Source organism: Nyctibius grandis, chromosome 3, assembly GCF_013368605.1.
Source record: "Nyctibius grandis isolate bNycGra1 chromosome 3, bNycGra1.pri, whole genome shotgun sequence".
In the NCBI taxonomy this organism is placed as follows: Eukaryota; Metazoa; Chordata; class Aves; order Nyctibiiformes; family Nyctibiidae; genus Nyctibius; species Nyctibius grandis.
This window is the reverse complement of record NC_090660.1, coordinates 98,190,948-98,335,126: the sequence shown is the minus strand read 5'-3', so window position 1 is coordinate 98,335,126 and position 144,179 is coordinate 98,190,948. Positions and strand designations below refer to the sequence as shown.

Below are 144,179 nucleotides of genomic sequence, written 5' to 3'. Positions count from 1 at the left end.
TCTTCTCTTCTTATTTTACATGAGAAGTAAAGCATTTAAGTTAATCCTGATGATAAAACATTTTAAGAAAGGAACCAAACCTAGTGTTCCTGTAATGGTATTATTGATACAGATGGCTACTGTTACACACGTATATGTTGCATACAGATAGACTTCCACATTAAATATCTTTTGGATTTTTTCAGAACACTGTTATTTGGCTGTGCTTCATAATGCCTTTGGAAGTATTCCATTAGGCTTCAAATTCATATTTCCATGATGTGAATGAATAGAGTGAAATGTTATAATCACCTCTGAGCTAAAAGAAATTGCACACTGCCTTTGCTACTCTTTGGTGAGCAGTAGTACCCTACCTGATTTGGTTAATACATTAGTGTGTTGTAGTCAGACTGGCAGCGCTATTATGACAATTATCCACCACTTCCTAACCCATAGCCCTGTTATCAGCTGCATATAATTTTGCCACACATGAATTGCTCAGTCTGCAATTTTCCATGCTGGATGTTTGCCTCTGGACAATTTTCTAGAAAACTTCAGTCAAAAGCTTTCAGCTGTTTCTGAAAACACAACTAAGAAAAAGAAATACATTGTTTTGACCACTTTCAAAAATTCTGGCAGGCTTTTCTTTAAATAGCTTTAGTACATTCATCCTCTGGTACAGGGACTTCCTGTTTGCAAGCTGGGTGGCTGATTTATTGAAGATTAACTTCTTGCTGTCCTCCTGAAATTTTACCAAAGTTTGGCCACGTTATAGACCTTGGAGCCTGTGCATAACAGATGTTTTCAATAGAGACCCCAGTTTTGAATTAAACTCTTCCAGAGTCCATCCACCCGAGCAGGCTCCAGCCTCAGGCTGCACATGAGTTTCCTCACGTTTCTGGCTCCGAGCTGTTGTCGTTGCTGGATCAAGTCTGGGCATGTGATCTGAGAGCAAGTACGCACTTTCAACAGTCACAACTCTAGGTCTTGGTGGTATGGGAGAGAGAAAAGGGGAGCTGGCTAGGACAGGAATGCTGTGGTTAGTGTGGGTGGTGTGGTGTGGAAGCTGCAGCATGAGAGAGGAAAGCTAGAATGGGCTGCCAAGGTGCTGAGAGCAGTGGGATGGGAATAAATGAGAGGAGAGAAAAGGTTCAGGTGGGTAGCTTAGGATCTAGTTTGAGATGGGATTGAGATGAAGATCTAGAGGAGTCTGAAAGTGAACATATAGGTTGGTAGGAAGGAGATATGAAAGGAGATGCGTTTAATTAGTGATCAGATATGGTGGAAATGGTGCTAAAAGTCTAGGAAAAGACACTAGAACAAGAAGTGAGATCAGATGACAAATCTAAAGGAGGAGATTGGAAATCATTGTGAATGGGGAAGCTGAGGAAGAAAGACCAGATGAAGAGTTAGGAGAGAACAGTACGGGTATGGCAAGCATGGAAATGTGAGCTGAGGAATGAAAAGTGTCCCGTCAAGGAGATAGGGTGGGAGTAGAGCTGGTATTTAGTTGGATCAGAGATTAGTACTGGTTTGAGAAGTCTGTCAGACTGAGTATTCCCAGCCATCATTTATTTCAAGACTCCTTGAGCAATATGGGACGTATGTCTCAGTGGACTATGACCAAGGTATGGGCTGTAGGCTGGGCATCCCCAAATGATGTCATTACACACCATCTTTTCCTCCTGTTTCATTCACTGGTCTGCTCTGATGATGCATTTACTACTAGTGTAGTAAAGGAAACAGTGGTGTTTGCTGGCCAAAATGTGCTGTGAACAGGCGGTGGCTGAGTCTTCATTTCAGTAAAACATACCACTTATCAAAGACAGTATGTTTTTACTTGGTTTTATCACTTCGCCTCAGAAAGGTTATGCATGTGTGTGTATGCATGCATCTCTCTTTGGTTACCTTTTCTTCACAGTGGAAGGAAGGTATGAAGGAAGAGACACAGTGATCTATCACCTCAACCTATTGTAGAGGTGCCTCCCTCATTCTTTCAACGCTGCTTTAAAAAATGAACCTCAGTATTTTCATGCTGCTTCTGGTATGAAGAGAGCTGAAAAAAGCGTAGTTCATGTCAGCGCATCAAGAACCACAGGCTGGAGAGGCCAAGATGCGTGGGCAGAGAGCTGTGGCAGCTGACAGTGAGCACCAACAGCTGACTGGAAGCTGCTTGCATTTCTTGCACTGGGTGATGTGAAGATCCCACTGTGTCCCTGGCCATACACTACTTTGTTGAGAAACTTATCTCAGTAATTCCCCTCCAGTTTACCCACAATTTTTGAGACCACATTGGTCTCAAGGGCACTCTACTAATAGAGAGTAATCCATTATTTCTGGATTTTCATAATCATGGTTTAGAATAGAAGTTATTTTGTGACTTCAGCAATAAACAGGATGCCATCTTCTCATGCGACTGAGGAGCAGGGGGAGGAAGTAATGCAGAGACAAACAGAAGCTTTGCCCCTATCCACTGAAGACTGTAGTGAAAATGCACATTCCCGATGAAAGCAAGAGGAAATATAAATACATATGAGACTAGAGAAACTTAATCATATGTATAACATTATGAATGAGTGGATTTAGAATAGGTACTGACTCATCGCTCCCTGAAAAACTGCATATAAAATCTCTAATGTCCTGTAAAACTGTGTGTTTTGCTAACTAGCAAAAAAAAAAAAGAAAAAAAAGAAAAAGGATTAAAATATTTTAAATACTTCATGTGTATCTGGAGTATAAATTTAAGAGAGCCTTACATAAAGCTTCCACAACTGATTCTTTAGTCTCTTTAGACTGGACTTAGACAACAAATGTGAAAGAAAAAAACCCAAGTTATTCGGTGATAGACCAAGGAAGTCTTTTATACTAAGTGGGTAATGTGTGTACTTAAGGCTTCCATTGCTCTCTGGTGGCAAAAGGTTCCCAGGCACCAAACCTTTCCTGAGTGGTCAAAAATAGTTTTTTCAACCTCCTCTAAATTCTAAGTTATTTTCTTTCATCTTTCTCAGTCCACACTTGCATGTTTTCTGTCTTGAGTTCGATGTGAGTGGCAAAAGAGAGTCCTGTGGTATTGCTGCCTAGTGCCCGGAAAAAAGCCGTGCTGCGCAATAGCAGCTCTGTCTTATGTGCTGCAGCTAATTAGTGTCCAGGAGGAACAAAATCAAAAAAAAAATGACATCTTGAAAATATTCCTTTTTATTAGGATCAAAAAAATATTTCCTCTCCTGGGCTGGTGTCAGGAGACAGAATCCAAATCATGTAATACACTTCAGCTCTGGGGTGATGTATTTTTATTCCTATGCAGAAAATTTCTCCCTCTCCCTCTTAGCTGGCAACATTGAGGCAGAGCTAAAAAAAAATCTTTTGAGACTGACTTGGAACTTGCTACTTCCTCTCTGTACCCAGTTTCTGGATGCTTGAGCTTCAAATGCACGAGGCACATGCCAATACAAAAGCCCCATATTGAGCTCAGTGGGATAATTTGTGACACTTCTTGACATGATTTCACGGTTTGGCAAGTCCTTACGCCTCTTCATTAAGAGCCATTTCAATTCCTTGGTCTCTGAGGTAGTTCATCTTTGTTTTAAACTCCTACCACTTGTTATCATAAGACCAACTTTCCAAAGCTGCGAAGTGCTAAAGTTGGGAGAGAGGCACAAAGGGGCAAGAACACAGCAAACATTTTGGAATAGGGCATCAAGTACCTGTGTGGAGGACTGACTGATATGCACAGAATTCAAGCTTTCTGCATGCTGTGCCTGTGACCAGGACAACATGTCCAAGGACTATATGTTCCATAAACACTTTTGAACCAAGCAGATGGGATAGGGATACCTAGCAAAGATTCATCATAAAGAAAGTATGGTCTCAGGGACAGGAACTGCCTTTTAGTTCTGGTTTGTGCAGTACACATCTCAGGGGGTTCCTCAAGGGTGAGGGATACACATAATAAGCAGGTGAAAGAACTTGAACAATCCAAGGATCATTTAAGCAGTTTAAATCGTAGCCCACTTTTTGCTCCTTTTTCACTTCTGCACCTGCAAGGAGTGTTCAGCAAAGACCTGGTGTTCAAGATGTGAAAGTCTAACATGATTTTATCTAAAGACAGCTGAATGGAAAAGACTACATGTTTTCAACATTGGTCAGAATTGTTAATATTGAGTAAAAGCACAAGCGTGATTGGTATGCTCCTCAGAAAGCAGAAAGTAGTGTGAGTCCTGCTGTTCTTTTTGTGGCTTCTGGCCGAGAGGATTAATGCAAGGAAATGACTGGAGAACTACAACTTGTCCAACACTTTGGTCTTGGCATTTTTCTCCAATGCTGCTCACCTGGTTTTTCTACTTGACACCACAGTACAAAGCTTTCTAGGTGATCTCCATCATTTTTCAGTTGCTGGATAAACCTGTTGACAGTCTTACAGCAGACAAAATTCATGAAATTGTGCAAGTTTGGAAATCCTGTTCTCTAACACTTTACTGCAGCATCTTAACACCACATCCAGTGTTCCTAGTCAGTGACTTCTTGTTAAAATGTCACATAACTGATTAGGACTACTGATAATTACAAGAAAGGGAGCCATTTTAGTGTCATTATTATTGTTAATGCAGCTCTAACTTTTCCCTTGTACCCTAGTATATTGCAAGCAGTTGCTACCATTGCTGATGAAGGGAGCACAGGGGACCAGATGAAAGGTTTCTTTTAGTCATCCCAGACAATTTCCTGACATTTTAAGTCTCTGACTACCCTGCATTCTCCTGATCTGCCTTCTTCAGCACCATAGCATCTTATGCTCTTTCCTGAGATTTAAACTACTCTAGTTCTCCCCTTCTTCAGGAGAAGACAGTTCCAAAAACTGATTTGATTTCTGCTGTAATTTTTTGAGGCTTGGATAGTTATCAGCCTAGACATTTAACCAGAGGCTGGAAATAAGCCAGGCGCTCCCTAGCAGCCAAGACAGATACAAGATCTCTAAGGAAGAGCCAAAAAATATAGTACACTAAGTCAAATTATCTTTCTTTATTTCAGGATGTTGCTCTTTCTAACACATGTAGCAGATGGAGCCATACTTTCATACTTTTCCCAGCCAGACAGATCCATTCAAGTGTTTGGGTCCTTACAGCAGTGACTAAAAGCAATATTGCAAGAGGTGCCCCAAGGTACATCATGAAGGGGACACCAATGTACCTGACCCCGACAAACAAGAGATAATGATACATCAAAAAAGGTATTGTTTTGCCTGAACAGTTTGCACAGACAGGATAAAAGCAAGATGTAACATACACATGGAGTAACTCAAATAAAGGCTAAAAACATTTTAACTATATTACATTTTGGTTCTTGTTTCTTGTTTAGTTATGTTATATATTATAGCGGCATGTTGTTTAATAAAAAGAATTGGAGAATGAGTTACAGGGACTATGGAATTAGGAAAGGGCAAGAGCACAGACATAACTCTGCAATGAAAAAATGTGGCAGGATCCAGAGGGAACAGGAAGCGCTAGGAGGAAGGTAAGTCAGAGGGGCAGGTAGAGGAGGTTTGCAGAAAACCACAGTAAAAGAAACAGGCCAACAAGAACGGAAAAACACCTAACAACACTCTGGAGGTCACACAGTATGTCTCTGTTGCCCTGCTGAATAAATGAACCATCTATTGGCCTTTTTAAAAATCTCCTCTCTTCATTACTGTTTGAACGTTGCTGGCAAGAAATGCAGTATGTCAGTAGGATTTATCCCAGAGAACTTCGGAAAAATGGTCATCATAAATAGAAATACTTTAAAAAGATTATCCAAATATCAGCATTAGGGAATTGCATGTAACTGTTGGAGGCCACTTTGGCATCTGCATAATTGTATCACCTTGGATTTTAATAGGAGTTCCATTGTCTTGTAAAGATTTTAAGCATCTGTTATTTCTTCCCTAATGCACACAGACTGCTGACATCCTGAGAATATTTTCTTATTATTCTTCAGTATAATTCCCCAAAGAATATCCCACGCTTCCTGAGAGGATTTGATAGTGTGATTTTAATTCAGGAAAATAGAATGTCCTAGATTTAGACAGAGTAAAAATGAAGCAGCAATTGTTGAGTAGTCTTCATAACTGACATGTATAAACCTAGTATCATAAAAGTTAGTCTTTAGGTTAGAGGACTGCATTTTTTTACTTCAGGGGACTTTAAAAATAAAACGGAAAAAAGAGAACAAGAGGACCGTGCAGAATTTTCTTAAAGCCAAAGGCCATAGGCCAGTAAGATGTGTTGATACCACGGAGACAGCACAGCTTCGGTAGAATCCTGGGAGTGCATGCTCAGACATTCAGTGTGCAGTCCGCAGAGTTTGCATCACACTTGGTTCATGACCATGACATGCTTTGAAAAATACGTGGAATTAAACATCTGTGACTAGTTAGGTCTTCCTCTTTTTAATGAAACGGTTAGGCCTGTTCACCTTTTGGAAGCTATAAAATGCTTCTTAAAGTTCAAGATACAGAAGAATCAATTAATAGTGAGTATGGTAAAATGGAACTAAAGGGAAGTGTTCATGAGTTTGAGTCAAACTGCTGACTAGCAGTTTTAGCTAGAAGACAGCATGGAAAATCCATATAGGCTGAAACAGTTCAACTTCTTTGCAATAAAATATTTCTGCTCAGAAATGCCAAAAGTGTTAAAATACAACTTTTTCTTTCAAAAGAACATTTTCTTATTTTAAAAATAGCCTAAGTTAAAACAAGAAAAAGACTAAGCAAAAGACCTAACTCCAAATGAAACAGGAAAAAAGGCATGTTTCTCATTTTGATTGGCCAAAATAGTTTCTGCCTTTTCAGAAAAGAAATTTGCCATTGTCCTCATTGTTCTGGTTTAGCTTTCAGCCTAAAATATCTGTTTATTTCCCAGTTTTCTTTTTATTTACATACTTATTTTCAGGCTCTACAAGTGTGTTTTCTCAGTGTAAAATTCACTATTTTCTCAGTATTTTTTCAACACTTAGAAGGCTGGAGCATATGACATGGAAGGAGAGTTGCTTTTGGTTAGCCTGGAGAAGAGAAGGCTAAGAGGAAATTAATTGCTGTCTTCAGCTAACTAAAGAAGAGTTATAGAGAAAACAGGGCCAAGCTCTTCTCAGATGTGCTCAGCAAAATGGCTGCAAGTCGCTTCACAGGAAATTCCAGCTGGATATAAAGATAATATTTTTCATAAGAGTGTGGCCAAGCACTGAAACTTGAAACTAGAGAACCTGAAAAAAACTCCATTCTTGGAGACTTTCAACACCTGACTGGACAACGCTGAGCACCCTGATCAAACTTCACAGTTAGCCCTGCTTTGTGCAGGGGATGGGAATAAATGGGTCCCTCCAACCTAATTTACTCTGTAATTCTAAATGTGAATCTTTGCATAGTGGTGCTCTGGTTTAGGGTGAAAACCATACGTGGAATGATTAAGTAGTGTGATAGTACATGTTAACCGAAGATACGCGATTACTGAAAAGCATTGGTCTGGCAGTTAACCACAAAACTTCATAGAAATCTAGGTGGTCTTTCATGCTCTACTTTAGACTTTCAGGTCGAGCTTGGCTAAGGTCTAGAAGGAAATTTTCAAAAGCGAACCCTTCTTTTCAGTACCTATGTTACATATTTAGATAGGTTGACTCATATAAATAAAAGAGGCCAAAGAGTAAATTTGAATCATTTACTCTGAGCATTCACAGTTCTTAACCATTAGTTTGCATCCTCCTGAGTTGTTTTGGACCACTCCAACTAACTCTCTAATCAAAATTCAGGCAGCGTGCTCAGGATAGTTTACTGCAAGTGCTGTTGACAAGGTTTGGCTTTCTCTGTCCTACAGAGTCTTGCGTTGAAACATCTTCACAGATCCTTATGGCGCATAGCAAAGCATACATCCCTCAATTTCATTATATAAAACCTCACTCTAGCAAGTTGCAACACAGCCCTCACATTGTTTCAGAAAGTTTGACCTAAAAAAAAAACCTACAAGAAAATAGTAGTTATCTCTTAGGGTCATAGGAACATCACATGGTGCCCAAATGAAACCCAAAGGCACAAACTGTTCCATAAGGACACAGCCCGTCAGCTATAGGAGAGTCTTAAGCAGCATGGGTGTGAGTCAGCATGTGCCACCCCAGGGCCAGGAATTGAAACAATCCCTAGAATTATGTTATTGAGCACTATAGATATACATACTAGAGAGAGTGTGACCTTTCAGGGAGTCAGGTTTCAATGAGTTTTAAATGAGGCTGAGGTTTTTACTCTGTATACGAATAATTTCAATCTGAAGTAGATTTTGAAATCAGGAAAAACTCTTTTTCTTATTTGATTTTCTAAAAAGTCTAATTGGCATGTAAATTCTCACTTTAAGAATAACTGAGAATGCCAAATCAAGTACCCAAAAGTTCAGAAATGCCATCTCTAGCATTGATGGTGCAGACTGAATTCACATATGTTCTATGTATAATTCATAGTTTCATGACTGACTTATTTTTTTTTTCTCCTCCCACGGGACTATACACCTTTCCATCTACTAAAAAAAAGGGACTGAAAAAACGTGATATCCTAGCTCAGGCAAGGGCTTGGATTTTCTGGGTTTCCAAGAGTACAGCTGCCCAGAACAGGTCTTCTCTGTGGTAGATCTCACAGCCAAGGGTGCTCAGGCTTCACAGCACCCTGCTATATGAGCCGTCAGGAGAACAGGACCAGATTAGGCTTCCTGTGGAGGCCCCAGGTGTGCCGCATGGAAAGCTCAGTGAAAAGGAGATGTTTCCCTCTATGATTGTCATTTCCTGAAACTGGAGTTTTCTGATAACTTTTGGTATTTTGGAATATTCCCACCTACCTCTAGGTCAGAATACCAGAAAACAGCCAAGCCTATAACAAAATTATTTACAGTAGAACATAGAGGAACAACTAAAAGAGCTTAAACACATCTACACCGCTGTCCCTGCTGCTTCTGTCACTAGCTAGCTCAGGTACTGACAGCACAGGAGACTCAGCAATGTAGACTGCAGTGCAAAAAGCTAAATGCATAAATGAGCTTGCACATTTTGATTCTGTAATTGTATTGCTAATAAATGAACCACTTGGTTTCAAGCTAACTGGGTGCCATCCCTATGAACAGCAACCACCTCTTGATTAAAATGCTGTAATTAGGAAAAACTGTCTTGCCTATAAAATGAAGCTGTGAACAACTCTCCAAAGATAAATGTTAGAAGACCTATTACAGGGGATATTTAATGTACACTTGACAAAACATAGGAAACAATTTTGTATAACCAGTGATATGAGCTAATATGCTTATAATTTGGTGTTTGCTTTCTGTTAATTCAAAGGGGGTTTTTTCCCAGCTGGGTAGCAAGTCTTTGCATATTTATTTTTCTCAGTGCTTAAGGCTGATGATAGAAATTTGAACATGAGCAGTCTGCCAAAGTGTTCTTCACCTCCCAAGACACTCCTGAGCTCTATCAGTCATAACGACAATTTAGCTTTGATGACTAAACACTATTTATGTCAAAAGTTTAATGAGAACAGACTTATCCTTCGCACAAGGAATTAAGTTTATGATTTTTGTCAGAATGTTTCTATATTTGAATGATATGGTTATGCACAAGAATTGTGAACTATAATGAAAAATAATGTAAAATTAATAAAGACTTTGAAGACCACAGTACTCCTTCACAGCGAATCTCAACTTAGGATTCTGTGTCAGTTCAAAAACCTGATCATGTCAATAGGAAAATAAATAAGGTGAACTTCCAAGGTTCAAAGCAGGACATGGATTACTCATCTTCTAACTGAACTGTCCTCTTCCTTTCCCCTTAGGTGGGAAAGAGATCCTTCCTGAAGCACTGCATTAGAAAAACTGAAATTGTTCAGAGACTTGATGAAATCATTTGCTACTCTAAGAACAGGAGGTCACTGAGAGTTAGCCCAGGTCCCTCAGCCATAGCACAGATGAACAAGTTCTCAGGGGACAAAATTTTGCAAGTTACAACTTCCTTCAGCAGCCCCTTTCGAACCTCTGTCCACATGGAGCCCTGTGCTTTGTCTCTCTCCCAACCCTAAACCTATGTGTTGGTGGAGACTTAGCCCCAGGTACCCCAGACATTGTGTTGGATGAGACTTAAGACCAAAACACCTAGTCGTGACTCAGATAAATATGTCCTGTGTCAACTGAAGCTCAGCACAAGATCACAGACATAGACCAGGTGGAAAAGATTTCAGGAGAGAATCTTTTTGACAACCCACTCTTCCCTTCGGCAGCTCCTTTCCAGAATACTAAACCATGTTCCCGCTCTTTGTGTCTCTTCTAACCCTTACACCAAACCTAGGTGTTAGTTGAGCCCTAGCCCAACATCCTCAGCCATAGCTCAGGTGAACGTGTCCTCAGAGGACAATTCTTTTTGTCCTCTGCCCCTTCCTTTGGCAGTCCCCTTTCAATTCCAGTTCAAGTGGAGATCTAGACTTTCTCTCTTCTCCCAACCCTAAAACAAAACCAGGATCCCTGACCATAGGTGTGTGAGGAGAAGAAACACGCCTCCACACAATCCAATGTGAATCAAAGTGAAGACGCTTTATTAAGCATAAGCTGTCCCTTTTATACATTTTGTACTTTCCCTGGCTGTAAGCATGTGCATTGCTACCGGTTAATATTACTAAACATACTCTTCTTTGCTGTGTTGATTGGTCACTGCTCTGCCACTGGTCTTTTCTTAACTGGCTCCATCAGTTCTTGTTTCTTCTCCTCCGTGTTCGGCTCCCACCGGCTACTCCCTCAATTCTTGTTTGCTCAGCTACTGTTTTTCCTCATCTCTCCAAGATCGGCTTGTTGACACTAGCTACATGAATCTTCTCACGCAGCTCGGCCCTCACTCCATACTCTCATACTTCTGGCTCATTACATGACCATTCTCCTCCAAAAACCCCTCTACAATTCCCCCTTTCTTTTCTTGAGCCAGAAAGGCCATGTTTATCATCCGCTGCAGGGCCCTTTGCAAGCAGGAGAATAAACACGGTAATACAAGCATGATAATACAAATCACAAACAATCCCATCAATGGCATTTTAATCAATCCGACCAGCCATCCAGGAACCCATGCTGTTCCCATATTTTCTGTGTGGTATCCATGAGCTCTTTGATCTGCTTATGAATTGACTTGGAGTGATCATTCAGATCCATGCAACACATCCCATCAAAATCCTGGCATCCATGACCATGCACTAATAATAAAAAGTCTATAGCAGCTCTATTTTGTAAGGTAGCATGTCGGATACTATCTACATCATTGGCTAATGTTCCTAAAATTCTAGAAGTTTGATCAGCTCTTTTTGCAACCCAGCAAGCTAAATTTCGCAATTGCGTTAGTCCTTGTGCAGCATTGTTACATTCTATCCCTATGTTAGTGACACTTCTTTTTTACCTTGCCTTATGTAGGTTAGTATGGTTAGTATGACTTTTCGTGTAGGCATTAGTAGACTTAACTTACCTATGGTACACGGACCTCCCAGTTTCTTACTGGGCAACTTTGGCCAAGCCCTATCCCCACAAATTAGGAATAAACCCTTTGGTAATTTTTGCTTTCAGATCTGTTTAAGGGGACCCCCACTAGACATGTATGAAAGGGTTGTTCAGGCTGAGCTAAGGAGGCACAAAACTGCGTCTGGTTCAAGCTCCGCATCAGAGTCACCCAAACGTTGTGACTCCCCTTCCACAGTGTCGGTGGAAGGACTATCAGTTGATGACCTTTTGTCAGGTCCAGGATCCAAAGCAGGCTTAACACAGAAAAAACAACCCCTTGCTTCATCATGACTGCGCCTTTTGCTCCCTTTTCTATACCTCCCACACAAACCTTTTTTCACACTTCCCGCAGTCAGGGCACTAGATCTCTCGAGAGGTCAGTGTTCCGAGGCAGATCCTGAGTTAGCTCATGTAGTTCGGGTTGTTTTTGTAGCCACAGCTTCACCCACTTAGCTGGTACCCATTTGGCTCCTCTATCTGTAACGACACATGCATACCCTCCACCCAACATTATTAATTTCATTGGACCTTCCCACACACCAGTCACCCCATTTTTTACCATCACTTTGGCTTGTTCCTGTTCTTTCTGAAAATCCTCCATACCTCCCTTTAATCCTGCACCATGTTTTACCACTGGGGGTACAGAGTAGTCCTGTGGCAAGCGTAAAAAGTTTAGTACATAAAGCGCTTTACACAACTTGTCAGGAGGAGATAGCCCTGGCTCTCCCCCTTTTTGTTTTTGTAGAAGATGTTTCAGAGTTTGATTCATGCGCTCCACAATAGCTTGTCCCGTTGGTGAATGTGGGACGCCCGTTACATGTGTTATACCCCACAGTTGGAAAAAGTCCTGTGTGGCGCGTGCCACATAGCCTGGGCCATTGTGCGTTTTAATCATCTGTGGAATGCCCAGGGCCGCAATAGCAGAACGCCTGTGTCGTTGAACGTGTTTGCTGGATTCGCCTGTTTGCGCTGTAGCTATAATCAAAGAAGAAAAAGTGTCAATTTTTACATGAACATATTTTAACCTGTCAAATTCAGCCATGTGAGTTACATCTGTTTGCCAAATGTCCAAGGCCTGCAGTCCTTGAGGATTGGTTCCTTGTATCTGCGTAGGTTGCGGCAGTTGCTGACAATCAGGACACATAGCCACAATATTCCGAGCATCACTGTGTGACAAATGAAATCGTCGTCGCAGTGCCCGATGTCCTTGATGAAAAAACTCATGTGACACACATGCCTGCTGTTTAATGTCCAGTACCTGTACAGTCATTGTAGTAGAATTTGTGGGGTCAGAAACCAAAGAGTCCACTGGAGCATTGCCTTCTGCAATAAACCCAGGCAAATTAGTATGATTTCTTACATGTAGAACATAAAACAATGCAGTTCGGATTTGAATTTCTTGCCACAGAGCTCGCAGCAATTCTAAAACACACTGATTACATGTATGCTCTATAACAGATCTATCCAATTGCTTTATAATGCCAGTTACATATGCTGAATCAGTAACAAAATTAAAGGGAATGGGAAAATTCTGAAATACTTCTAATACAGCTCTTAATTCTACCACCTGAGGTGAACCCTTTTGTTGTACTACCATAGACTCCCACTTGCCATCAGAATACCAGACAAGGCCCGCCTTGCCTGTGTTCCCAGATCCATCCGTAAAAATGGTAATTCCATCCACAGGAGTGTCTGCGCACAACACTCCTGTGGCAATTGGAAGTTCCGCACTCAATTTTATAACAGGATGGGAGGGCAAGTGGTAAATCTCCTGTCCTGAGAAATTCTCCATGGCTGTTCACAAAGCAAAGCTATTAGCCATACACCACTCAAAGTATTGAGCTGCAATAGGAACGGTTAGTGATGCAGGATCTCTGGGCACAAGCTCCCGACATCGCATCCGTCCTTTGATGATAATCTGTGCCAACAGTTCTGCAATCATGGGGACAGTTTTCTTTGTTCTTGAAGGTAGAAACAACCAATTCCAATACATGTAACAAATCTGACCATTCTGAATTCCATTGACCAATTATTACATATGGAATTTGCCTATCAAACAAAGTGATAATTTGTATTTCCTGATTCAAATCAATACGATGTACAAATCTGGAATGTAGCCTGCTTTCTATTTCTGTAATCAGTTGCTGTACCTCTGCGCTTTAGTGTGTCCCTTCTTTCCACATCCAAAACATTGCATCTCCTGAGTCTTATGTTCCACAGTACCCACTTTTGCACGTGCCTTTATCATAGCATTCAAATCTGGTTTTCCAGGTAAAGCTTCAATGATCTTTTGACAATCAGCATTAGCATTATCCCTAGCTAATTGTGTAACTAGAGTATCTCGTAAACCAACATCAAAAACTTGCTTTTCAACTGTTTCTTGTAGCCTCTCAACAAAGGATAAAAATAGCTCCTTGGGTCCTTGTCTTACAGTAGTATATAATTGCATTCATACCCAGCGCGCTTTTTTTTTTTTTTTGTGATTGAACGGATAAAAACAGCCACTCCACAACGTGCAGCGGATCCTGCCAGCACTCCCTCCACTGGCCCAGCAATCCCATGGGACGACAGCCGGCAATGGCCACATACAAACTCACTGATGTCTCCAAATCCACACGATGCACCCCTTTCTGTCGCATACCATTGACACACCACGGGACTGCCCCTCATGCCCTGCGGCAATACCGTCCACCGACATCGCCGACAAGGCACCATGCTGTTCCCACCAGGTACCGAAAAAGCAAATCAGCACCTGTCAATTTCATGTAAAGGGATAGTGAAAAAACAATCCTTCAGATCAATAACCAAAACTTATAGTCTGCATCAATAGCTCCTGGTAAAACAAATAGACCTTGCAAGGTTACACTAGGATGTCCGAGTAATAGTACACTTAGCCCATTTCCAGTGGGTCCCATGGCATTCAGTGGAACCTTATGCACTCTGCTATTCTCTGTTGTGATTGCGGTTGCTGTGGTAACATCCCGTCCAGCGCTCCCTGCGGTTCAGGCTGCGAGTTGACTGCTTAGGCCTGGAACTGGTTGGGAAGATTCATTTGTGTCAGCACACGGTTCCTCCCCGCGTTCTTTCTCCAGTTTCCCTGCACTCTGCAGCTGGTTGTTATCAGCTGACCTTGAGCATTATACTTAGACCTGCACTGCTTCACAAAATGCCCCAGCTTCCCACAGCAATGACACATCAAAACAGAGTTCTCTCTCCCACTCAGCTTCGACTTCTTAAGGCAGTTTTTCTAAAAGTGACCTTCTTGCCCGCATGTATAACAACGATGAACTACCTTAACTGCTGCCGCAAATGTTTTTGTTAAATGCTCTATCTGAAATGTGGTGGTTCCTACTTTCTCGCAAGCATCCATTAGTTCGGTTAAGGTGGGGTTACGATTTGCCATCCCTGCAATAACTTTCCTGCAGTCCTCGTTTGCGTTGTCCTTCGCTAACTGTAACAACAATGCTTCTTTAGCAGCCCCGTTTTGTATTTGTTTGTCTAAGGCAAATCACTCCCCAATTGAATGGCTCCCATTCGGGTGGGCCGCTTCCGTCCCCTTGATATGCCGAGCAAGCCAATACCCCGCCACCCATAGCAGCCGCGGCCCCGAAATCACCGTTCGCAAGTGCGTGCTCTCTTAATTTTCTCCAGAACCTGGCCGGGGCCGGGCCAGACACAGTAACCTGGACTGGCTGCAGCGTGAATAACTCCTCCACGCTACTGCCTGACTTTCCTGACCCTCGGGCTCTGCAGCAATTATGTCCCACTTCCACCTCTTCAGAAAGGTCTGTTAAGGGTGGTTCAGTCTCAGATTCGGGTAACTGGACGGTAGAAGGATCAATGTTCCGCTGCTGTTCCCTGGGCGGTGGGGGGGGGCTCTGGCGGCGCAGAGGGTGAAGAGGGGGGGCTCTGGCGACGCGGAGTGCGAAGTCACTGTGAAAGGAGCTGTAGCCGCCTCAGCCGCCGCCTTTTGCCTCTCTGTCCACCTTCAATTGCTCCAGTGAGTCTATAACTAATCTCCACATCGTCAAACGACACAGTGGCGATCTTGTCCCTCCTTGAGGCAGCCTCAAACAGAGAAGTTCCAGCGCTTTGCCACGTACTAACTTCGAAAGCAGTCTGCGCCGTAGCTGGCAAATTATTCTTTTTACACCATAATTTACAATTATTTACACCAATTATTTACATCAATAGTCTCCGGAGCAAATGCTCATCGTATTTCACCCCTCTCTTAGAGAGGACATGTAGGAGAAGCCTTACTATCACACTTTCTTCTTTACCAATATTTTGGCCCATCTCCTTTTCCCCGGCTGCTCACCTCACTGGGTGTCCCGTTGCAACGAACTTTTCTTTTCTTGCGACTCATCCTCCGGCCCGCCCCGGTCTTCAGTCCCGCTGAGCCATACTCCAGCCGGTGTACCTCCTTCTGGGCTATTCCCCGAACTTGCCGTCGATCAGCGTCTCATCGGGGTCACCATCTGAGGAGAAGGAACACGCCTCCACACAATCCAATGTGAATCAAAGTGAAGACGCTTTATTAAGCATAAGCTGTCCCTTTTATACATTTTGTACTTTCCCTGGCTGTAAGCATGTGCATTGCTACCGGTTAATATTACTAAACATACTCTTCTTTGCTGTGTTGATTGGTCACTGCTCTGCCACTGGTCTTTTCTTAATTGGCTCCATCAGTTCTTGTTTCTTCTCCTCCGTGTTCGGCTCCCACCGGCTACTCCCTCAATTCTTGTTTGCTCAGCTACTGTTTTTCCTCATCTCTCCAAGATCGGCTTGTTGACACTAGCTACATGAATCTTCTCACGCAGCTCGGCCCTCACTCCATACTCTCATACTTCTGGCTCATTACAAAAACCCCTCTACAGGTGTGGACCCAGACTTAGCCCAAGACCCCTAACCATCAATCAGATGAGAAATTTCTCAGCCTAATTCTTTTTGCAGCCCCTTTCCTGCCCACTCCAAAGAGAGATCCAAACTGTCTGTTCCCTGTCTCTACGCTTAACTGTAGCCCCAAATCTAAGTTCTATTTAGAATCATAGAGTCATTTTGGTTAGAAAGGACCTTTAAGATCATCAAGTCCAACCGTTAACCTAGCACTGCCAAGTCCACCACAAAGACCCAACATTAACTGAGACTAGCCCAAATCCCCAAGCCATAGCCAAGACGATCAAGTTCTAGGAACTCCTTCAGCAACCCTTTCTCAGGTTGACTCCAAGTGGAGTCAGGGCTCTGCCCTGTTAAAACTCTAACTTAGGCTGAATGTGACGACTGGGTTAAGCCTTAGCTCCAGACCCTGAGCTAGCACCCAGATTAAAAAGATCTCAGGGAAGAATTATTTTTGCAGCCTACCCCCTACTCTGGCTGCTCCTTTGCTGCCGCACACCAGCTGGTGTTCTAGGCTTTGTCACTCTAACTAATCCTAACCTCAGCCTCCCCCAACATGCCCAGCCATGGCCTGGATGAAAACATCTCAGGGAAGAATTCTTTTCATGGCCTACTCCTCTTTGGCCGCCCTATGTATCTCCACTCCAAGTGCATCTCTAGGCATGATGACTCTCCTGCTCCTAATCCAACCCTTAACTCTAACCCCAGTCCTCAACCTGGGCTGAGCCTTAGCCCAAGGCACCCAGCCATAATACAGATGAGTAATTTCTCAAGGAAAACTCTTCAGACTATTCATCCCTTTCCTGGCTATTTGTATTTGTTAACATTGCCAAGGACAGTGATTGCTGGATCGGAGATTTTTTATTGTTGTTCCCTCCTTCAGGATAAATAATGAGTATCTGTCTTAGTATTTATGATGAATTATGTACTGAGTTCGCCTTAAAGCAATTTGGAGTCATGATCTATGCGAGGTAGTAAAATTGCCTGTTGTTCAAGATTTTTTCAACTTCCTGACACAAGAGAAAGCTTGAATGTGTTTTGTTGGGATTCTTTACTTTATTTAAATGCTGAGAGACTTAATTTGCTTCTGCTGACTTCTAGTCTAAAGAATATCTAGAGCTGCATGACACATGTATTCAATATTGTTTGAGATAATAATAAAAATCACATGGAACAGGTATTTCGAGATCTATGAAGTAATAGCTTCCTTTTCCTCATGCCATGCCAAGTGGCAGGTGCTGAGTTTTAAATATGGTTGTGGAAAGGTATCATGTAGACTATGTCTAATAGCAGTTGTGGTAAAACAAGAAATGTTTGCTGGGACAAGACAGATTACATTTAAAAAATAAAATAAAGCTTTGTATTCATTATTTTGGGGTTTGTCATTATTTTCTCTTTTGTAATACGTCGTTCAACTTCTGCTGTAATCCTTGGGAGAATGTCATGAGAAAGCTGTTTTATATTCAGTACTGCCAGAAAGAGTCCTTGGGGTAGCTTTGGTCAAATCTATTAAGACATTTGAAGATTAATATTAAACTAATATTAGTATCGAAATTAGTATGAAATAGAACGTTTGCTTTATTTGATGAGTACTGTCAGAGTGGCATGGATGTTCTCGCCATTTTTAATGTCACACAAATTTTCTTCAAAATATTTCAATTTGCTACAAATTGTATGCCCATTTATGGCTGTATCTCCTTAGTTCAGAATAAAAAGATATTTATTAGTTTCAGATTAATTTGCTTCACCTGCCGAATCAAACCGAAAGTGGCTATTTTCAAGTGAGGACCTTTTTTTTTTTCCACAGAAATCGGTTTCCTACGACTGCTCGGCTATTCAGGATGCTGCCACTCGGTGGTGCCACGGTGCTGCATTTAAACAGCTTCAGCGGGTCTGAAATTCAATCACTTGTATTGTGGAATTCAGCCCCACCAGGTTCTTGCAGTGTTTTCTTTAAAATGAACAGTATCTGCTAGCCTGTGGCCTCGATTTAGGAGAAAAAGAAATCCATTGTAGCCGAATGATGCTTTCAAATTTGTTAGGCATATTTTTTCAGATAATGTATTTTGAACAAAAACTATGTGATCACTGTTCTGTCACCTCTATCTATGCAGTGCAACATCTTAAACAAAGCAGCTAGTTATAGACTTATTTATTTGACATGCTAGGGTGGCTGAGCTGTGCGACAACCAGTACAATGATAGTGAATATTTTCCAATAAATGCACATGGTCTATGCTAAAGCATAAGAGGTTTATAAAACCCCAAAGTATTATGACTTTGAATAAAAAAAGTTCGTCTTCTAAAAGTATATAAATGCTACTCATAAAATGCTCTGCTGAGATTTTTGCTGCCATGACTTCCAGCAATATCCTTTGTTCCAACTGAAGTCAATTAGAAAAGAAGGAATTGACTGCCTGGTGGTATCATAAAAAAACTAGGACTTAGAAGCACTGTAGGAGTACTTTACTAAAAAACTTTGATAACAGTAAAACATATAAATACTTGTATATGAAAGATATATTGACTTTACAAAATAAAGCAAAGTTATGAGTAAGTGAAAACAGCGTAAACTATCACTGTGCTGTTTAAACAAACACATTTTATTTTACTACATTTTACATTTCAAGTATCCCATGCAGATTTCAATGCACTAAACCCAGATATTTTTCTAGCAGGCTGTGACAGAGGAACATTTTTTATAAGTAGAATCATAAATTGAAAGGATGGGACACAACGTTACTTTCCAGCAACATACCACTACAGAAGACTGTAGTCGCTGTAAAGCTGTTCAACAATACCAGCTCTGAGGTTCTGACAGCTCAAATTCTGCAGGAACTCTGGATGCTATGAGACCAGATTTCTGAAAAATCAAGACATGCATTTGGGGACAGATTTTTTAGAGCCCATTTTCGAAGTATGTGGAGAGATGCATTTTTTGAGTTCCCAATGACAAAACAACTCCCACTGTGATGCACACAGCTGTATTTTACATAAAGCTATTTAATTTACTGTATTAAGCCTGTTTGCGGGAGTTAACGATCGTAGAAAATACGGCTCTTAGAAAATATCTATGTGGTCATATTAGAAAATATCTATGTGGTCATATTACCCTGACTAGTATATTTAAAAATAACTAAAAGCACACCGATTTTTTGGCGACATTTTCAAATGCTTTCTCTGCAGGATGGCCTCTGAGGGTCCCTGATCCCGGCCCCTGAAGCCTGTCAGGAAGGAGCATCCACCTGCAAGTCCCACAGACCCCCGGCAAGGCCCCGGGGCTGCTCCTGGAGTTACACCGGTGGCAGCAGCACCCACAGACCGGCGGTAGACGTACCCGCCCTGGGGCTGCGCCGCCTCTCTGGGGCGACCGCAAACTACAATAGAGCCGATTAGTGACAGTTACCGTGGAAACGCACCCACATTACTGCGGGACTGGGAGGGCCCTGCTGGGGCAGCGACACACGAGTGCCGAGGCCGTTCCTCACCCGCTGCTTCAGCACCGCGCCGGGCGGCCCGGGGGCGGCCCGCTCCGCGCAGCACTGCACGTACCACAGCACGGGCACCTTTCGGGGGGGGGGGTGCCCGCGGGGGAAGGAGCACGGCCCGCCAAAACGGCGGGAGTAGGCGGACAAGCGGCCACCTCAGGCCGCCATCCCCGGGCGCAGCCGCCCGCCCTGGCCCCGTGGAAGCGCCGCGGGATCTCCCGCCCCGACCGCGGGGGCGACCCGGCCCCACCGCCTGGCGGCGCCAAGCGGCTCCTCGGCCGCCGCCGCCGCTCCAGCCGCTCCCGCCCCGCTCGCTTGCTCGCTGCCACGTCGAGGTTGCCCTCCGCACCGCTCCCCCGCCTTCTCCGCGACCGGCACCGCCCTGGGCAGGGCGGGGCGGGGGAGGAGGGCGGCAGGCGGCTGCTGAGGGGGCGGTAGGCGGGGAGCTCCGTGGCCGCCCTTGAGGCGTCACCTCCCGCCCCGCGCGCGGCGGTGATGGCGGCGGCGCGCTGCGGCAGTGGCGGGCGCTCGGCGGGGCGGTGACGTTGCGGGTGAGGCGGAGGGCGGGGAGGAGGAGGAGGAAGAGGAGGAGACCCGGGCGCCTCCGGGGCTGAGGTAGCCGCGTCCCGCCGAGGCTCTGCTCGTGTCCCGTTCTCCCCGGCTCCGGCTCGGGAAGGCGAGTGCGGCTCTCCCGAGGCCGCGATGCGCTCGGCCTGAGCGCTCCCTCGCCGCCCCGCCCGGTTTGGGCCTCTGCGGGGCAGAGGGGCCGCGATGGCTGCGGGGAGCTGGCAGGAGGCGGCGGCCCAGCAGGCCGAGGAGGCGGCGGCCCGGGTGCGGGACGTCCTGTCGGGAGGCCTGGGCCTGCTGCGTGCCGAGCTGGGCCTCGAGCTGGGCCTCGACCCGCAGGGCCTGCCCACCTGGCTCGCCCTGGTGGTCCCGGCCGCGCTGGGGCTGGGGCTGCTGGGGCTGCTCCTGGCAGTTGCCTGCGGAGGTGGTCTCCGTAAGAAGCCAGCGCGGAGCGCGGCGGAGAGGAAGGGCGACGAGGCGGCCGGCGCGGGCCTGACAGCAGGCGGGGGCCAGGGCAAGGCGGCGGGCGCGGGCCCCGGGCAGCTGCAGCTGAAAGGCGACGAGCAGAAGAAGCGAAACAAGAAGAAGCTGCCGGAGAAAACGGCGCGGGTGAGAGGGTGCTGTGAGGGCCGCGCTGCCTGGGAGGGAAGGGGTGAGGACACGGTGGGGTGGGGGAGGCGGCTGGGCCCGGGCGCCAGCGGGGGAGGCGGGGATGAAAGGCTCATTGACAGCGACGGGACGGGGGTGGGGATGGGGGGGACGACGGCGGCGGCGGCGGGGTTTGCCGCGGCACCCGGCCGGGCGCGGCGAGTCCTCTGCGGGAAGGGGCCGGGGTGAGGTCGCGTCTGGCGAGCGGCCCCGAGCGCGGCTGCCTCTCCTCGGCCCCTGTCCCCGGTGCCCCCTGCTCGGTGAAACGCTTGCAGGTTGGTTAGGCACCCGTGAGAAGGGGGCGGACCGCCCGCAGGGTCTGGGGGCCACAGAGCTCCCCCTGAGGCGCCGTGCGATTCACCTGGGTGATGTGTGCCTGTGGAAGGGATGGGGGGGCCCTGACTGTGGGCCCTGGACCTGACTCGTGTCGTCTGGGTTACTCGATTGCTTTGAAAACCTGGAGGAGCAGCGCGCACACACGGAAATGACACGTTAATAGTTCTGGGTGATGAGGAAAACACTCGTTTGTTTTTAGAAGCGTTTTAAATGGAAACAATTGCATTACTTTTTTATTATTATTAATCGAATGCTTGCAGGGTTAGGAGCCAGTAATGGAGACCTTAGCATGGCTTAGGTTTTAAAGCCAGGAATTTCAGTCCAGACAGGTAGACTGTTGGAAATAGCATTGTAAGCCCCATAAATGCTGTGATGATTCAAACTTGAGTAAGGCTTTTTGCTGTGTCTTTTCGACAGAACATGTTAACGTCAGTCTTGCAGTGAGCTTGCCTCAGTAGGAATACGTCTGATTTAGTTGTTACAGTAAGGATCATCTCCTTTAATAAGGAAATCTGTGTCTTAGCAGTCCCTTACAAACAGATCATTCCTGTCTTCTTTTTTTCTTTTTTTAAATCCTCAGGATGTGGTGTGGGAACCTTCTGTCTTTGACAGTCGGTGTGTGCTTCATGAGGAAATTAGTAGAATGCAGAAATTATCAACTGTCCTTTTAAAGCTTCCAGTTACCATAGTTTTGGGGCTTGAAGGGATTGCTTCTATAGCTTTTATATTGTTAGTATGTTTGTAATCCTATTTATGTCCAAATGGATTATAGGAATGAAAGTGCAGCAGATATCCCCTGCCTGTTACAACTGTGTCTTTTCATTGTATCTCGTTCTATAAAATCTGAATTGTTTACGGAAAGACCAGAAAAAGGAGAGAAGATGGGTTTGTACCTTCGTTTGAGTCTGTGGCAGTATTAAGTTTGTTTTTCTTTTTTAATGAGAAGTTAAGGCTAGAATATCTTAAACCAATAAAAGTCTGCATATGCCACCAACCTGTCTTTGAGCAGTGAACTACTGAAATTGATTCTGGAAGTTGCAAGAGACTGAACGCCGAGTACCAAGAGGAGGAAGCACTGTGACTCAGAATCTTTCCAGTGTAGCTAGGTCTCCATTTTGGAGAAGGCACGTTAAAGATGTGGTGGTTTTTGCCATCTTGAACAGTATATCCTTCAAGATTTAGTAGATCTGTTATGCCTTCTTAAAAACAAAGACTAATCCTAGAAATAATTTAATTTAGCTTGTTTTTTTTTTTTTCTTAAAACTCCAGTATAAAAACAAAGCATCAACTCTTGCAAGTCATCATTGGAGACATTAAAAAATGCTTCAACAGAAGATAGAGTGAAGAGGTAGATACACTGTTAACTTGACAGTGCTCTGTAGTGCAGGGCTTCATAAAAGCAAACTTTGTGTTAATTTTACATAAAACTTAACTGACATTTTTGGTGAATTTAAATACTTGTAGTGTTTCAAGCTTGGTTTACTCAAGCACAAAATAATATATACAGTTATTTTTATGGTACTTTGTATTCATTATTTCCATGCAGAGGTGAAAAAAAAAAACCACACCTTTTCCAAAAAGCAAATGCACAAACTGAATCATTAACTGTAGTGCAAATAAGTTTATACCAGTGGCAAAGTTTAATAGGCCTGCCTTATGCTCATTTCCCAAGATAAGTTCATAGAGACCATATAGCATGTCCCAATATTTTGTGACTTCCACGTGAAAAATTCTCAAAATAACATTGGAAACTTAAAGATGCAACAAAAATTCTTACTGATTGCTGCCTAGGCATTTTCGTCTAGTGTTTTTCTATGCTGAGATGCTAATACTGAGGTCTGTGAAGGGAAAAGAGTAAGCCTGTTATCAGTAGATTTACTCCAGGGTTTGCTATGCCAGGGTCTAGATTTCCATTGCGGGCATTTTAGAAAGCTTAGAGCAACTGGTCTGTAGCATTAAAGAGCACGCTACAGATGTCTAATTAAAAGCTGCAGGGTTACTTTCATATAGAATTACTGAGCTCATTGTATGGCAGGTGATGCGTAACTCTCATTAGTCAGGATCAGAAATGTTCTTCACTGTACCCTTTCTGAGGAAGAGTATTATTGCCTTGTTTCTTGCACGTGGCTTTATTCAGTTCCTGTGTAGGCAGGGTACAACTTAACTGATATTTTTAGTGAAATAAGTTTAGTTGAATAGCATTGCATTGACTGGATACAGTAGCAACTATAAGATTCTGTTTATTTACTTGGTACAGGCAGACGGAGAAAAAATGAAGCTGAAACAGTATAGTGTTCATTAACACTATAGTTTACAGAGCCAGTTCTGGCTTTTCTCCAGCTGCTTGTGGCAAGGTAGTGTCACGGTATCCTTACTTTAGATTCTGTGCAGTAAACCTGAAGCCCCTTTCTCTTTTTTTCTTTTTTTTAGCTCCTTACAGGGGCAGAGCTCTTAGTCGCCTGTCACAGAGTTCTTTGGCCTCTTAAGAATTATTTTCTTTCCAAAAATCTCTTGATCTTTAATTTTAATTCCTTTTCCTTCTGAATAGTTGCTGTGCCTCTCTTCCACTTTTTAAACCTTCAGCAGAAAAAGGTGAAACTGTTCTTACGTGGTTTCTGTACAATCTACAAAACATCATAGAAACTTGAGAGTAACCATTTTCTGTACTTTGCTACAGCTTTAGAAAGCAGTTCATACCATCTGTTTGTAGAAGCAGAAAACACCAAATTGACTATGTACTTCCTATTGTTTGAAGTACACCTGGACAGTAAGTGCTACACATTTTAGTAAAACATTTGCATTCATTTGAGAAGGTTTCCTGCTTGATCTGCTGTAAAGAACTTTTCAGGCTATGACTATATTATGCTTATTGCACTTAGACTGTATAAAGACTTTTTCATACATTCAACTGATACACTTTTTTTTCTGTGTGTTAGTTGCAAAATTGCAGGAGTAGTAGAGCTGTAGGATTATTCAGTGCTCAAAGAGAAAATTGCTGAGTTTCTTTCTTAGGAGAAGGATACAGAAAATAATATTGGTAAACAGATTCTTTCATTGGCCAAAGATATTCTCAATAGGCATATCTGTATAATGTGTAACTAAGGTCTTTGGCTAATATGGCCTTGTAAGACTCAAATGATAGCAATGTCATTACTGCCATTTGAAGCGTGAAACTGAGTTATCCATTGTGCTGTACCATATTTAAAGAACAATATTTTTCATTTTCACAGCCTCAGCAAAACCTTTATTGTACTGTTGGATTATCTTAAGACCCCCAAATGAATGTGTGAAAAAGGTTTATTTAAATATTGGGATTTTAAGGTCAGCAGACAAGAAATGCGTTCAGATATCAGTAGTGTTATTGACAGCACTATTTCTACCTTGTTGCGTATTCCCTGCAGCTTTTAGGATGAAAAAAGATAGCAAATAATAAAATACACAATTTGAATGAATTAATACTGTTAGTGGACGTTTAATATATATATTTATATATATTTCCATGAAGTTTTAAACTTAGTCTTTTTGGCTGTAGTCGTCTTTTAAAAGAAACGTTTCTGAATACTATAGAAAAGCTTTTTTTCTTTGCTGTTTCTGTTACCATCTTTGGTATATCCAAAAATGGTCACATGAATTTTGGTTAAAATTCTATGATTCATCTGTGGGCAGAAAATAAATGTGGAAAGCTTCCACTGAAAAGGAGACTGTTACAATTCAGGGATACATTTCTCCTTGAATGTATCAAAGTACAAGTTTTTAAACATTTCTTATGGTTGTTTTTTACTGGATCAGATGATCAGACAGCATTTTAAACAGTCATGTGGATGAATTTTTCCAGAGGGTTCTTAATGGATATGAATTAGTTTATTATTTCAGAGAAACAGCTGAATTTTTTTTTTTAATTAAAGATGAAAACTTTTACCTATTCAATTTTTGAGAGGAATTAAGAAAGTGGTTTTCAATTTAAGGTATATATGTAATAGCAAAGCAGCAAAGCAAGGTACAGAATTAAAAAACTTAGTTAAACATTTTTGACACAAGTCCAATACTAGATGCAGCAAATCTGTTATCTAACTCTACAGCTAAATAACTTAGAAATAGTGATTCTTTCTCCAGCTTAAGATCTTAAACGTCATGGATACTAACATGGATTGAAAGACATCACACCACTAATAACATGGCTGTGCGGAATCTGGAGAAAAGAGTGGGGTTCAAGAACTGATTTTTGGCAACGGGTTATTTTCAAGATTGATTGTCAGGTCTTTGGTATCGCTGTGGAATCAAGTACTGTGAGTTTTGTTGAGAGGAACTTTTAGAAGGAGTTTTGAGACACAGATCTGTAAAATATGCTTCATTTTCAGAATGCTGAGGGAAATGTACTGCATCTTAGATATGAAAAATCTAGTTTAAAGCTGGTTGTTGCAGGAGTAAGAGGGCTTAGGTGACCTGATCTTTCAATTTCTATTAATAGTTACAAAATAAGAAGTTGGCATGCTGGCTAACTACAGTAAGCAATGCACTGGTGAAACCACGCCAAGGGTGATTTGTAAGCATGATATAACATGGCAGGACTTAAATACCTATACCAGTTAAATTGAGGATCAGATCTGATATTTGAAGGAATAGGTCACACTAAGTTGTAGTATGGCCTTTGTTTTACTTGAAAGCAATAAGGTTTGTGTGATGCAGAGTTAAAATAGCTTTTGCTTTTTTAATAACAAAAACAACTAAAGATAATATAGTTTGAACTTTATTTAAAAAGTCATTGCAGAAATAAAAGCTACTGTGAAGTAGTTACTTATGCTTAATGTCTTATTTAATTTTCAGTCTTTCACATTCATAATGATTCATATAAATTAATCAATATGAAACTTGTGTGGACTCAGTATCAATCACTACTATTGACAATTGTTTTTCACTCAGTGAAATTAATGGCTAACAGTAGTATAATGCTTTGCTTATTTTCTTCTTTTCTGCAATTAAGCACAGTAACTTCAGTCATAGTTTTTTGTTAACAATAAACATGACTTAAAGAATTACTACATTTTTGCATAGGGAATATATAGGCTAAGGTGTATGCCTTTGCTGTCAAAGGTGGTGATAAAGACTGATTTAATGACTGTCCAGAGTTTTAACTTTGTATGTTAAATAATACATAGTAATTTTCTTTCCTTTATTATGTGAGGGGAAAACGGTAGACTATCCTAAGGACTATAATCAAGTCTGTCTGAAAAGAACAATGGGATGTCATGCTTAGTCATGCTTTGTGTTTGACTTGTAAATTCTGTTCTGCTATGAGGTTTAACTTGTGAAGGCAATGAGCTGTGAGGGGTATGCATAGGTAGAAATTGCAGAAATTTGGTCAAGGTAGAAATTATTTTAAAAATTCAGCCTGTTGCTGAACTGTTCCAAAATGGTAATTAATGGCACATAGAACTGTAGCTGTTCTGAAGCTGGTAACTTTCAGAAATTCACCTTTTGTTAAGCAATTCCTGTGTTGAGTAGGATTGAGAGGAAACGACGAGGCCTGTTTTCTTTCCTTTCTCATTTCTATGTTCGATAAATATAGAATTGCAGTAGGTATTTTAAGCACCAATCCACAATTCTGTCTGCTTTACTTAATAATCTTGTGAGCATTTTTCAGTCAACAAATAGTTGCATTTCAATAATAGTGTAATTTGGGCTTGCTTCATCTACTTTCTCCAAATTTTTTATTATTCCCACTTATTGTTTACACAGCCTAATGGACGGTCTTTCCTTGATATATCTGAGGATGAAGTAATACAAACTGTCCGTAAAGAAAATATAAAGCAGCCTGTGGACACAGAAAAGAAGAATGAAAAGGTCAGTTATGCATATGAAATGACAATATCAAAGTTTAGTGAACGTTATTTCAGTATCTAATAACTATATGTGATTTGAAATCCTGTTACTTAGAAGAGTACTAATCTAATTTCATGCTGGAAAGAGCTAAAGTAGTATTTTCTTAACTTCTGAGATCATGCTTTATCATGGAATGCTTGCATAAAGCAAACCCCCCCCTCTCTGCCCCCTGCTAAACACTGATATCTCTGTTCACCACGTGAAAATGTTAAGCCTACAGAAATTAAGTTTGTGTTTCATCTTTGCTGGCTTCTATGGAGATCCAACATAATGATAGTATTGTTAAGTGGCTTGTAAATAGTCTAACAATTGCGGGACTACTATTCAAAGGATTAAGACTTGTGTGCCTGCTTATTTCTGTTGTCAGATGTCTCCATTAGTGATTAGAGTTCTTAATTTCTGATGACAAATGTGGGCTTTGAAGTCTGGTGTGAGCTTTTTGTTATGCAAATTGAACAGCTACATTAAAAACATCTTTTTAAAGCTTGGTTTGTGTATCTAAAAGGTAACCATACTAATGGCAATGTTATTTTTTGCACTGTGAGGACTAATACCTTGTAGCCTTATCATAAATGCTATCATTTGTAGACAACATGGATATATTTATGATAGGCCTTTGATAATTTTTGGCTTTGTTCTTTTGTTAACGTTGTGCATGAATTTTTCCTACTGTTAGGGATTTCTGTTTCTAACTATACTGAGGAGTATTGGAAAAATAAATAGTTATGCATAAACAGTCAGGAACCAGTAGCTGATTATTGTAATTTGTTCAGCTCATTCAAACTTCAATTAACTTACTTGACTATCCTATAATAACTTCTTTTGCAGTTAGTATGTTGGCTAAGACCATATCCTGTTGTTGACTGTAGGGCTCTAAATGTTTTTAGCATTGGCAAATAGACAGACTTTTTTTGTGAAATGGGTTTGCCTTAAAATTTCCTGCTGTACACTACTTTCTTTTCTCCATGTGTCACATATCAGATTGACTTTGTGGGTTTTTTCAAGAACATAATAAAATCTAATCCTGAAGGAATAACTATATTTTTGTTCTCAACTTTCACATTATCTCAAGCAGGTTTCCAAGTAGGTAAGGTGTTTAAATGCTAAACTTGAGCTTTACCTTAAAATTGCACACATAGTAATCTCAATTTTAAAATGTTAAGTTGAAGCTGCAGCTCCAGGACATCAGTACCACTGTATGGATATGGATGTTTATTCAACTGATTATGTTTTCATATCACTTTGGGGAACCCTGGGCAAAGCATGATTGCCTCAGGAGTTGATTGTTACCCTTCAATTAAAAACATACCCAAGAACTTTCTTTAAACTATGGGTAACTTTACAGGCATCTGATTATGTGATTAAGCCTCTTAGGGCATCTGTTGCATTTGTAACATTATAAACCTGCTAAGAAGATTGTAAGAGGTCCTGTGTATATGTCTTTATATAGCTTGGGATGGGTGGTATAAATCAATGGGTGGGATTTAAGTGCTGTGTGCATGTATGTAGATATATGAATATATATAATCTATGACCTGAAGGGTATGATTTGGTTTTTTGGTGCTTGAATGTATGCTTTCAATGAAAATCATGTTCCCTTTGTATTTCTGTATTTCTTAGCTGCTTCGGGGTTGTGAATTTCGTGCATGTTTTTTTCAGAATAGTCATTTAAGTTGGATCTCCTGCTTTGGGGGAGGGGAAGCTTTGGGTAATGTCTGGGTTGTGGCTGTTCATAGGGTTTGTGATTCTCTTGACACTTTCAATAGCTTCTTCGCTTTTTTCCATTTTAGTGACTTGCACAGTACAGGGGGGTTTTGTTTGGTTTTTTTTTAGTTTTTAGTGTAAGGGACTGTATCTAAGAAGTGACTCTGTGTATGAGATTGCAGGATCTTAAAACTTCTTTGCCCATTCTGTTAGCAAACGCACAACTGCCTTGTCTTGAATACTAGAAATAAACAGACCATTAGGGACGAGGAAGAAAGGTTTATTTTTCTATTGTTCTTGCGTGGGGGACAGTGCATCTTAAAAAATGTTGGGAGGTCTGCTGAGTTCCTCATGTGCTCTTTGGCTGATGGCAGAGCGAACACCAGCAGCTTTCTGTGTTGCAGAAGGTGATGCTTTGAATTAATAAGCTTCTGCAAAATGATCTGCTAGCTTGCTCAGTAACCTCTAACATCTCTTGCTGTTTCAGTCAGTTTGTTACTGAGATAGTGACTGTTACAGCACTAAGTTTGGCAGCTGATGAGTAAATTGGATAACTAATTATAGTTCTGTTTTTTTGGGCTAGATTCTAGTAACTCAGATCAGGAAAGTAAGTATATTTTCAAGATTTGAATTCTTGATCTTTTTTAAATAGTGTTTGTTATTAATAAACTTATTTTTAAAACTGTTAAACTTTGATGTTTTCATGAGAAGTGTTAAGATTTTATGTTGATACTACTGTAGGAGCTAGTTATTTAAGAAACTGGAGTTATAACTTGGAGGAGCAGTTATCTTAAACTGCTGTCTGGGAGACTTCTGAAGTCATTTCAGGTGTTCTCTTAGTGCCAGAGGACAGTTGGGTAGTTACGGCTTTTTGAGTGGGAGGTGCTGAGACCTTAACTTCCATTCTCAGTGTAGCTGAAAACAGGAGACATAGGTACAAACATACTAATCTTCCCTCTGCTTGAGCTCCAAGAAGCAATTCATAACTGTTTTTCATGCTGTCCACTTTCCTTTTTAATTCTTTCCTTGGAACGTGCTCTGGCAAATAATTTGGCTTGTTCATATTCTTAGAACCTGTTCTTCTCGGGTTGCTTTTGAAACCAGCCCTTTTCTTTTGGAGACTTTTCAGAAGTTAGATTGCTGGTATGTGGGTAAAGGTAGTCTACTGAGCAAATATGTGAGATAATTCAGTTTGGGTGCATCCCTCTGTGGGTCACCTAGTGCAGTAAACCATGAGTTAACTGCTCAAGTCAGCTCCCTAAGTGTTATAGGTGTGTTGGCACAGCACTGCCTATAACCAGTGAAATTTTTATTGTCTCTAGTGCTGCACTAACCAGCTATACTGCTTTCAGTACCTATATTGAAGGAACATGATACTTTTTGGCCATGCTAACTCAAAGGCATGTGAACTGCATGCCATTGTGGGCCCATAGGGTATCTGCTGCAGCTGTGGTGATAATTTAGCTGTTATCAATTCTGAATTCTAGAGAGATTGTTATATTCTTCTTGGACATCTGAGACCAGAAAATCATGTAGTTTGAACTCAGGTATAAAGCTAGCAATTACTAGTCTTATTCTGGCAGAAGCATGCATTCCAGAAAGACATCCAGCATTCTGAGAATATCCTTATTCAAATATTCCAGAGACAGTGAATCAGTCAATAGTTCCCCTTATAACATTTGAGTGGATAACTGTCTTTCTTAAAGTCTGTTTTTTTCCATTCAGGGTTATCTGGTAGTTCTTACACCTTTCTCCCCTAGATTGAAAAGCTTTTTAGTACTGTATTTTCCTTCTAAGAAGGTAGTCAGGTCCATTTGCCATCACTTTAGCTCATCAAAAGATTAATCTCCGAGACTTTCTGCAATATACTCTCTCCCAATATCTTGGGTCATTTTTCATCTCTCTTTTTTTCTGAATATTATCTTTTTAACACTTCATATTTCTACCTGTTGCACCAAAAACTGCTTGCAGAAGTAGTCATCTCTGTTCCTCTTCATTTATCTCTGCTTGTATAGCCAAGAAGCCATAACTAATGAAACCTTGGAAAAAAAAAAAACAACACTACCTGTCTGTTGCAGGGACTGTAATCACAGTTCCTGTTTGAAGTAATTTTCCAAGCTGGAATTCTCTTATCCACTTTTTTAAAGGAGTTGCTGGCATTCTTTATTTCTCCATGTACAACTTTATACTTGCTTCTGCACAAAACAAGTTTTGCCAGAGTGGGATCTGCCTGCCAAACAGTTCATACTCCTCTGTGACAGTGATGCTGTCAGCATAGCTTCTTCTACCAGGCTTTGTGCTCTGTAGCATGAGTAATCATTCCCCCTACCTGTTATTTGTGTACTGTGTAAGTCTTTCATGTTACTTCAATAGTCTTAACTTATGTTTAGGAATTAGTATTGTGTAGTACTCCTTTCAAGGGACTGTCCATACAGAGGAGGTTCAGGAAAATCTGTTTTAAATTTACTCCTGTATTTCAATGGGGGGTGGGGGATTCTAAATTGCTATGTCAAGTGATCACTAAGTATTAAAAGAATGATTTATTTTTATTCTAGTCAAAGAAAAAAAAGAAATCAAAGGGAGATGCTAAAACGATTCAGGATATGTCACGTCTAGATGGAAAGGAAGTTGATGAAGGTACTGAACACAAATACAAGAAAAAATGCAATTAGACTTAAATGCTGTTTAAGATTTACTTGTTTGTGCTTCATAAAGAAACACAAGAAACTCATTGTGTCATAACTCCACAGTCGCATATTACATCTGGAAATGTGATCTTTGAAACAACAGTATTTAATAATGTCAACTGTTTGGTTTTTTTTTAAGTTAACCTTACAAAAACTGAGAAAAGTGAATATTACGGTCCTCATGTTGTTCACGTTTTGCTCTGTGAAACAAAGTATTATCGCATTGCATCCAGAAAAAACTTAACCTTTGGCAGTCGTTCATGTTTTCAAACTCATGTTGAAGTTGACTGCCATGTCTGTGATTTTTAAGCCAAACCTGTACTCAGACTTCGGCTTGATATGAAACAAGCTAAAACTCTTCCCTTTTTGCTCTCTGACTTATTTAGTGATGTTTTCATTTGGGGGACCTTTTAGGAACCTGGGAAACAAAAATCAGTAACAGAGAGAAGCGACAGCAGCGTAAGCGAGACAAGGTGCTGACCGACGGTGGTTCAGGAGAAGCGAATCTCCAAGTGGTGGAAAATACAGTTACTGTATCCATTGAACATCTGATGCCTACGCCATCGCTTCCGGTTGGTCTCAGAAAAAATAAAGGTATGATTGTCAATAGGTCTGTGAACGTGTTCTAGAAAGATAACTTTACTTGAATGCTTAAATAGTGACTCTGTTTTGGATATATGGTAGGTATATTTGGAGATATAACTTGTGAGGAAATTACTTCAAGCCATGGAAAAGGTACTTTTCATTGTGCAAAACTGCTTTTTTGAGCCATGCTTTCAAGGGAGCTCAGGAGAGAACGTTCTGGAGTAAGTGGCAGAGACACTGGCCTCCACACCAGTGCTCTGTCAGTAGCTGCACAGCTGCGTAGGCACATGTCCCCATTCCTTCACTTCTGCTCTGCTGACTCTGCCTTTTACGTTTCTGGAAACTTCAAAGGCACCCTCGGCACTGCTGCAGGCAGCACCAACTCCTTAACTTTTGGAATGCTTCCTTGTAGGAAGGTTATGCCCATAAGTTCTCTTTACAGATTGTTCACTGCTTAACATGTAGACATTTTTTCCAATGTTGATTTAGTGGTAGCGGTGCTAAAGCTGTTCATAATGGTGGGGCATATGTGGCTGAGACTTAGTAATCAATTCTTATAGCTAAGGATTCAATAAGGAAATGTAGACTTCAGCTTCTATGGCTGCTACTGTTCAAGAAAGAAGTTGCATGGGCTGGTTTAAACCATTTCTCAGTTGCAGACAAATATGAATTCCTGTGCCTACACACGGTTTAAGAAGCTAAAGGAATCTGAATACACAAACAGTTTAGCTTTCTGACATACTTTTAACTTCCTGATACACTTGGTGCTTTAATTAGATGAAACTTGATGTTCTAGCAAAGTGACAAAAAGACCGAGCCTAACAACTATCTGGTACTGTGTAAGAGTGTATTGAAATTTGCATGCCTTACATGGTGTTTTTATTGATACTTGTTTGCATCTTGACTGAGTGCATGGTTCTTGTCCTTGGGGACTAGATCAATTGTTTCCTGTTTTCTTTTTTTTTTCTGGCCATTTACACACAAACAGCTTCAAGAAATGGTAATTCCAACTGTCTACATACTCTGTGGCTAGCCATAACTACTGTAACCTCACTAGCCAGTGTCCTTTGTGCATCACATGTTCTTCTGTATCACCTTGTATCAGACTAATCTGAAAACAATTCAGCTGTATCTAGTGTTTTCATAATAAGGTAGAAGTTAGAAATAGCTATATATTTCTGAAGTACTTAGAGCTGCCCTTTGCTTGAAAATGACAGCCTCCGTTTTAGATTTCTGCTCGCCATTCTTGGGGAAACTAGCTAGAGTTCTTTCTGTGGTTACTTGGTTTATAGGTCCTGAATCAGTTTTGAGTTCATTCTGTATGCAAAATAAACATAAATAATTAAAAATAGAGCATTTTAATTTTATTCTTAAGTTTTTTGAAAATGTCTTAATTTACTTTGAGGTATTGATTGGGTTTTTCCTTAAAATATCAGTGATGGATACTCTTCTAGAAGATTTTTACAGGTGTTACTATTTGAAAAAAAACTTACTCTAGCTCTATTTGCTCTTACTTCTTAATCAGGTGATGCACTTCTGAATGTGCAAGTTAGCAGCTCTAAGCCTGCAAAGGGAGAGTCATCAATTCCACAAGGTAAAAGGCTTTCATTATTAGGTGTCCTAATTAACTAGAAAAGTATTTTACAGAAGTTAAAACACAAATGGTCGGTGCAGGTTTTGTGCAGTTACTGATCTGGAACTTTATTATGCAGCTGGCTTTTTTGGCTATGCAAATGTTATATTTCTAAGTTGCAGTTACTTCTTAACAGGTTGAAAACAGTCTCTGTTTTCAGGTATCAGTATCTAGAATTTTCAGCCAGATTACCTATTATACAAATTGTTACTTACAGAACACTAAAGCTTATTCTCAAGCTCCACTTAAAAATTCTTTGTGCTAGCTTTTCAAGCTTACTTTTTTGTATTAATGAAGTGGTTATTTGCTCAAAGAAAAACTTAACACAGATAACTGCAAAGAGATCTAGAGATGCCAATCCTGATCATTGCAAAGTTTGCACTTGTTTCAGATTGTATACACGAGTTACTCAGTGCTTTACATGCTCCTTTGAGAGGCATACTTTAAATACATTCATTTTGAAAAGAAGTAAATATAAATGTATGTTTGTAAATAAATATACATGATGTTATATCTGTCATACACATAATTTAAAATATTTGGCTACTTTTAGACTGTAATTGGCTAGTGAACCTGAGCAGTTTTTGGATAAGAGATATTGCTATAGTAATACTTGAAGTGAATTAGTTTGGCATAATGAAATCAAGATGGTTGTTTCTTACTCATAGCCAACATTAGTGGTGTTGCTTTAACGAAAAGTATTTAGTGCAATTAAGCAAGTCAACAAATGAGTTATTAAAAGCACACAAGTCCAGAAAGTGTACCACTTTCTACTACTTTTTGAGAGCTTTGCTTCACGTGCACACTTCCTGGACCATAGCACAGAAGGAAGGAGCTGTATTCTTCAGAGTTGCATAATGGAAGGACAGGAGTCAATAATCAAGCTTCAGTAAGGGAAATTCTGACTGGCCATGAGGAAAAAAGCTCTTCATAAGATTGCCCAGAGATGCTTTGAACTGTCAGCCTTTATGATTTCCAGAACTTGAATGAAGTGGTATAATTTTGAAGTTAGATGTGCTTTGAACAGAAGGTGGAACTGGATGACTTCCAGAGATCCCTTCCAATCTTAAATTTTCTGTGATTCTGTGAAAACTTACAAGTCGTATAGAAGGTAGATGTTTGTAACAGGAGAGCAGTATAATAAATACAGAATAATCAAGCTCCTGCTTCAGGACTTCAGCTGTCTTTTTTGAAAAGTTGCAGAAGAGTTTTTCTGTCAGCTACGCTTTGGTTTCTGTCTCTTTGCTGTTTTTGTTGTTGCCTTTCCCTAAGATGTCGTATTACCCTTAGAGGACATTGACTGACACGAACAATGTTAGTGCTGAGGAGTTGTATACAGAAAGGGCGGTGTTTTTAGGTACAGCAATGGTGACCTTACAGATGTCTGTGTTGGAAATCATTTGTCTAAGAAAATGTAGGCCTATCTCACCAAATCAATTCCTTGCTGGTGAGGCTGCCTTGAATGTGGCATGCTCATGCTGCCTGAGGTATGAGTTCATCTGAGGAATTAAATATTTGGTTTGTAGTTTTTGTTGGAGTATGATATTGACTTACTCATGCATCAGGTTTTGGCTGACTGTTTAAAGTGTTACACTTGCAATATGCGAGTATTTCTTAATCGTTAGTAAATGAGAAGTTTTTCTGTTTACGTTGCATATATAAAGGGAGAGAGATTGAGGATTTGATATACAGAGCCCTTTGAGAAAGATTTGTGGTATATAGGAGTTCAGGCTGGGTGCACCAGGTGACCATTAGCCTTTATGCTTTATAGGGGCATAAATTAAAAATAATAATTAAAAAAGTTGGATAATGACGTTTATGTCTCAATCTACTACTGATTCCTCTCAAAGTATACATTAAACTTGCTATTACTAGTAATTCCTCAGCAGGGTAGATGGTTGCAGGTAGACTTGTGGTCTTTTACCTTAATGTAACATAAAATATATTGCTTATGAATTATTTTACCATTATTTTTTTCCTCTGACTTTGATGGACTCTACAGTCAATGTGATAGCTGTGCTCTTTGCAAATTCTGTGTAGTGTTTGGGAAGCATTTTCTAATTCTTGGTCACTTCTACTTCCTGCCTAGAGAACTGCTGTATGCAGTTATGAAACAGAAATTATTCTCCATTTAATGCATTGGGCTTTCTGCAAATTATCACCATACTCTGTAAGAAGTTACCTGGCAGTGTTGGAAGCATCCCTGTCCCACTCCTTTTTTTTTTTCTTTTTTTTTTTTTAATCTAAAGGCACTGGTTCACCAAGATATCAGCCCTATAAAAAAAGGGACACAGGGAGGAGAGTGAAGTTTGGCGCTGTTTTGTCCTTACTCTTCAAGTTAGTAGGCAGATGGTGCATATCATCTGAACTGGAAAATCAGCTGAGACAGAGCAGCAGCTCTTCTATATCACACTGGTGTAGCAAAGCTGCTGTTCGTTTGTACTTTTTTTATTGTTCAGTATATGTGCATGTAAGTAATACTTCAATTCTTCATCCAGTTCTTATTTTATATAATGCTTTCATTATGCTTGTATTTAAGTTTCTCCAGGATTGAGTGAAAGCCATACAGTAAATGGAGGAAGCTGGAATGAGAAGTCTGTAAAAATCTCCTCACAGATTGGTGTAGGGGAGGAGAAATGGACGTCTGTTCCCTCAGCTGCAGCTGGGAAGAGGAAGACCGAGACATCAGCTTGGGGCCAGGACACTGGAGATGCTAACGGAAATGGAAAGGACTGGGGCGTAACCCTGGTGGGCAGGCCCTGGAAAGAGCGTTCTTTGTTCACTCCTATTGGTAAGCTGTTCTGATGAAAACTTGCTTCACTTAAGCATTTTTTACATGAGTATATTTTTTAGTAGTGAATCTCTTAAACAGCTTTATGTTTATGTATTAAAAAAATCTTGGAGTGGTCTAGTGAAATGTGAACTAAGCAGTTTCTGTTTACTCAATTCTGATGCCTTAACATCTATGTCTCTGTTTACAGTTCAGCTGTGTTTTGGAGTTTATCTGAAATAAAATTATTTCTGTGAAGGAATCAAATTTTTTATAATTCTGAAGGTGATTAGTAGGTCATTTTGAAGTGTAACTTCTTTTTTTAATGAATATCTTAGAACCCAGGTCAGAAGTCTATTCTGTTGATCCAATCAACACGATCAAATCAGCTGTGTTTGGTTTTGGCAGATGTTTGTTTAGGCTCCAGGCATGAAGATTGTTCAGCTCTAGTGACATTTAGTGTTACACTTTTTTTTTTACACTTTTTTTTTAAAAATGGTTTTAGTCTTCTTCAGTACAATTTTTTGCCTCTATCACTTGTACTGTCCATAATAATAATGGAGAAGAGAATTATTCTTTTCTCTCTGGGCAACAATCTTATTAGTAGATACTGTAATATGGTCCTTCCCACTGTTCAATCTAAGTGATTCCTAGTCTCTTTTGGAAAGCGATGTTCCTTTGCAGTCAGCAACATTGCTTTAGTCTAGACCTTTTACTTGTCTTGCCTATCTTGAAATGTGGTGCCTGAGGCTGGGCCTGCTATAGCATTGGAAGCTTTACTATTGCTAAGTAGAGGCAAAGGGCTTTTTTCACATTCCTATTAGCTGTATTCTGCTGTATATTCCAACAAGGTAATTGTTAGTGACTGTGACCAGCTTGTTTTTGTTACCGAGAGTACGTGATGCCTGACCAGGCTGATTTGCTTCTGTTAAAATGACTAGTTTTGTGGGTGAGGGGAGAGCAGCGAACGTCTTTTGTGATGACTTTAGTAATGCTTTCAACACCCTCTCGCAGTATTACTGTATCCAAGTTAGGATGGCTGAAAAACTAGTCAGACTCAAAGGTAGTGGTTAGTGAGTTATGCTCTACCTGGAGGCTGGTAACAAGGGGGATATCTCAGAGCTGTCCTGTTTATCGTATTTATAAATGACCTGGAGGAGGCAACAGGGTGTCATTCACATCAGGTTCCCAGGTTACACCAAAGTCAAGTGTGTAGGGGGGAACGAGCTGATACAGTCCAGATCAGAGGTGCCATCCAGGGGGACCTAAACCAGCTGGAGAAATGGGTCAACAGGAACCTGAGGAAGTTCAATGAGGACAAATGTGAAGTGCTGTACCTGGGTAGGAAGCACCCCTAGCTGGGGACTGTCTGGAGAGCAGCTCTGTGGATAAGGGGTCCTTATGAACACATGAGCCCCAGCAGCAGAGGACACCAACAGTATTCTGGGCTGTATTAACAGGAGTCTGTAGATTGGGGATAGTGACTATCCACTTCTTGGACAGCATCTGGAATACTCTGTCCAGTTTTGAGTGCACCTTCCCCTGTCCCCCAACTAAATAAATATATAATTCTAAATAAAAACTACTATAACTCCTAGTAGCTCTTATTTAGAATCACATTCTAACCAGCTATTTCTTTTGACACATTAGTGCCACTGATTATTTCTGCTTATTTCCTGCCTTATACTGAAGAGTCAAGTATATCTTAATTTTTAATCAGTATCTCTTATTTGTCAAAAATTGTTCTGAACTCAGCTCTGTTCGTTAATGTATATACAGTTTGTTCCAAGCTAGGTTTCGTCTACAGAGTTAACAAATAGCTTTTCAATAACTTAGGTTATTGCAATAATAATAAGAATAATAATAGTATGGGGCTCAAAACACAATTTACTTGTCCTTTGTGATAAGTTTATATACAGAAAAGGCTGCAGAGAGAAGATCTTAGAAAGCTTGAAAATTGTTTCAGGCTGAATGTTCATACAGTCACATCTCCATCAGTGCTGATTGTCTCATGTAATAAGTAAAGTAATGCCCTCAGTTTTGTGAAATGTTAACATAGCTAGAACTTCCACAGGCTGTCTGACCCTATTTATAATTAAATAGCTAACTTTTTCAACATTGCCAGCAGTGTTAAGTTCTTTTTTTCTTTTTTTTTCCCTCCTTCCCCCCACAGCTGCTTGGAATGTGGATGCAAGGATTAATACCTCTGAACAGAATTCTACTTCTTTCTCTTCATTTGGATTAACTCCTGGAGTTTCTGGTATGTATGCCCTTCCAAAGATTTTTCTACTCTCTTCTACCCCACCAGGTGGAAATAGAATTTGCCAAGTGTTATTAATATTTATCTTTCTCATTGTTCTTTGAAAATAGAACTGGTAACTGTAAACAAGTGGAAGACGTGTTTTATGAAAGCCTAGAATGCTCTTTTGTTATGCTCAAATTATGCAATAAAGTAACTGTCTTAAATTAATAATCAAAAGCTAGATCAATAAGAAAGTGATACTTCTTATTTAGCCTTCCTGGTTTTGTGTTGAGTCTAAGTAATGGGCATAAGAGATTGCTCAGTATTGCTGTCTCTCAAGTTGGAGATCTGAAGATTACGTTCTAAGAAGGTCTGTTTACCCTGATCTTCTGAGAGGTTTGTTACTTGATGGTTGTTTTTTTTCCCTTCAAGGAACTGAAGCACTACTTTCAAAATATGTTCCATAGGCAGGGTTTGAAGTCCTGAGTCTTTTCTCTGTATGATGAGTGGGAAAGCTGACCTCTGGGGTTTTCTTGTTTTGGAGGGTGAAATTGCTATAAAGTGCAAACCTGACTTCATAACAAATCTTGTGTGTTAAACTACTGCCATAAGTGCTACAGTGATTTATTATACAATAAAGGGATCATGTGTCATGTTTTCTGCTCTTTCTTGCTTACTCACATTATTTAATGAGCTTGGCATGGGCATTTTCGTTTAGGAAGTAGCTGGCCAAGTACTTAAGCACTTAGGCTATGTTTACTTGCATTGCCATTTGCAGTCTTTTAACTGTGGAACTCGAGCTCCGTGTCCTGCAGCTCACATGGGTGCTTCATTCTCTGGGCACATCTGAGCCAGGATAACAAAAGTTATAAATTCTAAGGTCTAATTTTTCAGACTTCCCAAAGAAAAGTTCACTTAATGAAAACTTACAGAAACCTTGTCTTAAAGAAAAAGAAGAAACAGTCATAATTGTGCAGAGGGTTTTAATAAAATAGCATTTCCCAGGGGAGCCACTTGAATTCAAGTTCAGTCTCTAGGCTAAAACTTAAGAAAGTTTAGTTAATAAAGTGGGACGACTGATCTGAGATTCATCTGCAATACCACCATTCCAACTTTGAGAGAGAAGTGTTAAGACAGTGAGGTACTTCTTGTAACTGGCTAGCAAAAAATGAGAACATGTCAAGGTTCCTGTCATCTGAGGTATCTTTTACAGAGGTGTTTATAAAGTAGAGACACCCAGGTAGCTATGGTCCTATTTAAACTTCATTTCAAAAGTAAGTCTCATCATAAAATAATATATTTCTTTCAGTCTCACAGTTGGGTTTTTTTGTTGGGTTTTTTTTTCCTAACATGGTTTCTGTTTGCTGGTGCCTTATTTTTCTTAAAATAGTGATGTTAGATGTCTAACACTTTCTGTCTTCATGACTGATATTGGCCTTACTGTTGTTTGTCATGCTGCTTTTATGCTCCTGAAACCTTTTACTTGAAATGAGAATTGGATTCTTAGTAATGCATAATTCAATTGCTGTATCTGTAATGTAATTGATGAGGTTTCTTTCTAGTAGTCTTTTAAGCTTCTCCCTGTAAAAGTTCTTACTGATATAGGGTAATAATTTTACTACCCATAAAATTTCATTGTATTTTCACTTTGAGGACACTGCTGTAAGCCTTATTAGACTGCTGTTACTCACCCTTCTTATCTCTTTTTCCATATTCTTCTCCTGACATGATTTTGTCTTCCTTCTTCCATTCCATTATCTTCTGAATATATCTCATTTTCAAGAGCTTTGTAGTTTTCATGTCCTGTGCAGTCCTTAGAATCAGACTTCTTTCTTTGAGCCTTCTGTCTTCCTTTCCTACTTTGATTGGAATTTCTTTACCCAAGAGAACTAAGGAAGCTTGTTAACTTACAATTTTATTTATTCCCTTTCAGGATCCAACAATGAGTCAGTCTCTCAGGCTGGCACTTCTGATTTTCAGTGGGATTTAAGTCATGCTCAGCCCCCGGTTGATGACGAATGGTCTGGGTTAAGTATGTTCCTCTAAAACATCCATTAACAAAATTTTGTTAAATACACTTTAAAGTAATGGTAATTACTTACCTTAGCTACTTGTATTACACAGTTGTGAGCATCTGAATTAAAACCTGGAATGTTTCACTTCTGTAAAGCTAATTGACAATTTGAAGAAAGCAGGAAGAAGTATTTTGATGAATGATAAAAGAAAATGGTTAATTTTTAGGAAAAATACTTGCATATTGAAACTTAAAAGTGAAAATGCTCATGCCTTTTAAGGTAATTCTGGCTTTTACTAGAAAATCTTGGTAATCAATAAAACAGTCTTACTGCAAATGATGAGAAAAATCTACTGCAAGTCTGCAGAAGACTGTAGCAGATTGTATTTGTCACTGAGTTTGCTTTTACATGTTTTTTGTACAATACTGAAAACTTAGTGTGACATAAAATTCTTGTATTTAGTCTAACTTACTTTCTCATTTAGCAAACATTAGGAAGTTCTTATGTGTATAGAAAACACATGCTGGATAGAAGTCACTGAAATTACTTGGGAATTATAGTAAAATTGGTGTTTACTCTCCTCTTTCCCCTCCCTGCTAGTTTTGAAATACTCTTGTAGTTCTCACCACAGTCTCTCCCCAAACAGGGCTGTAGTATAATAAAGTTACAGCCATTCCTGTGTATTTACTAGTGAAACTGTACCTGTGAAGAAAGCTTTCAGCCTTAAATTCACTTTTTGAACTGCCTTGTAATTGATATCTTTATTCAGTCAGATGTAAGAATGTTTAAGAACAATTTAGTGCCTTTCATTAGGTCATTGACCTGAAAAATTGGGCAAGAAGTTGACCAGAAAAGCTGCCTTGCATGTTACCTTCTCTGTAAGAGCAACTTGTGGTTTAATGACTGCAAAAGTGGCATGGATTGATGCAGTCCTCAATTCCACCAGTTTTGGCATGACTGCTGTGATAACCAGATAATTTTGAAACTGATCTTTTGTCTTTTATCTGGTTTAGGGTTAAGGGAAGCACATTTCAGTTAATCATTTGAAAGTAATCAGTTTTACATATTATCAAGAGCATAATTTATTCACATTTCTGAGTGTAGAATGTTTATGGCTATAGCCTCTGTTAACAGAGTAATTCGGTCATAGATGTCAACTAATTGAAGCATATACTAATAGAAGTGGGGAAGTTTAGGCCAATGTGATACGCAGATACACCTTGCTGCTTTATCAGGTTCAGGACAATGAAATAAGCTGTATGTACAAATACTACTAGTTTTTATTATTAATAAAAAAGAATGGATTTTTTTCTTTAAGCAACTAGTGAGAGGGCAGTATATAAAATGTGAAGTGTTATGTTGGGCAGTAATTGTTTTTTTTTCAAATTAGTAAATTTTAGTGTCCAAAATAAGTGTAATTGAGGTAATATTTTTATATGAAAGTAAGAGGTAGAAAGATATTATAAGTATTCTTAAGATCTCTTAGTGTATTTTTGGTTTCATGACATTTGCCAGTAAAATTAATTGGGTTTATTACTGCTTTTTATTTTTACTTAATTTTCAAATGTTTAAACTGAATCCCACTGTAGTTGGCAGACCAAGCTTGCCTCTTCTCCTTCAATTTGGCATAAACTGAAGGTGAGAAATACTTGTGATGTTAATATAAATGTGAAATGAAAGATGATCTTTTACAAGGTGTTCTTTTTTAAAATCGGCTTGCTGTAACTTTCTACTAAACAGACAGTCTAAGGCTTAGTTCTTACCTTCAGATATTTTTATTTTTTATGTAACTGACCCTTTAAATCTGCTATTTCTGTGTGACAACATAAATATGTGCCATCATAAATGAATGATAGCAAATTGGAGTAGGGACTTAGTCTTAGAAAAAATAAGTTTATTAAAAATGTCAGTGTTACAAGATGACTTCTGGCTCAGTAAGATTTACACTTTCAGATATATCACTTATAAAGGATTCTTACTAAAGTAAGATTGATCGGTGTTACAATTCATCTTAATTTTTTCACAAACTAGGAAGAAGGTTTGAGATAGAGAGCAACTCTTAAATTTCTCTCTCTTCACAGGCTAGAAAAGTATCCGAAAGCAATTGCATCTAGCTAGCTGCTGCTGTGACTAGTTTGTAATCCGATTGCTCTGTAAAATAACCAAGTCTTACTCATTACTTACAAAAGTCTTCCACCTACGGTTAAAATATTTACATATTTTCAGAAATACAGGAAATTAATATTAATATCTTGATATCAAGAAGTAGTTTTATGCACAGGGTTTTTTTTTTTTATTTTTAAACTGTTAAAGAGCACATGTAAAGTAAGGAGACATTCCTGAAAATCTTTTTAATCTTTGTAGATGGACTTTCTTCAGCTGATCCCAGCTCTGATTGGAATGCACCAGCAGAAGAGTGGGGAAACTGGGTAGATGAAGAAAAAGTTGCTACTGTTCCTCAACCTGAAGAGATATCTGATATTCAGAAGGTAAAAGGTGATATTTTCTCCTTAGCTCCAAGACTTTGCCCTTACCACTGCCCTTTCTTAAAGTAACTTAAGGGTGATGATAAAGGTAATGTCTTCTCTCTTTTACACTGATAAGAGTAGCACAATAGTGTTTAATGTGTACACAGAGAAGGAAAATGCTGAATGTTGTTATTGAGAAAATAGAAGCCACTTAGCTCCATTTCAGATTTTACTGTCTCACTGTAATACAAGGATTAATTTATCATTGTAGACTAAGAGAGGATTTATATCTGTTTTCATAAATGCTTCTTAACAATATTTAACTCTCTGTATGAAAAACAGCATTTCCATGCCACCAGTACGTGGTGCTCTCTTGCCTTTTTTCATTCCCAAATCCTGTACCCATATTACCAGGTAGCATGTAAAGCATGTGATCTTCTTAAAATGAACTGAACAGATAAGATTGTGTTTGTATACTTTTATATGCAATTCCTTATAGGTATTAATTTGTGTTTAGTCTATAGAAGGCATGTTTCATTGTCATTTTAAATGCTAAATACCTTATATTACCGTATGAAGGCTTCAGATAATGAAAGAGAAAAGGCAGAGCCAATTCTTCAGTGTTCTACAAGTGGCAAATCCAAGAAAAAGAAGAAGAAAAAGAAGAAGCAGGGTGAAGAAGCGAACTCTCCTGCACAGGTAAATGGAACACAATCTGCATAGTGTGAAAGGCAATTTGTGAGGAATTCACAAAATCACCTTATTTTTGTGTATTAGTGTCTTAAGCAAAAATTATTTTGGGGAAATTAATTTTCTTATGGTATTGGATTGTCTACTGTTGTTTCTCAAGAGTTAAAGTAGTCCTTCTCTTACTAGTATTTCCTTTAATTTGAATGATTCCATGTTCGACTTGTGAATACAATGTAGTTTTGCTAAATTTATGGGAAGCATGAAATTTGTAGAAAGTATTTATCCTGATTTATTTATTTTCTATCAAATCAGGATTCTGTACTGTAGGGATGCTCCCAGGAGGAACTTTCCTCTTCATGGGAAGCCTTTGAAAGAGGGCTGCCTTGGTGGACATAGCTAGCTAGGAGAACAAGAGAAACTGAAGTTTTCTCTTAGGCTATCTTAAAGTACAATTATACAAGGATATAGTGGTTTTCTGAAGTAGTCGTAGCTTGATTTATGTGAAATGGTAAGTATCAGCACCTCGAACTCAGTAGGTGGAGCTACTGTGTGAGTCATATTTGAACGAGGTAGATTGTATTTGCAAACTGAGGATGGTTGGAGTTCTCTGTGTTACTTAAATAGCTTTTGAAGAATTACGTTGAAACAGATTTGTTGTAAAAATAGCAAAAGCAGATTGCACTTCACTTGGCAATTGAATCATGTTTGAATAGGTGAAAACAGCTACTTTCCTGATAGGAAAAAGCTTTTAATAGTTCATGCTCAGAATACATCCTGCTTCTGCTTGTAATGGCAGCCATTCGTAATTTACATTCTTTACAAAATGGTAACTGCTTAGTTGAATCTGACTAGGTGAATTGGAGAGAGGGGGAAAGTATTACTTCAGTCATTCTTGCTTTGGATTTGGTTTTTATGATTATTATGTTTTCAGTCTGTGATTTTATTAAAACAATTTTAAAAGATTAAATTGCTATTGCATAGAATTCTTTTGAAGTTGTCTGTGTAGAAATGGATGCTTGTGTTAATTCGCACTGTTTCTTTTGAGGCAAATTCAATCTGAGGGTATTAGGGCTGCAGCTTTTTTGTAATTGAAATCTGTCATGTTCTGGTATCTATAATGACTGAGTGTAAGTCAAGATTAATAGGTTATGGTTAACAGGTGTTTGCAGATGTCTTGCATGGATCTTAAGGTCAGTGAGTGCATTCTGAAATTATTTTTTCTGTTGCCTGTGAGCTGCCTTTTAAGTTTTATATGTCAAATGGAATCCTACTGTCCATATTAACATAATCAGATTAATTTATTCTACCCATTGGTCTCCAACCATTCTCATTTTGTTACTTTTTCTTTCAATTCATCTGTCTGTGAGATCATCAGTTTAAAGATGATAATTTCTCTGTATTAAATTTTTAAGGAAAATTAGGGGGTGTTGCTTGATAGGAGCAGACAGAACTGCTAATACATAAGTTGTCCTTGTTTAGTAATTTAACTTGCCAGTCCTACTTCAAACTCACTTAAAAGTTGTGTATTTATCCTGTGAAAATTGAACATGTTCATTTAAAGAGCATCATCTTTCTCATTGACTATACTTAATTGTTCACACTCATATTTGTTGACTTCAGTGTTTGGCAAAGCAGTGGAAGCTACCTTCAGAGCTAGATGTAAGGCAATATATATTCTTTCCTGTCAAGAATCAACAGACTTAGACCGTGACTGAGTTTTCACAAGGTTTCCACGGGAGATTAGTGAAGGAAGAATGTTTCAAAAAGGTACTTCCAGCTTAAACCAGAGACCTGTGTTTCTATTTATTGTTCACTACCACAGGATTCTTCTGGTGCCATAAACAAATGTAACTGCTCTTAACTCCTCATGTAAAATGAAAACTTTCCACTATTAGAATGTTTAAGGTGTGAAGGTTGAGACTCTCGGATACTTTGGATATATTTTCAGCTTCTGTACCAAGAGGTTTGTTTTACAGGCATCATGGCAGACTAAATTGGGTTGCAAAAATATTACTAAAGCTTAGTATATGATAGAAAACTGTACAGGTTAATATGCAGAGCTTGCATTTAAAACCATTTTACTTGTAACAAAACACAGAATTGAGAGCAGTGAAGTCTCATTGTGATACTTCTGCAAGGTTTTTAGAGTAACTTCAGTTTAATTTCACATCCTTATAATTTCACAGGCATCTGAAGTGCAGTTTATTCAGAGATGGGGATTTTTGTTAGTAAATTGTGTAGAGTACTGCTTTCTGGGCTTTATTGGATCCTATGGGTATTTTTGTATTATGTTCTATAAATTTTGAGTGTTAGCATAGGCTAGTACAAGCCTACTAGTTGTTTGGTTTTTTTTTTAAAATAAATTTTTCTTAGTTATAGAAGCTGATTATGGCAACAAAACTGATGTGCAGGGAAGAAGAGTCAGAACATTATTGCAAACACAGGCTCCTTTTTTTTTTTCCCCCCCCCACCTCCCACCCCCCTTGTGTAGGACACTGAAGAACTGGATAGAGAAGCTGGAGAGGAATTTCGTGAGGATACCTCAAAAGTTCAACCACCACAGGAAGTAGCTTTTTCTCTGAAGACCATAAGTACTAGTGAACCAGCTAAGGTAGGGATACAAAATTGGGTTTATGTTACAGTTTCTGCTTTGGAAGCGCTCGAAGTCCATTGAAATATTAATTTGTGTAGGTAAGGTTACAGTAAGAACACTGCTTCAGGCTGAATGTTTATGAATATAAAGGTGATGGAGACGTAGAATTTTAGATATAGGTCAGTTACAAGTTTTAAAAAGGTTGTCTGCTCTGAAAAGCTGTATCTTTTAAATCAGTATTCACTTTCATGACTGTCAAGTTATTTTCTTGTTTGAATATTCAAGCAATAGTTTAAAACTTTGAAATCTGGCAGCCGAAGAACTAATAGGTCTGAGCACAAGACTGATAGTGTATTTTACTGTTTCATTGCAACAGAATGCAGTGTTACTAACTTCTTATATTCTGACTTAAATGCAGTCTAATTTGATTTTAATAGCTGTACAGAGCTTAATGTTAATGACTGAGTAAGAAAAGTTTTTGTTTGAAACAATTCACTAACTGACTGTTTGCTTCAGCTCACAGTTGAAACTAATATTCTAGAGAACACGAATTCTCTTCAATCTTTCTCCAACTAGCATTTTTTTTTAGATACTGTTATCCTATAAGCATCACATTGTAGAAGAATTAAAGTATTCATATTTCCAGTGGTATTGGTTTTGTGTTCCATAAAGAGTAAACAGTACCAGTGAGACAGCAGGTTTGGTACCACAGAATATCTGTCAGAATATTGAGTTTTACTTCTTAATTGCTAAGCATTTGTTTTATAAGATAACAAGGTCTTAAGATTCAAATGAAAATACGAGAATGGAATCTTTTAAGAGAGGCTGCAGGTCACCAAAAAAAAAAAAGTACAGAACGTGTTTATTGAGAACATGTGCCTTGAAAAGCACATTTGGAAATACTTTTAGCTAATTCTAAGTATCCTACATCGAAGTAGAGCTTTTACTATAATTATTTAGTTTAGGTTCAGTTCAACCTTTATTCAAGGTTAGCAACAGCTACCTATTCTATCTGACTAGTGCAAAGTTGGTTTTTGTGGCGTTTTTTGAAGCTGTATCTGAAAAAATAGACATCTGCGTATGTGTGCAAGTGGCATTATTCCTGGCAGTGTGTTTTTTTTAAAAAACTTAAAAGCAAATACGTTGTTTTGTGTTGGAGGCCATAGTTGAAAATGTGTAGACAGAAAACTCGTATTTGGTTTGTGACATCAAGGTGGGTTTTTTGACATCTAGGAAGATGTGTAGTGGTGCATCCCAAAAGGCTAGCTTGTGCTGTTTAGAAATTTAAATTGATTTGAGAAATACTTTTCAGCTACATGTAATGATTCTTTTGATCTGTGTTAGATATTTTATTTTTTCTCACGAGGTGTTGGCACTGCCAAAATATCAGCCCAGTTTCAGTAGACTTTGCTCAGTTGTTTCCTGTTTAAAACCATACCCAGCTTCCTAGGTGATTTAATGGCATCAACTGTGATGTAGACCTACACTGCACTATTTTTGGGGGCCCTGAATGCTCCTGTTACTCTTGAGTCTTAGATTCAATCTGTTCATATATATGCCTATGTATAGCTGTGTTGAGCATTTGCTCAAGACTAGACTTACCTGCCTTGGAAACTTAAGTCATTCATTGGAACAGTCAAGTCAAACAATATCAGAAGGCATCTTCACAGGTGTGAAATTACAACAAAGCCAAATCTGATGGCAAGGAAACTTGATAAAGACTGATAGACCATCTACATTGTCAGATACAACAATTCACAAGTTGGCCTTTATCAAGTCCAGCTAACTTCCAGAGAATGTTGTTAGTAAATTTTGTTCATCGTTTGCCCCCACACCAAGTTTAACACAGACTGTGTCTTGCCTATTATCAAATAGTCTTTATTCACTGTTTCGGTTTTCCTTTCAGAACTGAATTGTTAACACGCACAAAATCCTAGCGAAGAGTAGTTCCTAGTTCTTAATGTTTGGTATCAGTATCCACTTCCCATCATTCAAAATTCATACAGAAGTAAGGAATTTGGAAAAATGTCCAGATAATGCTGTATGTACCTGTAGTTACATGCACAGCAATACTGCATGCTTTAACATTGAAGCTGCAACAGTTTGTAGTCAACCTGAGAAAAGCTGTATGCCATTTAAATCATAATTGAGTTGCTTTACCTGCAGGTGGAGAGTGACTCTCGGTCCCTAACAAAACTATGTTGGCTAAGCTTGGAAATCCTGTAAGATGGGAGTTCATTTTATCAGCATGGTTGATATTAACAAAAAGAAAAAATCAAGTTTACCATATTTTCAATACATTAAGAAAATATTGCCATTATAGTTATTAAAAACTTGTTTCAGTTGATGTTGTAGGGGCACAGCAAACTATTCATAAAAGGTTTAGAAAACTGCTACTCTTTAAATCATGTGTTGTTTTTTTTTTAATTAAAGCAGTTTAACTTCTTGCTCAGTACGATACAGTTAAAAAGAAAAGTTAAAATGTGTATCTTTTTACTTCTTCATATGTTCTGACTAAATTTTTGAGATGCTTATATTACAGTGATGGAAACAGTACAAACTGGTAACTATAATCTAGGATCTATGTACATCCACATCAAGGGCTGGACGTAGACGTCACTGTTTTGTTGTGAGAGTTCCAGGTCCTGGTTGTTGTGGCACAACTGCAGCCATGACTTCTTAATAACATCCTAAAGTTTGGGGTTTATTGCTTGACTGAGGCACTGTTTTTCTAATACACGCTTATTTGAAGCCTTTTGTCAGTAGGTCACCTGCTGTGGGATCATGTTTTCTGTGATCTGACTTTCCTATTGGAATGTCAAAATGTTTTTTGCATTTTGACTTCTGTTTTACTTTACTTTAATTCCAGTAAGTGCTACATAGTAAGCTGCAGTTACATCTTATCTCTGTAGTGGGAACCTTCAAAATAGACCAGATAATTGGAAGATACTAGGAGTATCTTATACTTGGCAGTTATTCTTATGGTAGTTTCCACTGAAATACTTTCTGACTGCTCTCGCAAATGTCTATTATTCTAATAGAAGCATACAGTGTTTTGAGCAGTTGATAGGAATGACTGCAAATGCTTTCTAAATACTATAAAAGTTTGATTTGGTTTTTGAGTTGCGTATTTGGAGCTATACAGCTTGCCTGTGTGCCTTGCAGCCAAATGCGTACATGTCACCAACTTGCATCTCTTCTGAATATGTACTCTGGAATCTTTTTAGGATTGTTCTCCCTTGATTGATTTTTTAGATTGTTCTCCCTTTCTTTGCATGTCATGTATTTTAAGAAGAATTCGTTTGTGTGGTTTATCTTCACTTCTATGCAACTAAAAGTTTTGGCACTAGATGGCAGTCATAGTCTTGCAGCCTTGATTTAAAATTTTAAAGGCGTTTCATATTGGCTTAATTTTTCAATGCCATCTTTCAGGACAGCTGCTAAGTTTGCTGCCAAAATAACACCGTGTAAGAGTGTGTCTGCTGTTGTATGACTTAATAAAGTTCTGAGACATTTTTTTTATGTTTTCGAATAGCCTGAGGAGGCTCCTTCGCTTGCCGTTTCTACTGAGCCATCTTGTAATTGTATCAGAGAGTGATTCTGACAAGATCACTTCCCAAGTGCCACAGATGCTGCAAGAGACAGATGTTTCTAGTCCCAATATTAAGCAAAACAGTGTGCCTCCTCCACAGAGTAAGTATCTCTCAGTACAGTTCATTTGTCTGAATTCAGGGTGTACTTTTTTCCCGTGGAACATATATAGGCAGAATGCTTTGCCCTGAGGTTTGGGTTTAGAGTGCCATATCAGGTACTTATGTATTTCTTTTATATATCTCGCCATATTTTAGCTTTCATTGAAGTACTTTGACAAATGTGCTTTCGCTTTGAGGAAAGCTTCGTATGCTTGAATGACTGAAAATGTCTGTTGGCCTTGTCCAGTCCTTAACAGACGTTTGGATGTACTCTTCACCATCAGGACTGGAGCTCCATGCTGTGACTAAGTAGTTCTGCCAACACTGTTTCAAAGGCCTGCTTGCGAGTCATCAGTGAAACAGATGGGTACTAACATAGCAGTTGACAGGATGTTTAGCTACCAGAAATTTGGAAAAAATACAAGCAATTCAATTTTCAACCTACTGGGGTTTTTTTGACTTCTCAACTTAGCTCATTAACATGAGCTAAGTTAATGAACTAAGTTAATGAGCTAAGTTTTTCCATATACTTCCATGAATTGTAGTAATCATGGAGGAAAACAGTTGCTAATATGGGAGTAGAAAGGTATTGGGTGATGCACTTATTTTTATTGTAGCCTAACAGCACGTACATCAAGCTGAACTACTGCAGATATATTGCTTTTTAAAAATACGCTGTGCCCAGAGGTGTCAAACGCATACTCTGTTGTACTCGGCAAAAGTGCTTGTACTGAAGAACTCACTCGGTAAGACAGAAAAATTAGAAGGGAAGTTGGGTTGTGAAAGGCATTGCTTTAAAAAAAAAAAAAGTTGTTTGCATTAGACTTTTTAATGAGATTAATAAATACTGACATTTCATAAGAAGTTCCTGGCTAAGTGTTGAAGGACTAAACCAGTTTTTAATGACTACAGAAGAAACTAGATGATTTCATTCAGCTGCACTAGTTGACTTCTTTGTTTTGAATGAATTAAACAACAATGTTTCAAGTCAATGTGTCAACTTACAACTTTTTGTTCTAGTTCTACAATATGAAGGCTTTTGTGACTGATTCATGCCTCAGCAATTGAAAGAACATCTCTTATGTTCAGCATATAAAATATTTTACCGGCTAAACATGAGCCAGCAGTGTGCCCAGGTGGCCAAGAAGGCCAATGGCATCCTGGCCTCTATTAGGAATAGTGTAGCCAGCCGGTCTAGGGAAGTGATCGTCCCTCTGTACTCGGCACTGGTGAGGCCGCACCTTGACCACTGTGTCCAGTTCTGGGCCCCGCACTTCAAGAAAGATGTTGAAGTGTTGGGGCGAGTCCAGAGGAGGGCGACCAAGCTGGTGAAGGGTCTGGAGGGTCTGACCTACGAGGAACAGCTGAGGGAGCTGGGGTTGTTTAGCCTGGAGAAGAGGAGGCTCAGAGGTGACCTTATTGCAGTCTACAACTACCTGAAGGGAGGTTGTAGTGAAGTGGGAGGCGGCCTCTTCTCCCAGGCAACTAGCGGTAGGACAAGAGGACACAGCCTCAAGCTTTGCCAGGGGAGGTTCAGGTTGGACATTAGGAAGAATTTCTTTTGAGAAAGGGTTATTAGACATTGGAATGGGCTGCCCAGGGAGGTGGTGGAGTCACCATCTCTGGATGTGTTTAAGAAAAGACTGGACATGGCACTTAGTGCCATGGTCTAGTTGACATGGTGGTGTCAGGGCAACGGTTGGACTTGATGATCCCAGAGGTCTCTTCCAACCTGATTGATTCCGTGATTCCGTGATTTACCACTTTTGGCAGCCAGCATGTTTTAAGGCAGGCTGTTCTAATAAAATAACATAGTGTTTATTTATATGATTATGGATTCCATGTAACCGCATCTTCAGACAGTTTAATCTGCTGACATGTCACTTACACTTAATGGTTAAAAATAGTGTAATCTGATAAAAGTGAACAATTCATGTTAATTGTGTACATGTATGTTATTTCCAGTTAGCCAAAAAATAATAATGACCTTACTGTAAACATTACATTAACAAAATGAATTGAGTTGCATCTCACTTTTTGTATTCGTGGTGTAAAAAAGTAGATTGAAATTAGCAAATTTTGGTTTATATGCAAAATAGCCTGTTTGGGACAAGCAGGTAAATAGAACTCTCCTTCAAAAATCGTGCTAGTTGACTCTTCTGAATAACTTCATAAGAATATGGGATGTACTACACAGAATTGACTTTTAAAATCCTGGATAAACTTTCTCAGTCCTAACACTGTAGTTATGTTTTGTTTTTAGCAAAGTCTGAAGAAAGCTGGGAGTCCCCCAAACAAGTTAAAAAGAAGAAAAAAGCAAGAAGGGAAACGTGAACTTCCTGAGATGGACATGTGTTGCTGAATACTGTCATGAAGATTATGCTGTTTATGCAATAATTTGTGAACATGTACAGAATTTTATATAAATTTCAAACAATTTTTAAAAACAGAACTGCTGTGAACACAAACATCTTTAAAAAGGAATCAAAGGAAAGTAACTTTACAATATAGCAAGCGGAACATACTACATTTGAAAGACATTCTGAAGAGTCTGTTTTTCCAACTTTTGGAGAGAGATCTTAATTAAAAAAACCCTGGTTTTACAACACAGTGCCCTGTTTACAACAGATTATACTCTTATCTACAGCTGCGGATAAAAGATTAATTTCAAGGAAGGGTTTTCTGTAAAAATAATTGTCTGTATAGTAGTGGGTGTTTCTTGCCTCTCTTTTGAGCGATGCATTAGAAGCACAGAATGTCAACCATTTGAATTTGTTTCATGCCTAAATCAAAGTGCTTTGATTAAATACATAATCTGCCATATCTTTACAGTAAGTTGGTTAGCAAGTCTGCTAGCTATTACAGGAGTCACAAGTGCAAATCATTAACTATTTGTACAGTCAGACCTTCATGGTTATTATATGAAGTTAACACAATAAAACTGCTTTGGGTTAAAAGTTTGAGAATGTGATTTGAAACTTGAGTATGGTTCATGAAGTTATTTTTGATAATGTCTGTTACCTTACTTGAATTGTTGAAGATAACGGTATATTTTTAAGAGTGCAGTATGTGCATGAAGTTGGTTTTCTCCTTCATTCCCTACTGTTCTTGGTTGATTTAGGCTTCCATCTAAAACTGTATCCTTTCAACTTTTTAACTCATGGAATGAATTGAAATCAAATGTTCCCTTCCCTTAACACTTTTTAACTTACCATACCCAATTCTGTTCTGCCATACCCAATTCTGTTCTATTACTGAAACTCTGAAGAAAACAAAGTGAACTTTTTTCACTCACAAATTGTTTAGGATTTCAAAGATCTGTTGGAGAACTGGAGTGGCTTCAGACAGCTTTAATTGACATTGTCAAGACCAGTTATCAGGAACACATTTTTTTACTGCCTTAACCTGTAGTATGTAGAATGTGTCTAGACTTCTGGACAGGAGTTAGTGTTTTTATATAAAAAAATAAAAATTCATGCGAGTATAGCAGTTATAAAATAAAGACCATTTCCTGCTTGAAAACTGTTAATTAAAATGGTGTTTAAGATGTGTTGTCATTTTCAGGCACTGTGTAACTACATGGTATCAAACTGGCAGATGTGTTTGTGTCTGTAAGGTGCATGCTCAGCCATGTACACTGTAAATAGCCTTTACAAAAATTTGTTTGATAAGGACGTTAACACCGCCTGGTAAATTCAGTTAAAGAAGAGCCAAGGGTGGTGATTTTTTTTTTTTTTCTTTTAAATGATTAACTTCTGGTTTTGTGTCACAAAAAGAACTGTCAACTACTGTAACACATGGTACTTATCAACAATCTTGTACTGTCTTACTGTACTGCAGTTCAACAGTATTGCAAGGTGAGAATAGTTAACGCAGCAAGCTGGTTTTAATTGTACTGAAAATGCACCTTGCTAATGGAGAGCTTTTCTAGTAAATGGATACTAACTTGCACAGGTATTACCCCCTGTATATCAGGAACATGTGACACTCTAAATTGATTTGTTAAAATAAATTGAGCATATTGACAGTATTGATTTATTTACTGGGAGGGATTAATGCCAGAGACTGATACTTGTCAAGATTCATGTAAAATAAATTTAGAACTGAAGTACAGCTTTTCAAAGAGTATATTAGGGCAAACACAGAAACAAGATATTACAAAATCATGCAGAGTCCTTTGCATGTAAATAATATTTTCATTTTACTTTTCTTCATAGTAAAGGTTAAAAAGAATACCCTTTGAATTCAGGTTTGTAATGTATGTCCAAAATGTCTGCTTTCAATCTGTATGTTGTGCTACGAGCCTCTTCAGTAGAAAATATGGAGATTTTATGTAATGAGAGAGACTGCCCCCAGGGGCTTTCACTGCATAAATTCTTTTTTTTTCCTCTTGAAGATAAAACTGGGTTAGTAAGCTCTAGCTCTTGAATCGCTTGTCATTCTGGAAAAAAGAAACAAACTAGCTAACAATATAGGAACTCTGCTAATTAACTGCTCCTACTAAGCAGGATCATATAAATAGGTAGCCTTCCTTTCAAAATGTTGTTACCTATTTAGCAGCACCTCTTACTGTTTTCTTAATGTGCGGTTTCAATGTCTTAGAAAGTGAAACTTGCTTTATTTGACATTCATTAAAGAGGTAGTAACTGTATAGTATATTGTCTATAATAGAAACTTGGTTATCTATGTACTGTCATGTTTCTATGACTCAAGCCGTGGTTAGTCTTAATGATACACTGAATCCAGACTTTGGTACTTGGGTAGAAAGAGAAAACACCATTTAAAGAAACTTAATCATTTTTTTTTAATTTTTTTTTTTATTTTTTTTCTTGTTGAATGCATGGAATGGTTTCATAAATCCAATATGTTCGTTTTTTCTAAATACTCTGAAATTATTTGTATGCGTAATTTAAACTTGTTGTGGCGATGTGTAATTGGATAGTCATGGCATTTTTATTTCTTTAGTGGGGAAGGAAAGGTGTACAGAATTCATATGTGCTTGTTACGAAGGCAGCAACTGTGCATTGGTTTGAAGGGGGGTGAAAACTGTATTTCTGATGCCCTTTTAGAAGTCTAAAGAAAAAAGTGCAAGAGAAAAGCACTACTTTAATATTTACTAAAAATGTACATATTAAAAACATTTCAGACTTTATAGAAATACTTCTAGTACTGTTGTGTTGTAACTGAATTGTATCTCATTGGAAACTGCCTTATTAATAGTTCCTAGCCATGGGATTGTCCTGTGAAAAAGGTTTGGAAAAGTGCAGACATCAGAATATGTGGTTTAAGCAGCTATTATTAATCATAGTTCGTTTGCCTTTAAATGACTCAAGTTGGTTGCCAGTCAAGATTTCAGTTGTTAAAAAATGCAGGTCTCTTGCAGCCACTTGTACCTGTGAGTCGTCTCCTGGTGACTGCTGAGAGCCAATGAAGGGCAGAGTTTCAGTTTGCCAGGCCAGTACTGAAAGATTTCTTCATTGTTCTGTTGTAAATGGAAGAAAAAAAAAAAAAAAAACACTAAAAAATGGAATTACTTGAGAGAACTTGTATTTTGTCAGATGGGCAGGGGGTGGAATTATTGTTTCCCGTACTCTATAGCATGTTGCTATTAATGGTTCACAGGATGTTCCTGTTGAAACTTGCTTGAATTGCTAAAATTGTCTAGTCTATATACTGGGTCCCTTCTTCAGTCTATGAAACTACTGAACTTCTGTTCTTTTAAATATCTGGTTAGTTGTTCCAAGGTGAAGGTTTCTGGTTCACTGAAAATCAGTTTCCTTACTGAAACTATGATGTCTTTAATTTTGGTGTGTCCTGGAAAGGAAAATAGCATTTAAAACTCTTAACATGAAACTACTGGTTTCAGGGTTTCATACAATGCTCTTAAAAAAAACATGCTTAGGAACATCTGCAGCTCAAAGCAAGTACACTTTCTATCTTGATAGTAGCATCAAGTGACCTCTTAACTTGGCTCAGCATTTTTAATTTAGTCCCTAGCAGAGGGTAAGTCATGGACCACTCAGAACCGGATCACCACAATGAACTCCTAAAACTGACTAGTTCAACTTTTCTCAGGGATAGCAAGTCTTTTACACACAGTGTTTCCACTTAGCTGTTCAATAGGCTCTGACTTGTAGTTAAGTGATTCCTTATTTCAAATATCCGAAGTATAAACCAACTACTTTGTTACCGAGAGCTTTGTTTTCGGAGGCCATTCTGACTAAGGCTGCCACAGCTTGTTTTTCATGACTACTATTTCCTTGACTGTCCTTATCTATGAAGCTTTTAAGATAACTTTGTGGAGCGCTTGTCCAGAGGAGTTGGAAGGCTGTCAGTGTCCCTCATGCAGATACCTGGTTTGCCAGGTAAACCAGTGCGGAGTCGTCCTCTGTGCCCAGTGAGTTTGGAGCTGTATGTTATGCCTTAACTGAGGGACTGTGAAATCTCTGGAAGATATCTTGGACTAAGCATAAAAAATAGGTTTACATTTGAATGAAGTGGGATTTCCTTTTTGAGAAAAAGGAAAACAAAAGCCGTACTTAAGCTGGCTGGTTATGCTTCCATATTGTTTGAATGCAGTAAAATTATAAACAGAAAACAGAGACTACTATAAAATTCCACATGACTGCTACCTGGCTCTCCATACGTGGGGTTTTTCTTTGGTATGTGTAAAATGTCTCAATAGTTTTATTTTCTGTCAATCAAATCCTGCATGGATTATCAAGGTGGTTTTCTCCAGAGGTTTGTTTGAGACTTTGGGAGGTCCATGTGTTCTCCTTCAAAGACTGTACTGCTTTAGACTATGCAGTGTTAAATAGCGTCCTTTTCATAACCACCAACAGAGTCTAGATGCTTCTGAGTACAGAAGAATGTAATCCATCAGTATTTACTTCTCTGATACCGTGACAGGGAAAAAAAAAAAAAAAAACAAACTATAAATTTAGTGAAACAAAAGCTGTAGTCTTGGCCCAACTGAGTTTTGCCAGGGACAGTTTAGGACACGGCAGCTACCTCAGGTGCCCATTTCAAGTGACCTGTTACAAGTAACCCTGCCACGCTAGCATCATCTTTCATTTGATTCTTGAAATATTTCGTTCCAGTTTTGCATCGTAGTTACACTGGCATTTTAGCTTGGCTGGAAAGCTGGAGTCTTTCAAGGTCTTTGACACTTTTTCAGGTAAATCTCTTCTTCCGTGCTTGCCAGCACAGTCTTGAGTGGCCACTTCAAGAAGAACCAAATCTGCGATTGTACAGTGCCTCGTGCGCTCTTGCAGACCAACCGGCCAACACCCAACAGCAGCAGCGCTGGTTCACCCACACCCCACCTACCCTGCCTCGCTCACCTCCAGAGGTTCTAGTGCAGCTGTCAAATAAGGCTAAGGCTGCAGTGCTGCTCGAGTGGTGCTTACTCCAGCTGGATCTCCGGTATTTCTGCTGTAAGTCATGTATGTGGTCTGTGTAGAGCAGGGTTAACTTTGAGACTTTCACAGTTGATTTTAATGTGTGGTGGGTTTTTTCCCCTCTCATAGATAACTTTTTTTTTTTCCTGTCAGTTGTACCTGGCTGCTTATTTTTAAAAGTTTTAAAAATCTTAATCATAGTAGAGATTTGAAATACTTTCTTTTTGCTGGAATTGTTTTCTGCAAGTTCCGGGTACAGGGGTTCAAAGAGCTGTCTGCTCTGAACTAATGTTGATGATTTAATTTAAAAAAAAAAGGGGGGGGGAACCTGTCTTTTTAATAAGCAAAAATGTTACTCAGATTTGACCTAGGGATTGAACACTTCTGAACAGTAGTAGCAGCAAAATGCATTTAAGTGCTTTTCTGGAGTGGGTTCAGGATGTGCAGCACTTGGTAGAACTGAGCTGGAAAATAAATACTGTGCTGTTTTCTATTCATATACTACAGAGATGTGGTTCAAAGTCATCCAAGTCATGCAGCCTGCTGTTAACCGTAGAACGTCTTTACGATGTTTCAGGAGTGTATCTTTTACTGTGAGTCCTTAGTAGGCATGCAGAATAGCAGATTTAGTGATTGTTTTTGTAATGATTGAAACACTTCATCTTATACTGCCTTGAATATAAAAATACTTTGTAGACTGTGACAGAGATGCATAATTGAAGAGTTCCAAAGCCTGACATGTTGGTGACTGAGAAAGGCAGGTTTTACATACCCAAGGATTGCCATGTGGTTTGGATTTCTGCAGTCACATCATGCAAATACTAGGCTGTGGGAAACTTCGTCAGAAGTCGTGTGTGTCACATCGGAAAATAGCTTTTTGCCTGTTCACTTTCAGGCAGAATGTCTGTCATGCAGCACAACCTCAACGTGTGAAAGCAGGATCCCCAAGTGCTTCACTTTGCATTAATAATTCCATCACTAAAAACCTTGGCTTTGTGCTAGTATGCCGCTGGGATTCATTGCTCTGTGCTGCCAGAGAAGATTGTGCTGGAACACATTTTCTTATGTAAAGGCTTAAGGTAATGCTGACAGCTCTTGAGAGCACCACACGTTGTCTATCACACAGTGTTTTACTTCTGCTTTGTGTTGCTACTGTATGGAGGACATGATACAGTTTGAGGCTTTAAACTCTTTAGACTTAATCATTCCACATATTTCTTCAGCAGTCCACCTCAAAGAAGGTATTTTGACAAGTTAACTGGGGGAAGAATTCCTGACTGCAAATGGTGTTCTTTATTTATGGCAAATCAGTGGCTCAGCCCTGCTCCACATGAAGTGAGCTATCAGCAGGGTGTTCTGCCAGGGCTTTAAGGCTGTCTCCATCAGCACGGTAAAAACCCTCAGTGAGGGATGCTGACTATCTTGCAAATATGAAGGTGTCCTATGTGGCAGTTAAGTGGCTTAAGGGCTCGTATGCATTAAGCATCAAAGGGGAAGGGGAAAAATACGCAGCTTTGCAGGTTCAAAGTATGCTTGGTTTTAGAGACTGACATGTTGGTGATTAGTTATTTTTATGTTAGAACTGAAAAGAAAGTCAGATGCTGAGAAGCTGAGCAAACAGTGTTAGGTACTTCACTACAAGAGTGTGCAATAAGGAAGCTGCAGGATGCATAGTACTGTTACACACCTATTGACTTGCCCCATCACATTTGACTTAATTTCGGAGCACTATCAGAATCACTTGAAACATTGACTGAATGAGGTGCTGAGTTAGTACAAAATAAGAGGTACTGCTCTCCAAAGTGACAAATGTGTATCATTCTGGTCTGCAGAGATGGGGTTTCCATATGCGTTGCCTAAGCCTCTTGTATGCCAAAGGTTTGTACGTAGATGTTTGACACTAAATGAGTTGCAACAGAGATGATGAATTGGAATTGTGTGTTACTGCAATTCGACTTTCTCTGTGCTTTTACCAGTCCGTTACTGAATACCAGTGTGAGTTGGGAAATCTCTGCAATGTTGGCTCAATCAGGACTTCCCAAAGTTGCTTCAGACTATAATCAAACATATTTAGATGTGCATGCCTATAAAATGCTTTACAGTCACAATACAGTAACATACTTTACATTGATAACCTATATTGAGACACACAGCAGAAAGCAGTGTGAGTGTGAGACATGCTTTTGAAGTGATTTTTATACTGTACTTGGAGATCAGTTGCCAAATAATGCTATTTCAATAGAATTATATTGGTATTTAGGATGCCATTTGCTATACAAAGTGGAGGACAAAAAATTAGGCATATGATTTAAACTATCAGTGTTACTTCTGGCATGAGAGATCCTAAGAGGACATTCTGGACATTTGGAAGAGCCTGTGATGAAGAGAAGCCAAGAGTATCTTTTGTTTCTGTAATTAGGGGAACATTAGCAGCCTTGATCTGTGTGTCTTTAGAAGAGACAATATAAAACATACAGTACTAGGGAGCTTCAGTCTCACCCCACACAAACATATACCTGGTACTGCTGGCTCCATCTTATGTACCTTTTAATCTACATTTCCTAGCTGCATTTCCCTATACATACAAAAGACTTATAAATTGGAACAAATTTCATCCAATTAAACTTTCTGCACCATCAGCACCATAAAGTGTTTTCCTTACTCCTGAAGTAACAAATCCATCTATGCTGTATCTCTGCACTTCATGGACATACCATGGACCTGTAATATATATAGCATATATGAAAGGTGTTACATTGCCTGTACAGTATGTGCAGTTTGCCTCTGCATGGGCTGCATTAGAAGGCAAGTATTGGCTAACTGTGTTTGAATTGCTATCATGTGCTTGGCAAGTCAACCATCAAGGAGATTCAGGACAGATTGAAGGTGGCAAACCCAGCTGATGTTTTCACAGTATAAAGCCACCAGCTCCTGTGGTGTGCTCTCTAGGCTTGGCTGGCAAGCGAGGGATCTCCACTGGTGACTCCATATTAAGCAGCAGATGGGTAAATTGGCAGAGGATATGACACTATGAGGAAGTCAAGCACTCAGCATAGAAAAAAAAATATGGTTGACACTAGAAGTTTCTGTAAAGCTCTGTGGCAAACCTCTGCCTGCGGTGAACACAGGTGAGAAGAACTGCATGGCATGCCCTGGAGTTTGCTCAAGAGCCCAGAGAACTTGGAAGAGAGTAGGAAAAGAGGAGGAACTCCATAGATAATCAAAGTAATGATGATGCTGCTATTCAGTTGCTTTAAAGCTAGTGATAGCTCAAAGCTCAGGTTTTTGGTGCTTAATGTGCTAAAGAACAAAATGGATCTGGGGAAAGTCTAAGCAGGTTCCTAAGTAAAGTGATGAGTTACTGCTTGAAACCTGAGTAGCATCTAAAAAGATGAAGCTGGGAAGTGTTTGCTGTGTAACTTACAGGCAGTAATAAATTACAACTGGGGAAGATGTGGTGTTTTAATTCCTCTTGACTGTACTTAAAAATCAATGTTGGTTCTCAATAGGATGGAAGAAAATGATTTATCCCTAGACTGAGATTGTTAATAAAAGACAAAATGATCATGACTTCTACTAGATAAAAATAAAAAAAAAAATCCAAACCAAAAATCCAGACAAATATGTAAATAGAACATGCTTGATGAGCAAAATGGGGGGAATATCTACATTCTTCTACATTATAAAAAAAAAAAAAAAAAAAAAAAGGGTGAGCTTTTAGAAGAAGGGGAAAAACCTGTAATCATATAATGAAAAAGGGAATAAAATCTGGCAACATTCCCAGTGTTGAGCCATACTCAAATGAATTCATAAATTAAGCATTAACTAATTTAACTAATGGAACTAAGAGGAAGTAAATACTATTTGATGTATATTAGCTTTTCTTAGAGGGTCTGTCTCTCCTATCAATCAAAGACCTGTGACCTCTCTGACTGCAAATTCAACACAGCATTAAAACCTGTCACTGAGATTTCCTTTGCTCAAGCTATCTGGCAAGCAGTAAGACACTGCTGGCAACATAACCACCTCTTTAGCCAACAGCTACCATCTCGTCCTCATATGCTGTATTTCATCTTCTATAATTGGCTACAGACTACGGATAAAATGTGCCTATCTGCACCAGTTGGCTTAATACTGTGTCCAGCATAAGCATTCAGGCCAGAAGGCCAAAAAAACTCCACACATGACCTTCCATAGGGTTGCTGTAGTAAAAGGTCGAGTGTAACAGAATCACAGAATGTTAGGGATTGGAAGGGACCTCGAAAGATCATCTAGTCCAGTCCCCCTGCCGGGGCAGGATTGGCTAGACCATATCACACAGGAACGCGTCCAGGCGGGTTTTGAATGTCTCCAGAGAAGGAGACTCCACCACCTCTCTGGGCAGCCTGTTCCAGTGTTCGGTCACCCTCACCGTAAAGAAGTTTTTCCTCATATTTAAGTGGAACCTCCTGTGTTCCAGCTTGCACCCATTGCCCCTTGTCCTGTCAAGGGATGTCACTGAGAAGAGCCTGGCTCCATCCTCATGACACTTGCCCTTTACATATTTATAAACATTAATGAGGTCACCCCTCAGTCTCCTCTTCTCCAAGCTAAAGAGACCCAGCTCCCTCAGCCTCTCCTCATAAGGGAGATGTTCCACTCCCTTAATCATCTTTGTGGCTCTGCGCTGGACTCTCTCTAGCAGTTCCCTGTCCTTCTTGAACTGAGGGGCCCAGAACTGGACACAATATTCCAGATGCGGCCTCACCAGGGCAGAGTAGAGGGGGAGGAGAACCTCTCTCGACCTGCTGACCATACCCCTTCTAATACACCCCAGGATGCCATTGGCCTTCTTGGCCACAAGGGCACACTGCTGGCTCATGGTCATCCTGTTGTCCACTAGGACCCCCAGGTCCCTTTCCCCTACGCTGCTCTCCAACAGGTCTGTCCCCAACTTGTACTGGTACATGGGGTTGTTCTTGCCCAGATGCAGGACTCTACACTTGCCCTTGTTATATTTCATTAAATTTCTCCCCGCCCAACTCTCCAGCCTGTCTAGGTCCCTCTGAATGTCTGCGCAGCCTTCCGGCGCGTCAGCCACTCCTCCCAGTTTTGTGTCATCAGCGAACTTGCTGACAGCGCACTCTAATCCCTCATCCAAGTCATTAATGAATATATTGAATAGAACTGGTCCCAGAACCGACCCTTGAGGGACTCCGCTAGACACAGACCTCCAACTGGACTCTGTCCCATTGACTACCACTCTCTGGCTTCTTTCCTTCAGCCAGTTCACAATCCACCTCACTACCCGATCATCCAGACCACACTTCCCCAGTTTAGCTGCGAGGATGCTGTGGGAGACCGTGTCAAACGCTTTACTGAAATCGAGATAGACCACATCCACAGCTTTACCATCATCTATCCACCGGGTAACATCCTCATAAAAGGCTATCAAGTTGGTTGAGCATGACTTCCCCTTGGTGAAGCCATGCTGAGTGCCCCTAATGATCCCCCTATCCTTGATGTGCCTAGAGACAGCACCAAGAACAAGTTGTTCCATCACCTTTCCGGGGATGGAGGTGAGGCTGACCGGTCTATAGTTACCCGGGTCCTCCTTCTTGCCCTTTTTGAAGACTGGAGTGACATTCGCTTTCCTCCAGTCCTCAGGCACCTCTCCCGTTGCCCACGACTTAGCAAAGATGATGGAGAGTGGCCTAGCAATGACTTCTGCCAGCTCCCTCAGCACCCGCGGTGCATCCCATCAGGGCCCATGGATTTATGGACGTCCAGGTTGCTTAATTGGTCCCTGACCCAGCCCTCATCAACCAAGACAGATTCCTCCTCTATCCTGACTTCTTCTGAGGCCTCAGGGGTCCGGGGCTCCTCAGGACAGCCTCCAACAGTACAGACATAGGCAAAGAAGGCATTCAGTACCTCCGCCTTCTTTTTATCCTCTGTCTCCAGGGCCCCCACCTCATTCATCAGTGGGCCTACATTGCCTCTAGTGTTGGCTTTACCTGCAATGTATTTGAAGAAGCCCTTTCTGTTGTCCTTGACCTCTCTTGCAAGGTTTAATTCCAAGGAGGCCTTAGCTTTCCTAGTTGCCCCCTACATCCTCTGACAACAGACTTATATTCCTCCCAAGTGGCCAGCCCCTCCTTCCACGATCTGTACACCCTCTTCTTCCACTTGAGTTTGCCCAGCAGTTCCCTGTTCAACTATGCAGATCTCCTGGTACCCTTCCTTGACTTCCTACCTGTTGGGATGCTCTGATCTTGAGCTCAGAAGAAGCAGTCCTTGAATGCTAACCAACTATCTTGGGCCCCCTTACCTTCTAGTACCCTGTCCCATGGGATTTCCCCTAGCAATTGCTTGAAAAGGCCAAAGTTGACCCTCCTGAAGTTCAGGGTTGTGATTCTGCTAGCTATTCTGTTCCTACCACATGAGATCCTGAACTCTACCATCTCATGGTCACTACAACCAAGGCTGCCCTCAACCTTCACCTCTTCAACCAGACCCTCCTCGTTAGTGAGGATAAGATCCAGCAGCGCTCCTCTCCTAGTTGGCTCATCCACCATTTGCATCAGAAAGTTATCATCAACGCACTGGAGGAACCTCCTGGACTGGGGATGGCTGGCTGAGTAGGCCTCCCAGCAAATATCAGGGTAGTTGAAATCCCCCACAACAACCAGGCCCTGTAATTGCGAGACTGCTCTCAGCTGCCTGTAGAAGGCCTCATCACCCTCCTCATCCTGATCCGGTGGCCTGTAATAGACACCCACAACAGTATCCCCCCTGCCAGCCTGCCCCTTAATTTGCACCCACAAACTCTCAACTCGCTCCTGATCCGCCTCTGGACAGAACTCAATACATTCTAGCTGCTCACTCACATAAAGAGCAACTCCACCACCTCTCCTTAGCGGCCTGTCTTTCCTGAACAGGACATAGCCATCCATGACCACATTCCAGTCATGCGAGGCGTCCCACCAAGTCTCTGTAATTGCCACTAGATCATAGCCCCCCGACCGAACACGGATTTCTAACTCCTCCTGCTTATTCCCCATGCTGCGTGCATTGGTGTACAGGCATTTCAGGGAGCGAGCTGAGCACACCAATTTCACCCCAGGGGGATGGGAGGCCTCCTGGTCTACCTCAACACTAGAGCGTTGCCCCAGTGGTGCAAGCCCAGCTACTACCCCATCCCCCTTCGAATTCTAGTTTAAAGCTCTCCGAATGAGCCCTGCTAATTCCTGTCCCAGAACCCTTTGCCCCTACGACATAAACCTTTCCCATGTATCACTGTCACGCCTGGTGTCTTATAAAACCAGCCATTATACAAAGAAACCCAAAGCCCTGCCTGTAGCACCAGTCTCGTAGCCAGGCGTTAATAGAGAGAATCCTACTATTCCATCCCACGTCATCACCTGAAAATGGAAGGAGGGAGGAGAAAACAACTTGTGCCCCAGACTCTTTCACCAACCGTCCTAGGGCCTTGTAGTCTTCCTTCATCCCCTTCAGACTACGGGATGCAGCTTCTTCCCCACCTGTCTGGAAGATCAGCAGAGGGTAGGAGTCTGTGGCCTTCACCAGGTTGGGGAGTTGCCTGGTGATATCCCTGATTGGGGCTCCAAGCAGGCTGCAGACCTCCCTGTGATGGGGGTCAGCTCTGCATATCTGTAAATCCCGGGATGTTTGAATCTAAGCAGTGAAGAGGAATGGGGGGTACAATCCCAATACTGTGTCCATTGATTAAATAAATACTGTCATGTCTGATGCCTGCAGTTTTAAAGGCTTTTACAAAACTGGATAGATCCCCACACTACTGAGAGGACCAGTAATGTACTTAAAGGACTGGAAGCAGTGTCTGATGGGTAGAGGTTTAATTTATCAAAAAGTCTTGGAGAAGACTTCATTGTAGAGTAGAAGTTACTAGCATACAAGGTGCTAAAGGGCTCATTAGCCTGATGGAGGAGGAGGTGATCAGTTTGAGCTGGATACAAGAGACCTGCGCTTACCAATTTGGTTGATAAGAGTTGGAACCAAGCTGCCAAGATTAGTGGTTGTGTCTCCACTTCTCGGTGTCTTCAGACACACTGAGCCAGCAGAGGGGAAAAGCGAAAGCTCTTCCACCCCACTGGGCATAAGATGGGGCACAAGGTTCACTAGCTCTGTTGAGCTGGGAGAACTGAAGTTGTTACGAAAATTCACAGACCTACCCAAGGTAAAAAGAGAGAGAATTGATGTTCTTTATTTTTTGCTTAAGTACTGGTTAGTGGTATAGAAATGCAGGGTAGGAAGTTTCAAAGAATAAACATGCTTTTAATACATCATACTCCATCCTTAGATGTACTTTTCAGACTCTGTTTGACTTTAGATCCTTTACTTTCATATATTCACCTTGTAAGCATTTTTACTAACATTGGTTAATACACGTATAACAAATAAAAGTTATCTTTGGTCAAACTTGCATTAGCACCTTTAAAATTTCCACTGAACTTGCAAATTATAACTAACCCAAAATTATTCTGAGTAGTCCAAATGCTCAAAATTAGCAAATTTGTCCTGTCTTTATTCTTCTTTTAATCAATATCTAGATCAGTCCAATCTGCTTCTGTAACAAAATAGTTCTTGTGTGCCACCACGGTAAGGTTGACTTATGCTGCATGGATTTCTTTGGTCTCTGCCTTCTGTGTTTTGACATTTAAGAAGGAACAAACTTGTATTTGTCTCCCTGTGATGAACACCAGAGCCAGACAGAGCTACAAGACACTCCAAATTTTCAGACCCGCCATGTCTTCTGGATTGGCAATGTCACTAGGCAGCAGCTGAGACTTGTGGTAGTTCCCATCTAACCCTAAGGGAGAATATCTCCATTACGAGCCAGGGCCAAGGGATGCTGATTGTTAGTGACTGCAGGACCTGCTATCTACAGGTGCTGTTGTGTGGTGGCTGGGTGGCAAATTAGTACCCCTTAGTTTTGTTTTAAATAATTGCTTCAGAGGAAGCCCTTGTGTATTGCTTTCCCTAATACCCCTGTGTGCTTTTATTAGAAACTACCCAGTAAGTTGAGTGGGTGACCCACGTGGGGCTGAGGAACATGCAGAAAAGAGAAGGAGCGGCCAAAGGAGGCAGTTATGCACCAACCCCAAACTTCTGGTGCTGTTGTGAAACCCTGGGAGATCAGCGTGCTGTGATGCCATGGGGGGCACAGGGCTTGCCATGCGCTCCCAGTGTGGCTCCGGAGGGACCAGAACCCCTTGGTGACATGGGGGAGTTGGGCTGATGGCCAGCTAATGGATGGTGGCTCGAAAGAGTGGATCTTTGGGGAGTCCAGGGCCTAGGCCACTTCTAAATACTGCCCTGTGCAAGGGAGGACAGACTTTGACGTCTGCTGATGGAGGGAAATGTGGAGTAATGACCCTACTCTGCCAGTCACACAGGTGAGATGCCTTGATGAAGGGACCAGGAAGGAGCTGAAGTTGATTTGACTGCTGGAGGTTCCCCTTACAGGTATGGGACCCTGAAACAGTGGTGAACACTAATGCCATGGCCCAAAAGCCCTGACAGCTAGACACAGTTACAAACGCCCCTGGGCTCTCACCTGATGAGCTGGTGGGGCACCCTGTTGACCAAGGTGGGATCTATACATATCATACTGGGAGAACATGTAGGAGGAACAAGGCTATTAGCAGCACAGCCAAGAATAACACAGAAAATCCCATAGTGTGGCTGACCTTGAAAAAAGTGCCAAGAAGGGCTGAAAATTATCCATGCTGTCACCCTACAGGCTGGGACTTACAGATCTTCCAGAAAGACAAGGGAGAAACCATGGTAGAGTGGGGTGGAAGGTCCTTTAGAGATGTGGCACCATGAGATGAAAACTTGCACAGGGGAAAGATCAGAGCTTAGCTAATGCTGTTGGAGGAATTGGAGCAAGAGATCAAATCTGTCTGATGCATGATTCGACTCCCCAAAGAAGGAAATGCCCATATTACATCAAGCAAACACTGGTTACTGTTCTCTTCAGGACTGGGTGAAGCCCTACTGCTACAGGATTCATGAGCCTATTGGTACCTTCAGCAGTGGTTTTAATTGTTGCTCATACCATATGAATCATTTTCTTGTTTTCTAAAATATAGTAAATGACTTAAACAGCCATTATATTCTTGGTTTTGTGTTTTGCAGGGGCAAGAGGTGAAGTTTGCAATAGATACTTGTTCAGTCTGTTAGGGTGTTAACCCCTCTAGCCTGGTCAGAAGGGAGGAGGGAGGGACTCCATGGTAAGCATATGTTCAATATGTAATAGTGCTGACCCCATCATCTGTTCTAGGGGTGGAACATATTGGCATAACCTGCAGTATGACGGTAGCTGGGGACTGCAGGGGTGCCCTGTGTGTGAGGACGCCATGCCCTGTGCTGGTCACAGCCAGTGACAGATGGCTCTAACTCCATTGTAAATATCTTCTGCATGAAAGACTTCAGTGAGGGGAGCCTGTGGCAACCCTATGCAAGCATGCTTAGGAAAGAACAGCAAGGGCGAGGGAGAGGAGAAAGGGAGGGGACCCAGAAGAGCCACCTGAGGACAACTGGAAGAGACACATGGAAGGAGACGTTGTTGGGGACATGATGGGGCATGTACTTTTGGAAGGAGGTGCTCTGTGCTGGAGCAGGTACTCCTCTGAGGAGACTGCAGCCCATTGATAACATATTGTATCTGACACTGGAGAAAGACTTCCAGTACATGTTGCCAAATTGCAAATCTGCTGCCAGGCACATAATTAGATAATTGCCTAACCTATGTTTGAGGTTTCTAGTGAATGTAGCACAGATGGTTTCTTCTCATCCAAACTGATAACATTTTTCTGTGAGGCTAGCATGAATGGGAAAAACAGAAGAAAAAAGAAAGAGATGGATCTCGGAGTACTCCAGAGCTCACCAGTCTTCTTGTGAGTCCTGTATCTTCACAGCAGAACTGGGAGGCTTTCAAGTCAGAAAAGGAGAAAAGGAAGGAGGCAGTAAGGTGAGCTTTTTCTTGGAAAACATTTGGGCTTTTGGTTTTTCCGATTTACGAGAGCAATGTATCAAAATACTTCAATGATATGGTTTTTAAAATCAACAACTTTAAAACAAAATTATGCAACAGTGACCCAAGGGATCTAGAGCTGCAAAAGTGCTTTACCATCATGAAAGAATACACATAAGTGTCTGAGAGATTAGAATCACTATCTTCTATATGGCAAATCATGACAAAACACCCCAGAAGTGAGACAGAAAGAAGTGAGCCAGAAGTGAGGCATTTGTCTCAATATTTTTTTTAAGGTTAAGAGAGAACTTAAAAAGGAAGGAAGGAAGGAAGGAAGAAAGGAAAGAAAGAAAGAAAGAAAGAAAGAAAGAAAGAAAGAAAGAAAGAAAGAAAAGAAAAAAGAAACTTAATCATTTATTGTCCATTGTTTGGTAAGAAAGAAAGAAAGAAGAAAAAAGAAACTTAATCATTTATTGTCCATTGTTTGGAAAGAAAGAAAGAAAGAAGAAAAAAGAAACTTAATCATTTATTGTCCATTGTTTGGTACCCAAACATGAGATTTTGCCTTGCTCTGTGCAAGCAGTTGCACACCAAGCTGTGTCATTGTGATGGTCTGTAACAGGCTTCTAAGATGCATTCTGAGTTGTCACATGTTGGAGAAAAATACTGTTCTCACCCTGAATTTTTTAACACAAGCCAGGAGAATGAATGACCTTTTGAACCCATTTTGAATTGTGGCAGCAGTCCTGCTTTGTCGCGTGTTGGCCATTCTCTGCCACAGAGAGATGGTGTCAGGTATTTCTTGCACGGTTACTTTTTTCAGAAAGTATGGGTGATTTTTAAACTTTGTTGCATTAAATATTTCTGTAGCCCTGAATACTTGAATCATTTGCAGCCATCCTGAAACACAGGTTCTGAAGCAAGACGAACAACTTGGACTCTTAAAATGACTCTTTACTACAATCACAGTCAATTTCCCAACGTTGTCACTGCCCTGTGCCCAAGGACAATACCCAGACCTTGGTTTCTGGACAATGTTTAACCATTTTCTTATCTTGTCTTAACCTGGCCAAAAACAAAACAATTAACAACTTCTTTGCTCACTCTGGAGCACATGGTAAATCCTACAAGCAGAAGATGCGGCTCCCTTGAGCTACCCTTTTGTCTATGTGCTGTAGGCAATGCTGGGCAGCAGTGTAATTGAATTATTCAAGGCCAACTGAACTATGCTCCACCATCTTTGTGGACAGTGAGTACAGACAGAAGGTGGGAAAGACAATCAGCTTCCAAGCCACCTGTCCTCTTCAAGCAATCTTGTTCAGAAAGGTATTAAAAAGGTTGGGAAGAGGAGTACCAATTTTAATGAGAGCTAGAAAGCACAAGAAAATGCCAAATGGATCACAGCATCTTTTGGCAGGAAGGAGCTGTCATTCCCTGGAGTGAGGAGATCACGGAGGACACAGAGAATCATAGGATCATTTTGGTTGGAAAGGACCTTTAAGATCATCAAGTCCAACCATTAACCTAGCACTTCCAAGCCCACCACTAAACCATGTCCCTAAGCACCACATCTGCATGTCTTCTAAAGACCTCCAGGGATGGTGACTCCACCACTTCCCTGGGCAGCCTGTTCCAATGTTTGACAACCCTTTCTGTAAAGAAATTTCTCCTGATATCCAATCTAAACCTCCCCTGGTGCAACTTGAGGTCATTTCGTCTTGTCCTATCATTTGTTACTTGGGAGAAGAGACCGACACCCGCCTCGCTACAACTTCCTTTCAGGTAATTGTAGAGAGTCATAAGGTCTCCCCTGAGCCTCCTTTTCTCCAGACTAAATAACCCCAGTTCCCTCAGCCGCTGCTCATAAGACTTGTGCTCCAGACCCTTCACCAGCTTCGTTGCTCTTCTTTGGACTCGCTCTAGCACCTCAATGTCTGTCTTGTAGTGAGGGGCCCAAAACTGAACACAGTATTCGAGGTGCAGCCTCACCAATGCTGAGTACAGAGGGATGATCATTTCCCTAGTCCCTCTGGCCACACTATTTCTGAAACAAGCCAGGATGCTGTTGGCCTTCTTGGCCACCTGGGCACACTGCTGGCTCATATTCAGCCAGCCATCGATCAACACCCCCAGGTCCTTTTCCACCAGGCAGCTTTCCAGCCACTCTTAACCAAGCCTGTATCATTGCATGGGGTAGTTGTGCCCCAAGTGCAGGACCTGACACTTAGCCTTGTTGAACCTCCTGCAGTTAGCCTCGGCCCGTAGATCCAACCTGTCGAGATCCCTGTGCAGAGCTGTGGGGTTACAGGAGTTAAACGGACCCCTGATAGAGGAAGATGACAATGCAAGCAGTACTGCCAACCTGCTCGCCCTGATGGGAGGACGACCATGGGAGCAATACACAGAAGAATAAGAACGAACATTATAAGGAAAAACAAGAGACACTGAGGACGAGGCGGGGGGAGCGAGGTTTCGAAACAGGAAGACCTGGCCAACCACGCGCTGCAACACTGCAACGCACTGGAACGTTGCATTGCAAAAGCTTATCTTGATGTAACCAAGTCTGCTATAAATATATGTGCTTACCCTGAATAAAGGGTCTCCACTTGCTGACACCATTCCAAGTCCGTGCCTTTAATTCCTCACAGAGCCTTCCTACCTTCCAGCAGATCAACACTCCCGTGCAACTTGGTGTCATCTGCGAACTTACTGAGGGTGCACTTGATCCCCTCGTCCAGATCATTGATAAAGATATTAAAGAGATAATACTGAGCCCCGGGAACACCACTTGTGACCAGCTGCCAACTGGATTTAACTCCATTCACCACAACTCTCTGGGCTTGGCCATCCAGCCAGCTTTTTACCCAGCGAAGTGTACGCCCATCCAAGCCATGAGCAGTCAGTTTCTCCAGAAGAATGCTGTGGGAAACGGTGTCAAAGGCTTTACTGAAGTCTAGGCAGACAACATCCACAGCCTTTCCCTCATTCAGTAAGTGGGTCACCTTGCATAGAAGGAGATCGCGTTAGTTAAGCAGGATGTGCCTTTTATAAACCCATGCTGACTGGGTCTGATCACCTGGTTGTCCTGTACGTGCTGTGTGATGCTGCTCAAGATGATCTGCTCCATAACCTTCGCTGGTACCGAGGTCAGACTGACAGGCCTGTAGTTCCCCGGATCCTCTTTCCAATACTGGTCCTTTTCAAGTTTTGATGTATAAAGACAATAATCCAGAGTGTTTCTTGTACCTCTAGGAGCCTTGGCAAAACTCAGGTGTCATCCAGCTGACAACTCATCACTGATGCATCTTAAATGATCTTCCACCATCCTTGTTGCTTTTGGGTATAAGATCAGATATGATGGATTCACAGCCATCTCTGTAAGAAGCATTTGTTTTATAAGGCAAAGTGAATGTCTTCGAAGCTTGAACTGTGGAGACTGTGGTTATGGGTCTATAGCTGTGGCAATACTTGGGCTCTGGAACAAATTAGTAAACAACTAGTTTTGTGTATTTGCAACCACTTCATCTCTGTTGAATTTCTCACTTGATGCACACTTGACAGCATACTCCTACGGCCTTTAAAGGTTCGTGTAACAGTCTCAGTAAGGGGGTTTCCTTCTGCTAAGCGGTGGCTGCTGAAGGCCATTTGGCAAGGGGGCCTGTGTTGGTGGTCAGGCCTGGAGGACAAGAACAAGATGGTGCCAGCAACTGCCTCTGACAGAAACTGCTGCCTGGTGCTGATGTCCCGCCAGCCAACCTTCCTTCCAAAGATCTCTCTCAGAAGCTGAGTCAGGAAAGCAAATTCTCCTCTGGATGAGGTTTTGCAGAGAAAGCTGCATACCTGACTTGCAGCAGCCAAAGTGTCTTCTCAAAATCCATTTGCCTGCACAAAAACTGGATTGATGTGCATTGGAGCCCAGTGAACCTCATGCTGTAATCTGTGTTGTGGCCACCCCTGTTATAGACGCTCGTGATAAATCGGGAAAGCCAATCTATATTAATAACAAGAAATTTTATTAACATGAATTTAGCAAGAGATAAATGAGCAAAAACAGCGCTGGGCGACCGGGGGAGTAACAGCTCCGCCAACGGCTCGCGCCGAATCTTAGGAGAAACATCAATTTATTAGACAAAGCATACATATTCATTAATATGGGTTGGGTTATTATAATTACTTCTGGGAGTGGGTGTGATTATTCCCCTCCTTTTAGCGTTTGCGCAGTATCACCCGGTGGTCGTCCATAGGGGTCCCTAGGATGAAGGCTGCAGTACTTCTTCACTGTGTTCGCTGATTGACCTCGCTTCTGCACAAGCGACTGATGCCTTGCAAAGTTGTTGCATATGTGGGCTGGCCCCAAGGAAAAGCCACTATCCAGCCCCCCCGCAGAACTTATCTCTTCCTCCAGCCAGAGTTGTAAATCACAACAATTAAGGCACAGCAGGGGTATTGTTTTTGTTCCCAAGGCCCAGACATTTGTCTCCTGGTGCCTCCTTATCTATACATTTGCCATTTGTCGGTTGCGTTGGTATTTCCTTATCTAGTTACAAGCTTAACATATGTTATTCTAAACCTACTATCCTTCATAACAGGAGGTTTGTTGCAGTAAAGCCTTTACGTCTACGTGCGATTTCATGAACAAAGTTAACCCGTCTATTACACCCCTACTTTTACTGCCCATTGCATCTTTTTGTTTTAATTCAGTTTGGGGCTACATCTTTGCCTCCACAGCTGGTAGCAAGGGGAGTGAGCTGGGATCAGTGGGTGGGTCTCCCAAGAGCTGGTGGGGCTTCATGCAAGTGCACAGCAGTGCTTGTGCTTGTGCACTGTCAGCTGCTGGTGAGAGCTGAAGACTATAAATGCTGCAAGGCAGGGACTAGGTCTTCCATCTGCAAAGTATGTAGTATGCCGCAGAAATAAAAATAGAAAGGAGAAGATTGGACTTCATCATTTCTCTAAACTCTGCCTGTGATTTATACTTCCCTGGACTTCTAGAGTTGGTTATAAATCAGGGGTGTGATATGAAGCCTGATGTTTCCTGATCTTTCCCATCAGGCTTTTTGAATGGAAATTAATAACTATACAGGAAACTGCTCTGAAGTAATTAGTGTTCACCTTCTCATTCTTCCTTCCTTTTCCTTCTGAGGATATCCAGATTAAAGCCATTGATGGGAAACAACAAGCAAAAGAAGTCATGCAGTTAATGGCTCCTTACAGAGATGAGAGCTGTGCCGGGGGATGTTATAAGCTGCTACTGCCTCCAGCAGCTCCAGGGCCTGGGATTCCTCCAGCAACGCTGCTGGAGCCCAGCTTGTTGTGCCCAGGCTGATGGATGCAGCTGCAGGCACAGGACATTGACTGGCACGGCTACGCAGATGGCCACAGACAAGGTGGTGCCTTCAGCTGTGCCTCCTACATGTAGGACTTGCAGAAGACCTAAGTACAGACCAGCTGGTCCAGCCTCATGTTTGCAAGTGAATAACACACCCCCTCACACACACGGTTTGGGGCAGGTACAGACTCCGGCCTCCTCCAGCAGCCAGCCCCAGGCACACAGGCTGTGACCCACGGTCCCAGTCCAGCCACTGGCACTGAGCCCCTCGCTTACCTCACTCACAGCGATTCCCCCAGTAGCTGGCGCTTACTCCTTGCAGCCCCCACACAAGCTGTGTGGAGAGTGAGAGTACAGAGAGAGACAGTTAAGAAAGGTTTTATAAGAGAGGGTGGTCAGGCACAGGGCTCAGTCAGGCAAGTGTACGTTACACACGATTGACCCCTTTTACACCCCGTTCTGTCTGATCCCCCCCTTTTCATCTTCCCGATCCCCTTCCCCTAATCATTCCTTCCTGAATTTTGCAGAGTCCCACAGGCCCCCCTCGAATATCCCAAATCCTCATGTTCTTCTTGTTTGCCCTTCTTATCAGTTGCAAAGCCCAGGTGACCCTCTCCAAAGCTGCCCCTGAAGCTCCTCAATGGCCCATCAATCAGTAACCAGAGACTTTTGGGCTTTGGCATTGTTTCCATTGTCTCTTCTCCAACAGGTTTGTGTCCTTGCTTATTGCTTCTCCCTTATCCCCTTTGCTTTGAAAAGATTAGGTCCTTCGTCGGATAACCTTAATGAAGCAGCTGCTCTTATCTTCCACGTACCCTTACAAGGTGTACATACAGGGTTTAGTCTTTATAACTCGTTTGCTTTCTGGTTTTAAAGATCAAGGTCTCTCAAGGTTACTAGTGACATAGTCCAGACCACATTGTTTGGGATATTCCTTTGGTCTCTTGAATATTTGTTTATTCAATATTGATGTTTCATTTTACTAGCATTGTAGGGACATTTTTTAATATGAATCTTGAAAATTGAATATTTGGCTTATGCATATAATCTAGTCAAAATTATAAATTCTGTGTTAAGTGGCTTCTCTCTTTTTGCAAAAAGAACCCCACCAAAACCCCCCCAAAAAAGCCTGGAATTTTTTTAAGGACAAGCTAAGAACAGAGGTTAATGTAAAGTTCCTACTTAAAGTATTTTTAATTTAATTTACTATAGTGGCTTTACAAGTAGGGATAAGGCAGAGTTAGAAATGTTCCTCTGTGCCAAGTTAGCTTTTATCTTGGAGTTCCTGTTCTGTGCAGATGTATGTATGTATGTAATAAAGAAGAGCCCCAAAGCAACCATACAGGGAAACATTTGAGTACTTCTCAATATTATATTTTGATGATAAATTGTGGGATTTGGTAGGTAGCCAAGATAGATGGCAGTAAATAAATTATTCTTAGGGTCAGGCTAGGCATACAGACCTCCTGGTAGAATTTTCTTCATTTTCCTCTAGAGAATGATACAAGTCTCAAATAATAAAACATGAAAGTCAGCTGCTTGGTAGGAGGTTTAGATTCTGCCTCCATCGGTGGTTCTCCTGCTGCTTGAATACACAGCATTGGGTCCTTCCTCCTAATGCTGCTTCCCCAACCACCATCAGGGCATTAACTACAGGTAGTGACAATGAGGTGAGTGTTAACCTGTGTGTCAGTTACACAAGGCAATTCCGGCCTCCTTAACAGCAGGGACTTTGGAAGTGGATTAGGAGGGCACTGTGAAAGAAAACAAATGTTCATGGCTTCAGAATTTGGGGCAAATCCAAAGCATATCATGTTCTCCTGCGATATTATCTTTATAGTCAAGTGGAGTTTTATTTCTATTGGTTTGCCAGTCAAGAATTGCTAGACGAGCTACAAGCTTCGCTAAGGACCCACCGCCGCGGGTTCTCTCTCATCACTATGGCAGGCACAGCCGTGCCTGGGCAGGGGTGGGTGCGACCACCTGGAGAATGGCACTTCTCCACCACCCGTGACACGCCGGGGACGCGCAGGCCAGGCTGTCAACTCACTGAATTCCCTCAACTTCCTCCCGTGCTTCGGCGTGATCGCTCCGGTGCTCGGGGGTTGCTCGGTGGGCTGGGTGGCGGAAGCGCCTGTGCGGGACGGCGGGGTCTGACGGCGGCACCGCGCTCTGCAGAGCGGCAGCCATCACCCGGCGAGCCGGCCGAGACCTCACCCCCGCCCGCCGCCGTCTGGGCTGGCCCACTCCGCTCTCGGTCCCGCCCGCCGGGAGGGGCGGCCCCAGCCCCAGCCCCAGCCCCGGCCCCTGCCCCGGTCCCGCCTCCGCGGAGCGGCGCGGCGAGAGGCGCGGAGCGGCGCGGAGCCCGGAGGAGCCGCGGAGATGCTGAGTTCGCCCTGGGCGCGTTTCTACTCCAACAGCTGCTGCCTCTGCTGCCATGTCCGCACCGGCACCATCATCCTCGGTGTCTGGTACCTGGTAAGCGCCCCCCGGGCTGTCCCCGTCTCCCCCCGGAGGTGTCCCCCCGCCCCGGCTCGCATGGCACCGGCTGCAGGGGCAGCCTGAGCTGCTGCGCCGCGCAGGCGGATGCCCATCGCAGCAGCTACGGCTGCCCCTCGCAGCCCCAGAGGTTTTTGGAGATAACCCTCCGAGGGGTCATGTCGTTATTAGCAGTAATGCTCAGCGAGCTCCAGCGCTTCCCCGCTGCTGCCCGCCGGGTTATCCCCCGGCAAGGCAGAGGCTGGTATTTAGACTGTCTAAATTGGGAAACGGAGCATGTGTGTGTATAAGTATCAGGGGGGTGGGAGCAGGAGATACAGAGCACAGGCAGGCTCACCAGGGTCTCCAGCGAAAAGCTGTTTTGGGGATGAAAATGTGACGAGTGACGATCCCTAGTGTGAGCGGTTTTCCTGGCTCCCCCAAACTTCAGAGCAGTGTTCCTCAGGCCCGGGTTGGCTGCAGCACTGAGGCCCCACTTGTGTGTTAGCTCCAGCAAGGCCAACTAGACCATGACCACACTGCGCAGAAAATCTTGTTTTATCATCTCTGGTCACTGCTTCCTGAAGAAGCCCCGTGCTCTTGTCGCTGCTGTTTCTTGTTTGTCAGAGAGTTGTTTGTCAGGAGTATCTTGGTCTGCCTGACCTTTCAGGTCAAGCTGAAACCTTTCAGGCAGCTGCTATCAGGTACTAGAAAGGCTTCATTCCTCCGTCAGGGTTATAGGACGTGAGTGAGGACTTGACCCTCGAGGCACAGCTTTAACGGGTCCCAGAGGTTGTTCGGCACCCGGTTTTTCAGCCAGGTGAAAGGCTTGGTGAGGAGGAGGCAAATTAAGCCCTCAGTTCCTCTCCTGTCTTTGACAATCTTTTCTTAATCCCTTGGGTAGCAATGCAGGAAAAGCGTCTTTCCCAGAACCAGCCCTGCCATAGTCGCAGGGTTTGCAAATGTATCACAACAATAAAAAAAAGCTAGTTCATCGCTGTAGGTTATGTAGAAGCACTTCTCAGCCTGCTCAGTCTTCCCCATCTCTTGGTGTGAGAAATTGGTCTCTGTCTGGTGGCAAGGCCGTGCAGAGCTGTTTGCCAAGCATAATTTTTCAAATGATTGCAGACGGAAGCAGATTAGACCCGGGCTTATTTGCTAACTACTGAAATTCCCTTCAGAAGCAAGTGAAAAATGCAGGGCAGGCCTCCATTGTAGGACAGCTCATTAAATAAATTCAATCAGCGTAATAAAAAGGCTAGGTTGACATTTATGTCCTAGAAATCATATAAAATGCTCTATGTCCTATAAAATACATATTTCACCACTGAGAAAATGGTGCATTAGTTGAACTATTTCTTGCTCCTGGTTTAATAAAATATAGTTAAATGCAATATCCACAGCCTGTGGTATCTGGAATACTGACAATATTGAAAAAGATGCCCCTCTTTGCCTGGCTGCAATGAAGTTTCAATAAGTTTTTATATGACCTGAAAGCTTTTGAACGTTTCTTCCAGGATCCTTGTTATTTCTTTCTGCCTTCAGCTGAATGAAGCCTTTTCACATTGGCTCCACAAAGACAAGGATACAGATATTTTAGCTGCTCAGTGGGCCTAAAGATATTTGAGGAAGAGGGAATTCAGTGTACCAGCTGGCCTTAGATAAAAAGAAAAGCCTGACCCCTTTTTAGACTTTGTTACCTATTGAGTCACTAACATTTAAATACCAGTGCCCCAATTTCACATAGTATTTTTACGCAAAATCTGTTTTAAAATTTTCTTTTCTAACTAGCAAGTATTTCCAGATTTCTACCTCTTCCTACTTTGCTTCTTTTGCTTTCACAGATTTTTCAGGGCAGATTTCTGAGTGACTTCAAACTGTCAGTAACTCACAACATGTCAGGGTGCACATTTATTTCTGAGCTTTCTCCTCTGTTGCGAATATTTAGATTTTTAAGGTTAGCTATTAAGAATAGAAATTTAGGTGCACGTTGATAATAAACGCTAAAGCCTTTTGCTAACTTACACAGTTAGGAAGAAGTAAGTGAGGAAGGGGTAGCTCCTTGAGTAAATAGCTATCCTGGTTGAAAGGTCTGATTTACAAAGTCATATACAAAAATACTGTTTTATCTCAGAGGAACAGTTATGATTTGGTATCGTGCTGTTGAGGGTTTACATAAAAATAGGTGCTGTCCTGGTGGCAAATCTTTTCTGTGCATGCATTTTGGGGGATTGCATTACTCCAAGCCACACGTGAGGTAACACTGTGAGGGTTACCTCTAATAAAGTTAAAAAAAAAAAACCCTTTGACTTTTTGCCATGCCAACATGTATTCTGTATACTGTTTGCCATTATGCTTTAAAGGAAACTACTTGAGGAAAAAAGTCCCCCTAGAGAATGAATAGTTTTCTTGTTGCTTTTTCATATCTCACTGCCTGTGAAAGTTAAGTTTTATTAATTCTGTGACAATGAATACAATGATTCAGTAGTAGAGGCTTCTGAAGGAGGAAAAAATAGTAGCTTAGAAGTTTTGACAGGCTTTTAAAATAACTTTTTCACATGTTGAACCAGTTTTGTGTTAGTATAATTTCAGGAGGGAGAATTAAATATGACTAAATGTGGAAAAAATAGTGCATTTCTCTGGGATGATGGTTTAGCTCTTTATTTTTAATGTTTTAATTGGATGTTTGGGATCCTACAAATAGTGGAGAGAGCGGAGAGCTGAGTGATAGGAAATTTCCTGAAAAGAGTATCTAATCAGGTTGCAGAATAGCCTGCACTTCAGGAACTGGTGTGCTGCCTTGGGGAGAAAAACTTAAGAGGGGGTGCTGCAATGTTGAACACAAACATTATGCTGAAGGTGAAAACGGCAGTAATATGGCTGGCTGGGGGCTACTATTTATTTCAAAACCTGAGGACCAGTTTGGTTCAGTTGGTTATTAATCTTTGCTTTTTATCCCACTGGCATGGACTTTACACTTCTCTGTATTAAAACATGAAATCAGAGGTCACAAGTAATAATGCAGAAACATTTTTGGGCACAAAAGTCTTACAAGTGTCATATTTTGAAAAAAAAAATTAAGGAAAATTAGAAAGTCACTTCTAGAAGCTTAGTTTTGTTCCGGACAGTTGTATCAGCGTGCTGTTCAAGGCAGCGACACTGCTGAAATGAGCCAACTTCAGTTCTGATCTCCCGGGTACCAGAGTCCAGGGGAAAACTGGCATTTTTGGCATTTCCAAGTGACCCAGTCGGTACTGGTGAGTCAGAATAACATCCCCATTGGTAACAGCATTTATAAACACAGCATGTCTTCTTCCTGAGTGAATGGACTCTACTTTCTTTACCTAAAACACAAAGAAGGAACAACATCAGATGTGCCGACAGTGTCACGGAAGGATTTCCCACTCTCTCTCGGCACGTGGCAGTGGGGTTTATGCACACCCTGAGGCTCCACCGGCACCGTCTGGGACAATGGGAGTTCTTTCCCCTTGACTTGGGTGGGGGGAAGATGAAACTTTAAGGCATCAGTTCAGAAAAAAAAACATTAAATGAAGGAGTTTCATTTTTGAGCGATGTGTGCCAAGTGCGACCTGCTACCTGTCTGGCTGCAGCAGTGCCCTGGGCACGGGCTGCTCCCCTCCCGGGACCCCCAGGACCCTCTGCCACCCCAGAGGCACCGTGGGAGCTGTCTGCAGCTCGGTGCAGCCTCCTTCCGCGCTCCCCGGGGCAGAGAGGGGCTAAAAATAAAAACTAATGGAAGACCGAGAACCGTGTCTAACCACGAGTTGTCACCTTGTACGGCTCCCTCTGAAGGACATGCGGTACGAAGGTAAATGGAGCAAGCCGAAGTTTTTAGCCAGGGTGGCTTCGACGTTTGAGCTGCTATTTGTGGAAAGCTCAGCATGAATTGCTAGTCGTGACATTTCAGTTCTGGATTTTTCTGAATACACAGTTTAAAACATGCATAATTTCTGTCTACATCCCAGTCATTTTTTAATAAAAGGATTGAATCCTAATGGATGAAAAAATGTACAAGTAGTGGCCTCTTTATGTTGTGAAGCAAAAGAAAAGCACTGCTTGCTATGGCGTCAGTGATTTATAGGTTGGACACCCTGCTGAGATCAGTAGAGTGCCCTTGATCTGATGTCAGAAAGAAAATCAAGGTATATGTTTTGTGACTGGGCCACACTTATTTCCTTGCATATTTCAAGCCCCATGCAAAACAGCATGTATGGCAATGTGCTTAAATACTAGTTAGAAGATTACTGAAATCTTGGCTTACTTGGCAGGGAGTAGAAATCAGCACTGACTGCTCATGTAAACAAAATACACCTACCCTAGGGTCCTTCCAAGCTGCTCTGTCCCCACTCCTGCAACCTTTACACTGTCTGAGGCTGCTCACATCAGCAAGGAGTTGTAAGTGGGGCTCCTTTGAACAGGGAAAATAAAGAAATTCTAAGAAAAGATGAAGTTATTAAGAATTTTCAGACCTGTGAGAATCAGATTTTGAAAACTGAAAAAAGAAGGGAAATTGCACCATTAGTAAGCCTGAGGTTACAGGGAATTTGAAACTTTGTTATCCCAGTGCCAGGTTGTGGGAATTTGCATGAATACAAGTATGAGGCCTTGCGTTTTACTTTTAGAAAATTAGCTGTCTTTGCTTTTATATGGAATGAAATGGACTAAGAATAGAGGATCTCCAACTTTAGCTCCGTATGAATGGTCACACTACATCAGACAGCTCATTGAAGGCTCTATTCCTTCATATGAGCCAGGGATGTTGCTTCCCATGTCATACCAGTGTGATATAGCTGGGACCTTGGGTCAGGTTATCCTGCAGGCACCGTTGTCTTTACCACCTCCACTAACTGTCCAATACTGGTGGCACTGGGGAAAGAAGTCTTGCAGAATGGGCTCACTGTGGGTTCACCAGGTGATTGCCCCTCCATGGCCCAGACCTGGGCAGTGTATTTAGGGGGAAGAGCTGGGTGGTGCCAATGACATGGCTAATTGCCATCCCTTTGTAGGAGATGTAGTGTCAGGGGCAGGTGAGATTTTTCCACTGGCAGGTGAAGGGGTCATGATATAATCTGAAATGATTTGAGATTCCCAGTTCTTGTAGTGGAAATGGCTGCAGTGACTAAATATTTATGTCCCAAGTGCCATGTCTATAAACTCATCATTAGTTTTTCAGTTGTCTATACTTCCTTTCACAAAATGAAAGCTGAGATCTTGAAAAAAACAGTAACATTCCCAAGTAACTCATTGGAGACTTCCTGTGCACATGCTTGTTCATGAGGAGAGTGGAGAGAAATTCATTATGAATAAAGAAAAGTATGAATCCCACTTTCAAAGGCTTCCCTGTACGATTGATGTACATGTTGAATATCCAGCTGAGACTGGAATCAGAGGAGATTCAGGGTATTTGCTCTTGGAGTGGATTGCAACCATTTCATTATCTTCTTCAAGACCAGTGGGAAATAAATGACTGATCCTGCACACAAATATCTGCTCAGGGCCTGCATGGTATTTTCTTAAGAAACTGAAAACATATGTATGTATTTTAAATGCGATAGAGCAAAGAATAAAGACCAGCACTGATTATTAGCATGAACAAAATGCATCTTGTCTGAAGGACCTTCTCAATAACTACATTCTGATTGTGACTTACCTAGAGAGACAGTATTAAACAACACTTAATTGCTTTGAGAATGGCTTCTGGAGAACTCCTTAAAGAACTCCTTCCCACTGTGCACAAACCCAGTCTGGTTTCTGCAGTGCAGGACCGTATCCCACCTCCTTTCTCCAATTGATACTTCAGGGCCTCTTCAGTTGAATTACAAAACAAAGCACCGTATGGGAGGAATTTAAATCGCACAATCAATAAGACAGCTTGCAAAGGCCCTAATCACTCACCTCTGGGTGACAGAATAAATCCATGAACAGGCCAGACAGATTATCTGAAAAAAAGCATGGATTCATGGGTACACCATATTCCAGGTTACCTGTGCTTTCTGTTCTGAGTGAAAATAACCAGGCTGGTGTGTTTGCAGTGTTGCAGAGAGGAACAGAAACAGCATTTTGTCAGTCCTCCCCAGGGTTTGTCATACGTCAGTGTGCTTACTAATGTTCTTGTTTTAAAAACTTTTTAAGTCATTGGAGGGCTAAAATTTCCTGTAAGCATCTTTTGATTTGCATTTACTGAACTGTTTATTAGTCTGTAACACACCACAAAGATTTCTGAAAACTGCTTGAAGCTCTAATCTCCTTACATATGCAAATTTTCTTATATCCCCAGATACCACAGTAGGATTTTTCACAGTGTGTATGAATCATGGCAACTATAGCTGACAATCTGCATCAGTTGTCCAGGATAATGACACGGTTGTCTCTTCCAGTCAACACAGTTATCAATTCAGAAAATGCAAACTTTTGTAAAATACTCTTTTTTTTTTTAAGGCCTTCGATTGGGCAATAAATTCACTGGAATTACAAGGAACAGTTGTCTCCTTCCAGTGAGAAAACAGATGGTTGGTTGTAAGAGGAGCAAAGTTTACATAAATGCTTGTTAAAGGGAAGAAACCCATTAAGAGTCCAGTATGCTATAATTACATTTGTTTTTTTATACAAAAATCATGAATGTATTTATAGAAAGGAGAGGAGATATTATTAATCAAGTAAAATGTTTAGAAGTTGTGTTGAAGGTTAATATGTACCTGCTAGTGAGCCAGAGGAGAACACATTAAGCTTCATAAACTGATCGTTGATTAGACTGATGTCAGCGAAAATGCAATTAGTCTTATATATTCCTGGACATATGGAACGGATGTGCAAAATAGCTAGGAACTAATTTCCTTGATTGCTTGCTTTTTCTCTGGTTTTATTGTGAGGCTCATGCTTTAACTGTAAAACTCTGCAAATTTAAAGTGGCCAAGGCTTGAAAATGTGCACATGAGTTTCTGTGCTGTTCTGCAGAACGGCTGGAGGTTTAAATCCCCAAATCTCCAAACAGCAGAACAGGAAGAGAAAAACCACGCTCGTTGCTGAAGGTGCGAGAGAGTGCTCCTGGTCAATCTGAGGTATTGAATCTGCCAGCAAGGCATTACCGCAGAAATCATCTGGACTTGAGCCTAGTGCACTGTTCCTAGACCTCTTGTGGGTCTGCTCTCCTTTGTCTGTCTGCAGTCAGCCCCGACGACCATCATCCTAGTCCTCTGCCTTAGAAGAGCTTTTTGAAGTGCAGTGCCTGTTCTTTGTTTCATTCCTGGCTTGTGCTGAGCAAGGTCTTGTTCTGTCAGGAGATATATTAAGCTACCTAAAACAGACAGGACAAATGCTTTTGGCAGAAGCACAGGTTTGTGGGAAATTTTCACCTTGTGGAGGTGCATTTTCCAGCTGTGAAACAGCTGTGTGCAGACAGATCAGACACATGTGATCATGTTGTTTACTATTTCAGTAATTATCTGTACTGTACCATCCTTTGTGGTGTGCCTGCTTCTTCCTTGCATAACTAAATTGCTGCCTTGGGTTGCAGAGTGCTGCAAGGATGCAGTTTACTGCTGATGGCCCTGGTCCCTTGCCTGGCTTCTGGGGATATTGCCTGTGGTGACTACCTAAGAATAATTGGTCAAAGGTTTGGTGTGTTTTGGTGTGTTGTGTTTTTTTTTTTTTTGAATTATCTGGGCATATGTGGTTCACTGTCAAAAGTCGGGGCACATTCCTCTCACCAGTGCAGTAACGCATGTCCAAAGAGGCTAGAAGTCAGTCTGCGTGCAGACAGCATCATGGGCTGGTGTGGGTAAGACACACTAGCTGCTGGCCAGGGTCAGCAGCCTTGGGCAGTCCAGCCCAGGTACTCAGCTGCTTAATTTCAGCTGCGTTGACTGGCCCATCCTCTGTCACGAGTCCACGCTAAGGTTCAGACCCGTGAGAGCTGCCATGACTTATATCAACAGTGACACTTTAGCAGGTCTGCCCTCAACCTTTCAGAGTTGTCTGCAAGACTCAAAAATCAATTTCTGGAAGTCAAGGACAAATCCTAACTGACCAGTTGAACAACTCTTTTTCTAATAAGGTTTTAATGCATACCAGTTCTTCGCTAGATCTCCACAGCATCCTGAACCTAGATGTGCTTTAGCAGAAATTGTGAGTCGGTCTGGCAATGTTATAACTTGAACACGGGTATATGATTATATTTCCCCAGGGCTGGGCAGAAGACCTCAGCAATCATTTTCAGGACTTTGCTCAGATACAGGTTCAACTTTCTTTTAATACAATGTAAAAGTAACAAAGAATCCATCAAGAAATTTGCATACAAATATCCTATTTCCTTAAACCATGAACAGAGTAAGATTAAGTACATAACAAATTAAACTGGAGGCAGAAACCTCCAGTGTGCATCCTGCACAGTCTGTCCATCTAATTTTTCTTGTATAAATTTAGTCATTACCATATTTCATTAATAACAGACCTCTTGTGGTTTGGGTTTTAGGACTGTTAAAAGGCTGGCAGCAGGCAATAGTTGAGTCATTTGTATAGAAGAGTGCTGATAAATTACACTGGACTTCCTATATCAATTTAATCAGCATAGCCTTTAAAGTTCAATGGTTAGTGTCATTATAATAGTAAAAGTTGAGATTATATATAAAGTCTGATTAAAATATTTTACACAGCTTTCTATCATATGCTCCCTATAATATGCACTGTGTAGTGTTCTAGTCTGAGGCTGCCTGGATCATTTTTTGACTTCTCATGAGTAACATGGGAAAATAAGCAACACGAATTGCAGACTCTACCCTGTCTTCTCCAGATTAAAGAACATAAAAACTTAATTGCTACTTCTGATCTGACTAATGCTCTCCCTATTCCAGTGCAGTATTTCAGGTAGCCAGAAACATATGCTTTGAGAAACCACACAGGGAAGTAAGAAAGAAAAACTTGTGCAGGGACAACATTTTCTTTTATTCTCCTACTGTTTTAAGGTTGGGCAACAACCTGAAGCAGGAAGGCTTATATTTTGTTTTTAAGATGCTTTGTAATATGACTAACCACTTGCATTTCTGAATAAACAACTCATCCTTTTCTGTTTTCTTCCAGCCTTTCGGCTTCAGTAATAGTGTCTGATAATGAGTTTCCCTGGTGAAAAGGGTGAAGGATTCCCTTTTAACCCAACTTTACGTGACCATCTTTCTGTTTCCGTTCAGACTGTTATGTTTCATCGGGTGAAAAGATAACTAAGTGTGGCTGGATTTCCTTCCTTGGACCACTCATTAATTTGTGCATCACTAACGCATCTGCAGTTTGTCCCCCAGCACTGGAGAGTTGAAACATTTCCATTAGCATGAGGCAGAGGCTTACACAGCAGAAAAGAAAAAGAGAGGTATCTACTCTGACAGCCAGAATCCTCCTGCTCCTCCTTTCCTAGGAGTCCAAGCCACTGACTGAGGTGTGCTCAGATGTAGCTCCTGGGACCTGTACGGAAACTTGAGCACACATGGGGGAACACCTCATTCCTTCTCACATTGTTTGCCTGCTCTCCGCAGCAGTCAGACAGCTGTAAAACCTTTATTGCTAAAATTGCCTCCTTCTTTCCTCTTTAATGAGGATTCAGGAGGGAAAAAATACTTTACCTAACAGGGAGAGAGCGAGAACAGATAGAAAAATATGCCTATACGAGGCAATAGATCATAAACCTCAACTCATCGTCAATGCTAACAGAGAAGTTTGCGAAAGGCACCCCAGACAGTGCAAATCTACCCTGAACTATTGAGTTAAACCCTGAATTTTTTTTTTCCTTTTGTAGGGTTCTTGTGACCTCTTGATGAACTAAAGTGTTCTTGCTTTTATTAATATCTTCTACGCTAAAAGAAAAAAGCAAGAAAAATGCAAAGAACATGCCAAGTGGGAAGGCAAAGGTAGATGGGGAGAATTAAGGATGTTGAGTTAGCTTAACTATACGTTTTCCATACGTTCTTAGTGTTTCTAATAGTAATACTGACCTCAAATAACCAAGTGCTGTAAAATATTCTTCTGTTGTTAGTTTAGTTTCAGGGAGCAAAAATAGTTTACGACTGGGGTTTTGTTTCTATAGTTTCTATAGAGATCGAGCACCTAGAGTTACCTTGAGTTTTTAAAGAGAGACAGAGGATATGGGGGTTTTGCTTGAGACTTTCTTCAGTTTTATTAAAAACCTTTAGGATTTCTTACTAGTAAAATTAATGTCCTTGATGATTTGCTTCAATAACATCTCTGTAGAGGGCAAAAAACTAAACTCTGCCAGTTTTGTGGGGTATTAAAAATATGCTAGAATTGTGCGTGCCGGTTCAAAACCTGGCCAAGGTTTGGGAGCCTTGGTCAGCAACATGCCAAGATGGCTCACCATTCAAAGTCCTCAGAGAAATCTGCTGTTATTTGCTGCTCAGTCACAACGATTTTTGTTCAGAAACATCATCTCCTCTTTCATCTGGTAGCTCGTACTCTGTCAGGTAAAGGACTATAGAGTAAACTACAGTGATGTTTTCGGTAACTAGCTGCCCATATCAATCACAGTATTATAATTCACTAATACGGATTACAGAAAGTTGGGAGGTTAGCCCAGAATGACTGTGTTTTCATTAAATCTATTTTTTCATTATTTTCTATCTCATAAAAACAAAGTTTATCTTTGCAGTTTTCTGTTTTTCTCCCCTTATCTAAAAGTATCAGGTTTTTATACCCACGTTTCAGGGCAATGCTTGGACTCGATGATCCCAGAGGTCTCTTCCAACCTGATTGATTCTGTGATTCTGTGATTCTGTATATTACTGGGGTATTCACTGTCGTTAAATGATCTCTGGAACTGTAAAGGGCCCCCAGCAAGGAGCACAGGCAGTGAGTTAGTTCTCCACCAATGGAGAGATTTAAGGACTATGCTTAAGTGTATCTCTCTTGAGTTCAGTGAGGCTGAAAACAGACCCAGAATTAAAAGTGTATGTACATCTTTCACCACATAGACAGCACCCAGACTGTTACATGCATGGATTCAGTTATAAATTGAACCCTCAATATAAATAAAGCTAGGGGGTTTTCCTTGCTTTTTCCTGTAAATATACGGATCTCTCTTTACCACATTAGGCAGTCTTCAGAGAACTGTAGTAGAATATTTGTAGAGGGGACCCTGTGGACTTCAATAGAAACACTGGTGTATTTTTAATGCAGTGTATCAAGTTAAAGTAAGCTTAATATTTCCTCTTCTAAACTCCTTTATCAGAGCAATTTTATTTCAACTCTTGACTGTAAGCTGGAGGAAGACAGGGAAAAAATAAGCCATTCTAACTCCTGACAATTCTTTTAATATTTACAGACATCTATGTAAGTTGCTGGCTTGAGCGTTTCTCTGTCTGCTTGAGTTAGGAATCAGCAAAAGATCTGTGTTAATGGCATGCTCTTAGGAGCTACTGGAACTAATTTAATTTTAGATAAGCTGGGATAGATACCATGCAGCTGCACTTCTGTGAGGGGTCTGAAATTATAGTGGTACTTGCTTTCTCATCACCTGTTGATGCAGTGGCTCCTGACACCTTCCCTCCCCTGCATTTTATCTCCACGGGTCACCACAGTTCACTGCTGATCTCTGGAATAAATGATGTGGAAAAGAAGGCAACTTACTCATGGGTGGCAGAGGTCTGAAATTTTAGTGCATTATATGGTTTCTAAACGCTGGATGCTGTCTGTGGAAGACATGAGGTTGCTTCCTTGCATCCTAAACGCTGCAAGTTCCCTCTAGCAGAGCTGCCTCACATCGTACGTAAGCTGCTGGTTCTTCATCACGGTAGGGATGAAAGCAGTAGCAGTGGCTGGCGGTGCCAGTCCTAGTCTCAGCACATGCTGCCTTTCTCACTCATGCCTGCATGCACCTTCTCTCACACAGTTGTTGCTGTTTAAAATATCTTCTACTCAAATCTGAAATTGTGTTTTATAAGACCAGAGCAGGAAATCCAAGTAATACTCCAATATTTGGACTAGCCATCTCCTCCACAATATTTCCTGTTTTTCGCTTTTCATTATACATTCTGGGGTCTCTACAAAGCAGAGTTATTTTCCTCCTCTACATTGATGAGATGGATGTATTCCATCTGGTTGCCTGAGAAGCAAGATTTGGGGATTTTTAAAATTATTGTTTTATTTCTGTATCAGGATAAGAGGAGTGTTGGACATTTCTAGGACTTTCTGTGGGATCTTTGTTCAGTCTCTTGTTAGGGCACTCTGGGCACCATCCTGCAGGGGCTGAGCCCTGGTACAGAACTGGGGGCTGATAATGGGGTCCATCAAGAGCCCCCAACATGGCAGGTGATGAACCAGGGCCAAGGGCCATCCAGGGGGCCCAATCAGGAGCAAAAGGAGATGAGACCAGGGACACAGCTGGAGACAAGCTACAACACGCATTTGAGGGGTCCATCCAGGAAGCATGACTGGAGACCGGCACTCCTAGGGTGCCACTGGGCAGGGACTGATGACCCCAGGCTGAGCTGAAATGGGGTCCCGGGCCATGGGCAGGGGTGTGGGGAGGCCCATGGTGGGACTGGGCAGGGACAGTGAGGCCTGTTAGTGCCTCTGGGGCTCCTCTCCTATAACTCTGGGTAGCACTATGGCCATAACCAGCAGCAGGACCTAGCGGTCACAGTTCTGACTTGATAGTGCAAAATCTTGCATTTTGTTCTTACCGCTGAACACCACCCTGCTGCATGGTCATTAACGTGTTTCTGTTTCTCCATCCATAAAAGGACGACAGGTCTCGTTGGGAAGGTATAGGGCTTAGCTGCTTACTGAAACTTGGCATAATGAAAATGCTTTCTAATCATTGTTAATTAGTAGTAACATTATTTGTTGCTGAAGGAATGCAAAACATCTTGAAGGAAATCTTAGCCCTATTGAGAGAGCAGAAAAATCTCCTTTGCTTTTGCTAGAGCAGACATTTCAGCTCTCATACCAACTGCATGTATCAAAAGGAAATCACTTTATGCTCTTGTCCTTGATTATGTGTGCTTGGAAGATGCTACATCAGTAAGTTTTTAGGCACATTAAATTTATGATTTTTCAAAATTCAATGGTCACATCACTTTCAAAACAAAAGAAAGACCCTAACAAATACAGTACACCCAGCTGTGTACACATTTCTTCAGAGAAAGAGGGTGAGCAAATAAACACGTGGTGTATTTCACTTGCACTGCTGACAGCAGAGTTGGAAGGTGCTCAGAGATCATTATGAGGATCTCAAGAGAACAACCTGATAGAACAGAAGAGTGATGCACTAAAGAGCATTAGACAGATTCCTACTGACCGCAGCAGAGTTCAGATCAGGCAAACACAGTCCGTGTTTTATATGGAGACTTAAAGGCAATGCTGACAAACACATAATCTGAATCTGGACATATCCATATGGAGAAAAGAGTGCCTAGGTCAGTATTTTATGAATCTTCCTGACTATTTCTCTACAAAAGATTAAACTTGCATGCCTTTAAAATAGCAACACTATATATATTTATAGTTTCTGATTGCTTGGTTATTTTGAGTACTCTTCTTAAGTAACATATTTATTACTGGCATATGTCCTCTAGCTTTCCACAATGGAGTATAAAGCAAGAACTGGATTGCAGTATAAAGTTATATATGTATGAGAGAGTTATACATATGAGAGAGTTGGGGCTCTTCAGCCTGGAGAAGAGAAAGCTCCAGGGAGACCTTCTAGCAGCCTTCCAGTACCTGAAGGGAGCCTACAGGAAAGCTGCAGAGGGGATTTTTACAAGGGCAAGTAGTGACAGAATGAGGAGGAACAGTTTTAAACTGAGAGAGGGTAGTTTTAGATTAGATATTAGGAAGAAATTCTTTACTGTGAGGGTAGTGAGACACTGGAACAGGTTGCCCAGAGAAGTTGTGGCTGCCCCCTCCCTGGCAGTGTTCAAGGCCAGGCTGGATGAGGCTTTGAGCAACCTGGTGTAGTGGAAGGTGTCCCTGCCTGTGGCAGGGGGGTTGGAACTAGATGATCTTTAAGATCCCTTCTAACCCAAACCTTTCTATGATTCTATGATAATGTTAGAAATTAGTAGGGTTTATAGAATCTAACTTTGAATCTTGACAGTCATCTGATCTGTCTTCAAAGCCAAGCCAAGACCATCTATGGCTACAGCATTCCCAATACAAAGCTATTTAACTGTTCTATGAAAAAGGCAGTAAAGAAGATCTCTAACCCCCTCCAGACAATCTCTTCTGCTGTCTGATTGTTCTTACTGTTCCGCAAGCTGCCTAACCTAGATTTCCTTTTGCTGTAATTTAAATCTGTTACTTTACTCATCTCCCAGCAGATCTGGAGAAAAGTCTATTGCCTCCTTCTTTTCCTCGCCTTTCTGCACATAAAAGACTAAGAGCGTTCCCTCCACCTTCTCCTAGCTAAGCAACCCCAGTTTTTTCCTTGTCAGTGTCATGGTTTAAACCCAGATGGCAACTAAGCCCCCCAACAGCCATTCACTCACTGGCCCCCCAGTGCGATGGGGGAGAGAATCAGAAGGGTAAAAGTGAGAAAACTCATGGGTTGAGATAAAGACAGTTTAATAGGTAAAGCAAAAGCCACGTGCGCAAGCAAAGCAAAACAAGGAATTCATTCACCACTTCCCATGGGCAGGCAGGTGTTCAGCCACCCCCAGGACAGCAGGGCTCCATCACACGTAACAGTTACTTGGGAAGACAAACGCCATCACTCTGACTGTCCCCTCCTTCCTTCTTTTTCCCCCAGCTTTATATGCTGAGCACAACATCGCATGGTGTGGAACATCCCTTTGGTCAGTTGGGGTCAGCTGTCCCAGCTGTGTCCCCTCCCAACTTCTTGTGCACCCCCAGCCTGCTCGCTGGTGGGGTGATGTGAGAGGCAGAAAAGGCCTTGACTGTGTAAGCACTGCTCAGCAGTAACTGAAACATCCCTGTGTTATCAACACTCTTTACAGCACAAATCCAAAACACAGCCCCATACCAGCTACTATGAAGAAAATTAACTTTATCCCAGCCAAAACCAGCACAGTCAGTCACACTTCCCAGATGTCTGACCACCCTCTATTCTGTTGCAGGATCCTCCCCTGGGTTTTTCTTGGTACATTTTAGAAGGACTTTGAAGTGGACCCTTTCTGCAGAGGCCCTGTGGAGGGCGAGTGGGAGGATGTCTTGTGCATCTAATACCCAGGTTTCTGCACTACTGCCCACCACTAAGTAGCTGCAGTGAGCTCATGGGATGTCACTGAGTCATGTTCAGTTTATTCACTGTCATATCCAGACTCCTTTCTGAGGAACTGTTACCTACTCTGTTATTTCTCCTCTACTTCTTCTGCAGTTTGACACAAATGTGATGCTCTGTGCTTATTTGTATTGAATTGTGCTCTATTGTCTGAATTCTTCCATAGTTGATCAAAATCTTTAAACCTTATCTCCCAACGTGCCTACAGCTTGGCATTGTCTGCAAATTAAAGAAAGATACAAGTCACAAGTGACTTGAAATACCAAGTCTTTCAATGATACTGGAAAACCCAAATCAATATATCTTCTGTGCCAGCTGTGAATCCTTGACAGCTATTCTTTCATTACAACTATCCAGCTGTTTGTGCACTCACCTTCCTGCACTTTCAACCAAACCAGGTTTTTGTAGCTCATTTATGAGAATCTCATAATGTCAAATGCTTGCTAAGATGCAAAGAGATGTCATCTACTGCTTTTTCCCTGTCCGCAAGGCCTCTTACCTGTCAGAGAAGGAAAATAAGATGAAGTAATTACGGTTTGTCCTTGACAAGCCCATGGTGATTGTTGGTTATGATCATACAAGTCATGTATGACCATACAAGTGCTAATGGGGAGAATGCTTTATTATCTGTTCTTGGTTTTATTTTATTCTTAAATCTCACAGTCTAGCTAGAAATTCTTTATATGGTCTTCCTGCTTTGTAAAGGCATAATAGTGCTTGCTCTTTCCCCATCCTGTGAACTCAATCTATTCTCAACAGTTTTTCAAAGATCATTGCTAACAGATCTGGTATCAGCTAAACTTGATGGAATTTGCCTATCAAAAAGCATTTATCATCTTACCCAAGAAATTCTCTAACCTTTTTATGTCTTATTACAGCCTGTGTTCCTACACCTTTTTGTTGCTGTTAGTAACCTGTGACCAGATTAGGATGACTTCAAAGTGAGAACCAAAGCAATAAAAATCCATCTTTCCCAGCATACTCGATTATCAGCTTTTTTTCCTCCATTTGCCTGTTCATCAGTTATCTTCCTAGTTCTCTAGAATAATCTTTTAGTCAGGCTGTGTTGTTTCACACTGAGAAATGTTCTTTTCTGCAGTTAGCCCTCTTCACTTCAAGTGATATGAGCATTTTGTTCAGATTTGTTTTAAAATATAGATCTTGGCTACCTCTGCATTCCTCTCATAGCTGATACTCGACAATCCGCTGCTACTGAATCACTCAATGCTACGTTCTTGCGTTTAAGTCACTTATTACATTTCATAGCCAAAGCCTTAGCATATGTGAATGTCTCTCTTTGCCATATGACACAGGAATGTGCGCATCAGACGGCTGTCTATACTGCTGGAGGCTGTCCTGAGGAGCCCCGGACCCCTGAGGCCCCAGAAGAAGTCAGGATAGAGGAGGAATCTGTCTTGGTTGATGAGGGCTGGGTCAGGGACCAATTAAACAACCTGGACGTCCATAAATCCATGGGCCCTGATGGGATGCACCCACGGGTGCTGAGGGAGCTGGCGGAAGTCATTGCTAGGCCACTCTCCATCATCTTTGCTAAGTCGTGGGCAACGGGAGAGGTGCCTGAGGACTGGAGGAAAGCGAATGTCACTCCAGTCTTCAAAAAGGGCAAGAAGGAGAACCCGGGTAACTATAGACCGGTCAGCCTCACCTCCATCCCCAGAAAGGTGATGGAACAACTTGTTCTTGGTGCTGTCTCTAGGCACATCAAGGATAGGGGGATCATTAGGGGCACTCAGCATGGATTCACCAAGGGGAAGTCATGCTTAACCAACTTGATAGCCTTTTATGAGGACATAACCCGGTGGATAGATGATGGTAAAGCTGTGGATGTGGTCTATCTCGATTTCAGTAAAGCGTTTGACACAGTCTCCCACAGCATCCTCGCAGCTAAACTGAGGAAGTGTGGTCTGGATGATCGGGTAATGAGGTGGATTGTGAACTGGCTGAAGGAAAGAAGCCAGAGAGTGGTGGTCAATGGGACTGAGTCCAGTTGGAGGTCTGTGTCTAGCAGAGTCCCTCAAGGGTCGGTACTGGGACCAGTACTATTCAATATATTCATTAATGACTTGGATGAGGGATTAGAGTGCACTGTCAGCAAGTTCGCTGATGACACAAAACTGGGAGGAGTGGCTGACACACGGGAAGGCTGCGCAGCCATTCAGAGAGACCTGGACAGGCTGGAGAGTTGGGCGGGGAGAAACTTAATGAAATATAACAAGGGCAAGTGTAGAGTCCTGCATCTGGGCAAGAACAACCCCATGTATGAGTACAAGTTGGGGGCAGAGCTGTTGGAGACCAGCGTAGGGGAAAGGGACCTGGGGGTCCTAGTGGACAGCAGGATGACCATGAGCCAGCAGTGTGCCCTCGTGGCCAAGAAGGCCAATGGCATCCTGGGCTGTATGAGAAGGGGTGTGGTTAGTAGGTCAAGAGAGGTTCTCCTCCCCCTCTACTCTGCCCTGGTGAGGCCGCATCTGGAATATTGTGTCCAGTTCTGGGCCCCTCAGTTCAAGAAGGACAGGGAACTGCTAGAGAGAGTCCAGCGCAGAGCCACAAAGATGATTAAGGGAGTGGAACATCTCCCTTATGAGGAGAGGCTGAGGGAGCTGGGTCTCTTTAGCTTAGAGAAGAGGAGACTGAGGGGTGACCTCATTAATGTTTATAAATATGTAAAGGGCAAGTGTCAAGAGGATGGAGCCAGGCTCTTCTCAGTGACATCCCTTGACAGGACAAGGGGCAATGGGTGCAAGCTGGAACACAGGAGGTTCCATATAAATATGAGGAAAAACTTCTTTACGGTGAGGGTGACCGAACACTGGAACAGGCTGCCCAGAGAGGTTGTGGAGTCTCCTTCTCTGGAGACATTCAAAACCCGCCTGGATGCGTTCCTGTGTGATATGGTGTAGGTAATCCTGCCCCGGCAGGGGGATTGGACTAGATGATCTTTCGAGGTCCCTTCCAATCCCTAACATTCTGTGATTCTGTGATTCTGTTGGGCTCACATTGCCACCCACTCCTGTCCCCTCAAGGCCCCCCGATTTAGCAGCTCATGTGAATCAGCTCATCACTCACAGCCTCTTTTAAAATTCAGCCTCTTCCAGCAAATCAGCTCCTCTTTGGTCATCTAGCAATTTCACAGGGCCTGTCCCCAATTCCAGCTCTGCTATGCCAATAATCCTTGACTACAACACTCATTTGTAATAATCTCAAAATGGTTGTTTTTAATTGATTTTGCAACAGAACAAACTGAAGTGGATGTGCTAACATGTTTTATAATCCAAAAGAGCAACAGCAACTTGTCTGATGGAGTGGCAGAGCATCGGAATGAAAAGGGATAATCCATGTTTCATTTTCCTGCTTACACAAACCCAGGAAAACTAATTGCAGTGCCAGTTAAATACTACAGTTGTATAGTTGGAAAACAGTCATAGTTGGCACAGACTGCAGTGGGTATGTCCTGCCCAGAGGTTTTTCATGGATTGCTTTCGCAGCCCGACCCTTTTCCCTTTTTCCTCTCTGTAGATTATTAATTCGGTGGTATTGCTGATTTTGCTGAGTGCCCTGACCGGTCCTGACCAGTACCACCTAACCAGCTCTGAATTCGGGGGTGAATTTGAATTTATGGATGATGCCAGTAAGTACAAACTGTCTAACTAATACTCATTGCTCCAGTGCTTATGTAACTGTCCCTTTGTTTCAGCAATTATTATCCTTTAATTATTGCTTCACCTTAGTATCTTACAGATGCATTTTTATTGTAAAAGGTGTATTCATGGTACAGTTCAAACTGGTTACCTGTTAGTAACCTTACCTGTTACCTATTAGTAATCCATCTGCTCTGCTGTGTCCTGGCTTGGCAGGGGCAGAGCCAGCCTTTGACATGGAGATGGTAGTGCCTGCACATGCATAAGAACCCATACTCCTCTTTATGTAGCTGGATGAATGTGTTCATTCACGTTGTACATATTTACACACCCCGCCATGTGCACATGGCATGACTTGCACAAACCTGTTGTAATAGAGGCAGGTATAAATATTAACTGTATAGTCATAGGTGTTTTAGTGATAACCCAGGGCTGCTTCCTTCTCTCACCAAAGGACATCATAGAAAATCTTCAATATGGTTTCAAGGAAGGGTGAGCCAGGCCATTTATGTCTCCTGCAAAAACCTCCTGTCCTTTGCAGATGTTTCTTTCTTCCATGACTGTTTCAAATTGTTTGGTGATGTTTGGTCTGTTGATTTGCTTTAACCGTCTAATTCATATCTGGAAAAGTTTTCCCTCAATGTGATTTTGATAAAAATGTCTGTTTATTTTCATTTCTGCTCCCAAGATTGTTACGTTCAAAATTTCTCTCAGTAATCTGAAACAAGGTCTCCTGCTAGTTACACTGGTGTCTTGCTGCTCAGAATCACACCCATCCACAGCAAAAGGCTCAAAGTCCTTTCCTCATTCCGACTGAAGTCAATAAAAATATCAATAGGAAAAGGAATAGTCCCATATGTGAGAAAAATAATTGCACCCATGGTGTGTCAGAACTGCTGGGTATCAGTTAAGGGATGCTTATTTCCACAAGTTTTTTAGTGCATATATGCCTTGAGGGTCTACATTTAATGAATACTAAGGGGCAATTGCTACTTTATTGTGTCTTCATTGAAAAAGCACCTACAACTTCCGACTAAAAATCTTTTTATATAACTGGATTTAAGAAAGTAAGGACCACAGTAGATACAGATGGGCTCCTAGTTGATTCTGACATATTAAAACTGACTGCTTTGTCCTAATTCTCAGAGATTAACCTTGGTAATGACTGTCTGTCAGTGTGGTTTTATATAGCTGACATCAGAGGCCTGCCAGTGCCCAAGGCTTTAAAATAGTAATTCTGTTTTGTAATGCAATAGCTGTCAGATCAAGTACATTGGGGATTTCCATCTACACTTGAAAATTGTATTTTCTGTATTTTTTTATTGAGGCTTCTGAAGTGAACCCTGCAAGACTGACTGTAAAAGGATGGCTTGTGGGCCAAGCGACCTCATTTCCATTCGGTAAAGGGAACATTTCACAGGCAGATAAATTACAAATGAACATTTGAATTAATATCTCCTTTTATTCTTTGACTCCCTCTGGTTTAATGCCTTACTGAGTAAAGGCAGCTGAATCAGACTACTGGCTTTTATAGTTACTGGAAAGAGCTGGCAGGAGATAATTTTTTTTCTTTAAGTATGACTATATTTGTTCAAATCTGAGGAAATATTTTCTTATGAGATAAAATATCAGAAAAACTTCCACATGCTCTTCTCCTGTCCTACTTTTATTTGTCTTTTTTGAAGAAATCTTTCCCAGGATAGCTACATGTGCTAGAATTCTTAGATGTGAAACCATGAGTACAAAATACAGGAGGATACATCAATTTTTATGCTAATGACGATTCCAAAGTTGTTATCTATATGTACATGTGTTGTCAAATAATAATGATGGAAATACTAGTAGCCATTATTCTCATTACTACTTTTGATGCCTCTATCGACAGCAAACCAAAAAAGAATGCAGACACAGATTTTGCCTGTAAAATTGTCACTCTTTACCTACCTCCTCAAATAGGCTCCTTCATACAAGATCTGAAAATATCAGCTGGAAATAAACTTACCAGCTGAGTCATAGTAGTAGAATTATGGCTAACCTGGAGTTAATGACCAACTTCCCTTGATTTCCAAGAAACCAGGATTCCCCCAATATTTGTATTCATATTTATTTCTAGCTGTGCTCAGGCCTGATTTATAGAGAATTTTCAGTTTTCTATTCCAGCAGTGGGAAAAATTCCTGCCACATGCAGAGCCAGACCCAGTCTAGTGCAAACTGCTTGAAAATGCCAATGCAGCATCAGTTCTTCTGCGAATGGTTGCTCAGCCTTAATTTCAGGATTTAGTATGGTTCCCAGGGCGTTACCAGAGGCTCCAAAATGCCTGTTTGATTAAGCAGAGGAAGGATTTACCTGAGCACTTAGAAAAAGCTGTCAGTTATAGCTTTTCCCTTCTATTCTAGAAAAGGAAACAAGGGGGAAAATAATCTGCCAAGACATGCCATGTGGCAGATGGATGTACTGGAAAACACCCGCGTGTGTGGTTTGGCTGGTCTCTGAGACGTACATCTGAGAGCCGGGGAAAGCACTGGGCTTCCTCCTGTGCTGGATATTCAGCTGAGCCCATTTAGTCTCATCTTTCTTTTTATTATTTCCTTAGAGCCTGAGGGAGTTTATGAACTAGAAGCTGGACCAGGAAAAATTAAAAAAGTGTGAGCTGCCCAGTGTAATATTGCTGCTGTTAAAAGACTATTAATCTCTGGGCAGGAGATGGAAAAGGCCTATAAATCATTTTGACTTCCCAGAGGGTTTCACCTGAGCCTCCTGCTCAGGTTCTCTAGATACACAGACCATGATCCTGACATGTCAACAGCCCAAACAAGCAGTGAGTGTTGCTTGGTTTTATTTACTGCCTTCAGAGTGTCACAGATCTGTGCAATACTTCGTAAGTCGTATGACAGCTAGGACTGAAATTCTATGTATATCTCCTATAGAAATTGATGGGCACTTTGACACCGGTGTCAGCAACTCAGGCCAAAATCTGCCTGTGTCGCTGCCCTGGGATGGGCAGAGGAGACAAGCAGAGGTCTCAGGGCAGGGTAGGGTAATGTGATGGTCTCTCTGCTGAACGTGACATGTATCCAGGGCTTAAAAAGATAATTCAAATAGCAAAATGTTGATAAAGAAACCTACAGAAACCTACAGACAGCAGGCTTGGACTTCTGTTGGGGAGTAAAGGGGAGCAGTAGAGTACATACCCTTCCTGCCCCAGTCCATCAACACCACCCATGTAGCATGAGCCCCATGTCACAGGGAGGGGGGAAGAAGCTAGATGCCTGCCCCAGCGTAGCATATTCAGGGCTACATCTTCCCCTCTAGCCTTGTCCTCTGGAGTAAATGAGCTGGGCTCAAAGGTGCAGAAAGCTCTTTCCTTCTCATCGACCTCCCTCCTTTGCCGGAGAGAAAATGCCACCGGCTCATGGGTTGCGCCCCAGGAGGCTGCACGACAGCTCTCAGCAGAGGCACTGAGCTTGCACAAGCAGCTTGGAGGAGAGAGCGAGGCAGTAATCCTTAGCTGGCCGTAAGGAGGCCAGGCTGCTGGATAAATAAGGCTAGGAGGGTGGGCAAAAGTGCCTGAGGATTGCAGGCTGCTGATCAGCAGCTTTCTGGCTCCTGCTGTCAGAGCTGTGAGCCAGCAATTAACTCCAGGGCTGGGGCAGGTGATGAGCTGGAGGATTTGAGGTCTCCATCACTCCACACAGGTCCTGGCTCAGGGACTGGCCTCACTGGCTGCTCCTCCCTGTCCCCACAGCACCCGCCACCAGCCTCCTCTGCAGGAGGAGAGGGGAAGGCAAGGAAATGCTTGTGAGATGGGTTCAAGGGAGCTCAAATGGCAAAGCTTGCCATGTACACAAGCACCCCATGGCAGGACCTCTGCCCAACCCCAGCAGCATCTTCTCCCCAGTGCAGCAGGAAGGTAGGATCTCAATGCAAGGTATAAGAGGAAAAAAACCCAAGTGGTTTCTTTAAACCCAAGCGGAAAACTCAAAGAGCCATCTAGGACAACAGGCTGTATAACCACTGCAGTGGTCCAAGTACAGCCCTTCTAGCCATGAATACCACAGAAAGTACAGCATGACTGGAGAAAAATTCACACACCCCTCTTAGCTTCTCATTTAATGGGCTACATATCTGGTTTCATTCTGATTAACTGAAGCCGACACAGCTCAAAAAACCTGATGAAGCCTTACGTGAGAAAGAACCAGCTTAAGCCAACTAGGACTTGGCATGGTGGAGCACAGCTAGAGAGACAGCGGAGACAGGGAGCATGAGTGTGTCAGACCAGAGCTTCAATGTCAAGTTTATCACAGTTTGCTAGGCTCTGGCTCTGAACCAGTACTGCCGTGGTCACAAGCAAAGCGAGGCCTGTGACTGCTGCATCTGCTGCAAATGACAATGACAGCAGCTTTGCCTTGGGAACAGTGAGTAGGTGACTGGGATTAAGAACGGATAGAATAAATATGTGAGCAGTGCCTTCAAACTGGTGGTTAAAATAAAAATATTGATTCAAGAGCCTCTTATACAGAGTTTCAGTTGAGGTTAGTAACTACAGGCAGCCATTTTCCATTTCTCTTCTTTTCGTTCATTACCTCGATTGTACCTGGTCTATTCAATACAATTTTGATTCCACAGGATGTATGTGGGCAGCCAGAGTAAATGACCACACAATTAAGAGTGTCTGAAGAGGCTGCAGTACCTTTCATTAGTACAAGTTTGTTTTGTGGGTGCTTCCTCCTCTTGAGGGCAGAATTCAGATCCCCTGTAACAGGCATAGCACAGCCTTGCAGCTCCTAAAAAACGGGAGACTGGTCATGGCAATGCAGCTCAGATGCCTGTGCTGGATGTCTGGATTCTCTACACAGTAAAAGAGGAGAAGGAGGTGCTTCTGAAGAGCAATTTGGGATGCACTGAGGTGTCATCCCCTCCTGAATTATGAGCAGGGAGCCCAGCTGCCTCCCGATGGCATTTCCAAGCACCCACAAGCCGAGCTGCATAAAAGCCACCGAGGAAGAAGCAGTGAGCGCAGGGGTGCAGATAACCTCAGTGCTGAGTGCTGTTGCCTCTCCTGGGTGAGACCTGCTTATTTTGACAATAAGACAAAGATTCAAGCATTTGCACTGTGAGTAAAGCACATCTAGACTCCAGGCCCTCATCAGACTGCAGTGGTTTAAATGTGCTCCTCCAAGTGCCCAGAAAAGGGGCTCTATTCATTAAATTAGGAAGTAGCCTGCAACAGGATGACTTCTGTTGCATTTGAGTCCCTATGCAATCACAAGGACAAATTTTGGGAGCAAGAGAGAAGAGAGCAAGAGTCCTGAAACCCAGGACACAGGCAGTGTCCTGGAAAAGGGGAAACTTGGGTTCCTAAGTCCTTAATTCTGCTGTTGGTAGGCACAGTACCCAAGGAGCCTGTAGCTCAATGTACATAAGCACCCTCTGGAGATGCCCTCACCAGCTAGCAACAGTCTCCAGAAATTTAGATTAGTGCCGGCAGGAGCTCTGCTCTAATGCAAGGTTTGTGTTCCCTCAGGCAGAGGAGGATCAAGGACTGGGTCCTTTGTCTTCTACACGGATGATCGTACTGGTAGGCTGGAAAAAATGACAGACAAGACTTAGTGTCTGTCCTTCCTCTTCTGCCATGACCTGGGTGAACCTGCACTGCTGCCTGGTGGTGATAGGTGAGACCTGTCCACAGCTACCTTTCAGGGACTTTGATGAAGGCTCCAGGGCACCTACCCAGAACCTCATTTTAATGCAGCCAGGGAGGTGGAGGGACTGTCCCATGCTGTGAGATGCTCCTCATCGTGTGCTGGAGTTAGATGTTGGGGCAACTCTGTGATCAAATGGAGTCATCCTCACACTTTGAATGCCTCCAAAGTCAGGCAGTGATGGGTAGTGAACAGCCTGAACATCGTCATGTATTAGTGTGTCTCAGGTCCTCCAAACGTCTCATCAAGGCAGGTAGTTTAAATAAACCTGGTGATGGCAATGTGAACAGCAGGTACCTCACAGATACCAACAGAGGTGGGATCTCTGAAGTCACGTCCAATATACCTCACGTCCTCTCTCCTCTTCATGCGCTGGCTTAGCCTTGGAAAAGTAGTTGCAATGTTCAGTTGCATTCCCAAACTCACTATAAGTTCGGATTCAGAAATACACTTCTGGTATCCTGACTATGGCCTGTAATGATATCAAGGAAGGCGTATACGAAAAGACCAAACATACGTAATTTTTTCTCCCAGGATCTCCTTCCAGCTGTTGGTGGCTTCAAAACTTCTTAAATCTAATGAAAAGTTAATTGAAAGCTGAGCGGCAATAGAAGAAAAAGATAGGAGTCCAGTAATTACTCCAATCAAAGCCTTAAAATATTTTCCTGCCTTTACTACTTCACCTTTCCTGACAGTTATACATCTTCATTAATAAACTGTATATCTCTGTAGTATTCTTGGTTGAAATGAAAATTTCCAAGGTGTTATTTCTGCTCTAAGATGCCTCTACCTGCCAGTTTTGCTTCTAAAAATTCATTTCTCCTTTTCCAGAGTTTCGAGAGATATGTGAGCAATGGTATACAGCTGCTATGAGTGCAAAAACAATCTGTAGTGCAGAAAAGCAGAAACCTTCTGACTATAGATGTCATCATCACTGGCAAAATAGTCTTCTTGTCAAGACTGCTCCTGATCTTTGAAAATCCTCAGAAAAATTAAACCATTCATGGCATCTGCACAGCCTCCTACAGGCTGCAGAGGCTTGCACAGTGTAGTTACTGTCTGTGATTCTCATATTTAGGAGGTTTCCCACAAAAGCCAGAGATTTCCTCCAGCAATGGCTGAATGATGCACCTGACCCCATCTCCACCTACTTCACTTCCCACGCTGCCCTTTGAGATGCTCTGCATGAGGTAGATGGCAAAATAACTGAACCGAGCTCTGAATTTATCTGCAATCATTTTGATGTGTTTCTCTTCCAGATATGTGCATTGCCACAGCAATTTCTCTTCTTATGATTCTGATCTGTGCAATGGCTACATATGGCGCATATAAGGTAATTCATTATATTTGGTGAAGACATGAATCAAGTAAACTATACAACTCTGTAGAAACAAAATTAAGAAAATTGCTTTCTAACAATTTATTGTTTAGTTGTTTAGCTGAAAACTGAGAGGGGAAAAAAAAAGTCAAAGAGGCAGCAGAACTGATTGCTTAGATCAGTGGTATCCCAGGGCCTCGTGCTGCAGGCAGGCAGACTGCCCCGTTGTGTTGACTGTCTGCAGTTTCAAATATGAGTAAGCTCTGGGCAAACTGTGAATTCAGAGAACTGAATCTTGTACTTACCAAAGTTAAGGGAATGTTTTCCCATTCACCTCCCAATCCTGTGGTTTGTCCCAGTATTAATCCTATTAATTAGGGGGGAAAGGTATCATGTGGTTTCTAAATGTCCTAGTATAATGAGTTGTGGGACTTACACCACACATATTACTGCAGTTCAGCAGCCAAACTGGCTTGGCCAACCCTTTTGGCTGAATGTCATATTTCTTTTAGCCGATTTAACACTGCTTTGTGTGAAATATTCCTTAGATTTTAGTGCAGAAAGATATATCCTTCTATTTTAACTTGTGGCTGATGAGTTTTTATTTTATTTCCTTTTTAGCAACATGCAGCTTGGATCATCCCTTTCTTCTGTTACCAGATCTTTGACTTTGCTCTCAACACGTTGGTTGCCATCAGTGTACTCGTCTATCCTAGCACAATTCAGGACTACCTCCGCCAGCTGGTAAATCACTTGATGTTCACAAGCCTTTGGGGGCTTTGGGGGAAAAAACCTGCAAGATGCACTGTTTGTTCTGGATTTCTAGCCAACGGTTTCCTGTTGACTTCCTATGCAGTTCTTGAAAAGCCCTCTCAGTCCTTGCTAGTCTGTATTCAACATCCTTGCAAGGTTACATTGCTAACTTATTACAACACTTGTGCAAAGCTCTGGAGTTTGCAATGTCGTGGAAGCTCTCAGCACCACTTCATTTAGAATGAGGCTCATATTGCAAGACATAGATAATAAGTAATTGCTTTTGGATTCAGAGTTACTGTGTTCATATCCAGTGGCTTACTTTTGGTGCTATTTCATGGATGTTTTGTTGCTCCTTTTTAATTTATTTGGTGGCTTTAACACAGATTTCATTAGGCAGGAGTTTGATTCAATGTAGGTTTGTTTTTGCTAGAAAATATTTTTGGATTCTCTCTTAGGGACAATTAGAGGCTCCCTTCTTACCATAGTCTACTTTGGCCAAACGTCCACAGCCAGTATTGCGTAAGCTTACGAGATATGATTGCAACCACCTAAAGTAAAGACAAGAGCCCACCAGCCTCTGTCTCATCAGAGGACCATGTGCCATGTCCGTCAGGGTTCAGGTGGAGCTGGAGAGCTCTGGAGAAGCCAACGCTGCAGCTGTCTCTGAAAATCTGCCTTGAGAACATGAATACAGATTAGCTTGGCTGTGAACTTTGCTATGTGGATGAAAAACTAGCTAGGGCAGTATAAATAACAGGTAATGAGAAGCAGTGGGCAGATAAGTAGCCACACAAATCTGCGGGAAGAGGCAATGTGTCAAGGCAGCGGGAGCAGGGGTGCATCAGGGGCCTGTTATCCTTCGCCTTATTTAACACCCGCCTGCATTCACAGCTGATGCTACACTGGAAGAGAAGCAGAGGAATAATTCAAAAGGTTCTCAGAGGTACAAGTAGAAAAGAGCAAATTATGGTCATAGCTTGGTGAGTGCTTGAAGTTGGCTCTGCCACTGGCTGGAGCCCTCCTGCCCATCCTTCGCCTTCAGTCCCTCGCTTCTGCACCGGTGACAGCCCTGCTCTTGTGGCAGCACAAGCGTTCGTGTGGCTGCAGGAACTCCCCCCGCCTTCCCAGAGCATGGATCATGACCAGGTTTTACTCACTCTTGGTCTCTGTGCGAGAACACGAGGGGGACAGCAGCAGTCTGGGAGCTGAGCACCAAAAAGCCCCTGTTCTTCTGCTGAAAACCTGGTGCCACATCTGGAGCTGGTTCACTAGAAAGGCAAAGAGCAGCTGATTCTCTCAAAATGTCTGCTAAAACATCACTGTTTTATCACTGCAGATAAAAAAATAATAGGCCCTTCCATAGCAGAAATACAAGGAGCAGGCCTGGAAGGTATTGGGAACAGTGCAGCAGAGCACTTTGTGAGCTGCGTTGCTGCTCTGGAGCGTTAAAATCTCCGGTTGCACACATCTTCGTCCTGCTGTTGTAAATCGTCTTCCAGACTGGTAATGAAACGCCGCAAGACTTCAGGAGTGCTAAACTGTCAGTGCTCAAAAGGGCAAGGGGGATTTCCGGGATAATTATAGGCTGATTAGCCTGACATTGCTACCGAGCGGAATAATAACAGAAGGGCTGAGAGGAGAGTCAGTTGATAAAGGATTAGACCAGAGGAATATGATTAATGACTGCCAGCATGGTTTCACGGAAAATCAGTCCTGCAGGCAAACTCATTTTCTTTCACTGACAAGATTACTGGCTTTGTCAATAAAGATGGGCAGGGGCATAATAGACTTTCACGAGACGTTTGACTTCACAGCATGATGCTCAGAGCAACAATAAAGCACTAGATCGATAAAGGATGTATCAAATGGATTAGGAGAGGTTAGCTGGCAGACTGCAAAGGGTCATGGTCAAGCCGACCATCTGCCAGTGAGTTTCTATTTTGGGTAGAGGAAGGTCTCCAGGAATCGGCAGTAGATTTCATGCTCTTCCTGACTTCCATTAATAACCTTGGTACCTGAGAGGCCATTCACAAAGGCTAACGACAGCCTTGGGAGAGCTTCCGCAGGCTCACTGTCTAGAGGAATCGAGTTCTCTAGTGGGAGGTCGTGAGCAGGAGCCTCATCTAGCTCTTCTGTGTCATCCTCTGAAAGACCCTGTCCCTGCATTGCCCGAAGTGAGCACGCCTCTGCGTTTCCCAGAGGCAGTACTTGTGCCTTTTCCTGGCAAAATCACTTCTAATAAAACCCATGACTGACACAGAGATTAATGAAGAAGTAAGTAACATGAAGGACGGAGCCATTAATCAGAGTGAGCTAGACTGACTGAGAACTTGAGTAATTAGTGTGTTACATTGCTAAATGCAAAAAAGTGAAAAAATGAGGAATGCAAATGCACATACAGTATGGCAACTGTACCTGGGGTGCAGTGACCCTGTAAGCAGTCCGGGGAACTAAGTGCCAAAACAAAAGTCCCCAGGTTTTTTGCTGTTCCCAAAAACTGCTCATGGGATTTGTGGACAATAAAAACCAGCAATGAATAGTAATGGAGAGGAGACTTCCCTTCTCAGTGAGTGACATAGGTTTCATTTGTCTGTTTCTGGGTGTAAAGAACAATGCTTAAAAGTCAGAAAACATGCAGAAAAGTTCCTCCGAAAACTACATAAAAGCTGGATACATTGTAGTATGATGAGAGACAATCAGCTTTTCCTGCTTCGTTTACCAAGAAAGGAGACCAAGAGGTGATGCCATTAGAGTTTTGATATGCAGAATAATGAGGTATTACAAGGCTTTTAAAATTAGATGAGAGGCTTAATGATAATGCGTAGCTAAAAGCTAGTCCAAGTTAAGTTCATTTCGAAACAAGGAGTAATTTCTATTTTATCATTCACTGTGTAGCTTAGTGATTGGCAAAAACTACCAAGAGCTGTGGTACAGTTAATGTCACTTGTTCAACAAAGTTTTGAAGCTGTTTTGAAGCTGTTCTGCATCAGCTTTGAAGCTGTTTATGCCTCCCGTGTCTTAGCTGTGGTCCATAGCACAAGTGGCTCAGCAGGAATCCCTCAAACCCTTACCTGGAAGGGCCACATCAGTTGGCAAAAGGTTGTCACAATTTGGTTCAGAGCAAATACAGCCTCTCTTGAGTGGGCAAAAGCAAGAGGGAGAGGTGAAGCTCACATCCGCTGGTGTCAGATACTCAGATACACAAGAAGATGAAACTAAAACCAGGCTTTTCAAATTTTTAGCAACAATGCCATCAGTGCAGTGCTAGTGCCCAAATATTGTTAAACAGGCTTGCACCCATGGACTTGTATCCCTGCCTTTTAATGATACTCGTGGTAGGTAGGTCTCTCATCTCAAATACCACATTTAGAACAAGACTGCAGTTAGTACTCTTGTCTCTGTAGGTGAGACCTGAGTCATGCCAGTTGGGTGTGATCCCTCCTGATGATTTATAAATAAGCCCTAGAGTCACCTTGCCCTCACCCTCTTTGCAGAGGTCTGCCAAGGTAGGCAGAAAGCAAGGGTTGTGTTTCTTTCTGGCATTCTTACAGGTTTTGTTCCTCTAAAACTGCTTTGAATTTGGGGAATGATATTTTAGGGAGCACAGCTCCATAAGGGAAATGAAAAATCCCAATCGTTCTCCACATCCATTGTTGAATATCTGGAAGAAGGTATGCATTAGGTAATGGAATATATTTGGCAGTCTCAGAAGAACGTTCTTTTCTTGCTCTAAGGTCAAACCTCCATGTTTTTAACCATTTCTACTTCCCTACACAAGTATCTGGAATCCTCACTCCAAGAAAGACATTCAGGTGCTGGAGCGAGTCCAAAGAAGGGCAACGAAGCTGGTGAAGGATCTAGAGCACAAGTCTTATGAGGAGCGGCTGAGGGAACTGCGGTTGTTTAGTCTAGAGAAAAGGAAGCTCAGGGGAGACCTTACCGCTCTCTACAACTACCTGAAAGGAGGTTGTAGCAAGGTGGGTGTCGGTCTCTTCTCCCAAGTCACAAGTGATAGGACGAGAGAAAACAGCCTCAAGTTGCACCAGGGGAGGTTTAGATTGGATATCAGGAAAAATTTCTTCACGGAAAGGGTTGTCAAGCATTGCAACAGGCTGCCCAGGGAAGTGGTGGAGTCACCATCCCTGGAGGTATTTAAAAGATGTGTAGATGTGATGCTTGGGGACATGGTTTAGTGGTGGACTTGGAAGTGCTGGGTTGATGGTTGGACTTGATGATCTTAAAGGTCTTTTCCAACCAAAACGATTCTATGATTCTGTGATGTTATCTGTTAACTTTGGTGCACACCTGCTAGATTTCAGTCTATCAGTGCTGAGTTGCAAGCTACTGTGAAACCCTCCATGTACTTTTAGCAGGATGATAACCGAGTACCTATCAAAGGCTAGGCAGAGCCCTAGCTGAAAATGTTGCAATAGTAAAATACAGCACATTGTGTTCACAGGGTATTTGGTACTGTCAGCCTATATCGGTTTCTTCTTTCAGAGGCGCAAGTGTCTTTGGAAACTTTTTGTTGCCTTTTAATACCCAGCTGCACACAGATATGCCACTTAATTCCCATAACTGGCAAGAGCACCTCAGCATGAAGGGTCATGTGAGATAAGTAGATGTTACCAATCTAGCATTTGAAATGTTGTGTGGCGATCACATATGATAAAACTTTTTAAGGATTATGTGGATATCTTGGTCATTATCACTGTCACTAGAAAAACAAAAACCTTCACATACAGTCAGTGCTGGATGTGTAAAATAAAAATTATTTTGGTTCTTGAAGCAGTAGTGGTCTAAAGCGGTTTGACCTAAAGCACATTTCTTTTCTTTACCCCCACTAAATCTTCGATATATGGGCTTTCTAAAGCCTTCAAATTAAACACTTCATCTTCTGTCATCTGATAACGGTATACAAAATGAATTGAAGCCGAGGTGCAGAACAGGCTAGTCTGCAACTGCCTGTTGCAAACTTGTTTTTTATTAAAGTACAGAACTATTACAGTTCATCGAAAGGAAATTTCAAAGTATATTAAATAGCTTTACTATGGGACTACCTGCAGTGCTGCTGTCTTAAGAATTCAGGTGGTATCAGTCATGCTTTTAAATCCTAGGGGAAACATCTAGAGAACATAAAAGAGATTAAACCTAATGAAATATTTCCTATAAACTAAAGCTTAAAAAAGGAATATCCTTTCTGACATTTTTAATGCCATTTTATAATTCTAAAGAAGTACTACTAACTTCATAGGAGAGCTTTACAAATACTACAGACACATTACTGTTTTCTTTCACTTTTGTAAGATTCTGATACTTGGAGGATTGTAACTGTTGAATGAGAATCCACACCATCTTTTAAAGTGGATTTTTTGTGGTCCAGAGGGAAAGACAACGTGAAAGGTTATGCAAGCAGGCTGAGGGAATGAGAAAGGGCTTCAGCCTTGAACTTTTTATTATTCTTGTGCATATGTACAATATCAATGCAGTCGAAATACACTTTCCATGCAAGTTTTAGATTGTTTTCAAGTGTCTAATAGAGCTTTGCTATGTATAAGCAGTATTTTTTTTTAAATTGAAAGTTTAACAGGCATATTATTATGCATGCAGCTCTCTCCATGTCCGTGACAAGGTTATAAATGACACTTTAATTATGACTTTAGCATGCCAGTGCCACACCACTACAACTACCTTTTGTTTGTGTAGAAAGTTTCATGATGTCCTGATGCAAAATCACTCCTGTATTTCAAGTGATGGGCTTGATTTTTCCCACACAGCCATATTTCAGTCTCAGCTTCATCAAACTTTGCACAACATTTGACACTGAGCTTTTCCCAGAAGTTGCAGCACTGAGCCCAGTGCCCAGGGCCTTCCCATCAGCAGAATTTCAACTACTGGTCTCCCCAGAGGAGAGCAAACCCCCAGCACAGGAGCAGAATTTCTCTTCCCACCTCATATACCCACATCGGCATTTAAGCTTATCACTGCAGTCGATGAAGGGCAATGGGTCTTTGATTCATCTGAACCACTGTTGGTACCCATTTTCCATGGGAATGAATGAGATTTTGGGAGTGGCTGGTGCCGTGGGAGGATCCCAAGGGCCACCTGATGGCACCAGCTCCATGATGGTGCCTGCACCAGGTGAGCCTGGAGCCAGCCGAGATGCTTCCCACCACCTTTCCTGCTTCTTTACCAAAAGCTGCAGGTTTTATAAATTGCATTTCCTACTGCACTGAGGGGTTTGTACTTGTGAGTCAAGATCAGACTGCTCGTAGGCCAGCCTGGGCAAGCCTGCATTAAACATCTTCTGGTCGGCAGGTGCCACCAGCCGGGTTAGCAAACCAAAAGAAATTTCTTCCAAGCTGACCCAATGCCCCTGGGCTGTTCATCACAGCCCTGAAAGCTTTCTCTCCCACACAGCAAGCCAGGAAGCTCCAGGAGGATATAGCTTCAGTTTTCACACCCCGCACCAAGATCTTCTGGGCACTTGTGGGTGGGGGTGAGCACCACATGGGTGCAGCACCCGCCACCTTGCTGGGGCTTGCTTACACCTCACATCTCTTCAGGACAGAGACTCAGAAAGCTGAGCCTGAAGGGGACAGACTGCAGCATTTTTTCCTCATGTGCTCTCCTGGCTTGCTGCTTTCAGTGCTGAATTATTGTCCCTTCACCCGAAATGCTGCTGATATAAGGGAGGGTCAGGCGCTGCTCAGCAGCATGTGCTGCTCCCAGACTTGGCCAGGGCTCATGGCTTCAGCAGATGCTCCTGCTCTTCAAGGTAGCAGGAACTTTCTTGGTTATTTTCCTGCCTTCCTCTTGCCCCCGTGCAAATCCCAGTCGAGTTGACATCTGGAAACAGGCCATTAGGTTCTGGCCAAGCCCCCAGCATGCAGTCATCCAGTCTTTGACCAGCGACTGGTTCCTAAAAACCAGAGTGTAGGAGGACCAAAGCCTCACTAGGAGTTTTTTAGTACATTCACAAACTAGTTTATCTATTTTTTTAATGGTAGGTCAGTACTAAAGAAATTGTTTTGGGGCAGTTTTACTGTAACTGTCCTTAACTGACTGGACTTTCGAACCACGTGCCTGGCCTCCCTCCTGCAAGCAGGAGGGCAGGCTGTGGCATTAATACTTAAATTTTCTGCACGTAAGGTTTGTGTTTATTTTTCAGTGCATCTTTTCTTGGCGTATACTCTTGCTTTCTTGGGTTTTGGGTGACCACATCCACTATATTTAGCAATAACTTTCTGTGGAAGAAAAAAAAAGAAGCAACTTACTGAATTACAGCAAGCTAGTTTCCTACAAAAGCTGTACCTCGACAAAGAACATAACGTGATAAAAACTGCAGCCATGAAATTCAATACAGGAAGAGAAATGTTGATCTCAAGAAGCGGAAAATGTGCTTATGTAACATTTATCTGCAAACAGTTACAGCTGCTGCTGATGTTAACCGCTCTGAACAGCTCATGGGAGTGCTAAATAAAGAGCTATTCTCACTAGCAGCTGTCCAAAAAAAAAGAGAATTTCCTAATGCACTGGGCTGAGTGCTGGTATAAGGGGTATTAAGGGGTTACTCTGGATTTACACCATCATCGCCAAGAATACAGTTATAGCTTGGTCTAGTTAATTGTCCTGACAAGGATGCAGAGCTGGCCTGGTTAAGTAATTAGACCTGTAAGGGAAAAGGGGGTTGGGTGTGGAAGGAGCTAATGCATTCAGTTATAATGAGCTACTGTTGCAGCAGAGCTACCTTTTGTGGAGAACAGCTCTGTCTGTGAACAATGGTTTATTCTAACTGAAACAGGAACTTGTGCCTTGCAATATTTCAAAACGATCTGGAACATTCATTTTAAAGGGTATGTTTTCTTTAAGCAATAACAAATATAGTATAACATTTTAGAGGTTGTTTTTCAGCCAGTGATCCTGAAGCGTTTCACAGTTGTAAATCACAAGAGCCTATGCTAAGTAGGAAGATTAATTTTGTCACCTGCATTTCATGTATGAGATAACAGAAGGACCTGGAGCACATTTCGATTTGAAATCAGGACATTGCCTCCCTGTAGGACCCATGCCTCCACGGGGCGTGCTCTCAGACAGCAGCACTAACAAGTGCTTCTGGAGAAGTAGTCCAAATTTAGCCAAAATAAAATGGAGCAGAATAGACCCAATGTTTTTTGATCAAATATTTAGGTGAAAGGATCATGCTATCCATCTTTTCTTGCTTTGACTTTCTGGAAGGAGCTGCCACTGGTCTTTGGCAACCAGTGCCAGTATAATGATTAGTTAATAAGCACAGGACTTGCCTGCCGTTGCCCGAGATGGCAGGTTTCCTGCTGCAAAGCTCACAGAGAGATGGTGTCCACGAGTTTGTGTCAGATACAAACCCAATGCGCACAGAGGAAAAGACAGCCCACACCATGTACAAAGCAAAAAGCAAACCCCTCAGCTCTCCAGGGAACGTTTGGCAGCTGAGTCTTCACAATGCCTGTTGCAGCCAAACTTACTGAAACCAAGGAGCTCCCAATTTAGTAGATCACAGAAAGTTTTGTAAGCTGTTAATTATAGAGTGCACTAATTGAATGGCTCTTAAATGACTCATGAGATTAATTTACAGTGTTTTGCTTATTTTTGCTTATGCAGCCCACCAATTTTCCCTACAAGGAAGAGATTATGTCTGTGAACCCTACGTGTCTGGTTGTGATTATCCTCCTTTTCATAAGTATCATTTTGGCTTTTAAGGTAAGTGCATTACTGTGTATAAAGTCTATTATTTCTGGTCATGGGTGGAATGTCCCTTGCTGGGAGGCCTGGCTTTAGAAGAGATCTGGGGGACTACAGACCAGGCAACCTGACACCTATACAAAGCAAAGTGATAGACATTATGGAAAAAAAGCAGAAAATCTCATAGGCACATGAACATATAGGCCACAATGGGGAAGCATGATGCTTGTAGGGGGAGCTCATGACACAGAAATCCTTTGAAGGAGCGGGTCATGCAGTGGACAAGGGAGAGACTGTTGATACAGACTTCTTGGTTTTTCAAAAGGTGTTTGGCAGAATCTGTCGTCAAAGGCTTAAAAAAACACCCTAAGATGCACAGGGACAAGAGAAAAGGTCATCTCACAGACTGTAGCTAGGAAATAGAGAATAAGGATAAATTATCAGTCTTTTACAACAGTGAGACCCATGCTGTTCGGGCCATTCATAAAAGATCTGGGAAGGGGAAGGAAATCTAACAACAACATTTTTTTGCAATGTCATTCAAAATAGGGAAAGCAATCAGCCAGGAAAGCTTTGCAGAAGGATCTCATGGCACTGAGTGACTGAGCAATGAAATGGCAGAGAAACTCAGTGGTGATAAATTCTAAGTGGTGGGCACAGAGGAAGCACAATCTTGTTTCACAGACACTGCAGTGGACTCTGAACTAAGCACGACCACCTGAAAAAGGGACCTTGTAGCTATAATAGGTACACCTGTGAAAATATTAGCCTAATGCTCAGTTCTGGTCAAACAAGTCAATCAAATGCTAAGAATACTAAGAAAGGAATAGAAAAAACAGAAATCTAAAGATTTCTTTGCCAGTTTTGATGCCTACCACCTCTGGAAGCATGCATTCCCTTCTGGTGCCCTATCTCAGAAAGGATGTTTTAGAGCAGGTAAATAGATCCAAACAATCCCTCCTGGGAGGGACAACATAAAGGACTGTCACACCAGGCAGCAGAAGGACACAATGAGGATTTATTTGCTGTTACGCAAACCTCATGGGTGAGAGGGCTGGAGGTGGCAGGTACCAGACGAAGGGAAGATGTAGCATCGCCCAGTGCAGCCAGAAGGGGCTCATGTGAAACCCCTGCACCCAGGTTTGTGGTCCAGCAAGGCTGGCTTCCACCTGCTGTGAGGGGCAGAAGTCCAAAAGGAGCTCAGAGTAAGATCAGACAAATCAAGGTATGAAAAAACAACCGACTGCAGCTCAACTAGTCCCCTGAGCCTTGGACCTCTTGGAAAGTATGCTGGTATGTTTGCCCTCTTCTTGTACCCTTGTGCAAGTTCCTCACAGCGCAGTGCTGCTGTTCTTGTATTTCTCATGTTAGGTTTTATTTCAGAATAGTTCTTGCTCTTTCTCTGCAGAGCAATAATGCATTAGGTCGGAGAAGTCCCCAGAGCCACAGTGACACCAGGAATGTTTCTTCCAGACAATGTGCTTGACAACTTGAACAGGGAAAGTTATTGAGAAAACAGAGGTTGATTAGATTATTGAAGCTACTTCAAAACTGAAAAAAAAACCCAGACAGGGTATTTTAAGGTGCTGTTGGAACTGATAGTCACTTTTTTTTCTGTGATTTAGAAATACAGTTTAGCCTTCCAGCTTTATTTGTTCACAGCTGTACCGTTGATTTTGTTTGCACCTTTAAGAAATATGTATGAATGTAATAAATATGTAGATCTGTCAGGTGCCACAAGGGACGTGCTCTTTAAATTTCCCAGATGCAAGCATTAGCCCGTTTTTACCCCAGGTGGGTCTGGCATTCATTGACTAAGTATGGCAAGGAAGTCTCAAGCTTATAAAAGAAATGCAACTAAAATTGGAATGGCAAAAATACTTACTACAGAAAAAAGAAACCTAAGAAATTAATAGTGGAAAATACTCATTTTGTTTTAAAGTGGCTAACATGGTTTTTTTCCCAAGACTACATGGGGCTCATATAATCCTCATTCTAGCAACATATTATCGTGCAAATGAGTTACAAAAAATATGACTCACACAGAAACACATGCTAAATTCCAGTTAGCATTTTCATTAGAATTTCTTGTGTTTCCAGAAGAGCTGCTATGCAGATTTATGGAATCTGCTCCATGAAAAGAAAGCTGAATACTGTATCAGATGCATCACACTTTATCACTGATAGACTTCACAGATGGTACCGCATTTATATACTGAAACTGGAAAGGTACTGTGCACAAAAATATGCTTGAACTCCCTCTCGCTCTGGAGTTTGACTAGAAATAGGGTGAGAAACCAAAACATTGTAACCTAGGAAAAGCTACAGTAGGAAAAGCTGCATTCAGCTGGTGGGAAATATGCAAAAGAATCACATAATTCCTCGGAAACTTTTGGCATCATGACACTTTTGTTTTGGATGAAGCTACATGCAAAGGAAAACACTACTGAGCAGAAATGAAGATATGGCAGTATTAGATGGTGGTTTTGTGCTTTGCAGTCATGGGACTGTGAAAAGGGAAGAGGGACAAGAGAGGGTAGTAAGAAAGCGAGCCAGATAACCACACGCAAGCACTTGTCTTTTTAGTCCGTGGGATTTACTTGGATCCAAAGCAGCTAATGGATTTTTCAGGTGGTTTCATGCAGAATCTTTTTTCAGAGTAGAGCAAAATGTGTTGTACCATTTACTGTGTTTGTCTAGAAACTGAACCAGAGTTACATACCATGAAGCATAGGTGCTTCCTATCTGGCTGAGGAAGGACATCCAGCAGCATAAATGTATTTATATTCATATAAGCAGAACTTCAAATGGCATATAGCTAACACAGTGGCTTTCAAATCGCACCCTCCTCTGCAGTTGGTTTGGGGAACAGGGCCTTGGTTTCCTCTGGTCTGCCCCAGCTGCTGAGACAGAACAGTTGAGGCTTCAACTTCCCCCTCCCCACCGTGGGCGAAGTCCCCCAGGCTCAAATAAGCTAGGCTCAGGTGAGCACAAACACAACCAGAATAAAGCCTTCCCCGAGGCTGCCCTGAGCACTGTCCAGCTGCAGTGCAGCCTCCTCTTCTTTTTTGGCATTTCGTTTTCTGGAAAGGAGGTAGGAAGAGGTGGTTGCCAGTGGGGAAGCCAAAAGGTACGCCAGTTCAGGGAGATAGGCTGGTCTTCAGCAAACTGAATGTTAATCCTGGTCTCCATAATATACCCATAACCTGCGTGTACAAGGTGTCGAGCCTGGGTATGAGACCACTCTGCATGTCTTGGTGTCCTCAGCAGATGGGAAAGGGTGATGCAGAGTGAAGTTTTTTGCTCATCCTGAGAGATTTAGTGTGGAATGTCCCCTCTCAGGGCAAACCTGACCTGCAGCACATCTCCTCGGTATCTGCTACCTTCCCACAGGGGTGATGGAGCAGCAGTTGGGACCGTGAACACAGCCCCAACAGCCAAGCTCAGATTCCTGCTCCCAGGAACAGCCAGCATAGAGCCACGAGGTTGCCACCTGCACTGCGAAAACCTGAGACAGGTCCTAGAACTGGGCTTGCTGGTGGCAGGGTACTTAAAAGAGAAGCCTCTCTAAAGCAGGGGTCATTTGCTTTAAATTGTGTACCCCAGTATCTGACCGTGAGCTGACAGATGATGTGCTGGCCTGTATAAAGTGCCATTTAAAGTGTTGCAGGCCAGTGGTTTCGTTTGACATCATTAATCCTTTTCAATCACAGCATTTCTTTGCAGTTTTAAGGAGTGGTTCTTGTACACCCTTTTTATACTCAAAATATACACATTCTAGTGTGCTGAGAAGATGGATTTAATTGCAGATTCCATCAGCACAGCAACCCATTGTTTCTCCTCCTGCAGCACCAATGTGTGAAATACACATGGCCAACTGGTCTGCCATTAGCATCCCTCTGAAATCTTCATATAAATTTCAGTTTGTGTAGAAATCTTCATCTCATTTTCACCAGTTACTGAAGACCAGCCCAGCTTTGTCAACAGAAAATTCAGAGCAGCTGGAGAATGAAACGAGACTCAGGGCAGACAGCTCCTAACCTGAGGGGGCTCTGTCGGGTCTGCAGTGTTCACCCTGTGCTTGCTGCCAGCAAGGGAGCTGCCCAGAGGGCTGCTGTGACCCAGATCAGAACAGACTTTTCCTTTCTGCATTACAAGAAATGGCAAAATACACCTCTAATTTCCACAAAGATGCTGGTCAGTCAGCTGGTCGGGCACGTATCTGATGAGCAGAAGTCATGCAGTATATTAGTGTTGTGCAGTTTAACAAGTGCACACGCAATAGCAACGGCACAAGGCAGGGTTATGAAGTTTTGTGGGTTTCAGTTCCTTAGGAGCTCAAGTCATTTCCCACCATTCAAAGGGGAAGACTGAAAGCTGGTAGAAGCAGGCATGGTGCCTGTTTCCATACTCAGCCCTTCTTGCGCACCTGTCCTTTCACATGGTGGCTGTTGGGGCTGACCCCCCAAAGGCGTGTGTCAGCAGCCTGTGCTGTGGTATGTATGAATACCACTAAGGGTGGATTAGGCTGAAGTGACTTAATACCTTTTACACAGGGCCTATTCCAAATGTGAACATTGGTCTCCTGAGAGACAAATCGATATATTTATATACTGTGTGTCCAGCCACACATTTTAAAGCAGAATTTGAAACCTCAGCCAAGTTTTTCAGGAAAAAAAATGGTAACTGAATCAGCAATCCCATTTAATGGTGCAGCAGCATCAGTAGAAAACAATGATTAGGAGCACGTTTGAAGAATTTACAGGCTGAGGAAAGCGAGTTTCCATAACTCACAATTAGCAGGCCAGCAGCGCATGTCCAAAGCACTTGGACAAGGACATCCGAGCTGCCGTCACTCTCAGCCATATGTGGGTCAGCATCTCAGGGCCAATTACTTGGTGTGTGCTGGCTGATGACCTCTTTAATTCAAGGGCTGGAACGGAGCTCACCCACTGAGAAACAGCCTGTGCATGCAGGAGGAGGGCTGATGAGAGGTGGGGCTCAGAGTTGGAAGAGCTGTAGGGGTTCATTGTGGGGTTAGATGTGTTTTATTCACCATGTGTAATGGAATGGGAGCATTCAAATATAAATCTCCTACTAGCTTCTTCCAGATAGGACTGTATTATCTGAAACAGGCCTTCCCTCAGTTTGGATTTTGACAGAAGGAGTATAGAAATTGGTTTGCAAATAGTTAGGCTTAATGTAAAGGGTTTCTTATAAAGACAGGCTGTGTTCCCACAGAAGTGTACTGTATTCAGTCTCTGTTCTGTACTAGCCCTTATGCCTTTCTCAGCGCATAGTATCTGAGCATTGAAAGCTACTGAATTACTTATTAGTATTTATAATTAACAGTGGCATTTTATTTAATCCTGGAAAAGAGGCAGTTCTCTATGTATGTGCCTTTATTACACTTGTTTCAGTAGCCTGGGGCGGGTTTCCATAGCCCACAGCTCGGGCAGTAGAGCCACTCTAACCTTCCCTTGGGACTCAGCTCGCTCCAGAAGCCTTTTGCCCTCCCCATTTGATGGCTGAAAGTATTGTCAAAGTCTGTGACACCTCCAGGGTCTGTAAGATACCGTAAAGAAGAGGAAGCAAACTTACTGGATTTCAGCCAGTTCAGCCCCAGTGAGAAAAAACTCTTCCTGATCTGCAAGCAAGCCATCAGTGAGTCATGTGGCATCCCGAAAAACACAGCTCGTGTGTGACAGCTCTGGAGAGGGAGGAAGCCCAGGGCAACTCAAAAGGATAAGAGGCTTTTGGAAGGTCATCAGTGCAAGTGAATTACAAAAATATGACTCACTCGGAGTGAGACACACATGCAAATCCAATCAGCGCTGGCAGTTTAATTTGCATGCGCTAGGTTTGTGAAAGAACTGCTGTGCAGAACCTACTAAGTAAAAATATAAGTTGGGCACTACTCAGACACATTGTTCTCCTCATTACTGTCATGTGTGACTACATGGGAAGCAGAAAGCTCCAGAGGGAACCGCTTAGTCCCACCAGCCTTGTCCCTGGCATGCTGAGGATCTGACACCTGCTCCTCCACATGTGTTACTGCGTCCTGTCTTCCTTCCAGTCACTTTGCTCATCTCTGCTGGCCAAAGTGGAATCTTTCCTGCCAGTGAAGAGGTGATGGATGTGAACACTTTGCCCAACCAGTTCAAAAAAAGTGGAGACAACTAGTTGTTTGCCAGACAGCAGCCCTACACAGAGCCAAGTGAGCTCCAAGAAAAAAACTAATGAAGTTTACGATCCCATGGTAGGATTACCTGCAATAACAGGTTTTTTGCTTTATACTGAAAAAAATTGAAGTATTTGTAGGAATGGTTGAAAGGTCAGAAATAATTTCAGATTTCAATAAAAACTTTCACACTGGCAATTTTCTCTAGTCAGGCAAGAATAGGAAGACCCCAGGCCGTTCCAGCCATATGGAATACATTGATTTAATGTCAGATTAAGCAAAACAGAGTATTGAAACAATGCAGGTGATATATAGGATCACCACATAGTCATTGGCCAGGCTTCCACTCACAAGACAAGGAGGGTTTCCTGTAATTTGCTTGATGATTCTTCAGTCCCCAGCGTGCTTGTGCTCTTTTTACTGGGGTTTGCTTCCACTTTCTAATACTACTAACCCCCAGGTGACGATATTTAAACATCCTTACCATGGAGGAATCCAAAACTGGTTTCTGTTTACCTTTTGCTGCTGTCCCCGAGACATTCTGCATCTGCAGCACCTTCTCTTTTTTGTCACAGTCTAACTTGTACCTTCATTCTATGTTGTAAAACTCACCCCTGCTGGTCCACAGTATCCCATGCACAGTAACGAGGTGTCTGACTGAACTCATATCTCTCTGTATTTCTAGAGAGATGTAAGAAAGCAAGTCAGCATGTGACCTGCTCATTTAAGTAAAATGGAGGTTATATACACAAAATGATGTTACTTTAGCTATACTCAGGCCCAAAGAAACTATTTCTTTTCAAAACAATTAGTCTACATTACATATGCTGTAATATTAAATATCTGGAATAGCAAACTTCATTCAGATAGGTCTAGATTGCAGAACCTCTGCCTACATGGAGTGGCTTGTAGTGCAACACAAGCATCCATAATCACAGAACCATATAATCACAGAATGATTTGGGTTGGAAGGGACCTTTAAAGGTCATCTAGTCCAACCCCTCTGCTGTGGGAAGGGACATCTGTCACTAGATCAGGTTGCTCAAAGCCCCATCCAACCTGGCCTTGAACACTTCTAAGGATGGGGCATCCACAACTTCTCTGGGCAACCTGTTCCTGTGTCTCACCACCCTCATCTTAGTTCAAATCTAAATCTGTCCCCTTTCAGTTTAAAACTGTTGCCCCTTGTCCTGTCACTACAGGCCTTGGTAGTCTCTCTCCATCTTTCTTACGAGCCCCGTGTATGTATTGAAAGGTCACAGTAAGGTCTTCCTGGAGCCTTCTGTTCTCAAGACTGAACAAACCCAACTCTATCAGTATGACAAACAGTGTTGGATTACTCACAGAGCCCCTACACATACTTACAGTCACTGCAACTAGCAAAGTGACTGTTCCATGCCTCTATCAGGCTCATATTCGTATTTCTGTAAGAATAGAAATGCTCTAATAGAAAAATGCATATCGTTTATTTTCTGCACAGAATAATAAAACCCTTTTCTTTGCAGGGTTACTTGATAAGCTGTGTGTGGAACTGTTACAGATACATTAATGGCAGAAACAACTCGGATGTGTTGGTGTACATTACCACCAACGACACTGCGGTAAGGCTGTTAGATCACAAACATTTGTGTCATATTATGCATTTAATAGCTTTATTTTATATTAATTTCTGACTCCTTAGTTAACCATCTTAATTCCTTTGAGACCTGTCATCTGTTGGTTATGTTTAGACTTGAGATTCAACAGACTGGTGTGCTATGGTTACAAATCACATCTATTGCTAAAATACTGGTTTTATTTTATGCATACAGTCAGTTAAAGAATCTGTGTTAAGCATAAACTACAGCTTACCTCGTGGCCCCAGGAATGACACCCAGTTCTGAGCTCTCCAGCTGTGTGATGATCTGGGCAGCAGGGGGACTGATGTAGACCAGGGATGCCATGGTCTACACCTGCTGTGAAATGTGGATTTAACTACAGAAACTGTGATTTAGGACACTCAACATCTGGTGTAGTGCTTTACACACTCACAGAGAGGAGCTAAAAGGCAATAAAAGTTCAGTGATTCATCTCCCAGCACATGATGGGTTTTGTATAGTAAGGAGACAGAATGAAACAAAGATCGACATGACAGAAATTAATAAACAGATTTTAACCTCAAAGAATGGAAGGTGTCAGTTAACTTTATAGTAGTTTAGTGCTGACATGCGTATGTGCAAGGCACGACTGCTAAGCAATGTCGTGCTTGTTGCAGAAGGCACTCAAGGAACACAAGAAGAAAGAGTCCCTGGAAAGAGCTAGTTCTGTTTGCAGTGGTATCTTCATGGAGCTGCTTGGTTCCACCCAAACTACACACTGAGGGCACTATGCCAAATCAGTCCCTGGGGTGACCCCGCTGTCTTATGTAAGGAAGGTCTTTACATCATTTACATAACAGAATGAGAGCAGCATGAACTTGGCCCTTTGGATCATCCTGGTAAAATTTCAGGACTGCCTTCCTCAGGTTTTCCTAATTGTGGGTGGTCTCCACATGCTGAGGTATTAGATCATCAACTTTAAACCACTGGAATGACTGATTCCCGTGCAGCCGCAAGGACTTAGAAAACTATTACTACTTTTACATGAAAGTTGTAACTCTTCCGTAGTTACTTGTCTTCAATGCCTGGAGCTTTAAGAAAAACATAAGTTGTACGGTCTATGATCAGAGCTGGCAACCAGGACATTTAAGTACAAAAATATGGGTTTATTGAAAGCTAAGAAGTATTACTACTTTCTTTACTGGAATCTACTTTAAGTAAAACCAGGAGTTTTATGTGAAATAATTTTGATAGCTCTTTTGTTCAGCCTTTGGGTAGTTGTCACTCAGCTTCAAGCATTGCTAACTCTACAACCCACAGAACTGGCAGGCTCGGTGGTGGGAGAGTGTCAGCTGGATTGTCTGGGAAACTAAACTTACCAAGGCTTTTTAAAAGCCACCTGCTCCACTGCTGCCTTTACAAAGCAAAAGACTTTGGTTTTCAGAGATGCTTGTTTACCAAAACTTCCCTGGGTCGTTTTGTATTTAGTAATTACCAAAGTGCTCTGAGCTGCCTCCTCATCTTTAAAGCACTTGTGTTTCTGTGAGGAAAGGAAGCCCTTTTATCCCATTTACAGATGACATATTCTTGCACTGAGACTTTAATTTAACTTTGCTTATCTTGATCTGGCAAGACAGCTACGGCAGAGGCAGGTTTTGAGAAAGGCTGTGAATTCCTAGCTAGTGCCCTGACCATTGGACTCTTCTTTTTTCCTCAATGTTTACACCTCCTTAATTTGAATATGGTCAGAATCTCTTGCTTTCAGGTATGACTCATTTGTTGTTCATTCTAAGTAAGTTCAATAAGATGACATTAGATCAGGTCCTATAGAAAGAGCTGTTTGGGAATTTATTAGCTGACCAGAAAATTTACCCAAAAATTCTTGTTCAGGAGTACAGAAAAGCTCAGGAGCCATGCTGTGGGGGAAGAGTTTCTCAGGCCCAGCCAGAGAGGCAGGAGGAGAGTCACTAACAGCCTGGGTTTTTAATTATTTATTTGGAGTGGAGGCAAGCTTCATTCAAACCCATGTCTGACTGCTTCTCTCCAGTCAGGATGAGCTCCTTCATCCCTAGGTGACGCAGTCGGTCCCCATTTCTTGCACATCTTTTCCTGACAAGCTCCATGGACACCCACCAGCACAGTGCACTCAGTGATGTGATAGAGAAGCTGACATGCTCCTGAGCAGCCTCTTTCTTTCTTCTGTTCATTGCTAAGCTTCAGCAAGGAACAACAGTTTGTAGGGTTAAATCCTCATCATTCTCCACTGTGAATCAGATTGTTCTTCCCTCCCTTCACCCCCCCAAATCACAGACTTGAAAAGATTTTTTTTTCTATGTCTACATTGAGAGACATGAGCAAAACCACCTATTCACATGACTATAAAAAAGTAAGCTCAACACAATTGGATAAAAATTGTTTCAAAATGAAGCGTGGAAGAACAGGGCTTTGAAAATTGAGTGCTGAGGACCTTTGAGAGTTCAGGACTCTTGAAGAAACCTCATGAAATTTTGAAATGCTGTGATAGGTCACTGCTGTCTGTTGAATGGTATAATATTCCCCCAACACTCGAGTGCACTTTTGTATTAAAATGATGTTTTTTCATTCTTATTGATACTGTAAAACTTCTTTTGGCAGGGGCCCTTCATGCCAACATGCCTTTAAAGAATAAACTACAATTTTCTTAAAAAATGTGGGTCAATCTGTGCTCTCTGCTTTGAAAGAAATGTGTCATTTTTAGAATCAAACCTGCTACCTGTGATTGTATATGATTGGTTCTTCAGTCCAGAAGGTCGTTCTGAAAATAATAACCAGGTTATCTTTTGGTTTATTGCATTTCTTAATTTACCACTGGCAAGGTATGTAAGCACACTTACACATCACATCCAGATTCAATCAGGAGAATGGATAACTCCTTATGCACAGCCGTGTGGGCCTGCTTCTTGTTCCTCGGCTCTCTGCATTCAGGAAGTCCTTGGTGGGTTTCACAAGTAGTTTCCCCTGTTTCTATCTAAAGCTAGTCCATCATGACTCTGTAAATTCATGTTGAGAGTGTACAGGTCTCAACAGCAGTGTTCATCCATCTTCTTGGCTGGTTGCATGGTGGAAATCTACTGATATGTCCTTACAAGAGAGGAGCTTTTGTGTTTTCTGTCCTTATACAGAGCTGCTCTGCCAAGGCCAGTCACTGGCAATCTCCGGCGTCTGTCGTACCTTCTCTCACGCTCCTCGTGTGATCCTCTCTGTAGACCGCTCTCTATTACCAGCCCCCAATTTAGTAATAATGTATTATAAAAATTATTCAGGTGTCTCTCTGCCTTCCTACTAACTCTCTAATTTTCATACCACTAGAAGCCATGAGAACAACTTAAGTGTGGGCTAATCACGGTGGGGGCGGGGGAGGGAATTCCTAACACAGAAATTTCCAGTTAGTTCCCCCCGATCAAACTGGTTGTTATAAATAATGCTCATAGATCTGAACTGTAACTAACCTTATATCTAGTTATCAGCTACCTGATTTTTGTCACTCAGTGTAAGTGGTTTAAGCCATCCTTTTTGCAAGCATGCCAGCTGGAACAAACGGATGTCCTCCCCACTGCAGGCTGTGCTGCCCCTGTTAGGTGAGAGGTCCTCCTTCTGTGGCCCTTGTTCAGAGTTTGATACCACATGAATGTACCTGGCTTGGCTCCATGAACAGACTGCGTTATGGGGTGGGGGGACCAGCTGGTGCTGGGCAGGGGAGTGGCCTGGACCCCAGCTGGTGGGAAGACGTGACCCTCTTATGCTCCAGGGGCTGATAACACCAGGACCTGGGGATCCAGCTGTGTACCTTAGTCACAGTAGAGTCACTTGGGGATATGGCATCATCTCCCTCCTCCAAGTGTTTTTTCAGTACTTTTCTCCCCTCAGTTTCTGGTGGTATCTGTATGAGATTTTGGCATGGCAGTAAGGTGGTTCACCTGCAGTGAACCATAGTAACCTGAAGATTATTTTTTCCAATTTCCCAATCTGGGAATGCTTTTTCCTGCCAACTGCTCAAGCACACCATGGATGAAGATTAATCTTCTACACTAATTTAAACTGTTACAGCAGTACCATGGAAATGTTCATCCAATTTGGAAAAATTGCCAGCATACGAGTGCAGAAGGTAACCCAAAGTTAGACATTTTGTTCTCTGGAGCAAGAACAGCTCCTTTGTGCTCTTGGAGAGCCAGAGGATTTATTTTTTGTTTATTTTTAACTCTCACTGAAGCTAATCAATGGCAGTTTCATCTCCAGTCATGCTGCCAGTGGGGATAAAATGTAAAGCTGTAAATCTCTCTTCAAAGTGGGATTTAGATCCCTACATACTTTATCAAATCCCTCCAATGGATCCTGTCTGACATACATTCCACAACGGTTAATAAGTTACTTGTTTTTTCAATGCAGATACATTCCTTCTGTGGACATGACATCAGCTAAGTAGCCTGTAATTAATCTGTCAACACTTTTGTTTGCTCTCCCTTTCTCAAAGCAATAGGAGACCTATTTGAGAAGTGCAGAGTTAGGTCTTTCATTCCTGCTGGATGATTCATCTGAGCAGAGGAAGAATATTCTTTGGTAAGGTTGGAAGAGCCGTTCTTTGTGTTATTGTATTATTCTACATGTGTGGAAGGTGATTAGTTTGGCTATGGACGGAGAGAAGGACCCTTAGACTCATGCCAATTAAACAGACTGAAGCACGAGATGGAGCCGAGAGGCAGGCAAACCATGCACAAGAGCTCTTGCTTCTGATAGATGCTTTGGGACATGTGATTTCCAACTATTGAGCCAGTTTTGGGATGGTACATGTCAGAGTAGAAGAAAGCTTGGAGAAAAATCCTGCTTTAAAGATATTTTCCATAATGTGGCATAAAAATCCTACAAACTTTGCAATGTTCACCAGGTGGCTGGTCTTGTGTGGCAGTTTGTATGCATAACATTATTACGGGGCCACTAGATCAGAGGCATCTTTTTCCAGTGAGTAGTAACCATGAACATACTTTAAAGTGAGCGAACACCACAAATGAATACCCCTGGCATGACTCACTCCCTGAGCCCTTCTCAGGGCCTCCATCTGAGTCCACGAAGAGGGGCCCTGACCTTCCCTAGTGGAAATTGTCTCCATCTGAGTCCACGAAGAGGAGCCCTGACCTTCCCTAGTGGAAATTGTCTGATAAAATCTGCAAGAGGGAAAGCAGGTAAAACGGGAAGCAGAGAAGAGGAGGAAGAAGCACGGGCAAGAAAACAAAAGGATATAAGCAGAACTACTCAGTGCTTGAATTAAAGGGGGTGATTAGTTAGTAACCACATGCAATAGTCTACATGAGACCTGGGAGTGTGATTTAAATGCTGGATCTGTTTTTCTGCAGAATTGTGCTTATAAACATTCCCAGAGCAATGTCTTTAATCAGAGACTCTTCAAAGGGCTCAGGCTCCACGTGGATGCCAGCATTCACGTCTTGCTAGTGTTCATGTGCAACATGTGCACTTCCTCTTCTGTTTGATTTTGAATTGCAGAAAAATATCATGACAGCCTGCGTCTGCCAACAAACATGTATTCAGCTGCTCCAGCATTTCATATTCTCCCTGCAGTGAAGTCCCATCCCTGGTCAGTTGTCCTTTAATCTTAGCGAAGAGATTGCTTTTTCTTCTTTTTTTTTTAACTTTCCCATCTATACTCAGCTCTTTCTTCCACTGCTTCCTGGTTTATGGAAGGATTTTGACTTAAAATCCAGCATTCCCAGTGGGCTGAATTGCTTCATGCTGCCTGTTTGCTCTGTTGCTTAGTGCTATTTGCTAATCACACTTCTTGTTATAGCTCTCACCTATTACTAGGTGGCTGCTGTCAGAAGCCAGCTGTGCTGTTGGGAACAGGCTATTAACAGTGTCAATGTGGGGCAAGTACCCTCTTAAGTTTAAAAATAAGATTTCCAAAACATTTTCACTTGTCATTACAGTCATTAAATTTACTTACAAGTTAAATTACAAGATCAAAATATATGTTTATCTATTTTCCCCAGCAGATTTTTACTTTAAACACAAAAACTGTGTTTAAGTTTGCAGCTTAGATACTGGAATTATTCTAATACATGACAATTCATAAAAGATTTGCAATAGAAATAGACAAATCTGTTCTGAGTGTTCATAATTAGATTAAAAAGAAGACATGAAATGGGGATGTGTAATTTAAATCTTCCAAATCTTTTTGGATTCACTAATTGAGAGTGTTGCAATGTAGGAAAAAACAGGGTGTTTATAAATTTGCAGTGTTTCTTTACAGACCCTTTTTTTCTAATAGGGTTGATTCATTACCATCTGACAGCTGCTGGTTTGTAGGCTTCAAAAAATGAGTCTAAGTCTTCATTATAATTCCAAGGATATGTATCAGTGCGGCAAAAGCCGATGACAACTTAAATCCCTGTTGCCAAGGATATATGGGTGTATAAGCTGAGCCGTGTGTGAATTTTCCAGGTCAGGCTCAAGTCGTAGTCACACTGTGCAACAAAGGACAGGGGACGCCTGAATTCACTCAGGCAGGTATTGCTCAAACAGGGAAACGCAGCAAGGTGGAAGAGGTGAAGTCCCAGCAGCAGTTAGCCATGCTGTGTCTTTATAGCCATATAGTTGGCCCACACTAGAAGCCCTGCCCTTCTGCAGAGCTGCTCTTCCCAGAGGCGGTCCTGCCTTCAGCTCCAGCACTAGCTCATCTGGTGTCTTTGCATCGCACCCCATTGCACAGCGCAAGCCTGGCCTTTGCCAAGCGGAGGAGGAACTCTTTGTACATCCCAGTCCCTCCAGCCCTGAGCCTCTTTGCCGAAACTTACCCAACACCACCAACTCTGCAGATGCAGAAAGAACATCAGCTCGGGGTTCAGTAGGTGGCATCGTTTTCTTAGACATTGCGTGAAAGCAAAGCTCAGCTCCCTACCAGGGAGGAGCACCCAGCTGCGGTTGTTTTGCTGAGGGTGTGATAATCGAGAGGTCTGACTTCCTGCGGTTCTTAATGGCTTCTGGTGATTTCTGGACCATTCTTTCAGTCTGATTTCAATTCACTTTAATGGCTCCCATAGAGCAACTGCACTCTTCCCAAGTGTCTCTCAGGACTCTTTATGGACACAGGACCGTCTGCTGCAGTCTGTACCGAACTGCACAGCACTTGTGGTTTTGGTCCTCTGTCTTATGAGCAGTGAGGAAAGTGAGGTCTGCTTTAAATGAACTCTGTGACAAACACTCCACTTCAGAAAGAACAAGGCTGAGTGGGCATTCATGTACCAAATTTAGAAGATCTGCAACAGTTTGTAGGAGTTTTTGTTTGACAGGTGCTTTACAGATATGATTTACGAACATTAACAGATTTTTATATAAACATAAGACTTTTCCCTCAAGCTGTCAGTTCATCACCTTTCATGACACTAGTGCTTTGTAGTTTTAACACAGTATTATAATAATTTTGTTATAAACAAAGGCTTCCTTTCAGCATTCACTAGGAAATGCCTAAATGCACTGTGCAAGAAAAACCGTATTTTATATGGCAATATTATGCCTTACTTTTTACTAGTGATACCAAAAGAATATGTTTGTATAAAAATAAAAATTAGTGAAAAAAATGTATGGAAGACAGAACTACAGACTGGTCATCTCAAAATCTCAGATCTTACTGCTCCTAAATGTTATAAAGAGTCTTCAAAATCTACCTCCAAACTTCACAACTGGCCCATATCTCTGTTGTGGTGCCCAAAGACTGACATTGGGTCACCCCATGTCCCTAGACTTATAGATAAGGAAAAACGGTCCATTTGATAAGATAAAGATAAGACAGAAGCCTTTCCAGCAATATCTGTAATGCAAGCATGGCTGTGATAACCACGATCTTGGGAGATGACCAGTCCTGTTACACAATTTGGCTGCCCCATGTGAGCTGTTCCTAGGTTCCTCTCTTGTTAACTCTTGAGTGGGATACACGATGTAATCGTAAGAGGAGATAAGGTTAGAAAGAGATGCAGGTTAGTAATTAAAAAGTCCATTGAAAGATTAGTGCTCTGTCACAGTCTCTGTGCTCAGGACAACACATCAACCAGTTGTTACAGAGTCAAAGTATACTTCAAGTCTTCAGCACTGATGACATGCAGGCAAGTACCCCCTGAGAAAGCATATGCTCATCCAGCAAATGTTCATTTTGAAAAAAAAATGAAGGAAAAATTGAAAAAATAAATATGTTCTGTCCATACAAAATCGTGATGCGCAACTAGAGATGCAGCAGTAGAGGGCTGGCCAAGATGTAGGAAAGACTTCTGTGGCCTGAGGTGGACTATCCCTCCATGCCTTTGAATGGAGAGGGTAATTACACCATTATTCTGAATGACTTTTATGAGGTTGCACATGATGGAAAAAGACAATAGCTTCCTCAATCCAATTTTCTTCCCATGCAAGGGTAATCACAATCTGTCCCTAAATATTGCTGTGTCCTAGTAATATATACATTTATTCCTCTATCTGGAGTGCTGAAAACATTGTGCTGCTTCATTACAGAAATCCATAAACTCATGTAAAGTTTCTTAAATAGTGTCTTGGAGAGCTGGTGGCTTGGAATAAACAAGCAGTTTTGTCAAAGAAGAGGAAAACATACCAACTCTGTCTTCACACAGATGATTTTGCAGCATTGAGGCCTTTTGCTTTGCTGAATGGGGTTATAAATTCTCTCTGAGCTATTCTGCTTCCAGTTACTCCATCTGTAATCATTCTAGTGTGGTTTCTAAAGGAAATGCGTACATATAAACATGAAAATACATCCTGTCCATGTTGAGAGGAAGGTTTCTTGGGATTTATTTGACAGATGACATATCATGAAACCCTTAAATAGTAATTAACTAGCATGTTTTGAACAAACTTTTCAAGCATAAAGCAAAGTAAAACATTTCTCATTTCATATTAAATATGATTTGGCTCGGATATGAAGCTTTGGCCCTGTATCCAGGGCTTTTTTATCTGGGAACAGGGGAAGGAGAAAAAGAAAGATGGGAAAGGTTTTTTGTAAACATTGCTCTCTGACTTCCTCAGAAACAGTTACTTTGACTGGATTCATTTGACTAGAGCAGCCATTTACATTGTAAACAGCCACTTCTGAAGCAGATATTTATAGGCATTTATTTATAAGAATTGCTTCTAAAGGGCAGTTGATCTCATCTGGAAGAACATCTAACACAGGTCAGGTGAGTGACAGTGCCTGCTGCTCTCCAGAGTATGAAGGAAGCTTCATCCAGATGGAGGTCAGCTCCTTCCCCAGTACCCTGATGACTGTAATGCTTCTCCACATGACTGGTCTTGGAGCTCTCTCTTCAGCCTGGACCCAAAACTGTCAAGTGAGTTTCTTAGTATGAAGAAATTAACTGCGGACTGCACTGCAGGGGAGCAAGGATTTTTAGTGGGATGAAAGAGGGACAGAACAAGAGAGAACACGATAGGGGTCTTTAAAATCATGAGTAGCAGAGGAGGTAAAGGAGGAGCAACTGCTCACTGTCTTAGCAAAAGAACTAGGGGACATTCAATGAAATAGCTAGTGGCAGGTTTCATAGCAAACCAAAGAAGGTATTTCTTCACATAACACTTAGATTAGCTGTGGGACTGCTTACCACAGGACATTGTGGGTGCTAAAAGTCAACATGGGTTCAAATGCAGGCTAGAAAAATCAGTGGAAGAAAAATTCCTGTAACACATGACCAGTGATTCAGTAAGTCCTTGACATTCAAATTTCTGACAGTTTGGAGAATATTCTGGGCAAGTCGTGACTATATATGCTTGCACTGCTCTTTCTTCATTTTTTAAATTCTTCTGTCTTGCACTTCTCTTTCTTCATCATCCATCACTAACTGCTGTGATCTGGATGGACCATTTACCTGATCCAGTAGCGCTGTCCCTACATGCACATGCTTAGCTGCCGTGTGAGGAAAGCTAATCCCTCCTTCTGTCTCCAGGGTTTATCTTGTATGCCACATCTGAGTGCTTCTCACCACAGAATTACTATTATTACTGTTTCTTCACTACTATGAAAAAGCTCCCTCTTCTCCTGAAGGCTGTCAGTCTTTTCATACAGTCAGTGTAAAGTGTGTCTTCATGTTAAGGGGTTAAAGAGAAAACTCTGAATTCTCAATGGATTTAGTTTTAATACTTCCTAGCTGTTTCAGTCAATCTCTCTCCCTTGATAATCTGAGTGTGCATGATCTACTGTTCTTCAAGACCAAATATTACCTACTTTTGTGAAGTTGCCTCAGAGATGACCAGATCAGACGACCCAAAGGTGCAGTTTGCATGTGCAGTTTATGAACTGCATTTTTAAAAGTAGAGGAAGACCTTGGGTAACTCACTTCTGAGACATCTGAAAAGCCTGGAGCTTAAAAACTCTTGGGCAGCCATTGTAGAAAAAACAAATTTCTTCAGAAACTCTTGATAAACACTACTTCTTCCCACCCTACATACAGAAACGTTAGAAACTTTTGAAGAGTCTGCTTTAATAAAATATATATAGTCACTCCCAATAAATTTTGTACAGGAAATAAAACATGCTACATTAATAGGCTTATTTCCTTTCAAATAAAATACAAAATTAATTATATAATCGGTGATATTCACATATAGTCCAGTGCTTATTGTCATACATACTAAAGGAAATAGCGGCCACCTGGTGCCTTGAGTCTCCAAAACAGAGCTCACTGGGAAGATCTGGATTTCTGAAAATTTTAAGCAAAAAATACATCTTAATTTTACATTTTCGTCTGTGGTCTTCTGAGAAAAAAAACACATTGTCAAACTTGACAGGAAAACGTTGCAAAGAGAGAATTATTCGCAGCCTTTCCTGCATACAGAGAGAAGCAATCAGCTGGCTATAGCTGTTTATGCACACAGAAATCTTCTGTTTTCCCCAGGTGATCTTCATAATATTTGCGTAGTCAAGAACCCAATGGTACACGAGGGCTGTTGGGACTATCTTGAACTGGACAGGTGGTCACGTCAGCAGCCTTCCCTCTAGAGCTGTTCATAGGCTCGCTGCTTGCTTCACTGCAGCTGAGCATGGTTTAGGTTGCAGTTAATGGTTCCTCAAAGCACCGCAGCTGTGGGAGGAAATTCCACTGCTCTTGGCTGGGTGAATGATGGGAGAGCAGGGAAGTAAATATGAAATCAGTAAATGTGATTGCACACCATTAAACCCTCTCCGAAGCGCACAACCATATCAGATTCGTACAAGTCAGTGGTTGGTCTCGGGCTGTAATCACTGAGATGAATTGAACCCAGAGTAGAGGATGAACCCGGAGTTGCACCATGCCTGGTGCAACTACGCACGTGCTGCTTAAAACCTCATTGTTCAACTCAGTTGTCCCTGAACCTGGCACATCAGCACTGTGCTATGTTGAGGAGAAAATTTATCCTGAACTAGGAAAGGAAAGGCATGTGGTGACTGTATCTCAGCCTGCAGCTGTGTCAGTGTTCATCCCATCACCAGGCCAGGGGCTGCACATTGGACAGAGGCTCCCGGATGAGGAAATTCCTGTGCTTCAGCACTTTTACCTGTGAAACGGTCCAGCACTGGCTCTGGCATACTCTCGCCATCTGCTTACCACTATTCACTTTGTGGTTACTCTCTCTCCCTTTTTAAGTAAACAGAGAGTAAGGCCTGAACTCACTGACACTTTGTACGTGAGCTATGTGAAAGAAAAGGCTTTTGTCCTCTCTCCCTTTCCTCCCTGCGTGTTCGCACGGGCCTCCCATAAGGATTCCTGGTAGTAGTTTGGGTGTCTGAAATGTAAAGGTCACTTCTGCAGAAGAATGATACGTAATGCATGCATAGCTGTGGTGAAGAGGTTGGGGTTAACATTTCCAGGCATAGGCTGAAATTTCCACAAATATATATTTAGTTTGTAAGTATTTCCACAATTTAGTCCCTGTCTCATACAGTCATATGCAAGTTTCATCCAAGAGAGTCTTAAATCTGTCTTAAGGTTTCCAGCACCTTTTAAGATGTTTCAAATAATATGCCTGTTTTACAAATGGGAGATCTTCCTAAGACAAAGTCAAATGATTTGTTAAAACTCAAAAGGTCAGCGACAGGACCAGGATTGAATTGCAGTAGTGATGACCCTAATTTCACTCAACTACTCATTGTCACCTGTCCCTGTCTGTATATTGTGTATTGATGCAATGTGAAGTCCTTCAGTTTAAAGGACTGGAGTTTTTATTGAAAACCTAAAGTTTGAGCATCATTCTCATTGTAGTGAGCATCCTGAATGCTCACTACAACCATCAGCACTTACCATAGCCATTTTTAATCTATAGCTTTTTTAGCATTATCAAGAGCATTTCCGTTCTACAAGGTGTCAGAGAAAAGTATGTTAGAGCTGTCCCTAACAATGTTTATTTCTAACAAGACATCAACAAGGTATTTTGCCATGGGAACTCACAAAAGTTTCATACAGCTGCCAACCAAAATGCTGTTCAAACTCAAAGCTGTTACGTGATGATTGTACCGTTCCACCCAGTGAAGAATACAAATGGCTGTGGGAAAAAGCGATACAAAGATCTCTGGAGACACAGAAAGATTTCTATTGAGTTCAGTGAGTTTTGGGTGAGACCCTTAAGAACGCAGAAATAATCAATTAATCAAATATTTAAGTTTAGTCATACAGGACTAAGCACATTTTCTCCTGTAGAAATGTGCTAGACACCAAACAGATCTGAGAGCTTGAGTCCAAACAGGAATAACTGCAGCAATATGAGAAAGGAAATTTTCTACTAGACATTCGGGTAAATGTGGAATCAGATGCAAAAATATGGAGTGATTATTGAAATCATGCAATATCCCCCCAAAAAAACACCTTTGGGCCAACATAAATTCCAAACTGTTTGAATATACAAATATTTCTCTGTGTTTCTTCTTAGGCATATTTCTAAGCAATGTCTTTAAAAACTTATTCTCCAAAACCAGATTAAGCAGGATGTAAAAAATAAGAAATGACATATGCTTATATTAACTGAATATGTTATAGCCATTGGCAAACTTGTATGGTAATTACTTCTTCCAGAGAAGGTCATCCTGTATCATGGGCTTTATAATAGAGAGATGCTTATGTAATACAATTATCCAAACCACTTGGATGACACCAGCTAAACCAAGACCAGGATTTCTTATGGGTCAGTTCTGGATTATTTCTGCGTATTATACAAGACTGCTTATCACAAAATGCTTAAATGGTATTGGGAGCAAAGCTCAGCACCCGGGACTCCCTGTCCCACTTAAGCACCTTAACCATGGGGCTACATAGCCACACTTTCTCCTATTGTCTTTCTTTCCCCATGGATTCTTGCATACTTGGCTTCACTGTGACAACAGGAGGGCGGAAAATGGTCCTTCCAACCGAACTGAAAACCTTGTGTCTGGAGCATTCATATGGCAGATAGGAGCTGTGGGTTTGAACCCTCTTGGTTTGAGAGCCCCTAGAGCTCTGATCTCAGAGTCTCTGTGCAATGCTTTTATGACAACTATGCAAACAGTAAGTAATGTCACCTCCTCCTCTGGCTGCATATTAAAGGATGATGCTAAAATGCGACATGGTTCTTAAATACAGTTATAGAAGTTGGGAAACAAGTTAGGAGCTTCTGTCCATTGGATTTTAGGCATCCTATAGGACTGAACCCTGCAACCATCTAATCTTCCAAACTTGCTTGCTGGTCTTCTGATAAAAAGCCAGAACTTTTCACCGGGATCACTGAGTTCCAAAAAATAGGGGTCCTTCATACTTAGTTTTTATAGTAATTTTTGAGTGACAGTCTCAAACACTCTGTAAACATTAGTCCCAGAGCATCTGGGGTAACTAACATATTTTTCTCAATGCACAACAAACAAGCAAGGAAATGCTCAAATGTAGTGCCTAGGAAGCGAAATGCATCAGTTGTCCTAGTGTTGTTCTGCCTTGGGGATACCATGGACCTAAAATATGCATATGTTTTTGTCCTTCATGAATTATTTTAGACTGCATCCATTCTAATTAGGTTCTTAGATAAGACTGAATAGTGAGTTTCTGTCTATTTTTCCAGTTTCTGAATTCACCCTTTGGCTCAGTGACTGGCTTCCATTTTATGTCTCTGGAGAGCATAATGTACTGCCTGAATAACTATGCTGTTTTATGTCCAAGGCACTTATCTGCATCCATTAAACCATGTTGAGATTTTAAATTAACACAAGAGAAGGGAGAACGACTCTGATCCAGATTTTCGTCTCAGCTACTTTGTTGTAAATACAATGATTAAAATTCTAACGTAATTCTCTTTTCCTTGAGATTTTTGTAAACTGTTAACCATTTCAACAGTAAACAGTTAAAAACTGAGATAATTCAAGTTTTATCATATTTCTCCCTTTTGCCAAAATAGACTTTATTGAGAAAAGATGGAAAAATTACTAAGGGAAAGTAATGGCCTGAAAGTGTTCTTGTCAAAAATAATTAGAATGTAGTCTTACAGAGGCAGAGTTGCAAGATTTGTAATTATAGAGTGGTTGAAGAGTTGTTCAAACTGTCATGGAAGCTGAAGGATGATTATTTAGACTTACAGTTGACAGATGATTAGGTAGCAGTAACAAAACCACATTGACTGAGAGTAAAATGGTTAAATTAGTTTAAAGGACTTTTACTATACGAATGACGTGAGATACTTGGGATCCCAGCTGACGCCATGTATTCCACAGACTCCGAGGGCTTTCTTCCACATGTTGTCCATCACGTTCATTCTTCTTAACCTTTGTTTAATATCCTGTCCATATTTTCTTTGTCTAACTCAAACACTGCTAGGCGAAGGTAGTAATTTTGAATTCTGCTCATTCTACACTCATTATTTTTTATCACTATTTTGTTCATATCAGGGAATGCAAGATCAAGATATTTAAATATTTAAACACAAAAATGTGTGGAGAGTAAGCCTGCAAAGTCATCACCAACAGAACTGTTCAGACAAATAAGCTTTGCCAGTAATAAAGTAACTCTAAACCTCACAGACATTTGGCATATACTCTTTAGCCTTCCGTTGTAGATACTGTCTTGTGAAACTTCTGAACCTTTTTAGTGATCTCCCCAGTTCATACCCCACATACCTTGAATATTCCTATAGAAATCCATATGCCTTAGGATTTAGCCAGTGGCTTCTCCAAAATGGCTCCTGTAGGTATTACTATCTTCCCTCCCTTCTTGTTGAACCATTGATTAAGTGAGAAAGCATCTTCTGAGGGTCCTTGGGGCCATTGACCCACGTATGAGTTTTGAGTTCCTAGAGCAAAGGAGAGTGTTCACCTCCCAAGAGGTAAAAGTCTCACCAGGAGGCTGTTCTCCTACCAGACAGATTTTGTTTCATACAGGAGTGACAGGAATGAAGCAGCTCACTCATATCAGTGAGTCCTCCAGGAGACGTACTGTAAATGACAGTAACCTCAATGCTGCAGTGTTAATATTGATGTAACTACAGTAGTCTCAGGATGCACAGATCTAAAAGAGGATCAGAGCACAGGAAGAGGTATTGTCCTTTATTAATCAGCTCATAGATCTGGAAGATGGACAGCTTTTTGGATTGCGTCTGCTGTCATTTCTTATCACACCTGATGAAATGGACTCTGAACCTGAAAGGAATGGACCACAGTTTGGGGCTTAGCATTACAAGAGTGCAATAAGATGGCTAAATCTTCACAAAATGAACTTGATTCATTTTCAGAGTCATCTGTAGATCAGATTTAATTACTAATAATATTGCTTCATAATCAACTAATGAACATGTTTCAGTACATTTGAGAAACTAGTGCCTGTTTTAGTAACACAAAGATTTTACTAGAAACACTGTTATTAAACTAATGATCAGCACTAGAGAGAAGATCTCAACTGTAGTGTTTTTCACAGTTTACATGCTGTAGTGGTGTGATTTACTGAGGTTACATTGCAAAATATATTTATCATTTTTATCACGATATTTATTTGAAGTTCTATGTGTTGTCCTAATTTCACTAGATAAGTAGTCTGCCATAAGCTGTTTGCACCTTTAAAGTTGACATAATTTATTAAATGCTTTTTGATACAAGGCTTTTAGATTATGTAGTGGATATGTGCGTAGTATATTGCATTTACAAGCTCAAACATATGGTATTAATAAAGAGTGATGGCTCTGACATTTGCTTTTCTAAATAACGAAACTTTTTTGACTAAGGGCTGAAGATGCCAAGGTAGCCATTCTGTAATCTAACAAACACGTGCACAGATGTACTTGAACACATGGTCATCAACGCATGTCTGTAAACTTACATAAGTATAATGTGAATCACCCTTGGAACTATCCCACAAAAGCCTGATCCAAACCCTATCTAAATCTATAGAAAGATTCCCTCTGATTTTTTTATGTTGTGGATGAGGTCCAAAAGGGATGATTAAGGATGTTTCTTTGCAGAAGGCAGGTTATCAACTACTTTAAGAACTGGTGAAATCCTCTCATGGCAAAACTTCCATTGACTTTATTGAGATCAGGATTTTCCCTATGTATGTTTAGACAATCAGCTTTATGTGCTCTTTAATGATCAAGAAGCAATGCTGATAAGTCTGGAAATTCCATCATGAATAATTGATCTTCAGTTGCATAATCTCTGCCAGTGCACTACAACTGGTATTCTTACACAATATTGAGATATTTTAGGGAATGTACACTCATTCTTCATTCAGACATCTATTTTATCCTCAGTCCCTGCTGGGATTCACAGACCAAGTGCTCTTTTGCCTTTTCACATGCAAGCTAATTAATGTCAGTGTTGGTGCCATTAAAAATTGCATGATAGCTAGCATGCTTGCTGAAAAAAAGAGAAATCTTGGTTCAAATACCTCCTCTGCCCTGTGTGGCCTGAACTTGCATCTCCCATGTTCTAGGAAGCTGCCTGGCCTCCTGTGAATGAGGATGATATATGATTAAAGCTGTCCTAATTTCTATCAGATGTTTAAGTATTCACTGAAGTACGTATGGGAATGTAGGTCTTCCTTCTCACAGCTGAGTGCCCCAGAAACACAGAACTGGAGATTTATTTAGACATTGGGTAATTTGTTCTCCATTTGCTTTTTTTTTCCCCCACCTGAAAATAATTATTAGTTATTCCAGGGAGACCTCAGAAAGAGATGTTTTCTGGACTTTTCTTACTCTGGCTTAGCAGTTTGAGCAGTCCTCCAGGAGACATGGTTTAAGGGCTCTTGATAGAGGAAAGCTGCAGAATAAGCAGCTACTGTCACTGCCAGATTGAACAAATTCAGGTGCCAGCAATGAATGGTCTTTGGCTGAAATCAAGCTGTCACTGGAGTCAATAAAAAATGAGAAGAAACCATGTTTTCCTTTGTAATGAAAACAGGCACACATTGGAATGAGGAACTTCAAGCTAATAGTTTCATTTTCTAATTATTCTGCTCTTGCTTACTAACTTACTCTTTTTTGTTATTTTTTTGGGACAAGGCCTTAAGGGTTTTCTTTTCTGTAAATTTTATCAGCTGGCTTCTTTTTAAAAAATATAACCTTTTTTTCCCTTTCCTGCAGGTCTTGTTGCCACCGTATGATGATCCTGTGAACGGAGCTGCTAAAGATCCGCCACCACCTTATGTGTCAGCATAAGTGAGAGTGTGCTGCGTACCTAGGGAGGATAGCTTTACATTTCAGACATTGGAGCAATAGTTTGATAATTTCATTTCCAGGATACAACCTCTATGGGTTATACACTGATGTTTTGCTGACATATTGAAACCTAAATTGTATGATTAAAATTCTGTAGATAGTTTTAATAATTTGCTGCAACTACAGTAGTGTTTCAGAAACTAGTGAACTAGTTTCAGAACAATTCTGGGTAGCGCTAAGGTTATGGTAGTCACTGAATAGCTTTTTCCACCACTTCTGATGTGCAGTGCTAGAGAACATCGAACTTTGCATTCTCAATCAGGTTCAGAGTGTAACCTTTTTTTTTATTTGTAAAACTTCCAAAGCATTACAAATGTGTTTCTCAGATGCCCAATTTCACCTTCAGAATACAGACCAAGTCCCAAAAAGTGACATTCCACTTCATTCCTGTTCTGCAAGAATTTATTAAGCTATTATGCTATGAAGAATGATGATTGCAAGAAGAAGAATGAGTCTTATGCACTATTCTCATCAACCTGGCTAATGGGAAACAAATTTAATTGGGAAGAATAAGTATGGGAAATGAGAGTGCAAAAGCACTCTGTGATGTGTAACAAGTCCCAGCCTGCAACCATTCTAACACTCAAAAAAAGAGTCCTTACCAACTTCTGGTAATTTTCTTTTCCTGCCTACACACCTTTTTCCTCCCCACCAGCTTCACAAATAGCATTTTGAGGTCACAAAATCCCTGCTTTTAAAGTCCCATGGTTAGGTGACAAAGCTGCGTCTTTCGCACTCAATACGCAAATGTTTTCCCATTGGAATGTGCCTGTAAATATCGCAGTGTTCTGCTGAATGTGAACTAATTTATGCAGATCTAAGATATATGTTCCCAACCTATGGGAAACTTATGCATGTAACTTTTTTGAGCATTAGCAGATATGTTTTTGTGTTTCTCATATACATCAACATGGAGATTTTAGATTCCTTTTATGACTGAACTGGTTGCGCTGAGTATCTTTCTCATGGGACTCATCCATCCATGAATGCTTGTGTGAGGTATTTGTTTCTTCCCCGAGAAGTGCCTCCTGCACATGTAACTTTTTGTTGTTGAGGAAGGTTCTACTTTTAATTGAAAAGGAACAGGAAAAGGGAATATAATGTGTATCTCTACCTCTCATCGTTTCCCCCTGTGTTGTCTCACCCCCCTGTGCATTTGGGGTGATTGACCAGGCTGAAGCTAGACTGATGACGTTGCACACTGCCCCAGGTAAAGGGCAGCACAGACCTGAGCCACAGTTTGGAGGGGCACCAGAAGAAACCAAGGTGCCGTCTCTCCTGTGACTGGGCTGGCATGAGTCCACACTCTTTCTAAGGAGGACACCCGTTCTCACCCTCAGTGCATTGACTCCATTCTGCAGACTGAAGAAGAGTGGAGCTTTTCCTGCCTTTTTCTGGAAAAGAGCTTTCCAGGGGAACACAGGACCAACAACTTCTTTTCAGGGAGGTTGCCACTGTGACCTGTCCTTGCAGAGGCCAGGGAAGGAAGGGCCAGACTCTTTTTGCCTGTCTCTTCCATGCCCCTGGGAAAAGGCAGGTCCCTATCTGCTTGTTGGAATTGTACTTCAGGGTTTATCTACTGTGAGATCAAACTAAGCAATGCTTTTGACTGAACCAATCCTGAAGCCCATCCATTGATCTCTGTCACATTCCTATTGCTTCCTTCTGAATAACTCCATGTATTATTATCTCATTACAGTTATCTTTGGGAATTAATCTGAGTTTGGGGGTTGGGCTGGCTGGCTGGTCTTCTGAGCTTCATTTTCTTTCATTCTTTACAGATTTGTGAAGGATTTTAAACAGTCGTCTGTTTGAGAAAAGCTGGTTGTAAATACATCACATCTGTGTATACAAACTACTCTACAATAAAAGGGTGTTTCCTCAAGACTATGGAAATAAGTATTGCTGGTCTTCCAAGCACAAACATACACAAATTCCTGTCCAATCAATCTGACATGGCAGGATTTTCTCTACAAAACACCTAAAACCAGTTTTTCAGTCCATTCACCAGCTTTCCCTTTATACTCTATAGATGGAGAATAGAACAGTAAGTTCCATAATTTATTGTACAATAAAAACAAGAGATAATTCAAGCTTTTAGTTCATTGTCCAGAACTAGAGGCAGTTTTCCAGGTCTGATGAAGTGTGTGATACAGCACCAGGCTATACAGAGCTACACCAAAAGCTGGGGCTTCTTTTTCTCCACATCATTATAGGGATAATGTTGTGCTAATTCACATGAAATTTCTGTAGACTTTAGCTTGTCTTACTAAAGAATGAAGGCTTCTTCACATACACCATACGTGCATAAGTGCGAGTGCATGTGTCCTACCAGTACTCCTAATACCTTTTGGATTTTGTCCAATTTGAGTTAAAGAGGGGGGAGGTTATGGTATCAAAACCATGGCATTCCTGCAGACACTGTAGATAAGACAGCTGGGTAGGAGGGAGCAGATAATGTAAATCCTCTGCTGACGTATCAGAGGATCCACATGGGAGACGAGTTCCCCTGCTCCCAAAGGAAAAATAGAACCTTTGGGGTATGTGAAGAAACACAAACTCCAGCTGAAGATTTTTTATCCTCAGTTGTTGAATTAATTCTCCATTTCCATGTCTAATCCTGGGGTATTCACACCACAGCTTTTCTATAATTCATTTGTAATAGTCAGTCATCTGTGACACAGAAGCCCATTAAAAACCTGTCTACTTAAGTTTCTGTGCTTTGGGAACTGCTTGCTCCTAACAGTGCTTTTTTCACTAGTCCTTACATTTTTTCCTTTCTCCCAGATATTAGGAGCATGTGCTTACTCAAATTGTCTACTGTTTTCTTATCTTAAACTCTAATATAGCAGTTTACTATTAAAAATTTCTAGTAACTTAAGAGTGGAAAGAAAATATTTTCAAGGTATATTGACATGGAACACCATAAATATGGGGCCAAAACCAGCAAATAGGAATCTAAACCTTGATAGTACCAGAAATATAAGTAAATCTTTTGCTGAAATCTTCTAATTTTTTTGAATATCTGTTATAAGGCATTGCAGGCTTCACAAAGCCTACACATGCTAAGGCACAAGTCGAATTCTCTCATCTTGCCTCATCATCTTATTCCTGATGGAACGATGCAGGTTCCCTTTGTTGTACACTCATCCATGCATTGTATTGGAGAAAGCAAAGAGGAATTCATAGTGGTGACGCAGCAGTGTGGCACTTGTGCTTGTAAGCACATTAAATTTTCTGAAACAATTATTAACAACCATTGTTTTAGGTGCTAGCCTGTCTGTACTTCTTTGAGAAAACTTCTGGTTGGTAAAAATAATCCAGACTTGATATGTTACCAAAAGCCATATCAGATCGATTTATGGCCAAAGAAAAGCTTGTCAAGGAAGCAGAGGCAACGATAACTAGTCTGAAAGAAATTGCAAATTCTGTGCTTTCAGAATAGTGTATTCCTCACCACTACCCTGTTGGCCAAAGTATAGCAACTAGAGACACCATGGACAGTTGTAACAAATTTTTGCTAATATCAACAAGTCTGCACCCTGACGCTTGGAATACGCAAGATGGAAGACGTGGTTAGTGGTAAGGGCAGAATGGATAGAAGAGCAGCAATAGGGACAGAGCATGGGAAGGAAGGGTTCATGTACATACTTTAAACAGCACAGAGAGGCAGATTTTGTTGCACTGACAGGGTTCACTGCTACAAACCTGGCTGGCTTATGTGCTCTCTTTCTCCTCTGCTATGGTCAGGAGGAAATATAACTGCTCCTGTTATGTTAGCTGTTATGCCAGCTCTGTTTCAGATTTTTATCACTGGAGTGGATCATACCTTGGTCTTACTTGATGTAATGAGAAGAAATGTACAGATTTATTTTTCTAAACCTAAAGGAGTATTGGTTAAATCCCTACCAAACTCTCTAGTTTGACAGATGACTCCAAGCTGCTTCTCTGGAGCTAAGTTACATCCTTATAGGCTTACAGGCTGCTCTCCTTAGAGGTTCTCTCTGCAGAAGCTGCTTCTCCTTAGGTGTTCTTTCCTTAGAGGCTGCTTCTGTGGAGCTATGTTATATCCTTTCCATTTACATGTCTCTATTATGTGCAGAATTGCAGTCAGGTAGCATAAAAAAACGTTTCTTACTAAATTTTAGTGCCTATGGCTACAGAGATGTTCCAGCACTATCTCAGTTCACAGCTCTGAGAAACCCAAAACAGCAGCTATAGCTGTCTGAAGGGAGGCTTGGCTCTGATAAATCAGGATTAGAGTTCTTTCAGGGAAGGACTCTGGTATTTGTAAATGATGTCTCCACACCCATGGATTTGACCCAAAATGATTCTGCAACATGGCCAGTTTTTCAGCTGAATAGTTCAGCAGGGTGTGGAAGCCAGATCTGTGACCTTCTGCCCGCAGCCTGTGTCTACCTCCAGCGGAATAGGGTATTGAAGCAACAGGAGTGAAAACCTCATTGTCACCCAGCCAGCAGATATAAAGTTTTGTCAAAGCACGAACGCAGTTCTACAACTATATCCTACACAATGAACTACAACAGTAGATTATTTTTATGAAGAACTTAAGTGAAATTTAATGCAGTAACTTACTTTTTTTTCTTTCAGATTATTCAAACCTTTCAAACAGAAGGGTTTTCAAAAAGTCATGAAAGGTTTGTCCTTTGTAGACAGAGCTCGACTTAACTAATTGGTCTGAGCAGAGGACACAGGGTCACTTGGAAGGCTGAATAAACAGAAAGGAGATGAATCAGGCATGCAGCAGTGCTCGCTACTTGGCTTCCAGGAGAAGCTTGCTAGCCAGCAGAGACAGAAGAGCTGTGAAGCTACTCTGAGAGAGAGAGCCACAGCATAGCGGAGTCTCTGCAGCCATTCCAGAGGCCTTCTGTTTGCTCTTTGAGGTCAACGTGACCAGCAATAACAGGGATGAGCCACACACAGCTTTTTAGCCCAGAACCTGGGCTCCGTTACAGTACCTAAGTGCATCCTGCTAATAACTCTTAACAGGTTTCTGTTTTCATATAAACTTTGCCCAAATATCCAAATACTTCTGCTTTTTTGGGGGTTGAGAGATTTTTTTTTTGAGATTCCTTCTACTTCATCATCAGGAACTCTGGGGAGTTGATCACCTGTAATTTTGAAACTCTTTCCCCAACCCTTCATGACAGCAGAGGCAAGGATGCAATTAGAAAGAGAGGTCCGACATTAGCAGACTTTTAGCATCAAATCCTCTGAGCACATTCAGTGCCGGGATGAGCAAGGTGTTCTTAAAAATACAGATACCATCCTAATAAGACAGATATGTTCTACTTCAGGGATGGCAGATCTTTCAGGCTCCTCTCTGGGCCAGAGGCAAGCACAAACAGGCGTCCTGTCTCTTATGTAGAAAAGCTGGCTGGATAGACAATTACTTTTATACTTATATTTTACGGATCACCAGAACCCGAGTTTAAGACTGCTAGATAAATAACAAATCGGTGGGACACTCTGGGAGATTGGTACTACTTATGTGAATGCAATCATTCTTGGCAGTATCAGATGCACTCACCTGAGGGCAGCAAGGGCAGTAAAAGTAAAGGAACAAAGGTGAGAGTTGGCAATTAGTTACAAATATTTCTCTTTTGTGAGTTCATGAATTCTTCTCCCCATCAAATCATTAGAAAATTGGAATGAGTTTCATTTCCTTCATTGCATTAGAGCTGAGGATGAAATTAGCTTTATCAGTTGCACAGGCCAGCTTAAGTTTCCTGCTATTGTGTGATCCTGCTTCTTTGCTTCTCATAAAGAGAAAGCAACTAAAGAAGTTCAAAATGCTTTTTATGAACCAGACTAGTTGATAAAAGAGTTTTTGGGTTTTCTCAAAAAATATTGAAGTTTGCTTCTTTTTTAATGGAAATGCTTTCCTTTTAAACCAATATTTAGTAAAGGTATCTGTGACCACATTTTCATCTTAGGAACTGGCTGGTTTCTGTTTCAAAGATATATTTTCTTTGTGTTTTTTTTATCTTATGAATGAGCAGCAAAAAAAGAGCAACATAATACGTTGTTATCTTTTTCCTCTCTTTGCAAACAGTTTTTCATCCTGGATAAAAACTTCTGACACAGTAGTTTGAAAAAGTACAATAAAGGCAAAGTATCATTATGCGGAACAGATACTGTAAGCACTCCAGGGGTCTAGAAAAGTAGACCCCCTGTGAAAAAATGAAGCTCAGAAAAACTCTGTAACTGTTGTACTATTAGCACCAAACAACATATGTTTCCATAATTGCCGCTGTGTGGCAGCAACATTTAGATGTGGGCTGCATTTAACCTTTAGAGCTGCCTTATTTGTGGCCCTTGTAGGAGAGGCTGCTCAGGCAGCACAATCCCAGTTGAGCTGGGACCAGTTCATTGTACACGAGCAGCCTGAGGATGAGCTACAAAAAGGGGTCTGAGAAAAGGAGGGAGGTGGATGTTTGAGGAATTGTGGCTTTGCCTCAGGGCTTATGAGACCAGATAGAGTCACAAGCTGGGAAAGTTTTGAGATGTGATCCCTGATCATGTTTGTGATGTCTACATACACCCAACATATGTTTTTTCTGGACATTTTTTAGTTTCTAACTAGCATTCCTGCATTATACTTATCACAGATAACAAAGCAGGTAATTGAGTCTTCTT

General features: G+C 41.7%; 2 protein-coding genes across 2 annotated transcripts; both read left to right on the top strand.

Moving 5' to 3' along the window:
- The first annotated feature begins 20,511 nt into the window (after positions 1-20,511).
- Positions 20,512-54,427, top strand: MTDH (metadherin). Its single transcript, XM_068396834.1, is given in 14 exon segments — positions 20,512-21,063; positions 27,175-27,279; positions 31,578-31,659; positions 32,124-32,303; positions 33,820-33,888; positions 36,467-36,718; positions 38,871-38,957; positions 40,873-40,971; positions 43,319-43,443; positions 44,002-44,121; positions 46,604-46,723; positions 50,241-50,282; positions 50,284-50,398; positions 52,661-54,427. Coding segments are annotated over 14 exon segments (1,872 nt in total). The 5' UTR covers positions 20,512-20,658; the 3' UTR covers positions 52,732-54,427.
- Positions 54,428-76,478: 22,051 nt separating this feature from the next.
- Positions 76,479-139,349, top strand: LAPTM4B (lysosomal protein transmembrane 4 beta). Its single transcript, XM_068396734.1, has 7 exons — positions 76,479-76,606; positions 95,403-95,514; positions 102,487-102,560; positions 103,167-103,289; positions 111,942-112,040; positions 119,709-119,804; positions 137,385-139,349. Exons 1-7 carry the CDS (start codon positions 76,511-76,513, stop codon positions 137,457-137,459), a joined length of 675 nt encoding a protein of 224 aa, XP_068252835.1. The 5' UTR covers positions 76,479-76,510; the 3' UTR covers positions 137,460-139,349.
- Positions 139,350-144,179: the final 4,830 nt, after the last annotated feature.

Excerpts from the sequence above, each read along its gene's own strand:
- LAPTM4B (XM_068396734.1), top strand. The coding sequence starts at position 76,511 with ATGCTGAGTTCGCCCTGGGCGCGTTTCTACTCCAACAGCTGCTGCCTC. Across the intron at positions 102,561-103,166 it reads CTACATATGGCGCATATAAG|CAACATGCAGCTTGGATCAT; the intron begins GTAATTCATTAT and ends TTTCCTTTTTAG. Across the intron at positions 112,041-119,708 it reads GTATCATTTTGGCTTTTAAG|GGTTACTTGATAAGCTGTGT; the intron begins GTAAGTGCATTA and ends TTTTCTTTGCAG.